Consider the following 141,835-nt stretch of genomic DNA (forward strand, 5'->3'; position numbering starts at 1 on the left):
GGAGTCGGAACGACTGGTTTGACGATGAATGTAAGCTAGCAACGGAACGGAAGAAAGCTGTATACCGAGTAATGTTGCATTCTCAAAGAACGCGGGCACGCACAGAGACTTATCACGAACTCCGTCGAGCGGAGAAGCGACTTCACAGATGGAAAAAGGAAGCCTGGGAGAACCAACAAGTCTGTGAACTAGAAAAGTACAGGGAACAACAACACCAGGCGCGCAAGTTTTACCAACAAGTCAGCAGGATGAAGCCTTATACACCTCGATGCTATTCCTGCTGAGACAAAGAGGGAAATCTGATTTCCGACAGAATGGGCATATTGGAGCGATGGGTTGAGTACTTTGATGAGCTACTGAACAACCAGAACATCGGCGAGTTGGAGGTCCCGCCAACTGAAGACGACGGACAAATACTACCACCACCAAAATTAGGAGAAACAGTCCGTGCAATTCATCGGCTAAAAATCATAAGTCGCCAGGAGCCGATGGAATTACAGCCGAATGGGTTAAATATGGAGGCGACCAGTTACACCAAGTGGTTCATCAACTTGTGCTCAAGGTATGGGACAGCGAATCAATGCCTGACGATTGGCAACGAGGCATTATCTGTCTCATACATAAAAAGGGAGATATCACACAGTGCAGCAATTATAGAGGTATCACGTTGCTGAGTACCATCTATAAGATATTCTCCGCTATCTTGCTAGGCCGGATAGCCCCATACACCCAGAACATCATTGGCCCATATCAAAGAGGCTTCACTCCAGGCAAATCAGCAACAGATCAGATTTTCTTTCTGCGGCAAGCGATGGAAAAACTGTTGGAATATGGACAACAGTTGCACCATCAGTTCATCGACTTTAAAGCCGCCTATGATAGCATAGCCAGGGTAAAACTGTACACGGCCATGAGAGAATTCGGTATCGCGACGAAATTAATAAGACTGACTAGGCTGACCCTGACCAATGTGCGAGGCCAGATAAAAGCAGCAGGATCACTCTCAAGACCATTCGACATCAAAAACGGTGTAAGACAAGCGGACGCCCAATCATGTGCCCTCGAGAAAGTGATCCGTGATGCTGAGATAAATGCAAGAGGTACGATCCTCTTTAAGCCCACCCAACTACTGGCCTATGCTGACGATATCGACATTATGAGAAGAACCACCCGAGACGTACAAACTACCTTCATCCAGGTCGAGCAGGCGTTGATTGGCGCGAGATCTTGGGCTGCACATCAATGAAGCAAGACAAAGTATATGGTGGCAATGTCAGCACCAAAAACCAAGCAACCAACAACGTCAAACCGCACTGGTCAAACAGGAAGAATAAAGATAGGAGAGTACAACTTTGAGACCGTTGATAATTTCTCCTATCTAGGGTCGAAAATTACAACCGATAACAGCTACGATGATGAAATCCGCGCACGATTGTTGGCAGCCAACAGAGCCTATTTCAGCTTACAACCGCTCTCTCTCCATAGGCTCAAAGCTCTTACTGTACAAGACAATGATCTTGCCAGTCGTCATGTATTCCTCGGAGAATTGGGTTCTTAGCAAGAATAATTGCGACCTCTTGGCCGCGTTCGAGAGAAGAATCCTCCGAAGAATGTTTGGCCCCCTACATGAGGCTGGATGATTCCGTAGCGTACATAATGAGGAAGTCTCCGAGCGATACCACGACCGTCATGTTGTGGATAAAATCAACAGGTTGCGGTGGGCGGGTCACTTAAACCGTATGGATGAAGACGATCCGACCCGAAAAGTCTATAAGGGCAATATCTATGGTAGAAAAAGAAGACGAGGTAGGCCCTGCCTGAGGTGGAGAGATAGGGTAGGTCAGGACGCCAGACAGCTTTTAGGGATATCGAATTGGTGGACCTCGGCGCAAAACCTGAATGTCTGGAGTTCCTTATTAAGGCAGGCCTAGACCGGATACCGGTTGTTGCGCCGTTGATGATGATGATGATGAGATTAATTAAGTATTACTATGTTTTAAAAATATCTCACGCTCGACGGCGAGCGATTTTGTAGAGGATACTTTCTGTTCATGTTAGTATTAACTAATTGAGCTAAAATTTTGGATATTTACTTATTTAATATAAAGGAACATTCTGACAAATAATTACACAGAAAAACGACTAAATATATTTTTTCTATATACATGAGGACCACCCTACCGCACATACTACGATACATAGTATATACTCGTTAGATTCATTAGTGAATTCCATCAGATACTTTCACTTTCCATAAGTTGTCGTTTAAACTCGCATAAGCTGGCACGCTTGCTTGATCGCAATCATTCGGGGTAAGTAAGTTGCGCTGGAAACTCATGGAGGTTGAACGCTGAAAGCTCATTTAAGCCGATTCATTTAATAGTTGCCATTGGAGCCAGGTAAGTGAGAGAGCAGCCGCCTTGGTGCAATATTTAGATACATCTAAATCTACTGCTTTACACAAAATGTAATCGACTCCTGATTCGGGAGGGAGTGCTCCAAGTGTAATGCTAGCTAATTTTCGGTATGATAATATATCCATGTATCATCGTGCTTGCATTGCTCATTGGTCCTTATAATGTCCACCATAATAGTAAGCGAAAGACGCCCGATTTATCAACAGCAGCTAAGACAAGGAAGCCAGGCTGAGGAGGCAAAGTTAAAATTGTCCGATTTGTACAACGTATGGGGTGCATAGTGCTAACATTGCATATGTGTATTGCATTATATGCACATTGTTTAGTCACTCAGTGTTTTGATAGCACATCAACATTAAGAAAATTCCATTTTATTGAGTCAGGATACATAGTACATACATAAGAAGGAACTTGGAAGCAATTCATGTTTCTTAGAAAGCGAAAAAATTCTACAGAAAGTTATCATGTTGGCTGATCTGCCCGGCAGCACTGTTTGCGTCATTCCAAATATTTGGCACAAATTATTTAACTCTCTTTATATCAAAGATGTTTTTTTGATTTTGTTAATTACATACATAGAAGCTTCTCTAAACTGCCAATATCACAACATAGTACCATGCATGCACTTGCCGCTAAGCACAGCAAACTGCACTTTTATGTGGGCTTTCTATTACACTCTGCGCTCCATTAAGATCTCAATCGTGACTCTCAGTAATCTTCTCGTTAGTTTAGTAAAGCCTTGTTAGCAAAAAGTTGTTTATGGCAAGCAACAGAGCCCGATCAGCTCCATACAAACTACAGACTTTCGCACATATTTAAATTTCCAAGCGTTAATCAGTAGCTCGATGAATGGGTCTAATTCGAGGGGTACAATCTTTATCGGCACCCAGGAAACAATAGTAGTTCTGAAGAAGTATTTCTTTCGCTGTGTTCTTAGTTGCAAAAATTCAGTTTGTGAATAGTGAAGTGTTCAAGTTGGGAATCAACGAAAATGGTTAATAATGGTGAGAGATTCTTTGGTTGCTCTTAATCTAGCAAAAACTATGTACATGGAGTCCAATGCATATTTACTGCACTTTACCTTTGCACTGCGAATATGAGCAATATATGATGAATCACAACATTACCATCTGAACTTTGCCGGTAGATATCATACAGGTAAGAATGAAGTTAGATGGAATATACAATATGTTAGCAAGCTTCGCAGCTGAAGCACATGCAAGTAGATGTGAGGGGGACCAGTTATATGGGGATTCTTTCCAATTGGCTTCAAGATGTTCATTCAATGATAGTGAGCACTAGAAGCTTTTATTTTCATCAATGAGCATTATATATAGTTGGGAAAACATCTAGCCTCTACTGAAAACATCTAGTAATCATCTGAAATGAGTCACTTCACATACGTTCTGGCACATGCGTTTTCGGTTCGGAAGTCTACATGTGCCCACCAATTAATTATCCCGCGCTGGAAACTAGCTTCTACGTACCTACATACATATGTATAGTTTCCCACTACCCTCGACTGACTACAATAGGTGCTGATACTCTCTGAAAAGCATTGCGGAGTGGCTCGTATTATTCGATGAAACGTCACACATTCAATAGTAACTAATTTGCCACTTTACGTATTTATTATGGAATAAATTAGCGAAAATATGACGTTGTTACCTAACATTGTACATAATTCATGGGGGTTGTAGGACTGCGCACACATTTCCTACAAGTTACACTAATTTATTCAATTAACCCTAATTACAAAACTACTCTACAGTAATGTCTATGGTTTGTTCTTGAAGAAGGACCTTCTAAAACCCATGTCAACATTACTTGTCCATTTCCTGACAGTGAAATGCAATATTACCTTCAAAATTTCCAGTCAATGTGTGGGGGGGGGGGTCCCATCTATGCAAAGGAAGGGTGTATATTTTTTTCACCAAATATAGTCATGTGAGGTATCAAATGAAAGGTATTGATTAGCACCTTTCGATACCAGTGTTAGTTTCAACATTTGTTGGAAAGACGGGGAGCTCGGTGGGTCGAAAGTGACCATTTATTTTAGGGGGCCATTCTCAGAAATCGCCCAACCGAAAAATCTGAAAAAATCAAGAGGGAGGCAGTATATGGTGGCTAGGTTCCGAAATATCTTCCATGTCGATATCCCTTCAAATAAAGTTAATAATAGTATATTAATATAGGATTCATTAATTGCTGCAGAACCCCCCTTAAGTTCATCCTAGCACCACGAAATTATGCAGGAGTGTAGGCTATAATATAGAGCTTGATCACTAACAAAGTTATAATAGTTCAAAGTTGTCACTTCTTTGGAAATTTAAGATTTTGGATGTCAATATCACCCGAAAGTGAATATTCTCACATAATCATCATCATCATCAACGGCGCAACAACCGGTATCCGGTCATGGCCTGCCTTAATAAGGAACTCCAGACATCCCGGTTTTGCGTCGAGGTCCACCAATTCGATATCCCTAAAAGCTGTCTGGCGTCCTGGCCTACCCCATCGCTCCACCTCAGACAGGGTCTGCCTCATCTTCTTTTTCTACCATAGATATTGCCCTTATAGATTTTCCGGGCTGGATCATCCTCATCCATACGGATTAAGTGACCCGCCCACCGTAACCTATTGAGCCCGATTTTATCCACAACCTGACGGTCATGGTATCGCTCATAGATTTCTTCGTTATGTAGGCTACGGAATCGTCCATCCTCATGTAGGGGGCCAAAAATTCTTTGGAGGATTCTTCTCTCAAATGCGACCAAGAGTTCGTAATTCTTCTTGCTAACAACTCAAGTCTCCGAGGAATACATGAGGACTGGCACGATCATTGTCTTGTACAGTAAGAGCTTTGACCCTATGGTGAGACGGTCCGAGCGGAACAGTTTTTGTAAACTGAAATAGGCTCTGTTGACTGATAACAACCGTGCGCGGATTTCATCATCGTAGCTGTTATCGGTTGTGATTTTCGACCCTAGATAGGAGAAATTATCAACGATCTCAAAGTTGTATTCTCCTATCTTTATTCTTCCCATTTGACCAGTGCGGTTTGATGTTGTTGGTTGGTTGGTGCTGACGTTACCACCATATACTTTGTCTTGCCTTCATTGATGTGCAGCCCAAAATCTCGCCCCGATTGCAGCCTGCTCGATCTGGATGGAGGCAGTTTCTTCCCATGATGTCGACATCGTCAACATAGGCCAGTAGTTGGGTGAAGTTGAAGTGGATCGCATCCCTCGCATTTACCTCAGAATTCCGGATCACTTTCTCGAGGGCCAGGTTAAAAAGGACGCATGATAGGGCATCCCATTGTCGTAGATCGTTATTGATGTCGAATGGTCTTGAGAGTGATCCTGCTGCTTTTATCTGGCCTCGCACATTGGTCAGGGTCAGCCTAGTCAGTCTTATCAATTTCGTCGGGATACCGAATTCTCTTATGGCCGTGTACAGTTTTACCCTGGCTATGCTATCATAGGCGGCTTTAAAGTCGATGAATAGATGGTGCAACTGGTGTCCATATTCCAACAGTTTTTCCATCGCTTGCCGCACAGAGAAAATCTTATCTGCTGCTGATTTTCCTGGAGTGAAGTCTCTTTAGGGATGGGCCAATGATGTTCTGGACGTATGGGGCTATCCGGCCTGGCAACGTGATACCTCTATAATTGCTCCACTCTGTGATATTTCCCTTTTTATGTATGAGACAAATAATGCCTCTTTACCAATCGTGGGACATGAAAACCCTAGTAGAGCTTTTAACGGGACACTGCTCCTTAAACTACTATATGGAAACGATTGGGTTAGTGGTTTCGGCTATGTGCAGCCAATGTGAGGAGGAGGAGGAGACGGCCCTACATTTTTTATGCAACTGTCCGGCATCCTCAGATCTCAGACGAAGACACCTTGGCAAGGTTTTCTTCAATGAAGGATCTGCACACTCTCTGCCTCTAGAGAATGTTCTCAGATTCGCTAAAGCCTGCGAACACGGTAGGCAATTTGAGCACAAGTTGATGAACCGCTTGGTGTAATTGGTCGTCTCTATATTTAACCAATTCGGCTGTAATTCTATCGATTCCAGCGACTTATGATTTTTAGGCCGATGAATTACACTGACTGTTTCTTCTATACTTGGTGATGACAGTATTGGTCCGTCGTCTTCAGTTGGCGGGACCTCCAACTCGCCGATGTTCTGATTGTTCAGAATACTCAACCCATCGCTCCGATATGCTCATTCTGTCGGAAACCAGATTTCCCTCTCCGTCTCACCCGTATCCTTTGAGAATGCAGAATGTTCTGTTCCGTTGCTAGCTTACATTCATCTTCAAACCAGCCGTTCCGACTCTTTTTGCCCCTGGGGTCAAGTATGTTTGTGGCCGTATTTATGATAACGTTCTTCAGGTGATTGTGAAGATTATTTATTGATGCTTCATCTCTAGGATCTCTGCTGACTGCGGTTATTGCGGCATCCACTTCCCTCTTATAAGTATTGCGGAGGGCTGTGTTGTGGATGGCTTCAGTGTTAAACCTCACCTGATTGTCAGAGGGGATTCTCGGTGGTGTAGTTATTCTAGCTCGGAGCACCATGCCAACGAGATAGTGATCCGAGTCTATATTGACCCCCCTATATGTTCTGACATTCATGAAAACTGAGAGGTGGCGGCGTTCAATTCAATACGTGGTCAATTTGGTTGAAAGTGGTTCCGTCTGGAGAGGCCCACGTGTGTTTGTGGACTAAAAATTTATCTTTCAATATTTTTGAATAATCCTCGTTTGCGGACTGTGGTTAAGTCCGCGCGTTAACATACCGTTTGAATTTTTTTCTTTAAGATCATCACAGTGCCCTCTAGCAGAAAAACACCTTTTTTTAGAGATGGGTGTATAAGTTGCTCTGTATTTCAATAACCAACAATGCTCCCGAGCTATGCATGCTCAAGATATTAAGAAAGATATGATGAAAAATTCGTATTTGTATCTTTATCCAGTTCTTCACAAAAGATTTCTAAACAAAACGAAAAAACGGGCTTCACACGAGATGGTCCTCTTAAGGGGGACCCCGGGGGGATGACCTCTTAAGTTAAATTAAGTTAGCGCGCAGTTTTTTTTAAATAAATACGTTTTTTGGAAAAAATATTGAGATCGATGTAATGAACACACAAAAAGTAAAGTAAATTACAGAGAAGGTCGGGTTGGGCAAAGAAATGTAGTAGCTACCCATTTGAAACAAGGTAATTTTAATATCTAGATGTAAGTCAATATGAGCAAATAAAGATAAAGATCCAGACAGTACTTCCCAGCGACAAAGAAAGAAATGGATAATTTAAACTCAAAGAGAGGATTTTTTGCGGGAGTGTTGGACTCCCGGTTCGGTACGTCGTCCGACTACCAACTAAACTCCTCCTTATCCTCAGAGAGCTAGCCAGGAATCATTTCGCAGATCGCATGCGCTTCACAACTACCGCGCATTTCTTAATAAGCCTTTCTTCCTCAGCTTGCGCCAAAGTAGTCGGCAGCCCTCTCACTCGGCTTATATTCGAAACCATTTGGTTAATTTTGACAGTTTCAACTGTGCCTTTTCCCGCAATTATAGCACTGTGTGGTATGGTCTGGGTTTCTCCGTTGCAGGTGCCGCATCACTTTGCGAGTTCTTCTCTCCGTCTGCGCGTCCCAATGTTTCGTCGGTTATTTCAGCCCTTATTTCGTCCTTCACTGGGTGCTGGGGCGGGCGGCACATTTTTAGGCTGCGTATAAACGCAGCCAGCTCACTCTCCATTTCCATAAACTCCTCGTTTTTTTTTATTCGCCAGTTAAGTTTTTTACCAGCGCATTGTGTGCAAGGGAGCGGGCCGCAATAGTCACGAATGGGTACACCCTCGCGGACAAACCTCTACCCCAGTTTCCTGAGGCCTGACCTACGATTAACTGATCCCGGAACTCATGGACGGATCAGCGCTCGCTCGAGGCAACGCGGTCTACTAATACCGATTGAATGCACACTTCCCGATCAGGGTCCTGAAGGGGTTCTCTCCTGATACACGCCACAACTACCACCTTGGCAGAGCTAGGTTCACATCACCCCATCCATGTCGACACCTCCGGGGATTCCCAGTGTGTCCCGGCATGTATCGATCAATAACAGTTCGTTCTTCACCGAGAAACTTTCTGGAGACTATTACCTAGGACGCAGCTACCAGCTAGGGACTCAGAACTACTTGTTCGGGCACCTCGAGGACGCCACCCCCGTATCATAAGCGATTCGTTAAGGATCGTAGACGACCCCTCCTTCAACGAGTGGCATCACTTTCGTAAGGAAGGGTATTTTCACATTTTGTGACTAGAAGATACCGAGGGGTTTCGAATTTTTCGACTCTACACGCGCAATCCAGGTATTACTTTTTTTGTTTTCATTTTAAATTCGCGTCCACTTCCGGAAATTTTTGTGGATTTCAAATTCTCTTTGGGACGATCCCAACGCACCATGAATCAAGAGCTGAGCTCAAGAGCGTCCAAAACAATTGTCCCACATTCCTGTGTATAGCTGACATAGACAGGAGACTTCAGTGGAATTGTACTTAGGTGTTGCCGGATCTACACAGTCACCACTTCACTTTTCTGTTTTTGGGATAGCTTTGCCCTCAGGATAGAATATAGTCAATACGGATACTCGTTTTGCCTACTCCAAAGATCTATCCATTACATACTCTGGTCCCCAAAATCACACTTTTCCAAAAATTTGCGTACAAAGAAAAGAAATATAAGTATGCCTGCCATTTAAAAATATGGCAATATTCAAAAGCTCTGGTAAGGTTTTCCGGGGGTTCCCCCTGGCTAGGGATTTTCTCTCTACCGATCCGAACTTACTACGTTTTTGGTCAATTTTTAGCAATTACATATGTATGTATATGATTGTAGCGACAGAGTTCACTTCCTTCCTTGCTGCTTGTCATAACAGATAAGTAATAGCATCCAAAATTCGTGCATTTCCTTGTTATGGAAATTACAGAATTCATCGCATTACTCCTCTGTGGATTGAGATATGCATTGGTATATATATTTGAATCAACAGTAGGGGGTGTTTGGGGGGTTTTTGCTTTTGGTGTTCAGTTTCAACTTGTTTATCTTAAGATTACTTTATATTGCTGAAGTCGTCACTTTAAATGATGCTGAATTGTTAAACCAACTTCGTCTAATCGGTTATCTCTCCCGTATGGCATACAATGTTTCTCGATATTATCTTCTTTGCTTCACGTAAAAGATGTGCCATACGAAATATGTCAGTGGTGTTCAGTGCGTTTTCTAGTTCGATTACCTTGTCTGCTGATAGCAGTATTCTTACATTAAAGGTGATAATTTTAAAATATTTCTTGTTTTGTTACGTTCTTCATATTGTTCATAGAATGTTGGAAATGTTTTGTTTTTATTTTCCCTCTGTGACTAGCTATTCTTGAGGATTTTATTTTCACTTAGTTTACGGTGTCTGCATAGATCATTCTGGGCCTAATTCTGTTCGAACATTTATGTACGATTTGTACGTTTTCCAGTTTTTCGCTCAATTAATTTCAAGACTTTATGAAATTTCTATTTTTAGTTGTCTGTGATTTAGATGGTTGTTCCGACTGTTTTGATGCGGATCTATCATTTTTGCGCGCTTTAGCTGATTTGGTTCAAATTTATGGTGATCAGTTTCCGACATGCTGGGATTTGAAATAAATACTTTCTCTTTTTTCTTCAATTATTCCTTGGGCCAATTTCTTTCTGAATGCCGCAGAGTCGTTGATACTTTCTATGTTCGAACAATACTCTAGCCTGAATCATTTTGTGGCACTTCTGATGACCGACTTACGCCAACATTTATGCCTGCAACAGATGATAAAGACCTCAATGGTTTTCTTCCTGAGATTTGGCAGGTCCTGGTTCCACCACGGTTGCTGTATTTTGTCGCGCACGAGACACCAAAGCTCCGATCTTTGACTCCAGTTCTTCAGTCGTGCGGATGTTACATTGTCACTTAGTAGGGTAAAATTGAGGGCTTCCTCACAACCGTTGCAAGTTCCGGAGTTAGGAAAGTGGAAATTTGATGTACTGCCTCTATTACACACTGATAGGTTTGTGATAATAATAAAGCCGAAAAGTGCACTTTTCTGAATGTTGTGATAGACATCAAATGTTGTAATTCGTTCGGTCATGTTATCGGTCCAGAAACGAATATTTGTCCAGCGTGGAAGACTCAATAAAGCGTGGAAACCTGAAACCTTTCTGGTCCCACATTCGCAACTCCCGCTGCCCTGCCCAATTATCCCCTCCGTCCATTAAATTCTCTGGCTTCTCAGCTAACTCCCCCCAGCTATCTTGTGATTTACTCTTCCGCTACTTTTCGTCGGTCTCCGAATCCCTCCCGATAGTGGATGTAGCCTGCCCAGCATTCATACCATTCCCCTTCTTATCCCTATCCTTGTCGAATACCTCATTGGTAAACTTGATGCCAATGTCGGACCTGGCTACGATGGTCTCTTTTTGCTTAAAACTGGTAATGTTTTATGGCGTGCCTCTTACCTTTCCAACCGATCCTGCCGCGTCTCTTTTGACGGCTGTATTTCTCGCTCCTTTTCCCCCTCTTCTGGCGTCCCACAGGGATCTATTCTGGGTCCTTTTTTATTTTTATTTTTTATTAACGACCTTCCTCCCCTTCTTACTTGTCCCTGTTTGCTCTATGCAGACGACCTTATGTTGTTTTACGCTATATCGTCGTCTATGGACTGTGTTTCCTTTCAATCTAACCTGGACACTCAGGTTCGTTGGTGCTCGACTAATGGTTTAGCCCTAAACGTCAGAAAGTGTCACTCTCTGTGCTACTCCCTAAAATCCTCACCCACTTCTTTCTCCTACTCTCTTAACGGACATTCCTTATCCTGCTTAAATTCCACTCAAGACCTCGGAGTCACTTTCGACAATAAGCTCCGCTTTGACACCCATTGCCTCAATGTCATCAATCGAGCAGCAAAATTGTCAGGCTTTATACTTCGCTCCTCCTCTGATTTAGACTCCATCCAACCCTCTTTATCTCTCTTCAATTCCCTCGTGAGGAATACCCTCGAGTATTGCTCCGTGATCTGGTCACCCTCCCGTAACTGTGATTGTCTTGCCCTTGAAAATGTGCCACGTAAATTCACTTGTTCCCTCTTCTTTAAGAAAAGCTTTCCTCGTGTGGATTGCCCCTTCCGCCTCCGCTTTCTGAACCTTCCCTTCCTACAACAGCGTAGATCCTATCTGGATCTATGCATATTCTTTACACTCTCCTCGGGTCTGATGGACTGCTCCGCCGCTGACGAGATCACCTGCCGTCCTGCGTCTTATACCACACGTAGCGCAGATATTTTCAACGTGCCCTTCGCAGAGTTCGAAGTCTACTTTCATTCCCCGATTCCTAGGCTTTGCCGAAATTATAATGCAGAACAGCTTGGTCCTTTTAACTTCCCTACTTTAAGTAGTTTTAAACGTAGGATAAATTTTTTGCTTTCTCCTCCTCCTGAGGACAATAATTAATTGGGATTTACTCTATTTGTTGTCCGTTAAATTAAATATATAAACTTTGAGTACTGCAGATTTATCTGCGCAGCCTTCAGCATGGGATGATTGCGTACGAAATCACCGTTGCCCCTCAGGCCGTCGATCTTTATCTTCTCCAACAGTTCTTTGGCAGTGTCGACCGAATTCAAGCCGTCGTCGAGCTGCGCGGAACGGAATACTTTGACCTTTCCGTCCTTGACTTTGAATCGCACTCTGTAATCCAATTTCAATACCTCCAACAGGTTCTTCCCCCCTTGTCCGCGGGGATCTTCCAGTTTTGAGAGCATCCTTGTTTATGCAAGTCTACAGTAAGAAGCTCGTATAGGATAATGTCGAACTTCACGCTCTCCAAGCAGAAAAAGTCCCTGGAAAACTGCATTTTATTATGCAATACTTATATACCACCAAAGAGGAGTTAAAGCGGGTAATATATCCTCCTGTTCCCTTTATAATTCAGAAAAGGTTCGATGACCAAACAGTGGAACCTCAACGCTTGTCCACACTGCCTCATATGGCAAGATCGGCGAAGGGCTTAGCAGCGCATGCTTCGTTTACCAACCGTTTCCGTTTACCAGCCGTTTCCGTTTTGCTGTCTACCGAAGTTGCTTGGCGTTAGAGTCTCTACAAGCTTTGCTCATTATGCTGTCCCGCTCGACTTCATCATGAAATTGGATGCTTTTGAAGGTGTAAAGTTTTGGCTTCTGCTGGTTTTCCAAGTGTCTACTATTATATTCCTTAACAATCACCTGGTATTTACCGAGGTGCTTTCTGTCCCGCTTGTTAACGGTACCAGCCTCTTTCTTCTTCGCAATCTTGTTCAGAATGTATATGTCCTAATACTGGCTCTTGAAAGAGACTCCAGCGGACTTTCGCTTTTTCTTTAGCTCCCTGCAGGTGGCGTACGTATCGGTTCTCGTTCCATTGCATCCCACGTCGACAGTTTCAAAGCAGATGTACTAAATCCGGTATCCTCTACATCCAGTTGCTCCAACATAGAGGTACTGTGACTGCCACCGTCTGTATTACCTTCGCAGTCATCGTCTCTTAACTAGATGCCAGTAGCTCTTCCTCTGATGATCGTTTATCATCTGTTTTGTTAAATTCGTGCTCATGTCTTGGTCTCCGAGTAATTTGGAAAGAAAGTCCCCCCTGGCAGAACATCAAAGTTAAGGGTTTGATTAAAGCTTTAAGTACCGGAGTCCGCATACCAGGAATCAAGCTCTTCCTTGATCTTTTGCTCGGTCAGACAACCCTTGACGTGTTCTGCTTCATCTTGGGCTTCGGGCGGCCAACGATACCTGCTGTCCCATTCTGCTGTTGATCTCATTTGAAGAATGATGCAATTTCAGACGGAACTGGTATAAATTGTTTACTGAGCTTCTCCATTATTGGTTGATAGCTGACATCTTCAATTTTTGTCGGCGAAATTAGAGATTCCACTAAATAAAAACACTGACTTTCAATGATTATCAGAAATTCAGCTTTCAGCATGTATATAAGTAAGTATATAAGTATAAGCAAGTAAAATTATAAATTCATTTTTTTTTAAACTTCATAAAGTCGATATATTTGGTTCATTTTTTCGAAACACTGAATATCATTTAAAACAAGTCGGGAGCTGGACGCTTCAGGTAAAAAAGGTTTTGTGTATTTCTTATATCAACATATTTGGGTAGATATTTGCCCCATTAGCACTTCGTACGTAATGTAAATGCATATATTATGTCAGAAAGTAAATCAGGTGCCACTGACCAGCCAATGCCAATCTTATAATTTGCACTGAAACGACGACTTTGACCTATTATAACTTTGTTAGTAATAGTGCGATTTCCACCAAACTTGGTGAAATCATGCTTCTTAGTGTAGCCTGTATTATTGCAATGATTTTAGGACCAACTTAAAGGGGTTTTGCAGCCAATTACTAAAAATAATAGTAATATAGGAGATACCGGGGTAAATCGTGACATTTTGACTTTTCGGATTTTTCCTGATTAGTTATAAATAAAAACACAGTTACTATTCCTTTTCAATGGTTCAAACCTCTACACGAAAAATTTTTGCGAGGCTTTTTTATTATGTTTATCCAAGATAGAACATAAAATATCAGACCATGTCTCATGCCACGAATTACCGGGGCAAAACGTGACAGAAGCCGGGACAATTCATGACACTGTATTTAGTTAATTGTTATACCCAATTGTAGTATGTTCCCATGATTTTTGAATTTTATTAGAATTTTACAATGGTAATGTACAGGAAAAACATATTTATTGACCAAATTTTACACAAATCAAAATGCAAAGAATAAAAACTGATTGAGAAGTAGGCACTTCAGTCATCATGAGAACTGTTACAAAGATTTTTTTGTTAACGAGAAATCATAATCAGATATATCGCAAACAACTTTTCTTAGACGTCCACGAAAGGCTCCTTCCTCACATTCTTGGACTTTTTTGCTTCCTCTTCCACTAGTGCATTCATTTCAGTGGAGTCAGTCAGAATTGCAGTATTTAGACTGTGCGTTTTCGACCTTTTTTTGTGACCTTTCTTTCACCCGCTTTTAGAAACGATCGAATGGATTGGAGAACCTGTGGGAGAGGAATGTCATCGTCGATCAGGTTCGACCCTGAGGCACTCGACACATTGCTTTCGGTTGACGCCCTTGACCGTGGTCAGTCTTCTTCACTTCATGCTCTATCAGTGACATGACCGCGCGAGAGATCAATTTCGCGAAAAATATCTGGATGGAGAGGAAAGATTCCTGCTGCTCTAAATCCAGATGTTATGTTTGAATTTGTTGCAGCCAAGGGCAACGCAAAGGTGTAAAGGTGCAACCGAAGTAATTGTTTAGGATCTGCCGGATCCTAAGTCCCCATCCACTTGATGGTGGACCGGACTAAATGAGGAGCAACTTACTCCCTCGTTTTTTAGTCCATGGATCCCTAGTTTCGAGCATAGCAACCCAAGCATTAAAAATCGAAAAAATCAAAAAATTTGACTGACGGTTTCGTCCAGGGCAGAGGCAACTCATCAGACGCTGCCTCACCTCTGCCCTGGGAGCAGCGTGACCGAAAGTGCCAACAGGTGAAAAGACGCTCCCTTTTATCATCGCAAAAACACGACAAGGTTGCGAATTATATTGGACTTAAAACGCCAGTCGTTGTAGTCTAAGCTAGACTAAAGCTAGGTTGTTGTTTAGGATCTGCGGGATCCTAAGTCCCCATCCACTTGATGGTGGACCAGACTAAATGAGGAGCAACTTACTCCCTAAGTCTAAGACTAAGTCCTAGGACTAAAAAACGAGGGAGTAAGTTGCTATACCGAAAGACTTCCATCCCAAGACTGGAGTTTATGCGAACAATGTGACGGTACAGGCAAAACTGATAAAACTGGAGAGCTTCAATAGAGATATGAGATTGATCATTATCATCAACGGCGCATACAACTGGTATCCGGTCTAGGCCTGTCTTAATAAGGAACTCCAGACAGTCTGGTTTTCGATATCCCTAAAAGCTGTCTGGCGTCCTGACCTACGCCATCGCTCCATCTCAGGCAGGGTCTGCTTCGTCTTCCTTTTCTATCATATATATTGCCTTTGTAGACTTTCTAGGCTGAATCATCCTCATCAATACGGATTAGGTGACCCGCCCACCGCAACCTGTTGAGCCGGATTTTATATTTTATTCACAACCAGACGGTCATGGTATCGCTCATAGATTTCTTCGTTGTAGGCTATGGAATCGTCTATCCTCATGTAGGGGCCAAAAATTCTTGGGAGGATTGGCCAAGAGTTCGCAGTTTTTTTTTTTGCTAAGAACCCAAGTCTCCAAGGAATATATAAGGAGTTGCAAGATCATTGTCCTGAACAGTAAGAGGTTGAATGTTTACTCGAGGGAATACGAAAAATGTATGAAAATCGGTTGTACGTTTTTTTATAGATTTTGAAAAAAATCATTAACAATCATTGTTAAAAGCGGAGACTCGGGCAAGACACGTAGCTTGGGTCTTACGTATGGACAAACTTTGGTGTCGTTCCCTTAAAAAAATGGTCACTTTCAACCCCCCCCCACACTCCCCACCTTTCCAACAAATGTCAAATTCAAGACCGGCTTCGAAAAGTAATAATCGAGACCCTCGATTTGATACCCCACATGACTATATTTGATGAAAACAAAATTTACACCCTCCTTTTGCATGTATGGGGACCCCCCCTTAAATTCGACATAAAAGGATGTAACTAACTGTATGCGTGAGCGTTCAGGGTTCCCACCTTTCTACCAAATTTGGTGTCAATCACTATAACCGTTTCCGAGAAAAATGCGTGTGACGGACAGACAGTTTTAATAAGGTTTTGTGTTTCTGCAAATAATAAACTATACGCAGTAGTAGAAAAGGAATGCTTAGGACATGTCGAGAAAAGAACGGGAACGCGGCTTAGAAATGCAAAAAAGAATCACAGAGGCATTGGTGGAAAAGGGGCCGGAAAACTTACTGATAAGGTTATTAACGACCTCACTACATTTTTTGGGCTAGCTATTCCTCGACACGCAAATTCGATAGGTGGAATGAAGCAAGAAATTTGGGCAACTTTCTTCCATAAATGTTCTACAGACAGAAAATCCTCAGCATCAAAATTGTCCAGCAGGCGAGAACAGTTGGTGCAAATGGCGCAAAGCGGAAGCTAAAGGAGAACTGGATAGTTTTCACCACGAGAAGGCACCTTTAACTGAAGAAGTTCAAACAGTCATCAAACCAATCTATGAAGATTTGTCACGAGATGATCTCTTGAACAGATGTTTAGGAGCAGAGACCCAGAATAACAATGAGTCGTTAAATGCATTGATCTGGACTTTCGCTCCTAAACACCTGCATTTTGGGGCCAAGGTCGTAGAAATAGCCACTTTTCTGGCTGTAATTATTTTCAATGAAGAATTCAATGGCATTCTCAAAATCCTAGTGACAATGGGATGTCAAGTTGGTCACATATGTCAGGTTTATGCCGACCGCCGTAATGAAGTGCGAATTTGGCGGTCCGAACGACGATCGAATGACCTCGCTAAAAGAGCCAGAATTGAAACCAGAGAGCAACAATCGGCCCTACAAGACTTTTTTGAAGAAACGGAGGGCACTCTCTATGAACCAGGTATAGTAGATTAATGGTGAGTTAAAATTTTACTGTTGATCATCACATTTAAATTTTCAAATGCGTTTTTCTCGAAACTGCATCTTGAAAATCGGGTGCCACCATAGCTGAAAATTTATCCAACCAAATTCTTTGAAATTTTCACGACTTCTTTAATACATATTTCTACGGTCCGCAAACTAGGATAATTGCAATCGGACGGGTCGTTTTTTTTTATTCATAAAAAAAGCCGTAAAAAAACACCAAAATTCAAAAAATTAAGTTTAAAAGCCCACCAAAAGTTTACCTTTTAATATTTTCTAATTATCCTAGTTTGCGGACCGTGGAATATTGTCCACTTTAAAATGCCGTTTAGTTTTTGTTCCTCAGATAAACACAGCGCCCTCCAGCGTGGCACCAGAAAAAGACCTTTTTTTGGAGATGGGTGCATAAATTGACACGTATTCCAAAAACTAGCTACGATATCAAGCTAAAAAATTTATCACATATACTAGAGGTATCAGTAAACATATGGTGAAAAAATCACGTTTCTATCTTTATCCAGTCCTCCAAAATAATTTTTCAAAAAAAGGCGAAAAAACGGCCTTCACACGGGATGACCCCCTTAAGGAGTGGCGAGATCATTGTCTTGTACAGTAAGAGGTTGAAAGTTTACCCGAGGGAATATGAAAAATGTATAAAAATCGTGGAGAATAGTCTACTCGGTTGTACGTTTTTTTATAGATATTGAAAAAATTCATTAACAATCACTTTGTTAAAAGTGGAGGCTCGCGAAAGACCCGTAGCTTGGATGAACAAACTATAGTGTCGTTTCAAAAAATTGGAGAACCAATCTTCTCCGGGAATTTATTGCTCTGTCCAAGAATTTGGTATGTCTAAATTCAGTTGTCTCGCATACTCGGAGGCCAATTTTCGAATTTCCTTTGGTGAAAGGAAACGAAATAAATGTCAGATGCTTTCAAAATGTAATCGACCAACGCTCGTTCCTGATTTTGATCGAATATCTGAAATATGTTAAAAATTGTTTATTTTCTTTTTACAAATTTTAAAATTGTTTAATTTTTTTAAAATCGTTATGTTTAATCATTTAAAAAATCACCGGCGTCAATTCTGGTTTCTGGATCCCCTCACAGTGACGGCTTAATGACATTCGGCCAATGCCAAACTCCTTTGCGGCATTTCTTTCAGAGACCCCGTCATTCACTACGGCGCGAATGGCATTTTTTAATTTGTCTACATCCACAGCAGCGGTCTTCCCTACATAATTTCGCACCATCATTGGAACCAACACATGATTCAGTTTGGATTTATATTAGAATTGACAAAATGTAACTTAAGAAAAGAACTAGGTATTATTCCTTATAATGAAAATATTTTTATTTTCCTTCCGCAGACAATTGTTTCGGAGACCACGTACCTCCTTCCTCAGTGCTAGTACCTAGTAGAATTAGATACTAGCACTGAGGAAAGAGGCACGTGGTCTCCGAAACTATTGTCTCCGGAAGGAAAATAAAAATATTTACAGTATAAGGAACAATACCTAGTTCTTTTCTTAATTTATATATTAACTGTAAAGAAAACATGGATATTAATTTCAACAAAAGGTAACTTGTCACGACATACCCCGGGTATCACATGGGTTTTCGAGTTGTTACGAATTGCCCCGGTCTCCTCTACTATTATTAACTTTATTCGAACAGACATTAGTGTGGAAAGTATTTTGGAGCCTAACAGCTTCGGGGTTTCTTTCAGATTATTCAGTTGGATGGGTTCTGAGAATGAGTACTACATTTGGTGAGAAAAAAATGTACATCCTCCTTTTACAGGTATGGGAACTACCCTTCCATAAATTATACGTAAAACGATGTAACTCAATGTATGCGTGGGTGTTCACAGGGCCCACCTTCCCAACAAATTTGCTATCAATCGGTATAACCGTCTTTGAGGAAAATGCATATGACAGACAGGTAGACAGACAGTTTTGTGTAAAACAAAACCTTACTTGCATTGTCCTGTGTGTCAAAAACGTCTACACCGTCGCTATTGCCCATCAATTTTCTCCAAATTTATGCCATTGAAACTGACACTCAAAAGAAGGAAACAGATGGGCTTCACTGGGAACTACTATATTGAAAAAATAAGATGAATGGTCCAGTAGTTCAAAGCCGGATTCGGCAATAGTAGCCAGCGCAATTTCAGCTTTGTACACAAATGTGTTTTCTTGGTGAAAGGGAAACTGACTTTGCAGTTCCTCTCGGGTCCCTAATGATTTTTTCGCAATTTCTTACTTTGCGTTTTCATCTGCTGGACGAATCAATTACAATGGCCTTCTCCTAGGTAAACTATCCTGCCCTATGCATTCCAGAAAGTGGATATCCCAAAGAGCTTGAAACCCAAATTTTGTCAGTACCGGTGATGATGGTGGCCTCCAAAGAATGAACTGGTCATGGGTCGTTGGATTAAAGTGGTAGGTCTAAATCTTACCCAGGTTTGCGACCTGAGAGAAAAATTAGTCCCAGCCAACCTGAAATATTTAAAGAATTGCCCTTGATGTACTAAGTCCTTTTATCATTCCTCATTACATTGTCCTGAATTGGAAGTACATTTGCCTAAATTTTCCCTACTCTCTAATAAAAAAAAGATATGCAAATTAGGACTAACTTCGCCCTTTGAAGAATCTTGATAATTTAGTACTACTTTGCCAGTGACATGTTTGTATTTCTTTGAATTTAGCTGCTTGCTCCCACCATACACATCCTTGTCTTGAGAAATCCGTTGATATGAGAAGTCTGTTTCAAATTATTTCAATATATTTGAAGGGATTTAAAAAAAAATCCAAAACGAACCAGATTCAAATATGAAAAATTTTAATTTCCCCCTCATATTCATCTATAAAATGTTTGTCAATTTTCAAATAGTTCCCACAATACATCCAAAACTTTGAACTTTGTAACCAATTTATACTATTTTTACGTATAATTAAATACGTTTTTGATTCTAACGAAATTTGTAGGTGCTGTTCGTATGTGTTTTCTTGCTAAAATAACAACAAAAAACAAAGACGATCTGAAAAAATTCTGGTAGAATAAAAAACATCTAAAATCTCGATTGTTTACATCTTTATATCGGCGAATGGCTGGCTTCTGAAAATAGATTATTATTTTCATTTATATTTATAAATTGATCTTTTACAGTCAGCTGAACGGATGACGCTATATTGCATTTGTATGGGGGATTGTGACTATATATTTTGGAAACACAATTTAAAAATTCTTAAATTCCAACACGTGTATGAGTTTAATTTGAGGTTGTCTATCTATGTATATACAAACACAAGGGGCTTACATACTTCTATGTAAAAATAAATCAGCACGACAGTGTCTTTCGCGATAATATTTTTAATTTTATTTCATATATGAAACATTCGAACTGGAATATTTCCAATAGGATGAATATTCTGATGAAAAACTGAGTAATGGCCTTTACTTAAACTTTACTTTAAACTTGGAAATTTTTGAATAATGAAACCAAATGACATCCGGAAATGAAGGATATAAAAATAATTGTTTATGCTTTTACCACATCCTCTTGTTGATTTATCGGTAAATTTTATGGGTTGTTCTCTGCACTATGTATAGTTTCCAAAATCTCAGAAACTTCGTTATTTGGTCACAATTTTTGAGTCCCATGTTATTATTGCCAGGGACTCAGTTGGTCTCCAAATGAAGATTTTATCTAATAGCGCGGAAACCGAGGTCGACTTTTTTGAAACCTGTTACTGTACTAGTCATGGACGGCATCAGGACTTAAGTAAATTAGTCTGATCAAATCGAATATGTACGTGTCTGCATGCTAAATATTGGCACCCTCACAGAAAAGACCGAGGAACTCGCAAGGGCCCTTCGGAAAAGGCGCATTGATATCTACACTATACAAGAAACCCGATGGTCTGGTGCAAAAAGCTGCGACGTAGAACGCGAACGCCGTAAAAATGGCTATAAACTTCCCTATCGGAGTAGTCCACATACTCAATACGGTGTTGGCATTGCCATCTCAGAGGGTTTCCGTGATGTCATTAAAGAAGTCGAATGATTTGATGATCGGCTGATGAAGCTCACCATTATATCAGCTGATCGCACTATTCACTTCTTCACCGCGTACGCACCACAGACAAGTCGACTTGATGCCGAAAAGGATGCCTTCTGGCAACTTCTCGATGCAAAAACCTATAACCTACTGTTGACTATCTCACCATTGCAGAAGACCTTAATGGTCATGTGGACGAAAAGGCAGACGGCAACAGGTGCCATGGGGAAAAGGGGTTTGGAGCACGCAATGAGGGTGGGGAGTTGATTTTGCGGACACCCATGACCTTGTACTTATGAATACATGGTTCATCAAACGATTGTCTCATCTTCTTACATTCTATAGTGGAAACAGTAAAACGATGCAGTAAATCGACTATATTCTCATACGACGCCGACATTTTACCATCGTCACTGATTGCAAAGCCGTTCCCTATGCGACCATCGCACCTCAGCATCGGCCGTTGATTGCCGTCCTGCGAATTAAGCCACCGATAAAACAGCGTGAGAAGCGCACTGGACCGCCGCGCATTAAATGGTGGCGATTTTGTGAGAGGAAAGAAGAAATTATCTCACTTATGCGATTACCAACCATTACGAATGTGGAAGAATCGTGAAACGAAATGAAAGACACGATCCACAAAGCGGCCTCTGCAACTCTCGGGGTTACCAACCCGGGTAAGCGGTACATCAACCGAAATACTTGGCTTTGGAATGATGATGTTGAAATAAAGGTCCGTGAAAAGAAGCGCCTCTATCACAAATTTCTCGACGATAAAACACTGGCCAATTTCCAAATTTATAAGAATGCCAACCGGGAAGCAAAGAAAGCGATCGCTGTCACCCAAGCGGTCCATTACAAAGATCTTTACGATAAACTGGACACTCAGAATGGTGAGAGAGATCTGTATTTACTTGTCAAAAGCCGAGACGAGCGCTCACAGGATATCGAACACTTATGTTGTGTTAATGACAAGTACCGTCCTTTACTTATCGACCGATGAGCCGCGACAGATAGATGGCGAAAATATTTCTAGCTGAAGAATTTGTTCATCCTCCTCTTCCATAAGCGTTGCCGACCCGGTGCTCAGAGGTGGCGGCGAGGAAGATGGGGCGGCAACCCTATCGGCCAAACCAAAACCAAGTGGCCGAGGAGAACCTCCATAGTGGTGGCACAGGGAGACGCTGTAATCACTTTGGTTTGCCGGCCGTGATTCAGTAGGCGAATCTCCAAAGGCCTAATCAGGGCGATCAGACCCGAGTCTGCACGGGGACTCATCTGAAGTGGCAAATTGGTCACGAAACCTTACCAGGGGTATACTGGTACCATGGGAACCGGGAAACCCCTTGACTCACATACTTCGGGTGAACTCCTGTTGTATGTGAGGACAGCTCGGTTATTTGCGGTTGGCCCCCTAGTGAGAGTTTCATGGTGGTTGTGGTTGTGCTCAAGCGAGAAGAGACCTTCGGGCCTCGACGTGGTGTTGCGTATCAACACGGGTGCCGTACTCCATAGTTCGGTAGAGATTTAGGTAATTCTTGTATCCACCAGTATGAATGCTAAGCCATGCACTTGGTATAGATTGGTACCGTTGTTGCTTGTCTCAGCGGGGCTCTGATTGTGGTCACAAAATCAATCCGTGTCTTAAGAGGACCGTAGGATTAAGTCTCACGACAGGTGCCTACGTAAAACACTATGGGCTTCACTGTCAGTGCCGTCCCCACGTACTGGAGGAGGGCGATCAGACCCGAGTCTGCAAGGGACTCATCTGAAGTGACTCTTGCCACGAAGTCTCACCGGAGGTTATCTGGTACCATGGGAACCGGGATCGCCCTCTGAGAGCATATGCTGCAGGGGAATTCCTGGAGGATGTGTTCTCGGGGGGCCACCTAGTGGGAGTTTCATGGTGGTTGTGGTGCTCAAGCGTGGAGTTGCGCTGTACAATTCGGTTGCCGTGCCCCTTAGTTGCGGCAGAAGTGTTAGATAGCCCTTGCATCCACTGGTATGAATGCTGAGCCTGCAATCAGTATAAACCACTACCACTGTGCCAGTCATGGCGGGGCTCTGATTGTGGTCTCCAAATCAATCCATGTTCGAAGAGGACCGTGGGATTATGCCTACATGGCAGGTACTAACGTTAAACCCCCAGGACTTTCATGTCAGTGCAACTTAAGTCGAGAAAGCAATAAAACGAATGAAATTGGGGAAAGCAACAGGACCTGACGACATGGAATCTGAGCTCTGAAAAGCGAAAACCTGGGACCCAACACTGTGGCTCAGTGAATTCTTTAATCGGGTTATTGAGGAAGGTAGAACACCATCTGACTGGCAAGAAAGTACCACAGTTTCAATATGGAAAAAGAAAGATAGTCCAGCAGAATGTTTAAATTGCCGTCCGATTCGGCTGCTGTCCCATGTCATGAAGATCTTTGAACGCATTCTTGACAACGGTATTCGCGACATCGTTCAAATAATCGTGAATCAAGCCGGGTTTGTCAAGAACTGCCGAACTACTTATGCAATACACACTGCGCGGTTACTCCAGGAGAAATACCGTGAAAAAAATTTGACTCCAAACATTGCTTTTCTGGATCTGGAGAAAGTGTCTGACCGTGTGCCACACGAACTAAACTGGTATGCTCAACAGCAGAACATAGTACCATAGGAACTCGTGCGCTAGATTAAATTTCTCTACCACGATCGGAAAAGTAAAGTTCAAATCAAAACCTTTTCGTGTCTCTATCGGTGTTCATCAGGGAAGCGTCCTCTCACCGCTTCTCTTTGTTCTTGTTATGGACACTGTTTCATAGCAAAACTAATCTCGAGTAACTTGTCCAAAAATGAAATGATCGCTGCAAAACGGTGTCAGATTGAATCTGAATAAAAGTGAATTTTCGACGCCAGATCCCCATGAAACAGGTGGCTTTCAATGGCAGTGACCTGCCCAGAATCACAGTATATCTACTTAATAGGCCATATCCATACTCAATGGACCGTACTTCCAAATATATTGGGGAAGCTTATCCGTATACATCGTAGGACTTCAACATCTGGCAGTATCTACATGTGGTTTTGGGCCTAAAATGTGTACGGATAAGCTCCACTAATACATTCCCAAATCCGCTCCATTGAGCGTAGGTACTAGTTGTTAGATATATTGTGTCCAGAACTGAGCAATTTAAATATCTCGGATCAATGTTATCAGGCAATGGAGAACTGCTTTATGAAATTGCTTCACGCATTAGCGCAACCTGGATGAAGTGGCGGCCCACAATTGGCGTTTTTGTGATCGACTTATCAACGCACGTCTTAAATCTAAAATTTATCGCAATGTCGCTCGCTTTGTCGCTGGTTCTGAGTGTTGGACGACTATAAAAGACAATAAACGGCGTCTTGCGGTAATGGAAACGAAGATGTTGCGTTGGACTAATGGCGTCGAAATTTGTCCCGTTTTTAGGTGCAGGGGACTCGCCTTCATTCTTCACCGTGTGCAGCTTTTCGTTAAGAAAGAACTCCCAGCGATCACCATGTGAGGTGGAGATAGAATTTGGTAGTAGCGCTATTGGTATTGGTTCAACAGGCGTTTCACAGGTTTTATGTTCCATCGTGGGTACCAATCCACGTTTCGCCATAGGGCCTATACTATTCTTTGACCGACGGAATGATACCTATGGGTATTTTAGAGGAGGATAGACACACAGATTGATTACCAACATCAAGGTGTGAAGCAGAGGAAGCACGCCATTTCTCACTGGACATGGCAAATACTTCACCTATGTTAACTGTTATAGTTGTCCCAGATTCGCAGAGGAAGGAAAGAATCTGGAGGAGGCACTGGAAATACTTGCATGACATACAGGCTAGGAAAACTGGAATTCAGTGAACAATACGGTGGGGTGGATGCAGTGCAGTTTAAGAGAGGTAAAAAAGTGCGTTAGTGGGCTATCTTAGTGCTGGTCATTGGCTCTGTTATTGTTTGGAGCTTTTCTCCATTGTCGGAGTATCGCTCTTCTCCTCCGACATGGCGCTTTCCCACGCATCGCTGTCCACCCTGAACCCTAGAAGTCCTTGGTCGTCCGGTTCTTCACTGGGCAGCAGGTCTACTTCCCTGATTGATCCAGTCCTTCCCGCCTCTATGGTTTTCGAGACTCCTTCGGGGACCTCGGTATGTTTTTCACCCGGTGTCTCCTCCGAGGTGTCTTTCCTTGGCTTTTCCCTGTGCACATGTACAGGTATGCTTCTAAATCGATAGTTGATGTGGCAACTCCGACGTTTGATTGCCTGCAGGGATGGGTCATCCACTCCGATCGTGAGGAGTTTACCCTTGCTCTCCACCTTGCTTCTGAAGACTCTCCATAATTGCGTATGGAGATCCTCATTCTGTGCGATTAGGAGGTCCATGAGATCTCACCATGCATGCTCGTGGTATATCATTCCCAGCACATGTTGACAGTTCTGCTCCTTCCCGGCCTGGTAATTTAGGAACTAAGGTCCTCAGCCACTCTGCAGTGCCTTCCGTCGCGCAGTCCAGTAGTATAAGGCCTGGTCGAAAGCATATTCCGGTGAATACAAGTTTCGCAGTTCATCCCTTGCACATCTGTCTGGCGACAAGGTTTCCAATAGTTTCCTGCTCCTCACGTATGAGTATTTGCTCGGGAAATATTTTTGGCAGTATGACCAGTCGAATGCTCTTGACCGCACCAGCATAGCTAATGGCGGGCTTCCTGATTTCTGCCTTCACCCCTGACTTGCCCGGGTTTATATGTTGCGACAAAATGGATTTATCCTTGGTGAATAAATAAAAAAATGAAGCAATATTCCCTGTTTCTGTGCACGACTAAATGCACATATCAAACATACATACATCTTACCAGATTCTGGGATTCTCTTTCTTATTATAGAGTCAACTACAATTTTCCAACTATCCAAGCTGCTCAGGTAGTGAATCCTTTTCCAATTGCAGAACTAGTTTTCCCATAATCATCAACCTTCCCCTATGCTATTCACAAATATAAACAGAAACTTCTGCTTCAAGGAGGACCACTGGCAACATGTGAGTCGTACGTTCCTTGGTGCGCTTGGCGCGCATGGCTGGCGTATCCTTTCACTCCTCTTGAAATAAAGGAACATAAAGTCTGATTAGAAACACTGCATGTATGTATTTGATGCGCGTCCAGTCTGCATACACATGTATGGGACTACAGGAGTATTGAATGAGACCATGTAGCGTGACTACCTTTCCATCCAGGATTGGTGTAATTGTTGTTGTTGCTCTCCTGGCAGCTTATACCGACACCAAGGCGAAGGTAATATGTTTTTTGTTTTGAACTCCGTCGCAGTCACTGTTGCTTATTTACATTTAAGAATTTAAAGTTGACATTTAAGAACTAAAAGGATTTCTTTTGTTTTTTCGCAGAAACTATCGCAATGAAGGAATCCTGTTGACTCTAATTAAAGTACCAAATTCAATAAAGCGTAACATGATCTCACGGTTCACAGGATTTCGACGAAAGTTTCGTAATTTTTACCAAAGAATAATAATTATAAGTGTTTTGTTACTATGCTCGGTGTTTTTATTTTCCTATTTGAATTTGGAATTCTGCTACAAAATCATGGTAAAGGGTACACTTAATAGTATGGTGAGTGAGCCAAAAATCGGGTGCGCTTCGTTCATTTGTTTAATTTATTCTTGTTTGTAGTGCTCATATTACAAGGAAGGGAAGTACAGTGGGGCGCTATGTGAAGAACTGTGCAATGGAGATTACTTCAAGGAGTTCAAGTGTCCTGAAAATCGGATGAAAACTGCGGTTTTCACAGCTGTTAAAAACCATTACACGTATTCATTCCAGGTGAGTACTCGATGTTTGTATGTTGTATGTTTGAGACATTGTTAACGTTTTTGTAGTATATTCCGTACAACATCCTGATTTATGGATTAAAAATTACTCAAAACATTCGTCTGGTCTATAAAGGAAATCAGATTCAATCTGACTCAAGTGAGCAAATCCCAATCTTCAATTAGCAGAGAAGTCACTATCCCTGTAGGTTAATTGATTTCAGTGAACAGTGTCAAGAGTAACTGGGTTTAGATTTTCATCCTAAGTGCTCGGATATTCAGATCATAGTGATACTTCCCTTTTCTTTTTCGAATTGAACCCCCTCCTAAAAAAACTATTATGCCCTTCTGATAGTTATAGTGCATCTATAGACATAACATAGTTATTATGTCTATCAGCCCCAGCCCCATCTCCCAGCTGCATTAACTCAGTTTGCACATGTGCCGGACATTATCCCAAAATATATGTGGAGGTTCCATCACACTGCCCATAGAATTTGCAGATAGTGTCCGCAGGTATCCCGAGCTCACCAGTTGGTACTTTAGTCTGCAGTGACCAGTGAGTATTCCCAGCGTTTCCCCACAAGCTCAATGGACTGTTCCACTCTTGGTAAGTTCGCCCCATATAGTTCCTTCAAACGTTATTCTTCTTAATCTTTCTCAATCCTCAAATAAAGTATTTCCAGTTGTGGCCAATTTTTGCAATAAAGTATGGGCGGATATAGGTAATTCTCAGTTTCTGTTCTATATGTCTAGTGGCATTTTTGCCCCTTCTCCGGCTAGCTCTTCCGTCGCCTGCAGATTTTATTTTGTGGCCCAAGCGGCATTCCCATACCAATTTAAAGTTCATCTAGCTGAACCTAAGGGTCTTGATAGCCGCTTGGCTGTTTAGATCGGAATATTCTGCCTCTATAGATCCTTTGTGGTCAAAGGGTAGTATAGGTCCCAGGGCGAAACGTTGATTGGTACCCACGATGGACCATAAAACCTGGGAAACGCTTGCTGGACCAACACCAACAGCTCTACTATCAAACCCTATCTTCACTTCCACCTGGTGACCGCTCTTTCTTAACGAACAGCTGCAGACGGAGAAGGATGAAGGCGAGTCTTTCGCGCCTAAAAACAGGACAAATTGTACCAACTGGTCCTCTAGGTTGGGGGTTGGATTGGGCTGGGCTGACAACCCTACACAGAAAACAACTTGTTACGAAGCCACAACAGAAGCCTCGGACTGAACGGATAACACAACGACGAACCCCGCAACGACAATGGAATAACGATTTGCACATTTTCTCATGGAACGTGCGCTCCCTGTACAGAGAAGAAGCTGCCAAGCAGCTAGCCGACACCCTGTCCCAATATAGGGCTGATGTAACACCGTTGCAGGAGATGCGTTGGACGGGGACCGGTTTCCTGGAGAACAGTCACTACACCATATATTATAGCGTGTGCTCGGAGTAGGTTTCTTAATCAGCCAAAAAATGAAACCTGCTGTTATCGGCTTTGAAAATATAAGCGAACGGCTACGTACTCTGCGCTTGCGAGGCAAATTTGGAAACATAAGCCTCATTAGCGTTCATGCCCCTACATAGGAGACTGTAGAATCGGAGAAGGATACCTTCTACGAGGCAGTAAAACGAACCTTCGCAGCCTGTCCCAGATGTGATATCAAAATCACACTTGGGGATTTTAACAGCCAAGTAGGGACGGAACTCGTATTCAGGCGATACGTTGGCTCCCATAGCTTACATCAAAATAAAAATGATAACGGACTGCGGATTATTCAATTAGCAGTGTCACACGAAATGATTGTTGGAAGTACCTGGTTTGCTTGGAAAGCGATCCACAAACAAACATAGGCCTCTTCAGACCACTTTCAACCAAATTGACCATGTGCTGATCGAACGCCGCCACCTCTCAGCCTTGATGTATGTCAAAACATATAGGGGGCCAATATAGACTCGGATCATTATCTAGTTGGCATGGTGTTTCGAGCTCCAACAGCAACACCACCCAGAATCCCCTCTGACAATCAGGTGAGAGTTAACACTGAAGCCATCCACAACACAGCCCTCTGCAACACCTATAAGAGGAAAATGATGCCGCAATAACCGCAGTCAACAGAGATCGTGGAGATGAAGCATCAACAAATGATCTTCACAATCACCTGGAGAACGTTATCATAAATACGGCCACAAACATATTTGGACCTAGTCGCAAAAACAGTCAGAAGGGCTGGTTTGACGATGAACGTAAGCTAGCAACGGAACAGAAGAATGTCGCATACTGAGTAATTATGCATTCTCAAAGGATATAAGCACGTGCGGAGACTTATCACGAACTCAGCGTAGCGGAGAAGCGACTTCACATACGAAAAAAGGAAGCCTGAGAGAACCAACAGGTCTGTGAACTGGAAAAGTACAGGCAGCAACCACACCAGGCGGGGAAGTTTTACCAACAAGTCAGCAAGATGAAGCCTTATACACCTCGATCTTCTTCCTGCCGAGACAAAGAAGGAAATCTGGTTTCCCACAGAATGGGCATATCGGAGCCATGGGTTGAGTATTTTGATGAACTACTGAACAACCAGAAGATCGGCGAGTTGGAGGTACCGCTAACTAAAGACGACGGACAAATACTGCCACCACTAAGTATAGAAGAAACAGTTCGTGGAATTCACCGGCTTAAAAATCATAAGTCGCCAGGAGCCGAGGGAAGTACAACTGAATTGGTTAAATATGGAGGCGACCAATTACACCAAGTGATTCATCAACTTGCGCTCAAAGTGTGGGACAGCTACTGGTCTATCAATTTTAAACTTAATTACAAATAGAAGACAATATCTAACCTCTTAGTTCGATAAAGTCTCCTTCAGGCATGTCGTCCTCTTTCCGCTTTTTCCCAAGTTGGCTTTGTAGTGGATTATCTGCGGTCCGTTTGACGCAAGCAGCGTTCTCAGCGGAGAGTGTGACTGTTTCTGCTCTCCAATCGTCTTCCGCTGCTCGCCACGGTCGCCTATAGAGGGAGATGCGGTCCAATAGTTCCTCCAGTTCCAGCAGCCGGTTTTTGACGCCTTTGCTGACGTTCCTATGGAGGAACGTTGCCGATCGCATAGGCTTCTCCAGTGCATGCGCATTTCCTGATAAACTTTTCCTCTCCTTCTTCCTAGCTAGGACGGTCCATTGCACTTGCACTCGGTTTGTGTCCGAACCTATCTGCTCAGGACTAGCGATTCTGACTGAGCTTTCTTTTGGAAAAGGGGCACTACAAGGTATTGGAGTTGCCACAGCCGCACGGTTAGTCGGGCCACTTGAAAAGGATTCCTCTTTATTTGGGCGCCCCGGTGTCACTTCGGGTATGTCAGTGCTCGCTGCGTTTTTCGCTGATCGCTATGGCGGACGACGCATTTTTGTGCTGCGCCCAAACGAATTCAGCTCTTCCTTCTTCCCTGTTGTTTCGTCGATTTTTTTATTAATTTATGTATATTCTCCATGGAAAACTAAACGGCGCATGGTGTGCAAGGGAGCGGGCCGCAATGGTCAGAAACGGGTGTGCCCTCGGGGACACAGCCGCTACCCTTGTTCCCTGAGGCCTGACCTACGCTTAGCTGATCCCGGAATTAAAGGACGAATCAGCGCTCGCTCGGAGCAAGCGGTTTACTAACACCGATTTAATGCACACTACCCGACCAGGGTCACGAAGAGGTTGGCTCCTGATACACGTCACAACTACCACCTTGGCAGAACTACGCTCGCCCCCTGAGGGATAGGGTTATCAGTCCTGCACCAACTTCCAGCCTGGATGACCAGTTGACACAATTTGTCTCGTTTTAAGGGTAGTCCCGTCTATATCCTTTTGCAGTTTTTTGTTAAGAATGGAGTGGATATGGAGGTAAGGTTTGGTAGTAGAGCTGTTGGTGTTGCTTCAGTTGGTGTTTTCTAAGTTTTGTACTCCATCGTGACTACCAATCGACGCTTCGCCCTGGGAACTTTCCTACAGAATTGGATGAATAAAATAAATGGTACCAGCGGGAATTTTCATCTAAACGTCCTCATTGTTGTTCGTTCTACTGCTGTTACTTATCGGATTTCATTCTCGCCGCCAACCGTTAAATAGTTAAACTAGTTTTATTTTTCTAATATGAAAACTGGCAGAGAGATTTCTGAAAGTTACTTGCTAATGAATCTCTCCGGGAGTTGCTCTTAAAAGATTATGAAGGAAACTCCGCTTTTTATAGTGTAAGGAATGATCGGCGATATAATGAAAAGTCTAGAAATTCGGAAACTTTATTTGATCTCAATTTACAGCAATTTAAATAATTTAAAAAAACGGTTTCTCCTAGATTGCCAAAGAAGTTACGGAACCATTAGCATGGACAGACCGACAAGGACGTCCGCGCTATCCGCATATCAAAGAATTCCAAAGCCTAATCAAGAGACATATAGCTTTTGCATATAACGTAACCATTGATGAAGACGTGGTAAGAATTCAAATTTCTCGCAAGGATCATTTACCCAAAAAAAAACTCTTATCTTCGCTACTTTTCAGATAAAGGCTCTCCTTAGTCAAGAAATAAATTCTAAAAGTCCAGAACAAATGGAAAGCATCTGGAGGATGTTTCGCGACAACAATTATGTTATGAGTAAACTTTTTGAAGAGGAATCTGTGTTCCCAGTTATATTGGGCTCATGTGGACCATATTATGCAACGGAGCATTTGAAGGCTATACATCCTTCGGCCGGAATCCGACAATACATGTATATAGCGACTATGATAAAGAACATTTTCTGGATTGGTTCCAATATTTTTTGCTTTTAGTTCTGTAGACTGGATTGGACGGCTGAAGTTTGCGTTAGATATCATGGACTACTTGCAAAGAATGGATGAAGTTAAACCAGAACCGTTGAAAATGTGCAAAATCTTGCCCAATGAGTTTGGAATAACAATAGACAAACGGTACATAGAAATTCTTTAGATAGTAAAAATCTAGAATTGAACGGTTGCATTCTGTAAGGGGGAACTCATCATATTCTGATTTGTCTTTTGAAACCAGAAGTATCTCTCCAGTAAAGCAGTATCTTTTTGGCGAATTGTTTGTAATTTAAACTATGTTTCGTTTCAGGATAAAGTACAAAAATGCACAATACATTCATACTGAATCTCAAATAGACAAAATCATCTCAGATGGATCACCTTGTGAAATTGATTCTGATTGCCGATATGAGCATTGTCTTGGCAAATGTGATCCCAAACTTAAAATGTGCACGGGAATCCAACAAAATAATAATCTACAGATCGTCTGCCAGCACGTAAGTAAAACAAATCCAATTTTTGGTGACCCGTAGGGACAGAATCTAACAAACAGGAATATTTTTTATCCACAGATTTTCAAAGGACATCGATATCTGCCAGGCATCCTGGCTACATCAAAAGCACCTCAACACTTGAAAACTCTCATTGATATTTGCGTTGACTCATCCGAGAATCCACGACATCACTTACCCAGTAGACAGCTGACCCCCTCTCCAAATATTGCCGCCAAACTTTACAATGAAATCAAAAGAGTTTACAATGAGGAGACCTTTCGCCAATGAACGAATACAGACTATTTGAATATTGCAATTTTTCTGTGATTATTTCCAAATGAAAGGTTCTTTGTAGTTAAGGGAGTTACATACTTTTTCTAGGTTAGTGAGGAAGGTTCAAACCAGCTGCATCGGACACACACTTCATACTCTCGAGTACGCCTCCTAAAACAGGTTTTCTAGGACCTAAATAGGTGCGGCTTATATTATACTTAATTGTTGTGTTGAATTTCTAATTTAATTTTTTAACAAGGCTCAAAAAAGCTGATAAAAGTTTGTAATAAAACATAATAAAATCTTTGTATATAAATGTGGAAACTTAGTTTAAAAAAAGGCACTAGTACCAGCAACTTGGAAGTTATAATTTACTTTATGCTGGAAGCATTTTTTCTAATAAATAATGCGCAAAACTAAAGTGCAAAATGCGTACACCAGGGAACACGTAAAATCTAAGGGTTATCTCTTACCTATCTAAGGATTTACTCATATGATGATTGGAAAAGTACGAATCTTGTGCACGTTGCATCTCTCTCCAAATTAGTTAGTTAATTTTCGAAATTATATTGGAGACCGTAAAGACTGCAACTCCCAAGACGAACGAAGTCGAAGTCTTCTTTAGTTTTTGTACTGTTTTGTAGAGAATGTTAGTCTGGGTAGAGTCGAGAGGCTCTGAACCACCATCTGGTGTATTAAGCCATCGCTGTTAGCCATGAACCTGCATATTGAGGCCAATCTTAGCTAACGATTTCCCCTTGGCAGGAACAGCATAAACGCGAAGACGTTTGTTCCGTAACTTCTCCAACGCCGTATCTTCTTCTTTTTCTTCAGTCTTTGTTTCGTTCGCAAGCGGGGTCGGGTCATCTTGATCGGTTTCGCCATTTGGCTCTATCAAATGCCTGACCTGGATGCAATCACGAGGCTTTTAAATCCCCAGCGTATCAAGCCACCGTTGTTTCGGTCTGCCTTTTGGTCGTTTACCATCAACTTCGATATTCAGATTAATCTTGGCAAGTGAATTCTCGTTAGCACGAATTCCGTGACCATAAGATCGAAGACACCTCTCTCTAAATTTTTCCACGATCGGGCGACCCCATAACGACCGCAGATATCCTCATTTCTGAGGTGATCAAACCGTGCCACGCCACTAGTTCAACGCAACATCTTCGTCTCCATTACCGCAAGACGCCGTTTATTGTTTTTTATAGTCGGCCAACATTCAGAACCATAAAGGGCGACAGGACGGACGACATTGCGGAAAACTTTAGATTAGAAACGTTCGTTGATACGTCCATCACAAAGAACACCAGTTGTGGAACGCCACTTTATCCAGGTTGCGTTAATGCGTGAAGCAATTTCATAACGCAGTTCTCCATTGGCTGATAGCGTTGACCCGAGGTATTTAAATCGCTCAGTTCTGGGCAAATCACTGCCACGGACAGTAATTATGCCGGTTTCATGGGGATCGGTCGTCAAAAATTCAGTTTTGTTTAGATTCAATCTGAGACCGTGTTGCATGAGGCGATCATTCCATTTTTAAGGTTTTGTGTTTCCATTTGTGGTTTTTTGTCTCCATACATGCAAAAGGCGGGAGTAAATTTTTTTTTATCGAATATAGTCATGTGGGGTATCAAATGAAAGGTCTAGATTAGTGTTCGATGGCGGTCTTAGCTTTCAGATTTGTTAGAAAGGTGGGGAGTACGGGGGGGTTGAAAGTGATCATTTTTTAACGAACCCATTCTTAGAAACTACTCAACCGAAAAATCTTTAAAAAATCAGGGGGCTGCCACTATATGGTGCCTACCCTCCATACGTCCTGAGTGACGGTGTCCATAACAAGAACAAAGAGGATTGGTGAGAGGGCGCTTCCTTGATGAACATAACCAGAGACACGAAGCGGTTTTGATACACCCGCCATACTTCGAACTTTACTTTTCGGATCGTGGTAGAGCAATTGCACCCAGCGCACGAGTTCTTCTGGCACTAAGTTTGGGGTAAGGCATAACAGATGTGTCTCTAAATCCAGAAATGCAATGTAAAGCGGGCGATGCTTCTCACTGTGTCTCTCCATGAATAACCACGCAGCGTGTATTGCGTCAGTAGTTCCGCAGTTTTTGGCAAATCCAGCTTGATTCACGGTAATTTTAACGATTTCGCTAATACGGTTGTCACGAATACGTTCAAAAATCTTCATGGTATGGGAAAGTAATCGGATCGGACGGTAATTTGAACATTCTGCTGGACTACCTTTCTTTTTCCATGTTGGAACAGTGGTATTTTCTTACCAGTCGGATGGTGTTCTTCCTTCCTGAATAACCCGATTAAAGAATTCACTGAGCCACAGTGTTGGGTCCCAGTTCTTCGCTTTCCAGAGCTCAGATGCGATGTCGTCAGGTTTTGTTGCTTTCCCCGATTTCATTCGTTTTATTGCATCCTCGACTTCAGTTGCGTTGACAGGTGGAATTGCTCGAAATGTCGGCAATGATTATCGAAGTGGAGGATGAGCAAATTTTTCAGTTGAAATCTGCTGGAAGTATTCTCTTCATCTATCCGTTGCGACTCGACCGTTGGTAAGCAAAGTCTTCTCTTCTTGTCATGAACACGACAGAAGTGTTCGATATCCTGTGTGCGTTCGTTACGGCTTTTGACAAGTCGATACAGATCTTCCTCGCTATCTCGAGTGTCCAGTTTATCGTAAAGATTTTTGTAATATTCCGCTTGGGTGACAGCGAGTGCTTTCTTTGTTTCCAAGTTGGTATTCTAATAAATTTGCCAATTGGCCGGTGTTTTATCGTCGAGAAATTTGTGGTAGAGGTGTTTCTTTTCACGGACCTCGGTTGATATACCGCTTACATGGCTTGGTGACCCCGAGGGTTGTAGAGGCCGCTTTCTGAATCGTGTCTTTCATTTGGTTCCACGATTCTTTCACCTTCGTAATGGTTGGTAATCCTTTTTTTTCTCACGAAATCGCCACCATTTAATGCGCGGCGGGCCAGTACGTTCCTCATGCTGTTTTATCGGTGGCTTAATTCGAAGGACGGCAATCAACGGCCGATGTTGAGGTGCTATGGTCTCATAGAGAACGGCTTTGCAATTAGTGACGGTGGTAAATTTTCGGCGTCTTATGAGAGTATAGTCGGTTTGTGTTTCACTGTTCCCACTATAAAATGTAGGAAAATGAGACAATCGTTTGATGAACCATGTATTCATAAGTACAAGCTCATGGGTGTCCGCAAAATCGATTATACGCTCGCCACCCTCATTGCGCGCTCCGAACCCCTTTTCCCCATGGCACCTATTACCGTCTGCCTATTCGTCCACATGGCCATTAAGGTGGGCACATTGCAAGTATTTTCATCGAGAAATTGCCAGAAGGCATCTTTCTCGGCATCAGGTCGACCTGTCTGTGGTGCGTACGTGGCGAAAAAATAAATAGTGCGATCAGCTGATATAATGGTGAGCTTCATCAGCCGATCATCAAATCGTTCGACTTTTTTAATGACACCACAGAAACCCTCTGAGATGACAACAACATCATATTGAGTGTGGAATTGAATTTTCTCTGTTTGTTGAATAAATGAATACATAAATGTGGTAGATATTGCACCCACTCGAGGTTGTTCCCTGGATTTGACTCAGGTCCTCATTCACAGCTGAATCGTCTGATATCCGACATGCAGTGTACGATATAAACCTCTCTCGCACCAGTGAGACTCAAACTGCAATCTTCTATTATCACCGCTTAGCGCTTAAATCACCAATTGCCAACTTACTTCAAATAAAACTATTACTTTATGATAAAAAAATTATTACTTATTAACTGCTTAGCCTACATCTTATCACAATGAGTCTTATCTTAAATCACAATCATTTGTATACAGTTTGTAAAGATCGCCCTCCACCAGGAATTTCGCGTGGCTGCCATGTTTCGAATCCCACAGCTGTCGCAAAGTGTTCTCATCTTCTTCCTTGCCCGACAGGATAATTAGTTCTGTTTTTTTCTCGGCCGCCTCCAAGTTGAGTTCATCCCATCTAATACTTTCTGTATTTGGCCAACAATGCTCTATATGAATCCTCTTAACGTGAGGAATGTATTCGAAGATATAGCGTAAAGATCGTGGTGTTAATTTAGGATTCATTGACAAATTTATTTCTTCCAAATCCTTAGCTTTTGATAGATGCGTTGTTAAGTTAAAGACATCCATATCGGTAAGGTGACATCCAGCCAACTCAACGCATCGAAATTTTTCACAAGTTCCGCTTTGTAAAAATTCTAATAAATAACTGCCAAATGGATGTTCATTTACTGTACAAAAATTAAGATTGAGGTATTGCATGCGACAGGAATTTAGTTTCAGAATGACTGATTTTGCCGCGGATTGTGTAAGACTATTGAAGGACATATTGAAGTTTGTGAGATTGAAAAATTGCAGATCGAAGTCATAGAAGTTTGAAATGTTACAACTAGATAGATGTAACTTCTTCAACTCCATTGCATGACAACAGATTTGATCTATTTCTTTTATACTCGCATTTCCCAGTGGATTGTAACTCAGGTCTAAGTCCTCCAATTCAGTTAACCGTGCTGACGTCAAGTTGCTCAAACCAACAGATGTGATGCAATTACCTCGAAGATTTAGGGTGTTGAGGTGTTTTAAAGTTTCCAGTGGTCTGCTAAGCTGTTTACATCCTTCATTTTGAATGAAATTGTTGGAAAGGTCTAGTACTCGCAAGGTGGTTTGATGCAAAAGCGCCTTGAAAATAGGAAGCGTTGCATCTGGCATTAATGCTTGATCATTCAGAAGTATACAGTTAGATTGGCTCTTTTCCAGTACTGACTTAATGTTATCGTTGACACCTTGAAGGGTGTAAATGTGTTATTAGTGTTAGGTGGTTCTGAAGATATTATGGAGGTGTGCGCTTTTTCTTTTGCATTACTTACTCAGTTGTAATTGGCAACACATTTCCTCATATCGCTGGGATAATGGTGAGATTTTCCACTCCAAAACTTTGCCTGCGATCATAGGATATTCGAGGGCAACATTGATGACATCGTTCTCCTCAAAAGCAAAACCATCCGCTGTCATCAACCGTAAAACAGGTCTCAAGCCGACTAAACTGCAATACATTCAGGCTTTAACACAATAGTGGCAAGAGGAATGATACTTACTTGTAATACCGTCTGGACGTTTCTTCAGCAAGCCACCGTATATTTGCTTCCATGAGCTTCTTTCTCTCCACCGGAATAAGCAACATTTCATCTTCGACTTTTATTTTGAACGAAACTGTGGTCACCACCGGATTAACTTCTTTTTGGGGACTTCGTTCGACAGGTAAAATAATCGTGGTAGTAGAATCAGGCTCCAATTCAGAACTCTCTTCTACTGATTGGGGACTTTCACTTCGAAATCGAGAGAACCCGCTGTCTAGAAGGGATGATTGTCTTTTTAAGTGGTTCGAGCCGGTCAAACTAGATGATCTGGGCAATTTGTTTTTGGAACTTTTCCTTGGTACACCCTTTGAATCCAACAATATTCGAAATGCATCTTGAGAATTTTCATCGTCACTATAGTTCTTAAAGGGCGAAATCATATTTTCTTTTGAATTGGAGCTAAAAGAAGTTCTTGAATTAGGATCGCTACTGTACAAATTTCGATCCGTGGTCATCTTCCGTTTCTTCTTATCCGGTTTCATGTCTTCAATTAACCAATCGTCATCGATTTCATCAGGGTTAAGGTATCCTGATCGCTTCTTAGACGATATTTCGCTGGTTATGAATGATCGTTTTGGATGTTTTAAGCTTTCCATCACACTTTTGTACTCTTCTTTTGCATTTGAAGTATGTAGAACGGTATTTGTGTACGCTATTGGTGACGTTTCATTCAATTCCATGGTTGTATTAACCTCGTTTTCCACATCATCTTCAAAGATAGTCTTTTTCCCTCTACTATGCCTCCTCGAACTCGACACCCCGTCTGAGTTATCTGAATCACTATCACAAGCCAACCTTCGCAAAAGTTCTAACGATACTTCGTGGTCATTTGAATTTCTTTTTTTAGCACTTCCATTGTGACTAGGTGATATGATATCGTTATTCTCATTAAGCATTCCAGCCTTGTCAAGTTGTTCGGCAATCTTACTGCGAACTTTTTCGTACTGCGCTTGCTCAAAAAGATCCAAATCAGCAGTACTTCTCCATTTATCCAAAACATTCAATGTAGTGTCACCAAAATCTGTTTTTAGAGTTGCATTCGCACCGCGTTCTAAAAGAAGGTCAACAATCTCTGTGAATCCATTTGAACATGCATCATAGAGAGGAGTAATTCCATCGCAATTTGTCCCTCCTTTGTCATTAATTGCTGACGAAGCTCCATTGTCCAATAAAATTTCAACGATTTCCCGAAAGCCGTGATTACAAGCTTCGTGGAGTGGCAACCAGCCCGCGTGATCTCGGACATTTATTGCGTGACCTTGATCAATTAGACGGCGTACCAATTCTAGATTGCCGGCTATACATGCTTGATGAAGAGGGGTCTCGCCTTTAGTGTTCCTTTTTACCGTAATGCCAACATTTCGTCTCCTTTGCGGTCTTGCGGTTTCTTTCTTCTCCTTTGTTTCGATTTCTTCTTCTTCGGAATCTGCACCGAAATTGGAAAATATTGAAATTTAAAAAAATTGGGATCCTCCTAATGAGAATTTGAGTTATAACATTATGCAGACATGATCCCTATCCTCCTAGCATAGGTCTCTGCGAAGCTAAAAGTTGATCTAGTGCTAAACAGTGAACAGTACCAGAAAAAGAACCCAGTTCCAGGGCATATCGACCGTTATCGAGTTTGGAACGATGCCCGAGCTGGTTAAGGCCAGGGGGGCGGGAGGTGACTTTCTGTGAATTCGCTATTGCGGATATTGAGGGATTATCTGAAAGACCGCTTCCTGCTCTATAAGATACTGGAAGGCTAGGCTAACACTTCCTATGACTCGGCATAATAGAAGAATCGCGGTTAATTGATTATGCAGATGATGTTCTAGCACTTTTTGCTGGGCACACTGTTTAACTGGGGCAAAGCAGCCTTGGCATATTGACTCGACGGGCAAGTGAATGGATAATTACCCATATTTTCAACCTTGCGATAGAAAAATCTACTCACTTACCACAACGGTAAACGGCGAGACGATTATAGAATCAAAGCCAACCGTTAAGTACCTTAGATTGACGCCCTACTTGAAGATGAATTGTTTCGAAAAAATCAAAGCAGCAACAGATAAAGAAACAACAGGAGACACCTTCTCATGACTGATACATTTTTAAATTATATATATACCATTATTATTACTAACACAATAGACAAAGAAACGAAGAAGCACCAAATCGTCGACTCTGCTCATTAAACCGACGGAAGGCCAGCTATCTGCGGAAGTTTCCAGTAAAATCCGTTGCAAGATCAAGCTCGAAGATAGTGGAGCAGAAGTGTCCATACGAAAAATGAAAGGTGGCGGCGTGCTTGCCAAATTAGGCCTGAAAATAACTAGCGAGAGTACTTTCTGTGTAGCAGTAGACTCTCGTTTCGAGTCCAGAGTCTATGTGCCCTTTAGAAACCCGAAATTTTGGCTGCCTCACAGAAAATATCGAAGTGGAAGACTATGAAGTTAAATTCCGTTCAAATTTCCAGGAATTATGTCCTATATTATCGCCTATAATGTTACCAAATTATACTTCTACTTCTAGAATGAACTTAAGGGAGGTCTTCAGTTTCAGTTTATCCGTTTTTGTGTAAATTGGGTGTGACAGACGGACAGACATATTTTAATTTATACAGAACCTTAAAATTGAAGTTTTTTACCTGTTAAATCGTCTAAGCAGATATCATCCCCAATATCGGGTGTGTTGTGCTCCTCTAATTGCCCATTTTCACTATCACTATCATCATCTACGTTATCCAATTCGATCCCTATCAAGAAATAATAATAAAAGGATTTTTCATTGACTGCACTGAAATATTTGAACTTATTTTACCTCTCTTGTTTGCATCATCCTTCAGAATTTCCATAGAAGTAAACATGTTAAATTTTTGCTGCAACTTCATTAATCGAATGAAACCGATACGTTCCAATCTAGAACTGTTTGCTTTTCGGGCCTCTTCAATAGCCTTTTGGTAGCAGTCCTGTGTTTCCCAAAATGGTTTCGATTCCAGCTCGTAAATATCAGCAATGTTGCACAACGTATTGAACGCTTCGACCGGTTCGTCCTTGTTGACCTCATATTCTTTCCACAAATATTCTAGAGCCTTGTCGTATTGTTTATTATCTTTATACGTTTGATAGAGAGAAACGTAAGGCGGTACTAGATCTTTTGGTGATTTCTTGCAAAATTCAGCACATTCCAACATTTTCAAGTAGTAATCGATTGCTTTATTGTAATTCTGAAGAAGACAGCAACCGTCGCCCATTTTTTCGTATAATGACTTTCGGGTTTCATAGTCATCTGAATTAGTTGTTACCAATTGGTCAAGTGTATTGCAAAGGGCAGCAACTAAAGCGGGAAGAAAATTGAAATTGTTTGAAATAAACTTAGATTTTCCTCTTACCTAACTATTATCGTGAAGAAAAGTATTAATTATTTTGAAACTCTAGAATGTCTCCTAACAATACACTAGAAGCCAATGTTAGTATGGGGCCCGCCCAGGATTATTTTCCTGATTTTAAGCAGGTACTTATTTATAGTTTAGTCGATTGATATTCGACATTCGCTCCGATACAAATGCGTCAGTTTGGTTTCTTAACAACTAAGCCATCGATTCGGTAAAGACCCAAATACCATGTGCCTTACAGAGCAAAATTAAAAGAAAGATTCACTCGTGACAGGCAACAAAAAATTGTTATGTATCTCGATATGTACAATTCATATAGCAACACATATTAATCTCATGGTACTGGTACTGACGCTTAATATCAAGTAATGCTATGTTGTCCAAAACCACTTAAATCTGTGATTCCAATACGGTAGAATTGCAATGCACAAATCAAGAGACATATCTGAGGACCATATTTTTGTGTATATTCAAACCTCACGTTCACTGTAATGACTTAGTGGATCCTTTAAATAACCTTCATATTAATGTCCAATCTGCCGACAATTCCTACAGACTAATAAGAACGAAAGGCTTATTCCTGAGACTAATGATTTTTTGAGATCCACCATACGCACCACCTCTCTAGATTTGGCAGAATAATCGTGCTAAGATCAGAGACGCCTGGGATGGTGAAAAGCGCAAGATGATCACGTACAACGGGATCCTCAGGAGATCGGTGGTCGGCAGTTGGTTGCCGAAGGCGCGCATAGATAAGAACAAGTTCGTTCAATCCTTATGTCTTTGAAACCCCAAGATCCCCACGAGATAAAAAGGAAGGAACCTCGACCGACCTTTTCTACTCTGCATAAATGGAGAGTGCCTGGATGTATTGGAAAAAGCGAGCTAAAAAGGGCCGTCACAGTCAGGAAGGCAAAGATGTATTTATCCCCGAATCCGGACGACGACCTGGATCCAGTTGACGCGGCCAATGAGCTATTGGAGATGATGAAGATCGGCGGTCCCCCTACGTAAGCAGATCATGCTGAAGGCAACGCAGATAAATCTGTAGCTAATTTGCTGATTTTTTCCGAAAGAAAGACGTCGACGTCGCATTCATACAGGAGTCCTGAAGCATACAGGAGATAGAAGCATCAGAGGGCTTTAAAGCAAACATTACTACCTATTTCATAGCACAATGGCATTGATCGGAACAGAGCTAGAGTGTATCCCCGCAGAGAGAGTCTGCGCGCTTTTCTGCATACGGATCTGCGACCTAACTGTAGTTGAAATGGAATAGGCGGGCGTAGAAAATGTCTGAATCTCCTGCGCTCACACGACTCACAAAAGATCAGCTCCATTAAAAAAACTACAAAATCTGACATCCATCATTGCAACGAAAAAGGCAGTTGATAGGATGCGAGACATATGCTTTGGGGCAACTAGGAAATCAACGAAAGAGGTGAGTCTCTCTTTAACTTGAATAGCAATACAAATCAATCGGTGTGTAACAAGAGCAGTACACCAACCTTCCATTTCGCTAGCTTGGAAAACTGTGATGATTGGGAGGAAATTCTTTATATCACTCTACTAACCGATATTGAAACCTTTAGTGTGGAGAAATGGATAGGGTCCGACCAAAGATCCTTCTCAGAAAGCTCTTGTACCCTTTCAGAGACGTTTGATCAAGTTATCAAGAACAATCGCTCCGATGTGGGAAATATTAATATTGGCAAAACAACCGCCTTCATCTCGTGCCCTTCCTACCCTAACTACTACTGAATGGAGGTCTCTCGAACTTTAAGAAGCTGACCAAATTGCGTCACGGTGCTCTGGTTGATAGTGAGGAATGAAATTCTACGGATATTAAGCAGGAATGAAGTGAATATGTGGGCGCATGCCAACGATATTTCGTCCGTTAGAGGTGAAGCCATGGAGTGCCTGCTGGTAAAGGGGTGCGTGTGGTTAGCAAGATGCGGACTCGGCATAAAGCTAACTAAACGAGACTGATGGTATTTAGCTAACTTCACCGGCTATGGCTAAATACCATTGTTAATGAGTCGAGCGCACGGTAAAAACAACATTACCGCATATACCGCAAATAATACCTATCGTTAGGGGATTCTATTTTGGAGTTTCTAGTATCAACGGTCAGTTTTGCCTGTTATGGAAAACTGCGTTATGGAATTGCTTCACACATTAACGCAAACTAGATGAAGTGGCGTTTAACCAACTGCCTTGTTCTTTGTGATCGGCCGATTAACGTCGTTCTCGATTTATCGATGAAGAAGTTGAAAAATATATCCACCCAAAATATCTAGACCTCTTCAATGATGAACTTTTAACAAAAGTACTAAGGAAGTCACCCGCAAAATTGAAAGGAGTCATTCAACTCGACAGTAAGGCGTATATTTTCAAAACATCTGCACTCAGATAGACAAATAATTCAAATCGACGTTTATATGGTTGCAGCACTATTCAATGAAGGAGCAATTCTGAGCACTACGCAATTATTAGATCTGACAGGCTAGCAATGCAACAATTTTTTGCCGATCAGGTGGACATGTGGCGAATAGAAAAAAGAAACACTCATTGTCCAGCAATGAAGTTTATACTGTCCGCAAATTAGAGCAAATGCATGCAAATGAACTTTTCGAAGTAAATGAAGGGACTACTATATGGATAAGGAACAGCTGGTGAACTACTGTAGGTAATCGAAAAATGGTACTTTTTGTTATCGAGAACTTTGAGGCTCGTTTTGGAGACTTTTCATTTTTAAGATAGGCGGGCGTAATTGGGAGTGGGGACGACAAACTAATGGATCTTCTGGAGTGAATTATAGCCTATTCTTTTCAATACTAAATCGTCTTTCATTTCAATTAAAAAAAAAAAAATGAAAAAAATTTTGACGATTTTTTTTATCAAGACGGCTTTTTTCTGAATACCACTGTTTTTTTTAACCTTCAAAGGGTTGAAATTTTTCAATTTCTTCCAATTTTTTAGTTCACCCAGAAAAAAGCGTGGTAATGGAGAATTGTTTTTTTTTCACAGAAGAATTGTAAGGTTCATCTTTCATGCCATTGGGAAACTCCAGCGAGGCGACGTTCTACAAATTTTCATGCCGATCAAATGTTATGAGATATTTTAACTAAAAACAATTTTTTTTGTACTTCTCAAATATACGTACACGTAAAACACAAAAAAATTTGCTGAATTGAACTTCAAAATTAGGAAAAAAGGCCTTTTGAGACCTCCTAAGCAGGCTCCCCACTTAAATAGAAAGAGTGCGGTGATAAGTGCTTTGCTAACCTGGTTCAAATTCAAAGCGATTTGGTCAGGGTCCAAGACTCGGTGAGAGAGCAAACAAATGTCAGATATCATCAACGTAGTCGAAGTTAAGAAAAGAGGGCTTCATCCATGGAACTTCTCTACGACCTACAATCAAGACAGCATGAAAAACATCACCGATAGCCAGAAGGAAAGGTACCGATGACTAGATGAAATCCTGGCGGCTTTCCTTTCAACTTCGAATTCCTCTGAGATTTTACCTCGATTTACGACGTTATATTTTGCAACGTCGTATGTCGTTCTGTTCACCCTGATGGAAGCCTTCTTGAAATCGATGAAGTGCAGGTAAAGCGAAGATCCGGAGGTAGCTCATGTGGTCGATGCAGGAACTGCCATGGTAATACACTATGCCGGACTTTTTTATAGCATCACAGTTCCAGCGCGTCGCACTCAACCCCTGTTCGCAGCAATCAACAGAACTCTCAGCTCTTTACTTTTATCAATCCGCCTCCCCGTTCCCATAGTTAGCCAGGCCTTGTATGTTCCTTTTGAGACGTGGTCACGAATTTCATCCGCCTTAAAGACGACTCCAGGTTCTTGAATATTATCGGTCGGCTTGTTAACGAGTTCGGATTGTTTCAGCAACAAAAAAGTTTTCCCATTGCTGGATGACGTTTTATTCCCCTGCGAACATTCCAAAAATAAATCATAAGCCGTTTTCACCATCATCATCAACGGCGCAACAACCGGTATCCGGTCTAGGTCTGCCTTTATAACATACTCCAGACATGCCGGTTTTGCGCCGAGGTCGACCAATTTGATATCCTTAAAAGCTATCTAGCGTCCTGACCTACACTTCGTCTCAGGCAGGGTCTGCCTCGCCTTCTTTTTATACCATAGATATTGCCCTTATAGACTTTCTGGGGTGGATTATCCCCATCCATACAGATTAACTGGTCTGCCCACCGTAACCTATTCAGCCGGATTTTATCCACAACCTGACGGTCATGGTATCGCTCATAGATTTCGTCGTTATGTAGGCTATGGAATCGTCCATCCTCATGTAGGGGACCAACATTCTTCGAGGGATTCTTCCCTCAAACGCGACCAAGAATTCGTAATTTTTCTTGCTAAGAAGTCTCCGAGGAATACATGAAGATTGGCAAGATCGTTGTCTTGAACAGTAAGAGCTTTGACCCTATGGTGAGATGGCTCTAAAGTCGATGAAAATATGGTGCAACTGATGTCCATATTCCAACAGTTTTTTCATCGTTTGCCGCAGAGAGAAAATCTGATCTGGTATTGATTTCCCGGAATGAAGCCTCTTTGCAGGTTTCTCTCTCTTTTTTTAAATGACTTAGACCTTCATTTTCATACTCCCCATCACAAGTGATTCTCGATTTAAGACATTCATGATGAAAACTATATATAAACACTCACCAATCTTCAAAGTTCGTTCAATACCCTCGCGATCGTTAATTTCCGGTGACTTTAATTTATAAGCTCGACGCAGTACCTGTTTGGCACTTTGGAAATCTCCCTCCTGTATCATAATATCTGCTTTAATAATACGCGTTGCACATTCTTTCTTTGCCCGATTTGGTAAACGTTCCGCAACTTCCAATGCTAAATTGCAGAATCTCAAAGCCAACAACGTGTCTGACTTTTTCTTCTGATAAAGTAAGCTGGCAGATTCATAGCAATTATGTAGTAAATCGTAAAGATCGTTGGCTTTGCAGATCTTTATCGCTTTTTCCAAATATGAGATAGATTCATCCAAATCTCCCAAATGCTCGCGAGTGACCCCAATGTTCAGGTAGAGCCGAGCTTGCATATCCAACAATTCGACTTTGCTGATCTGTCCAGAAAGTCTGAAAATGGGTTTAGCTGAAGTAGGACAAGACTTAAATGTGAATTTGGTATTTACTTACTCTTTGCATATCAGCAGGCCTTGAATGAATGCCTTTTCAGCAAGTTTCAAAGGTCGACTGGCAGACGTTATGTTGCTTGCCTCTTGCCCCTGGAGGAGGTAAGTTCGTCCTAAGGTCGTATAGGCACGTTGAACTTCGATTTTGTTTCCAATCTGTTTCGCCATTTCTGCAATTACTGTCTAAGAATAGATAGCTCCAGGAATGCCAAATCCTTATACTTACTCAAGAAAATGTTAGCGTGCTTTAGAGCCTTTTCAGATTCACCCAGAAGCATGAACGTCTCTGCCATCATTCGATTACATATTGCTGTTTCCAGTTGCTTTCCCAATTTGCTAAAAATGTTTGTTCCCTGTTGGTATTCCTTACAGGCTTCGTGGTACCGACCTTGTTGGTTATAGAAGTCACCCAGGCTTTTGCAAGCGAATCCCAAGTTCTCGTTGTTACCTTCATCTCGCGCCTTTTCTTTCCTACGCAACAATTCTGGAAGAAACCGGTAAATGTTATTCGGAATTGGTAACGCACTTATTAACGTACTCTTCTCTTCCATTGTAAATACCAGCCCCCTAGAAAAGCCGCCTCCACTTATTTGATTACTAATAAACTTTAGGAAGTCCGGAGGCAAACTTGACGTTTTACTTTGGCGGGATGCTTTCAGTGTTGTCGCCATATATACGTATTTATTATTTATTTGAAGTTATCGTTATCATGTTTCGTAGGCCACTGTTGAAATCAGCTGCTGTGACATTTTGGACTTGTGCTACTCAAAGTAAATATACCCACGATGCCGGATGGCTTCCCGAATATTTCGCGTTCATATTCTAAGCTCGTTGCGAAGAAATGTGCGGTCAAAACAAATTCCGAGCATCTTGCATGCAAATTGTGTTCGATTTGTACCGCCGCGACTTGAGACATTCGCTTTGTACAGTACAAAGAATGTGATAATCCCCCGCCGCGCCAATTTCGATTCAGACCTTAAACCGGCCCCCGAGCTTGTAGCTAGCGGCGATCCAGACACATTTGGAGAGCTGGTTGAGGATGAGGCTGAACTTATAGACGAAGGAGACATAAAGGAGGAGAAGTACAGCACAAATAAACCAGCGAAATGGCAGCAGCTTCGTACGAAACAATATGCGGATATGATAAAGGAACATTTAAAGTACCATCGGGTAAAGGAAGCTATTGATGTTCTGGAAGCTCGAATGTTGAAGGAAGACCGCGTGAAGCCTGAGAACTATATTTTCAACCTTGTCATATCTGGATGTGCTAGGGCGGGCTATACTCGAAAGGCATTTCAGTTGTACAACAGAATGAAGCAGAGAGACTTGAAGGTAACAGGCGGAACGTACAGTTCTCTTTTTAACGCATGTGCCAACGCTCCGACAAAGGAGGATGGACTGAATAAAGCCAACAAATTGCGAGGCATAATGCTCGAAAAGGGATACGAACCGAATGTCTCGAACTATAATGCCATGATCAAAGCTTACGGAAGATGCGGCGACATCCAAACAGCTTTTATGCTGGCAGACGAAATGACTGAAAAACGACTTCCGGTAGCTGCGCAAACTTATAATTTTCTCCTACAAGCATGTGCATCAGACGAAGAGCTAGGCTTTCGGCATGCAATATTGATTTGGCACAAAATGATTCGCAGAAGAATTAATCCCGACATTTACTCCTTCAATCTGATGCTGAGAGTTGTTCGCGATTGTTCAGTTGGGGACTTGGCTGCATTAGAAGATGTTATCACTAAAATATTGACTCCAAAACAATCCCTACCATATCTATCAGACCCAAATAAAATCCCTGCGATCACGGGAGGCGAAAATGTATCGGAACTGACTATTGTCCCGCAAAGCGAAAATGTAGACTCCACTCCAAATTTTCTCTCGTTGCAACCACATCTTGGAAGTTTAGTCTCCATCAGTGAAATTAAATTGCCTGAAGATCGGCTTCTGCTACTCGGAGGCCAAGCAGGTTTCCTAGATGAGATGAAGAAAGCGAATGTGACACCAGACATCAAAACTTTCACAGCTTTGCTGGAGGTTATTCCACCAACTCTAGCCGCTGAAAAGCACATCATTTCAACGATCCGCAAAATAGGGTTGAAAGCAGATATCGACTTCTTCAATGTGCTCATCAAGAAGAGGAGTATGCGGTACGACTACCAAGCTGCAAGAGAAGTTCTGTCAATGATACGGACTGCGAAATTACGACCTGATATTGTTACGTATGGGGTATTGGCACTTGGTTGCCAAACAAAAGAAGAAGCCCGAGAACTACTGGACGAAATGCGCGCAAAGGGAATAAGGTATGTATGATCTGAATTAATTAATCGATTCAGCTAATATTTATTCATTCCCTGCCAGGATGAATATTCAAATTCTTGGTGCCATGCTCAAACAAGGGGCAATACAGAGGAATTTCGAATATGTCTTTGAAATAATGCAAATATCGTTGGACGAAAAAATACAACCAAACGAAGATTTCCTCCGACACCTTCAGCGCTTCCAGACACATTGCTATAGACTCATCGATAGTGGCGTAAGTATTTTGATTGTGCAGCTCCATAAGCATCTGGACTCAATTCACTTTGATTCGTATCCAACAGCATCCCACCGCCAAAGCACGTGGCTTTAGGAAAAACTTCACTGCTTTCCGGGAGAAGTATACACAGTGGCGAACAGAGCACAATATTCAAGGACTTAAAATGGAAGATGCCATTAAAAAACTGAAAGAGTCCCCTTATGAACAATTCAAAGAGGGTTCTGGCGACGGTTATGAAAACCTCAAAAATGAGAAACAACAGCGTGAAAAGAAGGTCCGTAAATATATAACGAAAATAAAAGTGAATCAACTGAATGAAAGTGGAACAGAAGGAAATAGTGAGCTTAGTAGTAAGGCAAATAGCGTAAGGTTAGAAAATGTAGAAGCAAAGAAAAGTTGAACAGAAAATTGTTGATTAGAGCGCTTTTACAATAAATTTATAGACTTGACTCCATTTTCGCCCAGTTTTTTTTTTCATTCTTGAACAATCATCTCATCATTTACACAGCATTGTACATTTTTACAATTCACGTTATACCTTTCATTTGATGACTATATTCAATCAACAAAACCCATGTATGTGGAGCCTCCCTTTAAATTCCACGTAAATTTATGTCACTCACTGTATGCGTGGGATTCCATAGTTCCCATATGTCTACCAAATTTCGTTCGAAGTCGCTTGCCGTCTTGGAGAAACGTGCGTATGGCAGACAAACAGACAGTGAAATATTTTACATAAAACCTTAAAAGGCTCGGCCGTGCGGATGACTTCTGCCTCAGATGTGCAAAGAAGCGGCAGGTTCTCTCCCTGCCTTGGCATCCTCAGGCCATTATATTGGAGAATGCATTTTTATTATTGTGAGTTTTCCGGGGTTGGAAAGGAAAGATCAGAGATTTTACCTTCAATTCAGTTTATTATACCATAATTAATTGATTCATTTAAAGGGCGGATGCCAGAAGCCAGTAAACCGATTTTAATAAGGTTTTGTTTTACGCAAAACCTTGAAAATGGTAGGTTGAAAACAAAAGAAGAAGAAACAGAAGAATAAAGAAAAATAAAAATTAGAAAATAAAAAGCTAAAGCTAAAAAAAGTAAAAATAACAAATAAATAAATAAGGGCCCCCTCCGTTGAGGGCTTTCAAGGTTTGGTTCCCAATCGTTTGTTACAACAAGACTATTTTTATATGCATACTTACACGCCCGCTTTAATCTTCTTCTTCCATTATATAAAAATGGATGTTTTTGGTATATACCTACTTCCGTTTGTGATTAGTAGACTCCGAAATTGTGCAACCGATCGCTATGAAAATAGATGTGTACGTGCGTACATACTTTTTAATGAAAAAGGTCTTTACGCTATATAAGTTGACGTAGTTCGCCACTAGATGGTGCCCCGGCAGATCAACTTTTATACCTTTAATCCGATCTTCGTGAAAATTGAGAATGGGGGAGAAAGGCTAAACAATATGCGAAGTTGGCTTCCCTCTGCATGCACGAAAATTATTTCACATTCAGGGGAAAATACTTCAAGACAACCTCGGATGTAGTGATGGACAATCCTCTCTCCCCACTCCTAAGTGAAATTTTTATGGCACCATTGGAGGAGAAAATGGAGCAGGATGGATTATTGCCAAATATGTGATTGAGGTACGTGAATGACATTTTGACAGTGATCCCGGACACAAGTATCCAAAATATTCTGGATAAAATCAGCACGCTACACCCTAAAATAACCTTCACTCATGTGATTGAAGTTAAGAACCAATTGCCTTTCTTAGATTTATTAATCAAACGTCAAAACGGACCTCTACCCTTCTAAAACGATCAAATGTCATCTTCTCAAATCTGTCCAAGCAAAAGGTTTGACATATACCTGGTAGGATAAAGTCGTATTTACCAGCTAAAATCCCAGCTGGCTAGGGAAAAGGACTGGAAAACGGTAGAGGAGATGAGCGGCATATATAAAACCGCTTGCTCAGATTGTCCGAAGATGTATAACGGACAAAAGAAAAGATTGGTAACTACCAGATTTAGGGAGCATACGAAGGAGGCAGAGTTGGCTGTCAAGAACTTCCGAAAACCTACAAAATCTACGGTGGGTAAACATATGTTGGAATGGGGCCATAAAATAAGCGCCGATGATTTGAAAGTTTTAAAATAGGTAAGAAAAATTAACCAGCTGGACGCCTATGAAAGGTATGAGTTTCCTCTTTCAGAAATAGATTTGACTTTAAAGAATTGGTGGCAGAGGGATTTGCTATCGTGCCTAGATATCAGATATAAGTCGACTCAGTTGCGAATGAATACTTGAATCAAATCGGGATAATAATCTCAGGCGAGCGCAATGCTGACCACATTGCTTCTTGAATGAAGTGCTTTAGCACACTTGGCGCTGACCCAATATGGATTGTTGCGTCAACGATTATTATTATTTAAAAAATTCTGATATTTTTATTCCTTTTAGAGTTTTAGGGTAAAAAATGGAAAAGTCGGAAATCAAGTATTAATAAAATATGAGTTTCACCGTAGAACCACAGCGTGCCACAGAGCTCAAAATAATACTAATGTGTTTGGTGCTGAAATTACTTCTCAACCTACTGTAGGACGCTGGATTAAAAAGCTTGCTGTTGCCGATTCCAGCCTATCGAAAGCGTCACTAACTTGAGACCCAAGTGGATAAGTCTGGGCCAGGTGCGAGCGACTATAGGTTCATATAGCTTGGCACATCGATCACGACGGTATTTACCACAAGCAACCAAGCGAAACAATGCGGAATCTTGCAGTTAAATAACCGAAATTGATGGATCGATGGGCTCACATCGTCTTGTACAAGAACCCTCAGCCATATATCGGCAAAGTGACCGTGACAAAACTGCAGGAATCGTAATTGCAAACTCACCGTCACCCACCCTACTCGCCAGACCTTGCACCCACCGATTATCACTTCTTTTGAAATTTGGACAATTTCTTGGCGAAAAAAAAAATCGATTTCATAGTAGCTTTGAAAATGACCTCTCAACAATTCATCGACTCTGGTCAGCTGGATTCATTTCATAGGAAACGACGCAATAATTACAATTTCCGTGTTCATAACGTCACGTAGCAAAATACCTATCTTACCAAGAATGTGCCATTGCCCGGACTTTTCTTTCGAGTGCAATCAAGATATGCGTCTTCTTTATTTCCCAAAATATGGCATGGAACAAGCGAAACACAATAACAAAAATTCCATTCAATTCTTGTCATAATTGTTGAACGTCTTAGTAAGAATTAGACTCCCAAATAGCTTTATGAAGATTGTTATGTTGTTCAGACTATTGAAGTAAATATGGATACTTTCGTCATTTAACAAAATCGTGATTGAATGTACCCAAAGACCTTTCTTCTTGCTTCTCATTATGAGGCCGTCAAAGTAACAAATATCACGAAATACTTTAATCAGAATTCCATTTTTCTATATAACAACAAACGGGCCGACCTTTTATAGGAGAAAAGAATATAAAGATAGTTTCCGTGCAGAATATACACCAGATGAAGTGGAATTTTTACATAAAATAAACCAAACTCAAACTGCTTCCAATACTTAGTTAAATATTTATTGATTTACAAATACGATATATGTTATGCATCCGGCATATCTCCACCTGGAACCAGCTGTGTCGAAAAAAAGATAATTACTTCATGTTTCACAAACCGATATGAAGACCACTCACCATGGTAATATTATTTCCATTCAAAAGGATCTGATCAAGTTTGGTAATTCGTCGTCCTTCCGACGTGTTTTCATATTCTGTCACATCTTCCAGAAGCATGTTTACAAAGTCGTCAAACCCTAACAAAGTCCCAACCATTTCCTTGTCATTTTTCATAATAATGTGAATGCGGGAACCGATGCATTTATCCACCAATTCTGCAAATGATTTGTTTTAGAAATTGGAACTTCATGAAGTCAAAAACCATGTTACCCAAAGGTAGAAGGGTTGATTGATTAACAGGTGGAATCGCGGTCATTGTAGCTGCTTCCAAGTATGTTTACGAAAAGCGAATCGAAATAAACACCAAAAACCGCAGACCGCCTTATTTCGAGGTTATACAACGTTAAACAATAAATGACAGCTCGAAACGGTTCGACGAACCATGGAACATTTAATTTATAAAAAGAGAACTCAACGAATCGGTTCGTTATTTTTTCAAGCGCGCAGAAATTGGATTTGTTCGTTTGAATTTCTATTTTAGAACCTAAATTTTGATAAAAAATATATGCTTAAAAAACTCTACCGAATGACTTTTGAAACTGCCTCATTGGACTTCGTTATCATGAGCACTAGTTTGTAGTTTAACCCTATTATTTGCGAATTCTTCTATAATTTTGCTTGTTGATTATTTTCGCAATCCTGTTCATACTGAAATAAATATATCTCGTACTTAACTCTATTGTCAATAATCGGGTACCCAGGGTACCCACTTGAATCTTTGTATTGAAATATTTTCCACAATTTTCAAAAAAAAATCAAATTCCTCAAGGATCCTCGTTAAATAACATTCTTTCAGTAGATTGATGTCAGTATGTAGTTTTTATTGTAGTGCATTTTGAAATTTGCTACTAATTGTCAATTCCACGATTTACATTGACGTCACACATAATTTTCAAAAGTGATTTTCGTCACAATGTCCACCGCCTAAACTTGTTCGTCCCGAACAAGAATGATCGCTATCTGCCTGGCGTTCCGAACCGTGCCCGTTTCTCCAGATACTCCAATTTCATTTTCATCCGGCTTTGTCCACTTTGTCTAATTTAGTTAATGTCTAACTAAATTCCGTAGTTTCCCAATGTGGTACTTCAAATTTCGATTGCAACTTTAGTATTTTTTCCTTCTTGTGCTGTAAACTCTAGAGCAATACCGTTTGATCCTTGAAGGAGCTGCCCGATGATAACAGCTTTGCTTCAATTATAAAATCCCATTCGAATGTGGGAAAATGTTGATCACATAATCTTCCGTAATCTGATCCTAAACATGTGGTCCAATAAAACCGCCGTTTACCCTTCGTTATAGTTTTAGTGACTTCCAAATTTTCACCGCTTACTTCTTCGTAATGCTCCAAAACGATGCCCCGTGTCATTACTCGTAACACAACCATTAACATTCGTACAATTCTATGACCTTCATTTTCCGAAACATTGAACACGTATCCTCCCACTTGTAAAAGATTCTGCCGTTGTGCCGCATAAATCTTAGCTATGGAAATTTTGACCGTTAAACCATCCCAGTTTCCTCTTTGGTTCTGCTTCTCCAAACTAATTGTTTCCTTTACTTTTACCACTTTTACAGAATCTCGCCATACTTGCTCAAAAGTCAGCTCTTTCTTCGCCGTAGTACTCAAACGATAAACACTACTAGATCGCTCTGCGATACTCCTTACTTTTTACTTTTCTTCTATCTATCACTTCTCTGTCTTCATTGTAATTATCCCAAAACTCTTGCCTTTTCCGTGTCCATTTATCCATCCATTCTGATCCACTTTCCATCTGCCGACGTATCACTTTCCGTCTGCCGACGTATCACTTCTCGAATAGCCATCTCCTTCGGCTTTCCATTGTCCTGCCAGGTATGCTCATCCTGCTTACAAAATTCTTCCCCTGTTTCGTAGCTTCTCGCATGGCCTCTTTCTGCCATTTTACACCTTCACTTATGACCTTTCCATGGTTTACTGCTTGTTGGCAGTTTCGCTCCCCCTTTTTTAGTCACCTCCTGACTTCTGATCACTTCTCGTGATTTTTGAATATCCTGACTGAACTGTAACTTGTCAACTTCCTTCTGCCGTTTTTCAACTTCTTGCACCATCTCTTTCATCGGCTTTGGAATCTCATTAGCGTTCTCGCCCTGTATCACTTCCTTCTGTATACTCACTTCCTGATACATCGGCTTCTCATCCTGCCACTCTACATGTACCTCTTGTCTTCTGAACCTTCTGTTTGCAGCTTTGCTACTTCTAGAATGCCCTTTTGTTTTACCCTCACCTCCAACTTTCTCTTAAATTTCTTTATATTTTCCTTTAATTCATTAAATTCTTTTTCTGGAGGACGCCGTTTCGAACACGGAGGGACGAATCCTGGTAGGCAGTGATTTTAATGCCAGGGCCCTTGAATGGGGCATGCCTCAGTAAGGCTCCAGAGGGAAACGGATTCTGAAAATGGCCGCAAGAACCGGGCTCGTAGTTTTAAACACCGGATCCGCGCCAACGTTTCGGCACCCAGGCTGTGAAGGAAGCATTCCTGACATTACTTTTGCACCGGAATCTCTGGCATCATCGGTGGACGGGTAGCGCGTCCTAGAAAACTTCTCGGCAAGTGATCATCAGTACATCGCGTTCGAAGTGGTTGACACTACATGCCGGCGAGCATCAACGCGACGCTCCCCCTCCCTGTGGAATATCGCGAGGGTGAACATCGGGAAGTTCGCCGAAGCTCTTGGAGCAGGCAGGGCCGCGCTGGGGGCGCCCCGGGGGGTGATAGTGTCGCAGCTGACACCGTCACAAATTCAGCGATGAACCTAATAATGACGGCGTGTGAGGCTTCCATGCCCCGGAGGAGCCTCAAGCGCAACAAGTCCTCTATGTACTGATGGACGGTAGGAATATCCGCCCCACGGAGAGAGTCTCATAAGCTCCGCCGTTTGGCACAACGTTTGCACGCCATAAAGGCACAGTATAAAACACCAAAAAGGAAACTCCGCAGCACTATAAAAAAAGCAAAGCTCGCGGCTGGCAGAACCTTGTCAACGAGGTGAATAAGGATCCGTGGGGACTTGGCTATAAGCTTGTCACCCGGAAAATCGGGGCTCAGCGGAGGCCCTGCATACTAAGTACCAATCAGATGGACCGTATTGTGTGGGCATTGTTCCCCAGAGATCTTGTACCTTGCCTAGAAGCGCAATGCTCTCTATCGCCGTAAGAACGAGAACTTAAGAGAGGTGAGGTGAAAAACGTCAACGCACCCTTACCGAGTGGCAATTTTCTTGGCAAAATGAGCCAAGGGGCAGATGAACTGCGCAGCTCATCGACAATTTAGACCGTGGTTAAACCGAACCATCTCTTCATCGACTTTAAAGCGGCCTATGATAGCATAGCGAAGGTAAAACTATACACGGCCATGAGAGAATTCGGTATCCCGACGAAATTGATAAGACTGACTAGGCTGACTCTGACCAATGTGCGAGGCCAGATAAAAGCAGCAGGATCGCTCTCAAGACCATTCGACATCAACAACGGTCTACGACAAGGGGACGCCCTATCATGCTCCCGGTAATAAGTATGGCAAAATTCTATTTTCTGATGCAAAAATGTTTACCATCGAGAAAAAATCCAACCGACAAAATGCTCACAATTGTTATGAACCCAAAGAAAATGCTGCGCGAGTCCAACGTCGTCACCATCCGACTTCTGTCGGTATCGTCGGGCGTCTCATATCACGGAGTAACTGATATTCATTTCTGCGAGGCCGGTGTCAATACCAATGTGAGCGTGTACGAAAAGATGTTAGAGGATGTCTAGCCACTGAGTGAATTCGCTGGAAAGACGTGGTGCTTCCAGCAGGACTCGGCCCCCGCTCACAAAGCCAAGACAATTCAGCAGTGGTTAGCGGCGCATATTTCTGACTTCATAATCGCGGATGAATGAGTCTCAGGCAGCCCAGATTTGAATCCTCTGGACTGCAATCTTTGCAAAGTTAGAGGAGACTGCCTGCTATCGAACTTACACCGATTTGGAGAGTTTGAAGGCCAGCATCGTGCGTGCAGCTCGAGAAATGCTGCTTCATACCGTGCGTGAAGCAATCGATGCATGGCCTCACATACGGGCCTGTATAGTTGGTAACGGCGGCCATTTCTGTGTTTCCCTTTTCTAATAGTGTACTTTTCAATTGATTTGGTTTATTACTTCGTGAGGAATAAAGATTTGTTTGAATGACAGAACTTATGGCTATACTGTGTACATTTGAGTAGATATAGTTCCTACTTTTTCGTAAACGTTTGGATAGGGGAATGAATAGTACTTTTTCATCCACTTTTGGGTTGGGGGATATTGATATGATCTTAAGACTCTGTTTCTGCAAGTATCACAGAAAGGATAGCCAATCAGTACAGAGCTTGCCCAATATTCCAAAAACAATTTTGCAGTTGATGTAAATAATACCTCAACTCGATCAAAAGTTATTTCTTTCGTTTTTGGCATTTGCGATATTCGCACACTGAAGAGCATTGTATGGATAAGTTTCTGCTCTTGCGAACAAGATAATCACTATCTGATATCGTGCAATTAGTGCACGTTTGAGCCAAAAGAAATGTTTCTTGTATAAACAAAGTAATAATATCACTTTCACTAACAGAAATAATACGAGTAAAACCAGTTTTAAAACGTTAATTTGGAGAAAGATGGATGTGTAATTAATTGTAACTACGGTGACTAGCAAAGATAAAAGCGAGATTTCGCATCTTCTTGCACAAAATTCGACCTTTAAGTAATTATTGCTCATGGGAATGAAAGCGAACTGAATACACTATCATCATAAAATTTTCTTACTTTGGAGCTACTACGAAAACAATGAGTGGCTAGGCCGAAAACAATGCGCATTCATAATGCGAATGCATCTTTATTCACTGTAATAGCATTGCAAAGTAGTTTTAGTTTGCTAGTTTGCTAGCTTCAAGAATTATTTTCTGCATGTAGCTTGGTGACGAATCTGAGGCCCCTGACCCCAGGCCTGTGTTGATTGTCCACTGCAAGACTGCATCCAAATCGTATTGAACATTATAGTGGGAAAATATTCACGGCTGCCTAGTAAGTACCGATGTGGGGGAGTCATCGCCAAATGGGTTTACAGTAACTTTTCGGGGCACGATATCGTCAGCGACTTGTCTGCGTGTTCATATCGGACAGAGAACTGAACTCAGTACATTCCCCGGTTTCTCACTGCTCGTATTCATTCAGTGCAATATTCTGGTATTTCCATTCTCCTTATTAGATCCTTCTAATTCCGGTGTGCATCATTAAGAAGTGCTCCAGGTTTCTTCCAAGGAGCATGCGTTATTTTTTAGACACATCAACTATTCGTGGAGAACGTGGTCTAGTGAATGGGATGAGAACCCAAGAATACTCGCCGTAAGAATCCTTCGAACGCATGCTCATTGTAAAGCCAAAACATGTGCGCCTTGTCCGATAACCTGGTGGCCCGGTACTAGTGTGTACTACTAGGAGAGAAGGTGGTGTATAGTGTTTCGCAATAAAATTCTTCCAGGCATTTTAACAATCCAAATCATATACCTTGACGTTCTGTGAATTTGATATGATAACATATGTGAATACACGAAAACCCAAAAACTTTATGGTAGAAATTTCGTACTCAGTTAAAGGTTGGGCACGATTCTAAACCTCGTGTCTCTTGAAGGTGAGTTATTAATATTTGAATATCTATCTAGTAAATTATATGGAAATAAATACGTAACTCGATTAATTTGTCGGAAAGATAATATCTCAGTTATCATTCATTGACCCATCCCTGAACAATTAGTTCCTACTTACTGTAAGTGTTTCGTATTTAATTTCTATTTATTTTTGGCATTATCTCACAGATGCTCTTAGTTGGGCTATAGAAGGTAAAATATCTAGATATGTACATACTCTTGCCGTTGTTCAGATATATGTACATAGATACGAATTTTAACCACTCATTGAATACGTGTGTGGCTCGAGCTTGTCTGATATAAATTGTTGTTTTCTTTATAGTTTCTTTGAATTAATTCCATAGTTTTTATTATTTCTGTGTTCACTTCCCTTCCCGCATTAAGATGCGCATAGAACGAGCTATTTGGATCTACCAAATTGTCGTTAGCGCGTTTTGTAGCTATTACTTCTTCCTGTGTAATTGATTACACTTTGTGCAATCCCCCCGAGGTCCACCAATTCGATATCTCTAAAAACTTGTTGCCCTCCTGGCTTACGCCATCGCTTCATCTCAGGCAGGGTCTGCAACGTATTTTTTTTCTACCATAGGTATTTCCCTTATAGACTTTCTGGTCTGGGTCATCCTCCTTGAAGTCGATGAAAAGATGATACAACTGATGGCCATATTCCATTGCTTGTCGCAGTGAGAAAATCTGATGTCCTGGGCGCATGGATAGCGGAGAATATCTTATAGATCGTACTCAGCAACTTGATATCTCTATAATTGTTGCACTGCCTAATATCCACCTTTTTATGTAACACATCGTTCAATAAGTCCCGGGATTAGCGTAGAAATGGCGCTAATAATGCCATTTATATACCAAGGTGCAGAAGTATCAAGCTTCAGATAAGATGTGTCAAAATTTGATGTAATTCGAAACATAACCAAGAAAGCTATAGTGGTTAAACTGGCGCTACGTTTGCAATCGTGAAAAAATGGACCAAAACGAATTTCGTGTGTTGATAAAACATTGTTTTCTAATGGGGAAAAAACACTGTTCAAGGTCAGCAATGGCTTGAAAAACGTTATCTGGACTCTACTCCGTCGAAAACAACCATTTGTCGGTGGTTTTCGACGTGAAACGCAGTCGTGCTGATACAAATGATGCGGAACGTTCGGGTCGGCCAAATGAGGGAGTAACTCCCGAAAACACCAAGCAAGTATTGAAAATTGTGATGGGTAACCGCAAAATGAAAGTGCGCGAGATAGCTAAGATGGTGAACATATCAACTGGTAGTGCATTTACTATTTTGCACCAAAAATTGGCTATGAAAAAGGTTTTTTCTAAATGGCTGCCGCGTTTGCTCACAATGGAACAAAAGCAACAACTTATCAATGATTCGGAGAGCTGTTTGGCACTGTTTACTCGCAATAAAGAGGATTTTTTGCTTCGATATGTGACAGTGGACGAAACATGGATTCACCATTTCACTCCGGAGTCAAGTCGGCAGTCAGCTGAATGGCGTACGACCGGTAAAAGCGCCCGAAGCGTCTAAAAACACAACAGTCGGCCGGCAAAGTGATGGCGTCCGTATTCTGGGATTCGAATGGTATAATTTTCATTGACTACCTCAAAAAAGGAAAAACCATCAATAGCGACTACTACATGGTGTTATTGGATCCTTTGAAGGCCGAAATAGCGAAAAAACGCCCACATATGAAGAAGAAGACAATGCACCGTGTCACAAGTTAATCAAAACGATGACCAAATTCAACGAATTAGGCTTCCAACAGCTTCCTCATCCTCCGTACTCGCCGGATCTGACCCCCAGCGACTGCTGGCTCTTTGCGAATCTCAAAAAGATGCTCCAGGGAAAAAGATTTGGCTCAAATGAGGTGGTGATCGCTGCTACTGAGGCTCATTTTGAGTCAAAAGACAAATCGTTCTACAAACATGGCATTGAAAAGTTGGAGAAGCGTTGGAGATTATGTTGATGAATAATAAAGAATTTTGCCGATAAAATGTTGTTTTCATAGTTAGTCCCGGGACTTATTGAACGATGTGTTATGGTACAGATAATGCCTGGTTGCCAATCGTCAGGCATTGATTCGCTTTCCCACACCTTGAATATAAATTGATGAACCACTTGGTGTAGTTGGTCGCCTCCATATCTGACCAGTTTGGCTATAATTCCATTGCCTTCTAGCGGCTTATGATTTTTAAGTCGATGGATTGCATGGACTGTTCTTCCATACTTGGTGGTGGGACCTCCAATTCGCCGATATTTTGGTTGTTGAATAGTTCATCAAAGTACTCAACCTATCACTCCAATTTGTCCATATGGTCGGAAATCAGATTTCCCTCTTTGCCTAGCCAGGATTTTCATCGAGGTGTATAAGGCTTCATCCTGCTGACTTGTTGGTAAAACTTTCTCGTATTCAGTATTCCTTCTCACCTGATTGCTAGAAGATATTCGAGATTGTATTGTTATTCGAGCTCGGAGTACCATGCCAACGAGATAATAGTTCCAGTCTATATTGACCTCCCTATATGTTCTGACATTCATCAAGGCTGAGAGGTGGCGGCATTCAATTAGAACGTGGTCAATTATCCCATTTATAAATAACTCGTAACGTTTGTGGATTTAGTTTGTCAGACCATTCACTTTAGTATGATACTGGCTTACAGCCTATACGACTGCAAAAGTTATTGATTTTAGGATAAACTTTCCAGTCAATTTCTAAAAAAAATATACTTATAATAAATATGGTAATCTACTATTATTAACTTATCGAAGCAGGTATCGGTATGGAGAGTATTTTGAGGCCTAGATACCGTATGCATAGATCACCATATTTTTTCAGATAGTTGAGTAGAGTAGTTTCTGAGAATGGGTCATTGAAGTAACTGACCCTCTTTTGGACCCCCGCAATTCTCCCCTTTGCAACCAATAGGACTATACGTTGTGAAAAAAATGGCACATCCCCCTTTTACATGTATGGGAATCCCACCCCCTCGTGGGACTATGTTAATCTCAGCATGTAATGGGATTCACAAGTTGCACCTTTCTAGCAAATTTTGTATCAATAGGATTAACTGTTTCTGTGATATAAGGCGTGACAGACAGACAGAGGGACGGACAGACAGTAAAACGATTTTAATGAGGTTTTGTTTTATACAAAACCTTAAAAACTGGGCTCGACTATTTCAACAAGGAAGATTGACCTTTGGAAACGATCCCCGCCCGGGGCACCCAGTAGTGGTAGTCACCAGCGGACCTTTCAAAAAATCGAAAATTGTAGCAGATAAGAGAAATTTTAAGGGGTTGCGGTTGAGTTGCTAAAGTGACGGTTTAGTATAAAACAAAACCCTATTGTCCGTCTTTTTTCATCGTTGCAAAGCAGAAAGGTTCAAAACATATTGCTGGCTCCTACCATGCCGTGGCTGCGTTCAATACATCTTCGAATATCCAGAATAATGTGGTATGTACAATGACCAGTTTGTGACTCTCCGATTTTATTTGCCATTCTGCGATAGACTCGCACTATGCCACCTGCCGTCGAAATACGCTAAACTGCCAATTTGGACATGTTTCGTCGTAGAGCTTCCCTCGATGTTATCCGATAAGCACTGCATACCCGGAGTGTCCGGATAGCTGAGTGGTTAGAGCGCAAGGCTATCGTACGGAAGGTCGCGGTTCAAATCTCACTGGTGGCAGTGGAATTCGTATCGCGATTTGACGTCGGATACCAGTCGACTCAGCTGTGAATGAGTACCTGAGTAAAATCAGGGTAATAATCTCGGGCGAGCGCAATGCTGACCACATTGCCTCCTAGTGTACCGTTACGGTCTTGAATGAAGTGCTCTAACACACTTCAAGGCCCTGATCCAACATGGATTGTTGCGCCAACGATTATTATTATTATTATTTAAACGGTAGTTAGGAATAGATTAGTTGCTTGCCAATTTTAATTTGCAGGGTTGTGTGCATTCTTCTCTTGCTGATTAGAACTATGAGTAATTCTGTTTTATGTTGAGCAAATAATAGACTGGAATTTTTGAACCAGAAGTTGATGTCCCCTATCGCCTCATTTGCATAGATGTCGCTCTCATCTAGGCGTTTTGCAACTATTGTTATCCCGATATCATCCGCGAAGTCAACCGTTGTCATGCCTATGGTAGAACCCTCTGGCCTCCCGTAAATTGGCGGGATTATTTTCAGTGAATTTTCCGAATAGCAATAGAGTTTTCTCCCCAGGAGAAATTCGACAACAATGCGTACAATGTATTTCAGGGCTTGTAGTTTGACTAGGGCCTCGACAATTTTCTTTCATTTTACGGTGTTCACCGCACTTTTTACATTTGTCATCGTGTATTGCAGCCTGAGCCAGTCGATCATGTTGATTACGTCGATAGTTGATCTCACCTTACGAAATCAACATTTTCCCTAACAGCGAGCAGTCTTTTGTATATTCCTATGAGTCTATATGAGGAGGGGTCACCGAATGTTTTACCTCACATCGTAATGAGTATCAGCTTTTCTAGTTTCCATTGCTCGGGGATTTCTCCTTCTCTAAGACATGCCACAAAAATTTGGGCAAACATATTTGGTGCTACCCTGGCTGCCAATTTCAGGGCGGAGATTCCATCCAGCACGGTCAGTATGTCTGCCACACGCACTTTTTTCAGAAATGGTTACTAGTATTGATACAAACTTTGGTGGAAAAGTGGGAACTATGAACCCTCACCCATCCAGTAAGTAACTTCGCTCTAAATTGACTTTAAGGGAGAAGTCCTTGCAAAATGGGGGATGTAATTTTTTTTCACCGAATATAGTCATGTGCAGAATCAAATAAAACTTCGATTAATACTTTCCAATTCCGCTCGGGAGTGCAGGGGCTGCAAAAATTTACTTATTTGAACTTATATCGAGTCGTCGATTGCAGATCTATATAGTATTCCTAAAATATCAACTTGAGCAACTCTACCTTCTCTTGCGGCTACAACCACAAGCAGAATATTCGACGATCAAAGTTCGAAAGATAATAATAAAAAATAATGATGAAATCTGGGTTTACCATTCACTAGTGGATAAAAAGGGAGGGAGGAGGGGGGTGTAGGCCACCAAACAAATGCAATGTATAAGAGTCGCCGTCGAAGATTGTGACCACTATTGTTCGGAATAACAAGGGAATTTTATTAGTTGATTACTTGCCTAAAGACACTACAATGAACGGTTAGAATACACTAATTTGCTGGGTCAGGCAAGTGATGCTGTGGTAGAGAAGAGACATGGCAAGATGGCACACGGAGTGCTGTTTTTGTAAGACAACGTGTCGGTCCACAGTCTGGTTACGATCGATGCCTTAAAAGCTATAGAATTCGCAGAATTTGACCGCCCACCCCACAATCCCGAGCCGGCTCCCAACGATGTTTCTTTTTCAAATTTAAAAAAGGAGTTATGAGGACGACAATTTTCAAACAACAGTGCGGCGAAGGTGATCGTAGAAAACCATTTTGAAGAGAAACCTAAAGAATATTTTTTCAGAGGCATAATTTCATTATTTCTATGCTACCCCTTGACGCTGCCAAGTTTAGAACCCACCCACCACCCACTACCTGTCCACTTGGACAAAACTGTTCAGATTTTCTGAATAAATAAATCAAGTTTCAAGTAGAATACTGAGATACTGATAACTTTTTAGTCCAACATTGATTTATACATGAACACACGGGAAGGAAAAAATTACCCTGAAAACCTTTCAGAAGTATTACTTCCATTTTCTTATCAAATCCTGTAACATCCGATTGTGTTCAATTTTCATTGCGACATGTTGTACATGTATGATGTAGTATCATACAGCCACAATGCCGGGTTCCGAGGGGGTCGAAATGAATATTGTCGTTCACCCTCCGAGCTGGAATCATGGAAAGCAATGTGTAATTTCTTCCTAGGCTATCCGATTGGGGTGGCTTCGCTGTCATATCATTCAAGTCCTGATACGCCTGCCGTCGAAACGTCGAAAAAAGGACAAAAGTTCTGTTGTCACAGAGCAAAAATCAAGACATTGTCGGTCGGACTTTCAACTAATTGCAGTGATTTCGATTGTGCTGCAGCCGTCAGCGTCCATAGAGCAATTGCAAAGGAAGGAGGGTTTAATTGATGGGGTTGATTCTAATCACCACCATACAAATATCATGGAAATGTTATATCTGCAGAGCATTCTTTCTCGCAGACAATTCAAGTGGCCATGTCTGATTGCATGGCTCCCGAAATAGTCTTGTCTGATTTCTGGTGTGTCGGCGATGACGGTAGTGTCTATGCTTAGAGCAATGTCGGTCTTAAAATAATCCTTGGCTTAGCCCCGAAAGTCTTCGTTTTGGTGGTGCGTGTTGTTCGTTTGTGCACGGAGCGAGTGTATTCCTTCATCCAAATGCAGAAGTGTGTTGAGTGCCCTCTTAATTGGATCAATGAAAAGTAATAAAAACGCGTCCTGCTATGATTGCAATAGGAAGAGCCAAGTTGCACGTAGATAGCTGGAAAGTTCGATATAGTTTCAGTTGAAGATTTCGCTTTCTTTATCTGAAGAGGCTGGGAAGCGAAACATGGGTCGGCCAATTAGCCTCGCAATCGATACGTCCGCTGTGTGAAATCCACAAGCAACTTATATTCGTGTTCTCCTCAACAGCAGGCTTTCACTCTTCCGCATATTCAAGTGCTAAAGTGTTTTTCCATGAAGGAAGTCTATAGTTAGAAGTAAGGGATCGAAGCTTACGAAATCCCTCTGCTCCGCTGAAGTGAAAAATGACGTAAAAGTTTTGTTCTAAAACAATTTGAAAGTGGAAGTGCAGTGCGACTGGTAATCCTCATGATAATAGCAGTTCCGTCTCGCCAATATCGTTAAGCAGAAGAGAGGCAATGGCCGCTGATAGCGGATGTAGTGCAACGGCACTAAATAATACCAACAATGGAAGCAGCGGCACAGGAGTAACTCTTTCTGGGAGTGGTAGTTTGGGACGGGAGCATCAACGTCAGAATCATCAACAACTGCAGACACAATCGTCCAAGCCCCTACAACAAAGCGCCCCGGCTAGTGATGACGAACTACAAGAGTCACCGGTAGGTCAATGCCTTCGCTTTAAAGTGCCTGTAGGCGAATATCTAGATACAAGTATGTAGGTTCATATACTTTTAAAGAGGACTTCGTGCGAAGAGTACACCCTTCAAAACGCATGTCCTAGTTTTTCTGTATTTTGCCTAAATTTGTGATATGCTAATGTCTTTAGTGTGCTAAATATGACTATCTAGGCCGGTAGCGTTTCACCAAATGACACAATCAAGTGGATTTACTTTGAAAATATTTTCTGTTGTTGGTTCGTAATTCCATACTTTTAATCCTATTAAGCAAATAAATTGTGTAGGTAGAAGTGAGGATAGTAAATTCCGGATTTTAAAATATATTTGAATTAAATTTTTCACCACTTAATGCCTAAGCTCGACAATCATAATCTCCTTCATAAAAAGATGTCGTTTTGTTTATTTGGCTTGGTGATGCTTAGATATTGAATCAATTAGTTTTTATTAAGGGATTTGGACTGTGTCCTTTCGATGGATGCAGTGCACCTAGGACAATATATATATTTCAGTTAGTCCCGCAACAGGTAAACATTTTAAGATATCCACTTTTTACTTCAGCATTTCGTCTGGTATTAGATAGTCTCTCTAGTGTATTTCCCCGTTATGCACAAGTTGCCCAAGGATCTAATGGAAGTTGGACTTCCTTTTCCCAGAATATTCAGGCAATACCTTGAGATATCCCCAGATTCCCCAGGTCTTAAGGCTTCACATATTTCCAGAAACGTCCGGTATGATTCGTTGAGTCTCATGGTTGTGAATCATTTTTGAATCTTACAAAAAAATTCTTGTCTATAAAATGCCGTTTCCCTTTTCTACATGCGCTCCTTCTTTACCTTCTATCCCAATGTAGTACAGAACTTGCAATATCCAGATTTTCTTTTATATGGCGGACATTTTCGGTTTATCAAAGCTTCTCTTATGCCGTGTTTTTGCGATGATAAAAGGGAGCGTTTTTCAACCTGTTGGCACCTTCGGTCAAGCTGCTCCCAGGGCAGAGGTGAGGCAACACCTGATGAGTTGCCTCTGCCCTGGGCGAAACCGTCAGTAATTTTTTGGTTTTTTTAATGCTTGGGGTGTTATGCTCCCAACTAAGGATCCATGGAATATAAAACGTGGGAGTAAGTTGCTCCTCATTTGGTCCGGTCCACCATCATGTGGATGTGGAGTTAGGATCTCGAATATCCTAAACTACTCCTCTTATGCTTGCTTGCATTGGTTTTGAGTGTTTTGAAGACAACCTGGCTATCGGCTAAAATTGCAAAATGTTGGTTCATATAGTTACCTTCGAAATTGAAATGAGAATATCTACCTATGGCGCACATTTCCGCCTGAAATCTGTTGCTCTCCTCCTGGCCTTCCCATTTTCGGTAATATCTCATCTTCCTTTTTCAAACAGACAAAAGATACTACCCTGCCCTTGACTATAGCTTTATATAGACTGGATGTGTGGTTTGTTTGATTCCTTTACAGAATTCGCCGTCAGTGCATTTTTGTATTTCTGCCAGTCCGCAGTTTGTTTTGCCCGATTGAAGATTTTTCGACCTCTGTTCTCATCCTGGCTAGGTTCCTGTTCCACCAGGGTAGATCCCTTGATGACGTAACTGTCTAAGCTGGAAAACTGGCTCCATATGCGTCAATGACGGCTCTTTTGGGTTCTTCCACTTTTGTTTCCAGTTCGAGTTCGCTCCCGATATTGCAGACCACCTGTAGCCACGTTATTGCCTTGCGTAAGAGTCCCAATATGTTCTATCGGGATTCTATATTATTCTTATTTTCATTTCAGAACTTCCCCCAATATCGAATCTGATTATTCTGTGATCTTATACAGAGGGTTCATCCGACACCCTCCAATTATTGACCAACCCATTTAACAGAGTATTCTCTACAGTTATGTCTAGTACCTTTTGTCTAGTTCTGGCCTCAAATGCTGGAGTGTTCACTATGTTGTATATTTCTAACTTTAAGAAGTAATACAAGAAGTTTTTATGACAGTTTAGTTTGGTGGGGCAGGCGCAATTCCTTTTTTTATATCCATTGTACAATTCTCGTAAATCGGCTATTCAATTGTCTCTCAACTACGGTGTTTGCAGACTTTTATGAATCAGAACAAAGAGTGAACAGACTCTTCATTGAAGAAAACCTTACTGTCATATCTTTGTCTGAGGTCGGGCAGCTACATATGAAGTCCAGAACCATCTCCTCCTTATTTTCACATTGATTGCATATAGCCGAGACTATTACACCAATTTGTTCCATGCGGCAGCTCAAAGAGAAATGTTCTATTAAAAGTCCTATTAGAGTTTTCATGTCATATTTCTCAAGGGACAATAAAAATGGCACTCTCCTGGGTTTTTTTCACCAAGATTTTCGTTTGTCAGCAGGAGTTCAAATTTTTCAAATCGGTTGCGGGAATTATTTTACCCTTCAAAGGAAACTTGACAGTAACTGGCGCATTGCCAAAAACTGGTTCTGACTCTACCATTGTTGATCCAGACCGGAGGGAAGCCAGTCTATCGGCTTCCTCATTACAACGCCAGGAGTGTTTGGTTCAGTGGGCCTAGTTTCAGCAGCGCCTGATTATCACTTCACTCAACTGGCTTGATATGTCGTTGTTGTTTGGCGCTGATAACGCTGCCTGACTGTTGGATTCGAATGCTGCTTCCTCGGCAGCCAATCAAATGGGATACACATACATATCTCCCCCTGGAATATTGTCATCATTTTTCCGAGAAGTCGGACTAGTTCCATAATCGGATTTCCCGTGAATACCCCTGCGTCCAATTTGTCTTCCATGACTGACCCGTCCGTGATTTGATGATTACAATGAAATATTTCTTTTCAAAGACGAATCTGGAAACCATATGATCGGCAGGCATCAAAGCCACCTGATGTTTGTCAAGGAATTTCCAGGTGGACGCATAATTGTGTGATTGGCGCCTTTCCAACCGTCTATGGTATCAAGCCCTGTATGCGTCGTTAGCTGCTTTGCCTTTCACCTGTAAATAAATGGAGGAATAGATTTGAGGTAGCTTCGAGTGAAGGAGTTGGTGTAGTACTCGTTGCTCCAGTAAAACTTAGGCTACCAAGCCTCTGCATTTGCGCCAGTAACATTTACCTGTTAGCAAAGTACAGTCACCCCACTTTGATTAGTATAACGTAGTTGAGGAAAAGTGGTAGAGCCTTCTTCTCGCAGAACTTCGTCGACTAACATTCTGCGGTATCCTGATGTCGGCTCCTAGTAAGTAACCCGATACCACGACTACCTCTCGTCTTCCTCCGCCGGCTTCCAGTACAGAACAACAAGCTCCGCACTCAAGAAATCTAAAAGACATATATGTGTTTGTATTTTAACATGCGTTTACGAGGGATGCAAGCTCTTGGTTTTTTTGCCAGAGGAATCCCAAACTTATGTTATATGTCTTTCTTGCAGACCACGAATTTACCCCCAGTATACACAGGGCTTCTGCGCCAGCATTATTTCAATGTTGCCATTGCAGATGAAGCTCTTGAAGGTTTATCTTGAGCCATTGGCTTCACCAGCGTTTAGAGCTCTTTTCCTCCCTCCTCTAACATCGCGCTTTCCTGCATTAAACTCTCCGCCTTGAGACTGAGAAGACCTAGGTCTAAGTTGTCCAGCGTCTCCTCCTTATTTGGTAGCAATTCCACTTCATTGTTTGGTACTGCCCTTACAGCCTCAATGGCCTCCGCGATTCGTTCGGACCCTGACCCCGACCTAATAAGATTACGCGGAAATGTCAGCAAAATCCGGTGGACCCAGAAACGGGATCTTATTTTTGAGCTGAAGAAGTGCAGCATTGGAAAAACTGACTTTTTTAATACCTAAGTATAAAACTGGCTTGGGGAGAATGTCGAAACCTGAGATCTATATACAGTGCAAGGATCTCGATGAAGTGACTCTAAAGAAGAAATCTTCACTGCCTTAAAACAACAATTCAATTTGGAGGAATTCGGAGAAGAATTCATCGTGAATCTAATCTAGGGTGGCTCCCAAACGGCCAAAATACAACTACCAGTAGAGAAAGTGCAAACATTTTTGGCGGTAGGGAAAGTTTGAATTAGATTGGTTGTTTGCCGTGTAAGGGAAAAGATCTCTCTAAAGAGGTGCTTCAAATGCCCGATGTTTGAACGCTTCGCGAAGGCATGCACTAGCAGCATTAGTCAGGACGGGATAACAGGCATATTGCTGCAAGTAGTAATTTAAGAAGGCGTTAACAGCAATGAAAAAATGAGGTTAATATAGATAAACCTCAATCATTGCAGGGTCACACAAGATTTGCTTGCGTAGACCACCTACGAATCCGCAATGCAGATTGCCATCATAAGTGAGCCCTGCAGAAACCTTGACAGTGGTGTGACTAGACCAGTCTAGCAAGGCAAGCACCTCCACGGATAGAGCTCTGTGTGCCACACAGAGCATCGCTAAAGCTTGTAATGCTCCCATGCCTAGGAGGTGCTCATTTGCCACTAGTAGATTCAATTACTGGTGGAATAGTGAATTGATCATTTTCGATCGATTTGTCATCGAGACAGACGAACGACTCAGAGGGAGGGTAGGATCGATCGAATTCCGCGAGGACCTCAAGCTCGCTCTCCAAATCAGCAAGAGGGAATGGTTTAAGGAGCTCTGTTCGCAAGTGGACTCTTGGGGTAGCGCCTATAAAATGGTGACGAGACGATTCATAGGCCCCTCTTATTAAAAATCATCCTAACATTTTCTACAGCAAGAGGGGGGGAGGGGGGGTGCTGACACCAGCGACGCCTGAATGTGACGCCAATTCCGCCGACGTTTGTACGTACGCCCATCATTTAAGTGGCAGGGGTTGGTACTGCTGCCTAATTCTGGTAAACCTCCAACCGTTCTCCTATAGGCCCATATGGGAAAAATGATGGACCGGGTAATCAAGAGCATAGGAGATTGGCAGCATGGGTTTCGTAAAGCCAGATCAACCAGTGGTGCCATTAAAATTGTTACTGGCCTAACCGAAAATGCAATTAACGGAAGCGGTTATGTCAGCAAATGTTGCGTGGTGGTGACCCTGGATGCAAGGAATGCATTCAATTCAGCTAATTAGAATCTTATATAAAAGTCTCCGGCGACGATTGGTGTTCCCACCTATCTTACTATTATTGTCGATAACTACTTACGAGAACGGACGCTTCGATATGACACCGATGATGGACCCAAGGAGAACGTTGTCTCTGCGAGAGTCCGAAAGGAGTCAGTACAATGTACTGACTGAGTACAATGATGTACTTAATCTTCCGGTCTTGAAGGAGGCTATGGCGATGGGTCACGCCGATGACATATCACCGGTTGAGGTCGCTAAACATCTTTAAGAGGTTGAGTTGTGCTCATGCGAAGCAATAAGGCTTGGTTAGAGAGCGCTGGACTGGCACTTAAGAAGGAAAAGACGGAAGCGGTCCTTACCACCAAGAATTTTGATTTGTATCACCACTTTCAAGCCAGCGATCAAATACTTGGGGATGATAATAGATTCAAAGCTCAATTTTAAGTAGCACATAGAGTATACTTGCGAAAAAGCATCCACTACAGGTATGAGTCTGGCAAGAATGATGCCGAAGAGAGCCGCGGCATACTTACAGACTGTTCATAGCCAGGGTGATGAATTCCATCATGCTGCAGGCAGTCCCAGTTTGGAGAACGGCGCTGCATGTTTTATGCAATGTTCATAAACTGAGGGCAGTCTACAGAAGAAGAGCCCTAAGCGAGTGGTCTGCCTTTAGGAGCATCTCAGATGATGTGAATGATGAACATATATAATGCCAGGACCATCTCTCCTTTTAGTGGGTAAAAATCCCACACTCTGACGTGTAGTCCACTGCTTTGAGTTAAACTTCGTTGAAATGCTCAATCTGTTCATCAATGTCAGACTTGCTTTTTAATGAAGCAAAATATTATTGTCGATTTCCTTTTTGTATGACCATCAATTTGTTGATTTTTTCGTAATTCTATTTTGTGGAGTATCTTATTTTGGCTTATTATATACCATGATGATTATGGCAGAATGGTCTGATTATAGCTGATGGAATATTTGTGTTATTGTATTGTATATTGGAATGGCATTCCCTTTAAAACTTCAAAATCGGCTCGAACTGGTGTTTTATTGGTGTCAGTCGACCAGTAAGTAAGCTGGCTTGCTGAAAAAGGTCAAGACTATTGCCTGCAATATGCTCATAAAGAACTGTACCTTTAGTTCAGGAGAAACTAGCCTCAGTGAGTATACTCTAACGTTTTAAGGAACTGCGCCAACTGCTCCCGAGTAGTCTTATGTTTTGGAGGGCAAACGATTGATGATATAGTAAATTTACCTGACTACATCTGTTGGCACAGCGAGGTTGCTCAAATGAAGTCCTTATTGTCAACTTCAATGAATAATATTTTAATTTACTATTAATCTAAATCGCTGACCCACCTCTAACTTTCTGTCCAGGGTATTTAGCATCAAAAAAGATTTGAAATAATTAAGATTTGCTTTTTTCTAGCGATATTTATTGAAAATTTTAAATATTTGCTATACGGTTTCGATCGCAGGGCAGAGGCGATCTCATCAGACGCTGCCTCAGCGCCTCTACCCTGCGGAGCAGCGTGACCGAAAGCGGCAACAGGTGGCAATTGGCTCGTTTATATGACAAGTTCATCCCAAAACAAAATTTATTTTTATTAACTCTAACCAGTTGTAGGTTCAAACAAATGCGATTTCGGTCGTTGTAATTCATACCCATGGCGGGTTTTGAATTGCATATAAACGAGCCAATTGCCACCTGTTGCCGCTTTCGGTCACGCTGCTCCGCAGGGTAGAGGCGCTGAGGTTGCGTCTGATGAGATCGCCTCTGCCCTGCGATCGAAACCGTATAGCAAATATTTAAAATTTTTAAAAGTACTGGGCGCTCGTCCACGAAGGAGCAGTCCGCGCACTTAATAGAAGAAGTAAGTTGCTTCTCTAATATGTGCAGCCCGCCATCAAGTAGATGGTGGGCTAAGGACAAGCTCATCCCAAAACAAAATTTATTGATATTTATTGATCTTGAAAATACCAATATTTCGGGAACCATTTGTTCCCTTCATCAGTGCTAACAAGTCCAGACTTTAGACTTGTCTGATTGACTGATGAAGGTAACAAGTGGTGTGCGGATGCGTCTATGTGATTCTTCAATTGCGATCGTTCCTTCTCAGAGGTAGAGAGAACTATTTATCGGCCGAACTTTCCGTTTTGCTCAATTTTCCAACTTCAGAATTAAGCTTAATCTCAACTAAAAGCTGCGGTATTCTCTTTCGGTTTATAATGACCACAGTAAGATGCTAGACAGCTACCTCACTCCCCCTTGCCCCTCAAGGGGGGAAATCAGTGCGAGTACACACGATTTCAAATTGTTTTGCCCTTGAGCATGAGTGAGATGTACCGAAAACCCGATCAGCTGTGTTTGACTTACCGCCCGGACTTGTCAATGTATTGGTGAGATTGGCAAGTTTTTGCTTATGTATAAGTGAATACGTGAAACAACTTTTTGCTATATGGGTGTACACGCCGTAGTACCAGAATAGCAAAAGCTCACCGATCTCTCTCTTACCAATACGATTTGACGAAGATTATGCCTTTTCCTTGTTTAGCGCCTCTGATGTGTACAGATAAGCTTCTGCAAGCATATTTGCAAGTGGGGTCATTTTTGTAAGGGTACTGCCTATAGTAGATCTACTGTGATAATGACGTTGATGGCCCCGCATACCCTAACTTAGTCAGTCGCTCAAATCCGTGCTGTTTTTAAGCTGGTTTGTATTTAAGTTGCATAGATCCCCTCCCGCCTTTTTATAGAAGCAATATGATAATATCTTTTCCCAACAGTTGCGGAAAGTTTGTTCACCAAGCTTTTCTTATTTTTCTCACGGAGGTTGAAGAAGGTTTAGTTTTAGCTGTTGCTACACTGATCAATCAATTAACTACAATGGGTTGGATTTTTAGATCAGAGTTGAGATGAGATTTTAGTGGACTGCCCGCTGGCTTCAGATGAATAATGTACTGCCCCTCTTTGATTAAACTGCTCCAAATTGAGGTTTTCCTTTAGCCTTTCGAGGACTATGGAATTTAGCATGTGACACTGAAATTTTAGCTCTCCGAACTTTTTTTCGCATTAGGTTGGTACTGTCTTTCTGTACTTTTTAAAGATACTGGCTCCAAGATGTTGCCTGTCGAATAAGAAAACAGCATATATTTATATTTTCAAGGCATACTCCTGGAGTAATAGAAAATCGGTTAGCAATTGAGAAAGTTGTTGTCCTTAAGTGGCGTGATCCAATGGTATTTCTTCCTCACAAACTTTTGGGTCTTAGCCAACAGAACAGTGCAGATATTCAGTCCTGCTGACCAAGCCTACTGTAAAAGTTAGAACCTAACGACCGATGTGCACACTCATTTTCATTAAAGGTAGGTGTTTCCCTGTCTAGAATATATTCCATATTTGACTCATTGATTGTAGTTGACAAATGTTAAACTAGACACCATTGGGGAACATATCATGCGTGACTTACAAATTTATTTCCATTGAATGCGCAGGTAACTCACAATGACCACTACATCGCATTATGAGGAATATTTCATCTAATTATACTTGTCCATGTAAAATAATGGAAATTTGATAGAGCCATCCACTTGGGGGGCAGAATCGATTCATGATTGTTGTGATTACTGTGTTTTTAGAATCATAAACAATGATCACCGGTTCCAACGGAAAAGAATGCGTTAGCATACTTAATGACGCTTGAAATATTTGAAAGGTTTGTTCCCGGTCGGCGGAAGTATAATAGTTCTTAATATGTTATGATAACATAAACGTTTGTACGTATGTAGTTTTGAATACGTTAAATTCTACTACCAAACCCCAAGTTCATTTGAAGATCAACATATCAAATACCTACTCAAATACCTGCAATAAGACAAAATTAAGTCGGATCAAGCTTCATTAGTATTTACTCCGCATAGTCATTGATTTAATTCATTCCTTGATAATGACTTGCTAAATAAGGTAGGTCAGATTACAATCATTCAGCGGCACTGATGAATAATGATGGTTGCAATTGCACTCGACCTTTTGGTATCCCAGAAAAGGAATCGAAAATTAAATATAAAAAAATGTTGCCTTCAAAGTTAGTAAGTTGAGAATAATTATTTCTATTGTATTGTCCCTATCGATCCTGGTCGTTGATTTCTATCTTGTGATTTGGTTTTCAATTGAGACCATCAAAAGTGGCGTATTTACCCCGAGAGTACTAGTTCTAGATAGTTGCCAACATTGCCTAAATGGAGCATATTGCTGCAACCAGGCCTACACGACATCGCCGTTGATTCGCCGAAATGTTCTCCAGTTCCCTTCAGGTCGTCCTGAGAAGCCTACACTCTTGCTCAACTGTCCTGTGCTACGTGCTTTTAGTACAACCTACTCGTCAGAGTGGATTGCATTCTATGGCATATCCAGCAATGGAGTTATCGCCCTTGCTAAAACGGGGCCTATACATTGCTACTTCTACGATGTATTCAACAAATCTACCAGTATCTGGTCTGTACGCCAATGCAGCCCGACTCTGTTGCCCCCTTTTCTGAATCCATTTGAGAAAGGTCCAGTGCTCTGATAATAACTATTAGTGAATCACAGAGTTCCACGCATTCAGAACCGAAATCAATCCGTTATCTGTCGGCCAAGTTTCAAAATTATTCTAAGACGCGTTCCAGGATTATTTAGCTACTATCTTTGTAATAGTGGGGAGTACGAAAGCACTCCTTCCTTGTTGCACTTAAGGTGGGTGCCCTTTTTAAGAGTCTGGACGATCACACCATTCCTTGAGGAAGATCTCGGATTTCCAGGATTCATGGATAAATGGAAGTAGCAAACCTGCAGATACTGGAGAAACCGCAATGAACAGTTTCGTAGGAGGACCGAGCTTTAAGTCCAGCGCATTGGTGGTCACTTTTGTTTGGAGACGAATTTCGTATTCGCATGCTACGGTGACAAGCCGTTTCCTCCGAAAAGGTAGACTTTATATGGTTGAGAACCGTAGTTAAATCTTCAGTTCACCTTTTAAGTTGCGTCACTCTTTTATTTACTCACAGGACCATCGAGATATTTGCGACCACTCATAAGGTCTTTCATGATGCGTTATACGGTAGCGAAATCATAATTATTAGCAGCAACTTCCTTCCCCCTGATTAGCGTAATAGCAAATTTTGTTTTGCCATGGCGCGAACTAGCGGCACTCCCGAGAATTCTTGTGGTAACCTTCAGTTCCTTACACTAGTTGATCTGCTTCCAAGTCTTATCAATTAGCCAGATATTTGCCCCTTTTCGAAAAAGTTTCACTTGCGCGAGACAAAGAGAACTTTTGGTGGCAGATTCTTAGACGAGATTTTCAAGATATCAGCCTATCAAGAAGATATATTCCCCCCCACCGAAAGCGGAGTGTGTGTTTCTCCACCCTTTTGAAATGATGCGGACGCAATACGTAAGTGGAGAAAAGCGACCATCAAGTAACATTCGTCCTCGAGGCAGTTCCCAGAACACGAGTGTGCATCTAACGGATTAATCCGAGACCGGATTCAGGCTTACCTCTTTCGGGATCAGCAGCTTACAATATGGTAGATCAGTGCGGCAAGCGGGGAATGCTCTCCAAAGTCCCACAATCTTACCTCGTTTAACTTCAGAATGTCTGCATTGCTGAGATTTTCGTCAAAGTCGGAGCAAGCGAGCTTTTTGGAGAGTGTCAGAAAACATTCGCACATTTCAGAATCCACTTATAAATCATTGACGAAGGCAGAAGGTTATAGCCGAAAGATTAGTCTCATTTCGGGACGTGGAAACAGTTTCCAGGGCATAATAAAATTCGAGATTTGCGGGTCGCCAACATCTCTTCCTTTAGTTGACTTTTTCGACAATCAGGGAATACTTTAAATAAATTATGAAGCCTCCAGCTCACATGGGACCTCAACCTCAATTAGTCCGGGTGGAGTTTATTCCACTTACATCCTAAGACGCCTAGCTGTTACAAGGCTATTCACAAGCAAGGATTCTTTCCTTTTCCTCTCTCAAACAGGCTTGGAATCGTCTGTGCCGAAGTTACAAGTGCTCTATTTCATCTGGCTTTAGCTGGAATTTTTTTTTAAATGAGTGATTTGGAAAAATTAGTTTTTATGGCAACGGGATGGCAAATGTACCATTTACAAATCTTAATTAAATGGGCTATCATTTTAAATAATTTGCCTAGGGTGTCTGTCACCATCATGAAAGCGCGGTGCATATATTCGTGTACTTTCCTCTAGGTTCCATCGGACGCAATAATCACTAGTCACTAGCAAGCCAAAAATCACGTCTACTATACTTACGTTACGATGAGCGTAGAGTTTGCTGCGCCTAATTTCAGATGCTGAGGGAACGGCTTATTGGGTTTGGAGACGGGGAGAAAAGAAACTTCTGCGCCTGTGTCTACCAGAAAATTGCGACCGCTGGGGAAGTCGTACACTGTAAGGTGACGCGTTGGTGCGATTCGTATAGATATCATATCCTCCAGCAAACTCAGTTTTTTGGGCCTGCGAGAAACATGCATGGGTTGGTACATTTAGTGTCCTGATCTGCAAACATGGATGGTACCAGCACATGCCGGAGTTCGATTTGCACCGCAGCGCGCGGCTACACGAACGCCCATTTCTCGAAGTGGATGACGGAGAAGTTCGCGACCGCCCTCTCGAACGCAAAGTCGTCAATGTGATCACATGGGACGTAAGTGCAGCCAATGGCCTCCTCAGTTCCACCAGGTTGGCGAACTCGTGCGACTCCTCCGCCTCAGTACATCTAATACATAGTATCGGCAATCAATGACCCTGAACTTTGGAATGAATTAGGCTTATCGATAAACATCTTAGGCGCTGACATCTAGAAGCATCTACCTATGATTTAGTGCCTAAGATATGTATGGATAAGCTTCCCAATACATTCGCAAGTCTGAAACCATTTATTGTGGATTCTACCCAAGAAGACCATACACAGGAGGAGCAACTTCAGCAGCAAAGGGGCATTGAATCCCATTATGCAACTTTTGGGTAGGGACGAGGTAGGTAGGCGGTATTGGTGTGTTGGTACGTCGATGTCGCTTAGATGGCTTTCTTGTGTGTATTTCCGCATCTTGTCTCAGCAGGAAACCGATGCATCCGAAAAATTTATCTTGGATGCATCTGCTTATTTCCTCCTCGCTCTCTAGGCGAGCAGACGTGGATCTGTTGCCGAGAATCTTGCACGTGTTTGCTTCCACCAAGCTTCTCATAGAGGAATCTTGGAGCATCATTCGCTCACTGATTCCATTAAGATCTATTACCATTAATCCGAAATGAATCTTTAAGGAAGCTCTGCTCTTGGTTCCCGCTGAGATGTGGGAAGCCATTAACAGCTATGCAATGTCTGCTGTTATGACAGATGCTGCCACGTGGTCGCAGCAGCTTACCACTATGTGCTGGCAACCGCGTGGGGGGCACACAACATTCTGCATTACATACATATCACTTACACCAGCGTTCATGTGGGGAATTTTGCTCAAGCAACGGCCGGAATGATCGAACATGTGCAAGAATTTTCCGTTTCCATAAAATTTTAAAAAATGTGCTGGGAGTTAAATCTCCTGTGTATAGTCTTCTTGGTGTGGATTCTACCTATCAGATGTACTATGCATTCGCGACCACGGGCGGGCGTATACCTCGAGTATTTTGTCCATAATTGTGGCCAATACCTCCAGGGAAGCGTCGTCGATATACCCTAGGATAGCCTATGTGGCCTCCGGGAATCGCTGAAACCACAAGGACTTCAGGAGCTCCGAGTCAACCTTGTCCCCACTTAGCTGCTTCACCTCTCAAAGTAGCTGGCTGGAGGTGCGGTGGCCAAGCATCAGCTCCGTCAGTAAATGATTCAGCCTAGTTGTCTCAGTTATCGAAAGGCGCCTGATGAACTGTTACTTGAGTTGGATGTAGGAGGCCTCGTTCAGCAGGTCTGCGACGAGTACGACTGATTGCTCATCCAAGCTGACCAACTCATGATTGGAAGTATCTTTGTCTTCCTACTGAATAGGGTCAGACCAACTTTAATTAGACTTATGCTGAATTCGCGTCTTACGACCCACAGGAAAACTTTTTCCAATGCACTTTTCATAATTTCAAACATTCATAACACAAAGGCCACCGCGTTGTCAATATACACCGCCACCATCACCCTCTAACAGTTTTCTTACGATTTTATCCAATGACTGTGACCTACATAGAGCTTCTAAGAGATGGGACCACCTTGGAGCCCACTTCTGCTGACGGTTCTCATAAAGTAACTCTCCTAGATCTGATTAGGCTACTGTAGTTCTTAGCATAAATACTATCCATTGCGTAAGACATCCCTCCAACTTTTTTTGTGGTTAGAGCTTCTTAGATAGTTTCCACCCACTAATTGTTCAATGTTCCTTCTATGTTCAGTAAGTCAACTAAGATAACCTATGCTCAATAGTGGTCACCATCACTATAAGAGCAACGCAATATCTACGAAAGGTGTGCTGATAGAAATAGAGGAATTTCCACAATCGTTCTTAAACGGTATGTCTAGGACGTGATGTATTGTTGTCAATTGACCTAAAAGCCTTCGTGGACTATAGTCGCGTCTACTCGTCTACAATATGAAAACTACACGTTCGCGTCTACATGTGGTCGGTATGTACATGAGCGAAATATAAGCTTCGATAGATCCCCACTAGATAAGGACAACATTTTCCTATTGTCTCAGTAGCATGCCTGGCATTATGTCCTCTGTAATACATAAAAAGAAATAGTTTATAGTCCAGGTGGCCTTTTACTTCATAATTAACGATCCCATACTCTCTGGCGACAGGGACTGCATAGCCTCTAAACAGGACTCTAGCTCAAAGTTCTCTCTGTTTGAGGGGAAAAGTATATAGGAACCCTGCGATTATTCTTAAAGAAAGGATAGGATCCGATGTTGGACAAAATTTTAGTAGTAGTCCAATTAGGACCGCTTTTTAGTAATTCTGATGATCATCTTGCACATCTTTAAACAGTCCATGGGCGCCAGTATTTATGCCTGTAGCAGATATTAAAGGCCTCTTTAGTCATCTTGTGGACATTAGGCAGACGCGACTTCCATTACTTCTCGAAAGCATTAACCTTTTAGGAATTCTGGAAAGTATAGTTCTAAGAACCTGATTACACTTCCTGCTGTAAGTGCTGCTATGATCTCTGAATAGTTTCCAAATCTCTGCTATGAGATTCAAATTGAAGAGTATCCAACTTTCATAACAATTACTCTTTAAAGCTGGCAGGCGATAACTCGATTTTGGTCACCTATTAATGACATTCATAATTTCAGATTTAAGTTGCAAGAGAATTTATAAATCTATCGAAATTTAAGCTCTGACATGATTTTGGTAGGATAGCGAAACTGCCCGAGCTTCCCAATTAAAGCAGAAATAAGTTCCTTTATTTAACCTCACCAAGTCTGACATTAATGATGAACAAAGGATCTGAGATACGTCATGTGAACCTATTCATACTTGCAATCTAAACACAATTGCCGGAGTAGAATCATGTTCATAGAAAGTTCTCTCTTATTACAGCTCATAACTTCCGCCACATATGAGTTCTGTATTCCTGATTCGGAAGATATTCTCGTATGTATACTGTTGTCGGAGATGTCTTTGCCACTAGTGAAGTTGCCATAAACATTCGCATGAACTTACATATATGCCTTTGAAAAAATGTGCAATTTAATAAAAATTTCCAGCAGCGTTATGGGATATTCCAGCAATTACCACCCTCATGAATGAATTCGTGTAATGCACTGTTCTCCACCAGATGAAATTTTAATTGAAAAAGTTGCCACGGAAAAGGATACAAAAGGGCACACATCCATAGTGGTATATTGAGATATGAACACTGTGAAACTTGACTTGCAAATGTGGTCTATAATAAATGCATAGGGCCGCCGACAAGTGTTTTCATTTCTCGCTTTTAGGACTGTTTTATTTTCCGTTGTGAAATTTTTACTCCTTCGACTGAACAACATGAAAGGGATGATTCAGAATATTTTTTATATTCAGTCATTCCAGAGGAAACCAGCAGCTTGCATTTTCATCCTTTCTCTCGACTTCATACATATTCTCTTCGCGAACCTCCTTACCGCATATGAAGCTTCTGAAGAGTAACATTGATGCAGAATACTTCCTTTTGACGTTTCTGACTAATAGCTCCCAGCAAATAGGGCAAACAGGAACGAGAAGCACATAATGTGGAATAACGAACAAAAGCGTGCACTCGTTTGCCACTCCTGGGTTTAGTGGTAGCTGCCGGCATATTAATTCATATAGACTATCATTTACGCCATTTTCGTTGACCGATTTTTAAGTGGAAACGTGCACACACATAACTACCTACTCATATGTAGCGAAATGAATCAGGACTTCTCCCAGGATTTATGTCTGGAAAATTGGTTCAGGAGGCAATGTATTGTGTGTACACCCTTCGCTCTACTTTTTAAAAAACTTTTTAATTGCATATTTAAAGATCCTTGTCATGTCCTGGGGGATGGTAAACCATATGGGAAGATATCTATCCTATGCAAGGTCTTTTGAATTGTCTACCCTTCGGCATCACACATCACATCTTTGAAACTCATCACATTTGATGGCAAACATTTGAAGTCAAGTTTGTATAAATGTTTCGATAACGGTCCAGCGGTAAAACACCATTAACTCTCGGTAGAACGCCTCGAATTGGCGGTAGATATCGAAATCTAGGAAGCATACTAGAAAAATTTAAACCAGTTTGTGATAAGGAAACCAGTGATTGGCGGCGAATGCGAGGAAAAGTTTTTGAACATTCATACTTATTAAGCTCACGGAATACAAGAAACACTTTATCTATAGAGAACTCCCAGAAATAGTTTATTCGTAACATCACTGCCCAGAACATTCCATGTTGCCCTCAGAGAAAAAAACAAACAAAAGACCATCCTGAGTGGCCAGAGACGACCAAGAAGGGAGAGCTATCGTGAAATTGACTGTGAAGATCCGCCTGCAAATATTGAGGCCCCACCGTCGGCACCTGCTTGCCATATTCGGGCATCTGGAGGGGTCCTTCGAGTACTTTAATCTCTCATGTGTGATTATACCAAAATTCACGTGTCCTTTGAAAAATAAACAAAAAGAGTATTCCCGTGATCCTATCGAATGAACAACATGCGAGCTAAACTTGAAAATAACAATAAAAAAATAACGGCTTGACCGCACGCGTGCAACTGCAAGGCCCCCTGCCTTGGCATTCTCAGGCCATTTTATTATAGGATGCCCCTTACTAGAAATATTTTTGCAGGACTAGAAAGGAAGGGGGGGGGTGGAAGGAAGTTCTCTATTCAACCAATACCAAAAAAAAAATCAAGAGAATAATACAATTAAATCAAAACGAAAATAATAATAATAAACCTGGTTGTGAAAGGAGGAGGGATGGATAGCTTCAGTCTGAATGGCTGCACGCCACCGCAGCGTCTCAGGGGGTAGGAGAGGAAAGTGTAGGAACTTTTCAGTCTTGCAAATTACTCACTGAGGAAGCTATCTCCACACCTGGCAGTTAGGGATAAAATGCACCACCAAAAATGAGAAGAAGATGAAATTTGAGGTCCGGTACGGATAACCGGCGGGAGTCGTCTGACTTGGTGACTGGGCCGGGTTCCCGAAATGGACAGCACAGCATCGAAACCGCTGGTCGTGGAGCGGTTCGACGTCTAGGCGCCTCAACGACCAGGAGCATTGCTCCGCCTGCTGCAGCTGCTTCGTCACAATCTGTGGCGACCACTTCAGCAGGTTCGCATATGCAGCGGATGAAGTGGGCTGAAGAAATGAACCTCTTCATCATCCGCTCGAACACAGCCAAGAGTTCGCAATTCTTCTTCCTAAGAACCCAAGTCTCCGAGGAATACAAGAGGACTGGCAAGATCATTGCCTTGAACAGTAAGAGCTTTGACCCTATGTTGAGACGTTTCGAGCCGAACAGTTTTTGTAAACTGAAATAGGCTCTGTTGGCTGCCAACAACCGTGCGCGCATTTCATCGTCATAGCTGTTATCGGTTGTGATCCTAAATAGGAGAAATTATCAACCGTCTCAAAGTTGTAGTCTCCTATTTTTAGTCGTCCTGTTTCACCAATGCGGTGTGATGTTGTTGGTTGGTTTTTGGTGCTGACGTTGCCACCATATATTTTGTCTTGCCTTGCCTTCATTGATGTGCAGCCCAAGATCTCGCGCCAATCAACGTCTGCTCGATCTGGATGAAGGCAGTTTGTATGTCTCGGGTCGTTCATCCCATGATGTCGATATGGTCAGCATAGGCCAGTAGTTGGATGGACTTAAAGAGGATCGTATCTCTCACATTTACCTCACATCTCGGATCACTTTCTCCAGGGCCAGGTTAAAGAGGACGCATGATAGGGCATCCCCTTGTCTTAGACCGTTGTTGATGTTGAATGGTCTTGAGAGCGATCCTGCTGCTTTTATCTGGCCTCTCACATTGGTCAGTGAGACCAGGCTGACGCCTAGTCAGTCTTACCAATTTCGTCGGGATACCGAATTCTCTCACGGTTGCGTAGAATTTTACCCTCGTTATGCGATCATAGGCGGCATCGAAGTCAATGAAAAGATGGTGCAACTGATGTCCATATTCCAACAGTTTTTCCATCGCCTGTAGCAAAGAGAAAATCTGATCTGTTGCTGATTTGCCGGGAGTGAAGCCTCTTTGGCTTATGGGGTTATCCGACCTAGCAAGATAGCGGAGAATATCTTATAGCTGGTACTCAGGAAGGTGATACCTCTATAATTGCTGCACTGTTGATATCTTCCTTTTTATGTATGAGGCAGATAATGCCTCTTTGCCGATCGTCAGGCATTGATTCGCTGTCCACCACCACCACCTTGAGCACAAGTTGATGAACCACTTGGTGTAATTGGTCGCCTCCACATTTAACCAATTCATCTGTCATTCCATCGGCTCCTAGCGACTTATGACTTTCAAGCCGATGAATTGCACGGATTGTTTCTTCTATACTTGGTGGTGGCAGTATTTGTCCGCCGTCTTCAGTTGGCGGGACCTCCAACTCGCCGATGTTCTAATTGTTGCGTAGTTCATCAAAGTACTCAACTCATCGCTCCAATATGCCCATTCTGTCGGAAATCAGATTTCCCTCTTTGTCTCGGCAGGCTAAACATCGAGGTGTGTAAGGCTCGTAGAAGGTATCCTTCTCCGACTCTGCAGTCTCTTCTGTAGGCGCGTGAACGTTAATGAGGCTTATATTTCTAAATTTGCCTCCCAAGCGCAGAGTGCTTACCTGTTCGCTTATATCGTCAGAGCCGATAACAGCGGGTTTAATTTTTTAACTGACTAAGAAACCTACTCCGAGCACATGGTTTACTGGATGGCCACTGTAATATATGGTGTAGTGACTTTTCTCCAGAAAACCGGTCCCTGTCCAACGCATCTCCTGCAACGCTGTTACATCAGCCCTATATTGGTACAGGGTATCAGCTAACTGCTTGGCAGCTCCATTTCTGTTCAGGGAACCCATGTTCCATGAGAAAATGCGCAAATCGTTATTCCGTTGTCGTTGCCAGCTTCGTCATTGTAAAGTCCATTCTGTCCGAGGCTCCTTCTGTGGCTTTGTAACTTGGGTTTTCCGTGTAAAGTTGTCAGCCCGACCCAACCCCCAGCCTGGAGGACCAGTTGGCACAATTTGTCCCGTTTTTAGGCGCGGGAGACTCGCCTTCATTTTCGTTAACAAAGAGCTCCCAGCGGTGGAGGTGGAGATAGGGTTTGGTAGTAGAGCTGTTGGCTGTTGGTGTTGATTCAGCAGGCGTTTCCTGGTTTTATGTTCCATCCACGTTTCGCGCTGGGACCTACCACACCACAAATCCGTCCGCTATTCTAAGTCACTATTCGGTTATATTCCTTCCCCTGACTTGTCCTCTTAACCCTATTGAGCAGTCATCATGCTTTATGTTTGCAAGAACTGTTTGGTTCATCTACAGTAACTTAGTGTCGTATATGGCTTTGATCACCCTCTTTCTTCGCTTCTATCTCAATTGCCATGTTTCGCTTCAAGCCCTTTCGGTTCTTGCTATGCAGGGTGCTGTGTATATTCACTGAATTATCAACTTTGTTGATTTCCGTTCAAAAGTATGTACGTACATTTTGAGAGCTAGGGCTCGTCTGGGCTTTCTAGAAGACATATCATATCTCAGCTTACCTCCTACGTTCCCGAATCTGACTATTTTCCCATTCACTAGCTAAGGTTTCAGTGTGAACTCAGGTCCAGGGTTCACTCCCCCATATCTCAGACGACATATCTATTAACATAATACTTTTCAAACACTACTTCTATCATACTTGCAGGTTTTACCAAATGTTTGTGATCCACCGAATCTTTTATGCGGGACATTCCTGCTCCTTGAATGTATGTTTGATCTCGACATTCCTATTTTCGCTTAATTCAGGGCCATGTTGCCAGCTCCGATCTTGTGCAAGACATGAAATTGCCTACGCAGTTGAATAGATTCCCTTAATTCGTTTCCCGCCATAAGGCCTTCTTCCGCCCCTCGGCTCCACATAACTTTTTTAGATATGTTAGCATGCCTGTTTGGGAACTTGTAGCCTTATATATTATATTTCCACTGGTCTGTTCAGTTAATGAGGGGCGTGAGTTCGTCTCACCTTGGGCTTCGCATAGGTGCTGAATTTTCCTCGGCATTTGGTTGACTTGGTCCTACCCACATGTCCGGTTCTCTATTGTAATTGATGGTGCATAGACTCAATAACCCTAATTGACACGCAAAACTTGTTAATTCGGGGGCTTTTTTGGTATCCTTCAATCTCTATTCGCGACACTGTTTACTCCTGGTGTCTTCCACCTCTTAGAATGTACCTCCTACAAAGTCCGCTTATCACGACGTCGTAGGCAATCTCAAGAGGAAATTGGTTTCCGCATTTTTCACTTTTAATGCTATGATAATTCGTACATCTTCAGCGTAACATCATTTCCTAATCACAAACATTATCATTCTAGGACACTCATGTTCTTGGGCGAATCAAACCCGATCGCGTTCCAATGACAAAACCTGAAGAAGATCGTCGTCGACGTACTATAATTGTAGAGAAGCGCAGCGGAAGTTACGGATTCACATTGCAAAGCTATGGCATACACTACAAAAAGGAACAAGAAATCGAAATGATTACTTACGTTGACTATGTGGAATACGATGGTCCTGCCTATCGTGCAGGCATGCGAGAAGGAGATGTTATACTGTCAATAAATGGTACTGATATGGAAAAGGCTGATCATAAAACGTTGGTTGCTTTTATCAAAAATTGTGATACGCGTATGCGAATGGTAGTACTATTTGAAGATTGTGTTCGGAAAGTATGACTTCATTTATTCCATCTAATCATGATTGATATTAACTGCAGAATTGATATTCTTCCAGGTGGAGTTGCATATGCGCTACATACAACTGCAGAATATTTTGCAAAATAAGATGAGTGAGCTGGAGCGAGTATGTTTGCGAGAACGGGAGCTACTAGAAGGCAAATGGAAAACGCACAGTTTACCGGCTAGAAAAAAGGCTGCTACATCCCCCATAGATGGTGAAACGAATTTATCACCAAGTGATTCCGATTTGCAGCCACCATTCTACCGTCCCACTTTATCAACTGAAGATGTCAATTTAGGACGACAACGACACACAATAATTCCACCTCCTGCTCAATTTATGCTTACATATCAGTACTTAGATCCTAACTGTCGTTATGTTTTGAAGCCCTCCACTTCCAGCAGCAGCGGAGAATACTTCGTAAGCGTACGGCCACCATCCCGATCGCCAAGTGATCATCACTACATTTTGGCGCGGGGAAATTCTACAGAAAATGCTTCGAGCGCGACTTCCTACCAACATGTTCATAGGCAGCAAACACCAGTCAATCAAGACATGCCATCCACAGATCAACACAGGGAAGAAAGTGGTGGAAATCAAAACAACAAGAACAATGCAGAACAACAGAAACCACCCAAATCTGGAAGGCATTGTCACGGAGGTCACTCTTGTAATCCTTGCATTGGCCACTTTGGGAAAAAGTCTGATAAGAATGGTGATAATACTAGTCTAGATGCATATGACCTAGCCAGTCCTTGCTGTGATCCTCATTGCGTTCCGACGCGCAGGCGTGTCCGGCACCATAAGGAGCATCACCACAAACACAAACATCGTGATAAGGAAACTAAGGAAAGACAAAGACCTCGCTCTCAGTCCCATGCCTCTTCAAGCCCCAGTAATACTCAACAAACAAAAACTCATCATCATCATCACCACCACCATCAGCAGCAGCAACAGGGACAACAAACTCAACCCCAACATCATCAAGTTTCTCACGTTCCTGGAGATATGAAAGCCCATCGATCGAGATATTTCGACTTAACAACAGGCCTAGCAAGTCATTGCAGTCTTCATTCATGCACCTCAAGTGAATTTGCACCAGCTGAAAGTTCAGCCTCCTACACCACTTCCTTAAGTACAGATACATTGTACTGGGATCCTCAAAGTGATAACACTGGTACGTCAAGACAGCATTCAACAAAATCCCGACAATCATTCCATCAAGTTCAAAATACAGGAGCACCTCACACAAAGCAACCTCAGCAGCAAACAGCTCATCTTCAGCAACAAGGAGTGTATCAACATCGATACCATTTGCACACTGCTCAAATCCAGCCAACTGCTCATATCTACCATCCTCAATACGTGCACAAACCCAAATCATGGGATAATCTAACAACTAAGGCATTCGGTGGCTACGGATTTGGATATGGTTACCTAGACACAGTTGGCCCTAAACCGACAATCAAAATGCAGATCACTCAGCAACGTCACTCTATTCCACGGAAGAATCCCTACGGTAGGTATTCCACGTTCACTGATGTTGAGAACTATGCCCCACCTCCATCACAGTTTGTGGAAGAAACCACCACAACAACAACGATTACAACGAAATCGACAGAGAACTTGATAAATGCTTCCAATACTTCGGAAGCAAGTTTGAGATGTGATTGTACAGAATCGCAAGGATTGTCCGGAAAACAATCGGTGGGTGTTCAATACCATGCCAGCCACACTTCAAGCGGTTACTATTCAAATTTACGAAGAAGTACTACGAATGCTAGTACTTCGACTAGGAACGACGATGTTGCAACAATATCCGAAGTTACACGACTATAGAATGTGCAGCACTCACAGAGCTTTTCAAGGGCCCTGGTTGGACTTCAATTTCTCTGGCTTCCTTTCTTTAGCATGAAGAAGTTTTTGCTTCTTTTAAAATTTCTACATCAGCGATATTGCCTATGTGAAAATTATATGGGAGACTTTTGCGCGATACTCCCGAGTTTCCCAAAAAAAGTGAAGAACAGCTCACTGATGGGCAGATAGCCTGTAGACCTTGACCATTCCAGGCAGTCAATCTTCGTTTCTGTTATGAAAGGATAATCAGCTTTAGTTAGATATAATTTACTATCACCTAATTCGAAATGCATGGTGCTTTTGCTGCAGTGTAGCAAACATTTCTTTTATCAGCAACGAAAGGGGCCTCGGTTGCCAACATCAATTTAGGACTAAGGACTGATAGTACGGCTCATCATGAAATCATGGTGAATAAACTGGGCTCCCATATGAATATGAGCAATGGATCATTCCCAAAGCGTTGAATGGATTCAGTGACACTTTTATTGTAAACTAGAACATAACCGAACAATTTTAGAGATGCAATTTATTCTGCAACTCAACGCCAAATATTATAATATAAAGTTTGTAGTAAATATTATGCAATATTGTATATGCTAATGTGAAACAAATACAACAATGAAAGAAACGGGAACTGCACTTTACTAGCAAAGATTTTTACACATTTATTTTCAAAGTTAAGATTATTTAAATAACTTTATTTATTTACTATAATTTGATAGTTAGAAAATTATTCAGGGTACTTACATATATATTATTTCCATAAATTGTAAAATAAAATATTTTTTATAACGTTTGAGTTGATATATTTTTTTTTAATAATTTCCGAGAATTTCTTTCTTTCTTCCTCCATGATTTCCGCTCAAAGTATCAGGATAGTCAACAGATTTCGAGCCTGACATATATGTAGATGCCACCGCTAATCAAAGTTTTGTAGGGACGTCATAGCGAAATACGTCCACCTAGTTTGAAAACGAAATACATTCACCAAGCTTGAAAGCCTGTTAGGTTTGCAACGATTATGGCCCCACGCTGGACGCCAACTCTGTTACGATGAGAGTACGACGTTGCATCACCTAGCCACCAACACGGTCACCAAGACTGTCAATCAACCAAACTCCCCTAACAGGTTTGCCAGTCGTGAACACCGACTGCATGAAATAATATGTGGAACCGGACGGCACGTGCTGAAGCTAACCCAAATGCTAGCAGTTCAGTAAGATGAGGGCCAAGGTTCTTGGTTCTCAAATATTACCTCCCTATCAGGGCACAGAGATTTTATCACGTGATTTGACTAAACTACTCTAATAGATACGTGAAGTCTCCAGGCGTGTTCATACTACCAAAAATTTCAATCCCAAAGGAGCTAAACTGCCCAACGACGTAATAGGGGGGGAGATCACAATCACAAAGAAAACTAACGCTCGCCAAGAAAGAGAAAACTAGCCTTGAGCCAATTCTGGCGCCTACGGGACAAGTGGCCCTGATCTTTCTTTCCTCTTCATGGTGGGTCAGATGACATGGTGGCCATGCGGGGCCCACCTAAGCCTAAACGTTTGCCTCCCTGTCGCTTCTAATATAAAGAGGGGACCCTAAATATATGGGAGAACTGAAATTACACTCAATATACTAATTTCATTCTCCCCAACAAACACTTGTCAATGTCAACTATTTCTCTTCCGTTTATTGCACAGTTTGCAAAAATAGGAACTACACTACATCACCATGGTATCTTTTGGTATCTTAATTCAACATCTATTCAATGCTGGTATTTTATGAGTGGACACCTGCGCCGCCAATGCAAGGCATACGCTTTGGGGCAGCTCGGAAATCAACTAGAGAGGTGAGTCATTCTTTGATTTTATTATTACTTCAAACCTATCGGTGTGTAACTGCTCGGAGAACTGTGACGGTTGGGAGGAGGTCCTTGATAGGAGGACTGGAGGGTATCGGATCCTTCTCTGATCACAGTTGGATACTTTTCAGTCTAGATCTCGCCGTGGAAGTCTCCAAACCCTTCAGAGACCCCAGGAGGATCGACTGGAGAAACTTTGGTGAAGTTATTAAGGACAAACTCTCCGGTGCGCAAATTGGTAAGATTGGCACGACAGGCGAACTGGAGTCAAAGTTCGGAGCTCAGGAAAAGGCATCGATACCGCCTTTAAAGTCTCCTGTCCTACTAAGTACAGCAAAAAACCATTGCCACCGTGGTGGGATGAAGATCTCTCCAGCCTCAGGAAGCTGACCAGAGAAATCTTCATCATCTGCTACAGGCAAAAATATTGGCAGCCATACAAGGACTGCCTGCAGAAGTATAAGTCGGTCATGCTACAGAATCAGCAGGAAAGGGTTGTGCCGTGGCTTGCTGAGATTTACCGGAGCTGCATCTCTTTAGGATACGTACCACAGTCCTAGAGACGCGCACAAGTGGTTTTCATACCGAAAGCGAGCAGGCCCGGTCATGAGTCCGCGAAGGACTTTCGACCAATCAGCCTGACCGCTTTCGTGCTGAAGACCCTCTAGCGAACATTCACTTAAGGACGATTATGGAGAGAACGCCTTTCTCGAAGTCCCAGCATGCCTACCTCAAAGGAAAACCCACAGAAATCGCCCTCCACGAAGTAATTGGCACGGTTGAGCGGTCGCTGCAGTACAAGTAATATATCCTAGCTGCCTTCTTGGATATAGCCGGAGCTTTTAACAACGTCAGTACCAAGGCCATCAAGGAAGCCTTAACCGGTATTGGATTGGAGGGGTATCTTACGCATTGGATTATATCCATGCTATGTACCAAGATAATCCAGTCGGATCTGGGAGGCAACCACTTGACCAGAGTTGTGAACAGAGGCACGCCCCAGGGTGGCGCCATCTCACCGGTGCTCTGGTTAATAGTAATGGACGAAATTTTACGAACATTGGACAGCAGCGAGGTGAAGGTGGTGGCGTATGTCGGCGACTTGGTGATATTAGTATCAGGGATGTTTCTGTCCATTATGAGCGACATCATGAAAGGAGCGTTGTGAAAAGTATGCCTGTGGGCCGCAAGGTGCGGACTCAGTAGAAACCCAACCAAAACGCAACTGATGCTATTCACCAACAAGACAAGAATACCTGAATTCCATCTACCACGGCTGAATGAACAAAGATTGGTTCTTTTTACAAATGTAATCCTAGGTCCAATCCTGAATCCAAAGCTAGATTGGAGATTGAACATAGAAATTGGGGTTAAGCAGGCCTGTATAGCCTTCTATGCCTGCAAGAGAACCTTTGCAAAGAAATGGGGTCTTCGGCCGAAGATGGTTCTGTGAATGTACACGGCTGTAGTGCGTCCGATCCTAATGTACGGCTCTATTGTATGGTAGCAGGCTTGGAGAAAAAATACAATAGGATGAAGCTTATTAGGATTCAAAGAACTGCGTGTGTAGGTGCTACTGGGGCTCTGCAGTCCAGCCCGGCAGATGCTCTCAATGTACTCCTGCATCTCCTCCCCTTAGACCTCCCCATTAAATACGTTATAGCGTGCAGTGCCGTCAGACTACATGAGTCCCGATGCTGGGCAGCGAAGTCTTATGGCCACAGTAATATCCTAGACGAAGTACCTCGGGGAATCTTTACCCTCCTCTGAGTTCCCGAACTTAGGAACACAGAGGGGAATGAGCGAGTTGACGGATTGGCCAGAGACTCTGTTCTTGGCAGCCCTTCGGTGAATACAGTCGGTGTTTCGTTGGCGGCTGTCAGGGGCCGAGTCTAATCGCACTACCTAGCAGTCGCAGGCCTAAGATGGCGAAGGCTTACGAGCTGCGCCAAGTCAAGGAGAATTTGGCCAGTTTGAAATTCCGAGCCGGCTAGACTCCGCCTCCCTGCTTCTATAACAAAACGGCATACCATAGCGCTAATTTGGCTACTACCTACTTACCCTACAGGGAACTGCAGTGACTGGAAAGAACAGAACTGCAATGACCAGATCCACGTGCGCCCCCTGCAATGGAAAGGACTAATTTATTGTGCAAAACGATCAAATTCTACTCACAATTACAACCTTATAAACAGGACACTACGAGTTTCTTTAGCTTTTTGAAACTTTCGCATTGAATTTCGTTCTAAATTCTCTGCTTCTCGGACGGCATTGCTATTCGATTAGAAATAATTTGTTTCCTTATTGTATGGTCGCTCCAAACTGGTCTCTATGCTGGCTCAAACTTCTTCGCCATGATAGTTCAAACTGTTGCTAATGAACGGGCGCCTCGCTGTCCTAACTTGCATTTCTCCTTGAAAACGGCTAATTTTCTGCTTTTCAATCGTTTGTCACAGTTTGGTACGTTGGCGATCAAACTTTACCATGATGTTATCAAAATACCTCCCATTTGAAGCGCCACTACTTTTTAATGGGAAGTGACCGCTGCTCATACTCTCTTTTCCGTTTTGGGGGTGGGGTTCAAAGTAAAACCCTGCCGTAATAGATAAAATATCCCATTTCAGGAAAAAATCAATTGTATTTTATTTTATTTAGATACTTTTAGAAAGTTTGGATAGAAACAACAAAATTGAAATTGATGCCCGCCGTTTTTTATGAAAATAACCGTAACTTTAATGGAATTGAAGAAGGGGAGCTTCTTTTTTCCCTTGTATACCTATCCCCTCGATATGGTTGAAAATTAAAATATTACCATGACGACAGAACAAAACCCCACTTTGAAGGGCTATGCCTTTTTAAGGATAGTGCATAAAATCCGCCCCGCCTTCCTACGCGGATGGGGTTGAAAATTCAACCGTTACCGCAATTTTCATGGCAGTCGGGTGAACAGTGTGGAAATTTATCCTTCGTAACGCCATCTAGTGGCGAATCGAGGTAACGTATACAGCGTATTGTGATGAAAATCACTCTGGAAAATAATGTGTGGCGTCAATGTAAATCGTAATAATGACAGTTACTCTGGACGAATATTAAGTTAGGAAAATTGTTAACAGATGACTCTAATGCCGGTAAGGAGATCTTGTTAAAGGCGCAAAGTTGTTTTCCAGTAGTGTCTGCATGTCTTTCTGGAATGTTCCGCGGGATATAAAAAGGCCGAAAGTCCGCCCACAAAGTCAGTCTAGTTCTAGAGTTGAAATAGATTGTGTTGGTTCGCCTCGAATTGAACCAGTTGAAGGAATTGTTCTATAATTAATTGTGCGGCACCGTTGTATAAGTTAATGTAAAATAACGCTTAAATAGATTACTACATAAAAGGCTGATAACAATTTTTTCCGAGAAATTTCACGTTTTCTAGTGAAGTTTTTGTCATCAATTTTTATTCCGATTACCACATAAAAGGCTGATAACAATTTTTTGCGGGTTTCACGTTTTCTAGTGGAGTTTTTGTCATCAATTTTTATTCTGAGATGAGCATTCAAGAACTAGAGACACCTAGTGGCCTATATCAAAGGGTTAATAAACACCAATTATCCATTCATCCAGGAATGAGAAAAAGAAACGTTCAGTGATATTTTGGAAACATTTGATATGCCCATTTGGAACGCTTCTTTTTCGATTAAGTCGTTTAAGGCATTAAAATACGCTTTTCTTTTTAAAAAAAAATATATTGCATTGAATCATTTGTTTTGATTGCCTATATGGCAGTGTTCATTAACTTAACCATGATAAATACATGGATCCTTCATTAGATCCAATTTTTTTGTCAATAGTGCCTTAATCTACACAGTAAGTTTCCTTATACTAGCTTACATTTGACTATATCTTACTTTATTTTATTTCGATGGATGAATATTACTTAATTTGAGATATTCCCTCTAACTTGTGAGAAAGTGAATGCTAGCTTCTCTGCAATCTTAATAAACTCGTCGCCATAGAATGTAGCTACTTTATGTAATATTTCGACATCTTCTTCTGCAAAATGCGCAACAACCGGTTCGCAATTAAAAAGTCGTTTATGCACCTCAGATAATTTGAATGATTTTCTTTGTTGCTTTGCTATAGTACCACCTGCAGCACACGGTCCTAGCAGTAGAGATGATTCCAAACCCTGGTCTCTGTCTATGGGACCGGTGCATCCGTTTTCAAGCTCTTTAAGTATTGCCAAAGAATCAGAACACACTATATAGTCGGGTATATCCTGGAAAAAAAACAAATACAAAACGTGAAAAACAGGCAAGTTTGTGTATTTAAGTTCATGTCGGTAAATTAATATAGCTTTTACTTACCACACCAACATTTTCGAATGATTTCCTTATTATGGGAAAATCAAACCGCCGGCCATTATGTGCGATAAGACAAATAGGTTTTGGATAGTGACTAAGGTATGACATAATACTTGTTGCAGCGTTCTTATCGAATTTATTATATTTGCCTAGCATGTCGTTTGTCAGCCCTAAAAATATATTGCATAGGTTTGTGTAACTTTGAATTAATCATGAGATTAAATATGCATATACAAACATATATAAATGGAATACCCAAATCTACTTCTTAGAATCACAGGTTAACCCCAAAATATATAAATTTAGTAGTTCCTGGGTGACGACTGACTTTTTCATCTTCAGAAAAAAAATCATCATGCACAAACTTGTTCAACAAAAACCGGGGTTTCCCCGTAATTATCTCCCAGATGTTATTAATGAATGACCTCTTTCTAAGCAGAATACTGATAGCCATGACTTAGAAAATAGATATTTACCAGTTATTTCACTAGCTTTCGCTTCAATCGGCTTGTCCGGATTAAACAAGGAAGTCCATTTGTTTAGCGCGCGCCGACTTGTTCCGTTTCTTTGGGGCATAAAATCCTCCCGTGGCATCACCAACATCGCGAGTTCAGTTATTTTCGGATCTCTAAACCCAGTGGTTTCGATATCGAGAAATACGAAAGTTTCCGCGTGATTAACCGCACTTGCTCCGCTCATCATAATCACTGGTTGAATGCCGAGGTGCCTGACCTACGGAGGAAATTTATAGAAAAACCAGTCCCGATGATTCATGGTAGATTGGTTATCATTTTATTCTTATATTTTACAAATTTCGTGATATTGAAACATGACAAAAAGCTATGTTCTTCAATTGTGAACAGACTTTGGGACAATTACGCTATTGTTCGGTGAGGTCTGACATATATGGTGGCGCGAGAAAGTTTGAACTTAAATAAAATACGTTCAATTGTTTTCGCGCCATCACAACTAAAGAATCAATTCAAAGTTGTGTAATTCGCTCCTTTATGCAAAATTTGTATTGAAATGCAATTTCTATCTGTAATACAGGTGGCGTCATATTATACAGCGGATTTTCATGAATGAAAGAAAAAGAGATTACAATACTTCGTGCGAAATCCGCTCGCCATTTGTTGCATGATGTCACACTGATATTATATCACCTGGCGAATGCCAAATTTTTGAATTAAGTGTAATTAAGTGTTTTGCGATTTCTCGGAAAGGAAATAGTATATTGATTTGCGTTCGATTGTTGTTGTTATTGTTAAACCCAGGGTTGTAGTTGATACCGAAATTAACTTTTTTTGAGACTTCATTCAAATTCTCCTGCTTTTCTGTTCAACCCGTGAACCCGAAGAAGAAAGTGTAAATGTAGTCACAAAAATACTTATGACGCCAACTAGAACTAACAGGATCGGTCAAAGAGTAGAATTTTGGCAGCTTTTAAAAAAAATAAATATCAAAATCGCCCTCATTTTTTTTTAACTAAAACATCGAAAAAGGGACTTAATATGGATGAATCTCGGAAATTCTAGTTCGGCCCATACTGACGGACGTTATAATTATTTTAATAAAAAAAATTGTTAAAATCCATCCAGTTGTTCCAGAGAAAAATGAGGCGAAGTTTTGAAAAACGTGTTTTCGAGATAAACGCCTTCAATGTTTCAGAAGATGCTTCCATTGGGAATGTCAACATTAGTTTAATTTAAATAAAGTTTTTTTTTAAATGAATCTAAACAATCAAACCAAAAAGGAATCAAGTAAATCCAATAAAAAATGGCCGAACAATCTAGAAAAATATCCGGAAAAACCTGGTGCAGAATACAATTCAAATGAAAAATGTGCTACTTTATGTCTCCTTGTTGGTCTCCTTAAGTCGCCTTAAAGGAATTATTCACAAACGAAACTTGTTTGCACTTTTTTTAAGGTTTTGTATAAAACAAAACCTTATTAAAATCGATTCACTGTCTGTCTGTCTGTCTATCTATCATACGCACTTTTCTCCAAAACGGCTAAGCTGATCCGAGCGAAATTTAGTGGGCAGATGGGAACTATGAAATCCCACGCATACAGCGAGTGACATAAATTTAGGTAGAGTTTAAGGGGGGCTCCCCATACATGCAAAGGAGGAATTACATTTTTTTCACCGGATATAGTCGTGTAGGGTATCAAATGAAAGGTCTCGGTTAGTACTTTCCGAAACTGATATTAGTTTTGGCGTGATTTGCAAAGTGCGCGAGTAACGAGTCAAAATGTACGCGCTTAACAGCACAGAGAGGAACAGTTTTTGTAAGCTGAAATAGGCTCTGTTGACTGCCAACAACCGTGCGCGGATTTCATCATCGTAGCTGTTATCGATTGTGATTTTCGACCTTAGATAATAGAAATTATCAATGGTCTCAAAGTGGTGGTGCGGTGCTGAGATGGTGCAACTGATGTCCATATTCCAACAGTTTTTCCATTGCTTGCCGCAAAGAGAAAATCTGATCTGTTGCTGATTTGCCCGGAGTGAAGCCTCTTTGGTATGGGCCAATGATGTTCTGGGCATATGGGGCTATCCGGCCTAGCAAGATAGTGGAGAATATCTTATAGATGGTACTTAGCAACATGATACCTCTATAATTGCTGCACTGTGTGATATCTCCCTTTTTATGTATGAGACACATAATGCCTCTTTGCCAGTCGTCAGGCATTGATTCGCTGTCCCACACCTTCAGCACAAGCTGATGAACCACTTGGTGTAATTGGTCGCCTCCATATTTCACCAATTCTGCTGTAATTCCATCGGCTCATGGCGAGTTATGATTTTTAAGCCGATGAATTTTACGGACTGTTTCTTCTATACTTGGTGGTGGCAGTATTTGTCCGTCGTCTTCAGTTGGCGGGAACTCCAACTCGCCGATGTTCTGGTTGTCCAAGTACTCAATCCATCGCTCCGATATGCCCATTCTGTCGGAAATTTCCCTTTTTGTCTCGGCAGAATGAACGAGATGCGGTTGTTCCCTCTACTTTTCGAGTTCACAGACCTGTTGGTTCTCCCAGGCTTCCTTTTTCCGTCTGTAAAGTCGCTTCTCCGCCCACCGGAGTTCGTGATAGATCTCTGCGCGTGCCGGAGTCGTTTGAGAATGCAACATTACTCGGTTTGCAACATTCTTCCGTTCCGTTGCTAGCTTACATTCATCGTTAAACCAGCCGTTTTGCAACTGGGGCCTAATATATTTGTGGCCATATTTATGATAACGTTCTTCAGGTCATTGTGAAGATCATTTGTTTATGCTTCATCTCCAGGATCTCTGTTGACTGCGGTTATTGCAGCATCCATTTTCCTCTTATAGGTGTTGCGGAGAGCTGTATTGTGGATGGCTTCAGTTTTAACTCTCACCTGATTGTCAGAAAGGATTCTGGGTGGTGTTATTATTCGAGCTAGAAGCACCATGCCAACGAGATAGGGATCCGAGTCTATAGTGGAGTCTATGTTCTGACATTCATCTAGATTGAGAGGTGGTCAATTTGGATGAAAGTGGCCCTGTCTGGAGAGGCCCACGTATGTTTGTGGACCGCTTGCCGCGCAAATCAGGTACTTCCAACAACCATTTCGTGTCACACTGCTAATTGAATGATCCGCAGTCCGTTATCATTAGTATCCTTATGTAAGCTATGGGAGCCGACATATCGCCTGAATACGGGCTTCGTCCCTACTTGGCTGTTAAAATCCCCAAGTTTGATTTTGATATCATATCTGGGACAGGCTTCGAGGGTTCGTTCTACTGCCTCGTAGAAGGTATCCTTCTCCGACTCTGCAGTCTCCTCTGTAGGGACGTGAACGTTAATGAGGCTTATATTTCTAAACTTGCCTCGCAAGCACAGAGTGCATAGCCGTTCGCTTATGTTTGCAAAGCAAATGGTTTACTGGATGGTCACTATAATATATGGTGTAGCGACTCTTCTCCAGGAAACCGGTCCCTGTCCAATGTATCTCCTGTAACGCTGTTACATCAGCCCTATATTGGGACAGGGTACCGGTTAGCTGCTTAGCAGCTTCATCTCTGTACAGGGAATGCACGTTCCATGAGAAAATGCGCAAATCGTTATTCCTTTGTCTTGAATTTGCAATAATAATAATAATAATCGTTGGCACAACAACCCAATTAGGTTAGGGCCTTGAAGTGCGTTAGAGCACTTTATTCAAGACCGTAACGGTAGACTACAGTATTACAGTCGACTGGTATCCGATGTCAAAACATGATACAAATTCCACTGCCACCAATGAGATTTGAACCACGACCTTCCGTACGACAGAGTTGTGCTCTAACGACTCAGTTATCCGGACACTCCTTGAATTTGCAAAGAAGCGACAAATTTGACCTATTATAACTTTGTTAGTAATAGTGCGATTTCCGCAAAGACTTAGTAGGATTATGCTCTATATTATACCCTACATTATTGCATTTCGTGGTGGAAGGATGAACTTAAGGGGGGTTTGAAACCAATTACTAAAAATTCTAGCAATATACTATTGCTAACTTTATTTGAACAGATATCGCTATGGAGGGTATTTCGGAGACTAGGCACTATATAGTGGCAGCCTCTTGATTTTTTTCAGATTTTTCGGTAGAGTAGTTTCTGGCAATGGGTCCCTTAAACAAATTATCACTTTCGACCTGCCACGCTCCCCACCTTTCCAACAAATGTCAAAACTAAGACCGGCTTCTGAAAGAACTAACCGAGATCTTTCATTCAACATGATTATATTTGATGAAAAAAAAAGCTTTGTGGCAATAGTGCAATTCCAACCCAACTAATCTCAGCTTCGTTATTTTCTTCAGATTTGTCAGTTGAATAGTTTCTAAAAGTCCCTGAAAGAAGTTATCATTTCACAATCCCCGCACTCTCTATCTTTCCAAAAAATGTCAAAAATAAAAACGGCTTCATAATACTAGTCGAGCTTAGTGGGCCTTCTGACTATCAAACTTTTACTTCACCGATAATAATCGAACTATTTCCAGGCAGTGTTTCGTTCATCAAGTCATGTTGATATCCTTGAGGCCAGCGCTCTCTGTTTTCCTGTTTGGCTGAAATAATAGGAACTTTTTAGTCAATTAGGTTTCAACTCTCGTCATTTTCTACGATTTATATTGAATAAAACAAAAATAGTCTTCAGAAAGCATTGTTTTATTAAAAATAGTTTTATTATAATCATTGTGTTACAATATTATAATAACGGATAGTAAAGACTCGATGAGGAATAGAAAATTTTTAATTAAATCTGAAAATGATACAAATAGAAGCAATTTCATGTATTACATGTAAATTATATATATTTTTATGGGTCTATTTCTGAGAATCGAGAAGCAAATTTTTCTGCAATATCGATAAAATCATTTCCATAAAATAAAGCTATTTTATATAATACTTCAACATCAGCTTCGGCAGCATGTGTAACCAGTGGCTTGCTATGAAAAAGCCTTTCATATATATCCTCTAATTTGAAGGATTTTTTCTTCGCCTTCGTTATGTCTTCGTTTTCCAGCTCTCTTAATATTTGTAAGGAGTCTGAATATAATATATAATTCGGAACCCTCTGAGAAAAGAAAATATATGAAATTAACTTTTAGTAGAAATGTAGTTAGGGGTTAGTATATATATGTATAGGATGCGACAGAAATATCTTTAGGAGAGGGCGTTGTTAAGAGTGGTGTGGACAAAGAGAGCGAGGAGGTAGTCTCTTTATTCGTCAGTTCTTGCCATTTTAGTAGCCAGTGGAAAAATGTGAACAATTTTTCTCTCAAAAATAAAAACCGTCTGATATTTCTATCGCGTCCTCTATGTATGCATATATCGATCTGAAGTGTTAGAACCACTTACCAATTGGATTTTATCAAAAGTCTTTTTTATGAGTGGAAAATCATAGCGCTTTCCATTATGCGCGATAAGACAAATTGGCCTTGGATAGTGACTAAGGTAAGAAATAATATTCGTTCCGGCCCTTTCATCAAATTTATCATATTTGTCCAGCATGTCGTTGTTAAGCCCTAAAACATTATGATAAATTCTCCTACATAGTTACAAAAAATCGAAAAATTGAATAAACTAATATGAAATTCATGAAATTCACTTTCCAAAATTTGTATTTTCACTTGGAAAACTTTTATTTTTATATCACATTTATCTATTTTTAGTAAGAAATCCAGTTTCTTACTCCTTTTTTACATAGGACGGTCTAAAAGATAGAAAAAGATTGTTCCAATCTTGAATCTTCAAAACTTAAACTATAAGTTGTTTAGACGATTACTTACCAGTAATTTCACTGGCTTTCCTCTCAATTCCCTTGCCTGGGTTGAAAAGCATCGTCCATTTGTTGAGCATTCGACAATTCATATTATCCTGAGAGTCCAACAAACAGTTACGAGGCGTTATCCACATTGCTAACTCAGTTATATTTGGCTGCCTTAGGCCAGTAGTTTCGATATCCACAAACACAAAAGTTTCTATCGAATTCACTTTAAGATTCTTCCCCGTTGTGATATAAATTAAATTAAGAGTGATAAAAATGATGACAAGATTCATTTTCTGTTCAGACCACTTAACCACTTCAGAACAATCTGTACTATTCGGACATCGAATTTAGAGGACCAGGTGACCCTCATAATAATTGATAACATACGTACAGTATGTATTAGCTTATCTATGCAAATTTGGAATTAACTCAAGGGCGATAGATGCGTGAAATGAAGCCTAATGCTAAATCGATTTTTATCTCATCCAAATCATGTTTATGATATGATAAATACATATAACACATATATAATATATGAACTGGAAACTGAAAGCTGAGCGTGCCAATTTTCAAGGGTTCTGTAATGTTCTTAATAACCCTAGAGGGAGAATTTCTAGAATCAACCCACCAAGGAATTCTAGATATGTTAGGATTTGTCAACAAATCTTGTCGGAAATTAATGTCGCAGGGGTACCAGGGAGCACCGGAAATTCGTCTTAGAATTTTAAACTCCGAAACGATGCGAACACGTGCAACAAGCAATCTTTGGCAAAAACCTGTATGAAGCTTCATATACTTCTTTGTCGAAGGAAAATACAGGGTGCGGCAGCATAACTTCCTTTTTTCAAAACTCAATAAAAACTATAGTATGCATCGGAAAATATTTATTTTTTATAATATAGGTACATGTCTAAAGTTTTTATTTACATTATTTTGAAGATCAAATCTGTTAGGTGACGTCCCCCATTCTCCATACATTGCGTAAACCGATTTCTGGCGTTTGTCATGACTCTTGTTAGTATAGCAGGTGTTATGTTGGCAATTTCTTCTTGGATGTTGGTCTTCAAATCTTGTAGGGTTCTTGGACGGTTCACATAAACACGGGATTTCAAAAAACCCCATAGAAAAAAATCACAAGGGGACAGATCGGGAGAGCGTGCCGGCCATTCCAAATCGCCTCTAATTGCTAGCCATCGATGCTCTTGAAGTGTGTGCTGTTGCACCGTCTTGTTGGAACCAAGTGTCCCCCAAATCCAAATTTTCTAGCCGTGGGAAAAAAAAATTCTGTAGCATGTTTACATACTGGTCCGAATTCACTGTCATTGTAACCTCATTTTCCTCAAAAAACCAGAGACCAATAATTCCAGCTGAGGAAATTGCACACCACACTGTGACTTTGGGTGAATGCAAAGGCTTTTGATGCAATTCTCGAGGGTTGGTATCAGCCCAGTAGCGCATGTTTTGTTTGTTAACCGACCCATACAAATGAAAATGGGCTTCATCGCTAAAAAAAACAATAGCATCCTCGGGAACGACATCAAGAAGAAGCTCACACGCGTTCATCCGAGAATTGAAGTCACGTTCTGAAAGTTCCTGCACTATCGCCATCTTATAGGGATGAAAATGAAGATCATCACGAAGAATTCTTCTCACAGAACGATCGGATAGTCCAAGGGCAGATGCGTGTTTGCGCGCAGAACGTCGTGGCGGCCGAGCAACATTGACGCTCTCACTGCTTCAATGTTCTCAGGTGATCTAACGGGCCGAGGGACCCCAGTTCTTCCTTTTGTCGCACTTGCAGTTTGTCTGAATGTAGTGACCCATGTAACAATTGATTTGCGGTCTGAGACGGGAGCCAACGGGGCTAAATTAAAGCGATTCCGAAATGCACGCTGTGTTGCAATAACCGAACATCCGCTTGAAAAGTAAACCTCAACGGCAAAGGCACGCTCCTCACTATTCCAACGCATGATGGCGACTGAACCGTGTCGGGACAAAACTTTACAGTATCCCCTCTTGAACGAGACCACTAGCGCTCCGCTATGACATCAACTAACTGAGTAGCGCGCATTTTAAAAAAGGAAGTTATGCTGCCGCACCCTGTATTTAGTAAAATAGCGCTGGTCTTATAATTTTGAAACACACCGTATTTGAACAACATTCATGTCCCGGACGGACGCGTGTCAGCAGCATATTTGAGAAAAGATATCATAGTCTATTGAACTTCCAGGTAGGGCAGGATGAACAGCGTGACCGATAACAATAAGAAATATTATCGGTTACAAGATGTAACCGACGAACTCCGCTTACTCAAATTCCTCTGAAATGTTATCTCAGGCAGCAAGTTGTTGCATCGATATAATTTTCCTTACTCCGGCTTAAATTCATACAATAAATGCCTTTAAGAGTGCACATATCTCCGACTTAAATTCAATTTTTATGAATGCAAGTGACATTAATAATTAGTACTTGCAACGCAAATAGTGCCCTCCACAGTTCTCAAAACCAATTCATTCAAAAGCGCGCCAAATTGGATATGGCGTAATCTTTCATCAGAACGAACCTTGCCGACGTGGAGTGGACTTTTCCGATCTGAAATCTTCATTGTACATTGAAGCTGCGTGTGGTCCGCTTTCCGCTCGCATCGCAATTGTGTTTCTCGCTAAAGTCGTCTTCGTCTTTGAAGTTTGGGTGCTAAGCAGTAAACGAAGGGTCTGTGGACCAAAAAAAAGAGGGAATAAGTTACTCCCCATTTGGTCCGGTCCGACATCAAGTGGATGCGGGCTGAGGACTCATCAATCCTAAAACAAAATATTGAGTCTTCAAGCTTCGGCTACGGATGGGAAATTTATGGTTGTGGCTGCCGTGCTCTACTTTGCCGCCCTACGGGGCTGAAGAACTGGGTTCTGAAGAGAAGAAGAAAAAGAGAGAGTTTGACAACAAAAAAAATAGTTATGAATTATTTTTAGGATTATTTCACAAGAAGGACCAAGTATAATAGATTTAAGGAATGAATACACATTTAATGAACACTAGAAAAAAAAATTCCCATTATACCCACATTTACAATTTATGTCATTTACCAATGGGATGCTAAGATTAAACCATACAATACTAGTCCATAATTTATTTAAACAACGAATCGATTAACTTTTAAGAGGATACCTAAGAAAACAAATTTAATTTCCAACATTGAATTTTTGTATCCATGGGAAGATATTTTTATTTGTTGTGCACGAAGAAAATTCAGTTATGGATACCTACAAAGCATTTAATAATAAGAGAAATACAGTAATACTGCCTTTAATATATCTAAGGAAAGATAATGCAAGTGTGCCCCAATATGGTAATAAGTAAGTTTTCAATGTAATTGCAATTTGAAAGTACATAACTAAGTGGATTTATATATGTAGATGTCAGAGTTGGCTCAAAGCTGATCCTCCCCCGTCCATCCCGCGGCGTTAGGTTTTTGCGATTTAGTCCCCTCCCCTATTAGGCCATTTGGCAGTTTAGCCCTTTGGGATTGAAATCTTCGCTGGTATCAATCCGCATCGAGACTTCAAGTCTCTATTAGAGTAGATTACCCCGGGTGGGTTTAGTTTTGTTGACTCCTGTGTCAAGGGTACATGAAAAACCTCTGTCCTAACAGGGAAATAATATTTGAGAACCAAGAACCCCGGCCGTCATCTCACCGAACTGCTAACATTCGGGTTAGCTCTAGCACGTGCCGCCATGTTCCATATGTTATCTCGCACAGTCGGTGTTAAGGAAGTTTAGTTAAGGCAGTCACGAAGATCTGTGTTGCTGTCAAGGTGGTGCCACACTGGACTCTCATCGTAATAGAGTTGGCGCCCGACGTGGGTCTGCAGTTGTTGCGTGCGTAACAACGTGACATTTTACGTCATTGTATGTCGTTCTAATAATGGTTATTAGTTTCTGCGGAATGCCCGTCCTGTGTAGAGTACACCGTTTTCACACTGTTGAAATCGTTAAAGACAAGATGAAGTGAGACTCAGAACATATGCCCTTGCCAAATATGTCCTGACCTAGGTTCCAATGATTTGACAATAGTCAAACTGGAATCCGTGAAACTAGGGGATTTGGATGTTTCCTCAGTGTACATGGTTCACGCCCGATCGGCACCATCGAAAGGAAATCGACCAATAGATTAGTTGCAATACATATGCAAGACCCACCGTATTTAACCAACGAGGTGATTTTCGTTCAGTCGAAAGACCTCTCGATGTTTACTTCCCAAGGAAGCTTCGGGGCCCTCTTGCCTCCAAATTTGCGACTTACTGATACTTTCGCTGCTGGCCAACAGGTCCAACAGCATCTTGCTGCCCTTTTAAAAGATTTCTGTAAAAGCCGGGAAGTTGCAAAAAAAAAAAAAGAAAGTCTAGGCAACGGCTCAATCAACTATTCTTGAATTTTCTGCGAGGATTTTAATGTTATACTCTGGATCAGATAAGTTGTATCCAACTTTTTTGATGGGATGAGTTGTTTCTGTATATTTGCTTTCAGAAATATTCTAAAGATGATACGTAGTCCTTCAAATTGTAATTGGAGTCAAAAGCAAATAGTTTTAAAATTCCAATTCAACCAGCTTTCCATATTCTTTGAACGTACCCTTCTACAAACGAACGTTATAGCAAATTTGACATTTGCACATGTCGTTACGTTTGAATGATTAACCGCTCGTGAGCTAGCAAAAGACGTTCTGTCTTAAAAGATTTAGGTGTTTGGAGTTCCTCCTTGGTAGCAATTAATACAGTAACGAAGAATAAACTGTCGTAGTGAATAAAATACGTTAATAATAAGCAACTAATGCAACTTCGCCGGTGGTTGTGATTTCCTTCCTTCATGGCTACGGTGGTCCGCAAAACCAATGCTTGTGATATCAAAACTCACGATGTTTTGGACGCGTTCGCTGATATAATTGTTTCCGATGCTTCGCATATTCCTCGAAGTTTGTTTTGTCCGTTTTGTGCCAATGAATATATGTTTGATTTCACTCTTAAGGATCATTTGAAACGTTTTCATCCAGAGGAATTGGAAGAGCGAATGACTCTGGTAAACAATGCTGAGATTGATGAATCGGAACCAAATACGCACCTTTGTCCATTTTGTGGGGCAATACTATATTTAATCGGCCTGCTCCCGAAACACATAGCTAATTTCCATGGAAGCAGACACCTTCAAACTTGGCGTCATATGAGTGGGAACCTTCTGCTAATGGTGGAGGAGAAGGAGAATGAACCCAGCATTTTGTATGCTTCTTGTTCACCGGGATTGAGTGATATTTTCGATAAACTGGGAACCGATGAGAAGAGGACAATTACGGATCGTAATAATGACAATCAACAAATTAAATCAATTCTGAAGAAGACGCCGAGCAAGTCAAGTCGGATTATCTCATCCCCGTCAGGTGTGGCCATTCGTCGGAGCAGAAGTGAGCTTGTAAAACGATCCGCTTCGGTGAGGAGGGAACTGCGCTTTGATCTCCCACCTTTGCAAAAGACACCCGAGCAAAGTTTAATTGAAAAGTATAGTAAATGCCTGGATTTCAGAAAGCTGTTCCAAATCAAAAAGAAGAATAAACGTGTGAGGTCACCAAAAAAGAAGGTGATTGACAGCCCAGCTCACAGTCAGGAAATCATCACAAGCACTCCAATCAACTTCCTAGACGATGATTGTGACACCAAATCGATTTGGGATCGGCAGGGTAGCAGACAGCCGAACATACGCCCGCTACTGTTCGGTTCAGAGCGTTTCCAGTGCGCTCGGTGCAAGGAACGTTATGCCAGCAATGGAGATCTTAGATTGCACCTAAAGGATAGCCACAGCGGCGTTAAAAATGTGCTGAGACCTCACTATCAATGCGGCCAATGTGGAATCAAATTTTTTCGTAATAGTTGTTTGCTTCGACATTGCCGCTTTCAGCATACTCCGAAACGAATGCGGATTTAAGAGATTAATGTGAAAGTGGATCCAAAGAAAATTCAACATTAAGCGGATTCGGTTACCTAAGCGATTTTCAGCAGGAAACTGGCATACAGAGGTGAATATTGAAATTACTTTAAAATTGTGACTAACTGGTGTCTTTTTCAGCGCCAAGCAGCTTACAGATACTAATTTATGGACAAGATATTTTTAAGACGTCTTTTTTTCTACATCGAAGAAAGTAATATATTATATTTTATATTTATTAATAAATATACAATTTTATAATAATTGAACATGCGTTTCTGTACAAAACTTGAAAAACAGTAAAAGGGAACCTACTCAAAAATGATCCCTACGGTATACTGCTGTAGTTGTTATTTAGTTGAAAATTATTGCTTGAGCTAGCGTTAACGGCTATGACCTGACTTGTTATGACGCGCATGTTGAGGCTTCAGAGGAATTTTAAGTCCGAACGGAGTCCTCCACGCTGATTCGTCCTGAGGAGAAGTTCAATGGACCATACCATCCCTTTTCGAACATCTAAACGTTGATATTTGCTTATTTCTCCCTTGGCCAAATGGCTCCGGATTTCGAGAAGGAGGTAGGTAGAATTTGGCTGATTGTTCACCGCTCTCCCCTTATTTGCATTAAAAGGCACAATTTCGATGAATAATTTATGGAATTGGGTAGCATTGTTTCTATTGATGTTGGTAACCAACTTAGTGTAGGCTGACGTATTAAGAGAAGTTCGTCCACACAGTTGAGGCAACGTATTGAAACTGTATTGGGCAACCTTCTTTCTCCGCCGCTATAATGAGGCCTCTACGTTTAGTCGGTACCTCCTACTTTTCATCAGGTCTTCGCCATGCCGTCGAAGTATTCGGGCCTAAGACATTCAAATGAAGAACTTTGAAGAACTGTTAAATGCGTTTTATCAGAGCTAAATGGTGCGAAAAATTTAGAGAAGATGTACAGGCATATATATATATATATATATATATATATATATATACGTGAAAAACAAAAAAGTATAGTATAGGAAAGCTACTCCTTATCTATTAACACATTAACACAACAAATTTAATCTTGCATGCCAAAAGGCAGCTAGTGCCACCAAGGCACTTGTAAAAATGTTGCCGAATATTGGTAGGCCGAAACAGTGCCGCATTTTGGTGCTAGTGGCGTGTTCCATTCTGCTTTACTCGTCACCTCTCTACGAACGGTCGGTGGACGCACAGGTTCATTCCAACATTAGGGAGTGGCTTGAGTTGAAACATGGGCAGACCAATTACCAAGCTACCCAATTCCTCACGGGACACGGTGGTTGCTACAGGCAGTATCTGCACCGCTTTGGGTTGGATGATGGGCCGGAGCCGGAGGAGAACTGGCTTACGGATTCCACCGCAATCGTGAGAATACAGTTTGCTGCTGAAGGAGGAAAGCTACAAGTAGGAGAAGGACGAGTGTCGTGACCTGCACTTTCACTGTTCACTTCTTTTTTTACACTCAAATTCTTTAGTTCCGTTTCTAATCAAATTTTATTAGTTATTATACTTAAATTACACTTACATTTACGTTTTCGTTACTCTACACTACTTAAACTTTCCCTACCTTTCGGGTTCGCTTTTACAAATCGACTTGCGCTTATATTTCCTTATGCTTATTCTAGACCTACCTTATCCTACTTTCTTATTCTCATTTACCGACCCACGATTACCTCAAAACATGATTAAGAGGTCAGTGCTGTTATGCAAACACTCAGCATTTTACAACACAATACTGACCGACAAGTATGTTCCGCATATTGTAATACAAAGCTTGCACTTTCTATCACAATATCGATTACACACTTCTAGGTCGCGCCCAATGAGTCACCTCAACGAGTGCCTAAGGGCAAACCTACCCCGCGAAGTAATACCTAAATTGTGGTCCCGCGGGACTGCGGCTGGAGAGACCGGGCGTAGATTTTAGTGGGTGCGAATCCGATATCCGTATATAGATGGCTAGACCGTTATGAACACTTGACAAAGTGCCGATAGACTCACATGCTGATCCCTTCCATTAACGAGAGGTTGGAGAGACGACACCGTGAGATCAACTATAATTTTACCCACGCCCCACGATGCATGAAGTATATCGCTTCATCCGATTGTCCAAACTGCGATGGAGTCCCAGAGGACCTAGAACATGTATTCTTCCACTGTCTAAGATTTGTGGAAGAAAGGAGGAACCTAGAGGAGACCCTAGAAGAGGTGCCGAGAATGGTAGCATGTAAGAAAGATTGGGATGCGATCGACTGCATGATCGCATGGCCAAAGGGTATTTTTTATTGCACTGGTCAGGGACGCGGAAGTTACCGCAGATCGCAATGATTTCTGCGCCGTATACTGTTGGGTATTCATTCACACCTGAGTCGACTGGTAGGCGATGTCAAATCGCGAAGCCACCAGTAAGATTTGAACCGCGACCTTCCATATCCCAACCCAGTGCTCTAACCACTGAGTTATCCGGACACCCGAAATTTACAGAGAATCTCTGGGCTCAAGTGTGAGGTTACGCTGTACAACTCGGGTGTCGTACTCCTTTGCTGCGGTAGAAACTTTAGGTAGGTCTTGCATCCACCAGTAAGAACGTTGAGCCTGCATCCAGTATAAACTGATACAATTGTGCCAGCCACAACGGGATTTTGATTGTGGTCTCCATCAATCCCTGTTTTAAGAAGACGGATCATTAAATATAATATTGTTTCCTAAGCCAATCCTCCCTCCCTTTTCTATTTGACATACCATATTAAGGTAACTTTAACATTTTTACACAACATTGTGCTAACTTGTATCCACCTTGTTTCAAAATTGATCCCATTTAACTACTGAAATGGGACCAATAGAAGTGTGCATGGCTTTATTCACATACATTAGATGTCTTCGAAATATATCTTCAGATCCACGCTGGGCTAGTACGCCGGTTCAACAAACTCACAGGACCAATATTCAAGTCAAGGCGTTCAATACAAAAATTTTCGAAACATGCGATTGTCCCGGTAAAACATCTTTTCCTCTGGCAATAACGGAAGAAGTACGAGAGTGGGCGGCCCTCAAGTTCCAATCCTTCATGAAAATGTGCTACGTTAAATGGCTCCTTCGTTACCACAGTAAACAGGATAAAAGTCGAAAATATTACCACCAAATAAAAAAGGATTCGAAAGCTTTTTTCCAAAGACATTTCGTCGATCCAATAGAATCGTTCAAACATTTTCTTTTAGATTATTTGTTCAACTCATCTTTTGAACGGTTCAATTTTCTGCAACTTTCCATCCCAGTAGAGCCCGTGGCACGTTTTGCAGATTTATTTGAGTTCGTCGATGATTTTAATTTTACGGTTACACGATTGACCCGAACCTACGATTTTCCTGAAAGGGTGCGAACTCGTCAGTGGTACCCTTTGAAAACTGGATGTTTGTTTTCGCACTCCAGCAGAATGCATCGATACATGCTACGGGCGAAATCCCCTATTTCCAGTTCAAAAGTGATGTTTGGTGTAACGGTGCTGGATAACGACGAGCTGAAGTTGGTTCCAATGTACGACGTGGATAACATGTGGGGATTGTCTCAAAACAATTTCGGTTACAAAGTCTTCATCTGTATGTTCGCCTTAGTTGATTTTACCGACGAACTGACCAAAATACCGCCTCCCAAATGAACCTTGGAAATAGTCTTTCCCTAATCTGCTCAAGCACTCGTGTCCCAAGCATAGGGGCGTAGAGACAAAACCCGCATCTTAGATACGAGCAATCGTCCAAACAGAGAAACTAGGAGATTTGTAACTTTTAAAAAAATCTTTGATAGTAAAATATATTTCATTATAATAAAGTCATATATAATATAGATAAAATGTGCACTATTTCTTAACCGGCTTTTTGAATTGCGCAAATGGAATGGCATCTCGCTCTGCAAGCTTTACAAACTCAACACCATAATTCCGTGCTATTTTGAATAACGTTTCGACATCAGCCTCTGCAGCATGTGCAGAAATTGGCTTATGGTCGTAAATCCTCTCATATATATCAACCAATTTAAATGACTTTCTTGGCAGTTTTCCGACCCGACCAGTTGCGACCTGTACTGGCGGAAACAGTTCCTTACGTGCTTTGCTGGGTTTCACGTTACCATCAGTCTGCCCCTGAGTGTTCTTTTCAATTGGTTGTGTAAATTTTTTTACATACTTCTCTTGAATACTTCGTCGCGGTGTGGTTTCATTCACTCTCTGACGTTCTAAGATTTTTGTATTCTTTTCATCGAAAAGTTCATTTTGATCGTCCACGCTTAGATCACTTTTTGTTGGGCCTGCAACTGAATTTTCTTTGTTTGAAATATTAGTTTCAGATATCTCCTGTGCCGTTTGGGAAGGCAGTCCTTCAGATATCTCCGGATTTGACAAAAAGTCTAGAAGCATGGACTCGGCTATAGAATCAAGTTCCCTGAGAATGTCTAACGAATCTACACACAATAGAAAGTCCGGGATTTCCTGGAAAACATTTGTCTGTTTAGTGGAATTTTACTTGTTATGATAATAGTACTCACTTTCTTAACCTTTTCGAACGATTGCTTAATGATAGGAAAATCAAAGCCATTTCCGTTGTGTGCGATAAGGCAAATTGGTTTCGGATACCGCTTCAGGTAAGACAAAATCGCTGTAGCTGCATCATCATCGAATTTTGCATGATGTTCCAACATTTCATTATATAGTCCTGAATGAAAGAAGGAAAGAGTCCAGCTTGCACTCAAATCAAGAAATTGTTTTTTAAGAATAATTCAGATTCACGCCAGCTTACACTAAGCCAAATGAGGGAAATTCCCTAAGCGGTGATAGTTCAATATTATAAAAGTGGATTGATTGCATGAAGTGGCTCGGGCAGATAACGTTGTAACAGAATGACTCGTTTTCCACTTGGCCTTTGACAAATCTGCCCCGCCGAATAGAAGACGCGCAATAATCGACTTTCGTGGTGTCGTAAAGTTAGGAATACCTTTATGTGATTTAGGTGCAATACATAATTACACTTACCGGTTATTCTACTTGATTCTGGGTGAATCATCATCCCTGGATTAAAAACGGTTGTCCATTTGCCCAGCAAGCGAGGTACCTCTGTGGTTTTGCGTAAGTCCTCCCGGGACAATGTCCACATCGCCAATTCGGTGATGTTTGCCTTCCCGAAATTATAGTCAGGCAAGCCGGTAGTCTCAATATCTAAAAACACAAAAGTTTGAATGGGACAAACCGTCCCCTCATTCGTTTCTGCCATCACAGCTGGACGTTAAATGTCAAATGTCAGCTTGTCATGATATTGTTGACTTTGAGTGCTTTCAGGAGCTTTATCAGATTTCGTGGAATTGAATAATATAACCTATAGAGGAAATGCAGGTTGTGTTGTTGCTGTAGATAATAGAGGTAACAGGCAGAGCTAAGAATTATGTGTTCTTGCGGTAAGGTACAGTGCAACTCACTTGTAATGGACTCGTTTAAGATGGATTTCCGGATATAATGGACTCTTTTGCTCCCGAAAAAATCTCTTTGTAATTGTGCAAAAATCTTCACTAAAGATGAACTCGGCTATTATGGACCAGTTTCAAATTTGTTTGTAGGCCCAAGTCCATTTAAGCGAACATTTTCTAGGGAATTCCCCGAAAAAAACTACCGACACTTTGACACTTTGTGACATCTGAAATTCCTTCCTGACGTCCTGACAATCTCATTTTTGGCCTGGTATTTAGAAGTGTCCGGATAGCTGAGTGGTTAGAGCACAAAGCGTGGGATTTGTATCGTGATTTGACGTCGGATAGCAGTCGACTTAGCTGTGAATGAGTACCTGAGTCAAAATCAGGGTAATAATCTCGGGCGAGCGCAATGCTGCCCACATTGCCTCCTACAGTATACTGTAGTGTACCGTTTCGATTTTCAATGAAGTGCTCTAACACACTTCAAGACCCTGATCCAATATGGATTGTTGCGCCAACGATTATTATTATTATTATTTTGAATGATCCGTTTTTACGTTAACTTTCAAACGTGAACCACATTGTTTTTTGAAAAGTGAAAAAATGATAAGAAAGAAAGCTTTAACAATCGAAGGGAAACTGAAAATAATTTCGGCTAAAGAAAATGGGCAAAATCAGGCGAACATTTGGAGAGAAAAATTTACCTAAATCCAACATTTGGAACAGTCGCGAAAGAATTAAAAGCGAATTAAACATACAAATTGACAAGGAAAAATTGAGGACATCCTGATATCCATAAGTGGAAAGCATCCTTTTAATGCGATTTCAACAAAAGAGAGCCAACACAGCAACTATTAGTAGTGCTATCATCATCATCATCAACGGCATCGATAGGAGAAATTTTCAATGGTCTCGATGTTGTAGTCTCCTATCTTTATTGTTTTCGTTTGACCAGTACGATTCGATGTTGCTCGTTCTTTGGTTTTTGGCGCTGCCGTTGCCACCATGTACTTCGTTTTGCCTTCATTAGTGTGCAGCCCGAGTTCTCCACTTCGCCTGCTCGATCTGGATGAAGGTACGACTGTAAATCTCGGGTTCTTTCCATAATGTGAATATCGTTAGCGTAGGCCAATAGTTGGGTGGACTTGAAGAGGATGGTGCCTCTCGCATTTACGTCTACATCGCGAATCACTTTCTCTAAGGCCAGGTTGAAGAGGACGCATGATATGACATCCCCTTGTCTTAGACCATTGTTGATGTCGAATGGTTTTGAAAGTGATCCCGCTGCTTTTATCTGGCCTCGCACATTGGTCAAAGCCAGCCTAGTCAGTCTTATTAATTTCGTCGGGATACCGAATTCTTTCATGGCCGTGTACAGTTTACCCTGGCTATGCTATCATAGGCGGCTTTAAATTTGATGAAAAAATGATGGAACTCTAGTCCATGTTCCAACAGTTTTTCCATCGCTTGCCGCAAGAGAAAATCTGATCTGTTGCTGATGTGCCTGAAGTGTAGCTTCTTTGGTATGGGTCAATGATGTTCTGGACGTATGGAGCTATCCGGGCTAGCAAGATAGTGGAGAATATCTATAGATGGTAATCAGCAACGTAATACCTCTATAATTGCTACACGGTGTGATATTTCCCTTTTTATGTATGAGACAGATAATGCCTCTTTACCAGTCGTCAGGCATTGATTCGCTGTCCCATTCCTTGAGCATTAGTTGATGAATCACTTGGTGTAGTTGGTCGTCTCCAAATTTAACCACTGTAATTCCATCGGCTCCTAGCGACTTAGGATTTTTAAGCCGATGAATTGGACGGACTGTTTCTTCTACACTTGGTGGTGGCAGTATTTTTCCGTCGTCTTCAGTTGGTGGGACCTCCAATTCACCGATGTTCTGGTTGTTGAGCATCAAAATACTCAACCCATCGCTCCAATATGCCCATTCTGTCGTAAATCAGATTTCCCTCTTCGTCTCGGCAGGATAAGCATCGAGGTGAATAAGGCTTCATCTTGCTGACCTGTTGGTAAAACTTCCGCGCCTGGTGCCGTTGCTCCCTGTAATTTTCGAGTTCACAGACCTGTTAGTTCTCCCAGGCTTCCTTCTTCCGCCTGTGGAGTCGTTCTTTGAGAATGCAAAATTACTCGGTATGCAACAATCTTCCGTTGCGTTGCTAGCTTACATTCATCGTCAAACCAGCCATTTCGACTTTTCTTGCGGCTGAGGCCAAGTATGTTTGTGAACGTATCAATGATAACACTCGCCAGGTGGTTGTGAAGATCATTTGTTGATACTTCATCTCCAGCACCTCTGTTGACTGCGGTTATTGTGGCATCCATTTCCCTCTTATAGGTGTGTTGTGAAGGCTGTGTTGTGAATGGCTTCGGTATTCACTCTCACCTGATTGTCAGGGGGGATTTTAGGTGGTGTTGTAATTCGAGCCAGGAGCACCATGCCAACGAGATAGTGATCCGAATCTATATTGGCCCCCTATATGTTTTGACATCCATCAAGGCTGAGAGGTGGCGGCGTTTGATCAGCACGTGATCAATTTGGTTCAAAGTTGTCCCGTCTGGAGAGGCCTACGTATGTTTGTGAACCGCTTTCCGGTAAACCAGGTACTTCCAACAACCATTTCGTAGGATACTGCTAACTGAATAAGTCCGTAGACATTGGTATCCTCATGTAAGCTATGGGAGTCGACGTATCGCCTGAATATGGGCTCCGTCCCTACTAGACTGTTGAAATCTTCAAGTATGATTTTGATATCATACTTGGGATAGGCTTCGAGGGTCCGCTGAACTGCCTCATAGAAGGAATCCTTCTCCGACTCTGCAGTCTCCTCTGTAGGGGCGTGAACGTTTATGAGTCTTATATTTTTAAATTTGCCTTGTAAGTGCAGTGTTAACAGCCTTTCGCTTATATTTTCAAAGCCGATAACAGCAGTTTTCATTTTTTGGCTAACTAAGAAACCTACTTCGAGCACATGGTTTACTAGATGGCCGCAATAATATATGGTATAGCGGCTCTTCTCCAGGAAACCGGTCCCTGTCCATCGCATCTCTTGCAACGCTGTTACATTAGCCTTATATTGGGGCAGGATATCGGCTAGCTGCTCAGTAGCATTCGGTCTGTACAGGGAGCACACGTTCCATGAGAAAATGCGCAAATGGTTAATCCGTTGTCGTTGCCGGGTTCCTCGTTGTAAAATCCATTATGTTCGAGGCTCCTTTGGTGGCTTCGTAACATCGGTTTTCCGTGTAGGGTTGTCAGCCCTACCCAACCCCCAACCTGGAGGACCAGTTGGCACATTTTGTCCGGTTTTTAGGGGCCGGAGACTCGCCTTCATCCTTTTCCGTCTGCAGTTTTTCATAAAGAAAGAACTGCCAGCGATCACCACGTGGAGGTGGAGATAGGGTTTGGTAGTAGAGCTGCTGGTGCTGGTTCAGCAGGCGTTTCCCAGGTTTTATTCTCTATCGTAGGTACCAATCCACGTTTCGCCCTGGGACCTATACTACCCTTTGACCGCCAAAGTTGCATATACTTTGTTCAAATGAGTTCTAGTTTTTATTTGAACAAAGTTACATATACTTAAGATAAGAGAAAACCACAACTTCCTTTGTGTTTTTGTACATTCGACTATAAGAGGCTAAATTTGTCGGCCCCTTGAACTCATTATAAGCGAGTTGCACAGTATATCCGCGCCCGATTCTAAACATCCCAGGTCATAGAAGGGGCACAACCTCAGCTTCCCGTCTTAATTAGTAGCAGATACATTTAGTCTGGGTGGAGTTTACGGCCATTCAGATGGTGGCCTTTCCCTCCTCCTCTCGCTGTAGACATAATGCGGTGGAATTTCTCTTTCCATATTCTCGTAACATTTTGTGGCAATGTGTGTTCAGCCGTTTTCAGGAAAACTGCACGCGCACACAGTCTGTAGCAAATTCATTCATAAAATAATTTTGACATTTATTTTAATAAAGGTTCCACTAAACTATTCAATGTCGTGCTGCGCATTATCGCTTATATTGCCACATAATTGTGTATTTCTAGGCTGATTTTAAGCAACTGGATCTAAAAAGATCACAAAGTTTAATATGTTTAATGGAAACAAAGAAATACAAAATCTTTTGTCTTTTTCTTCAGTATTTGTCCCATTCAAAAGCGGGGTTGGTTCATCTGGATCGGTTGCGCCATTTTTCTCGATCATAGACCTGATCTGGATGAAGTCGAGAAGCTCTCAAATGACAATCGAGGGTATTAGGCTGGCCTTTTGGTCCTTTCCTTTCGACTTCGATATTCAGGTCTCTTTACTAATGATTTCTCTTCAATGTGAATTATATGGCCATACCATTTTTCCTCGATCGAAGCCCCATATCAACTGCGGATGTCCTCATTTCGGATGAGATGGTGACGTGCTACGCTACTGATCTCTCGGACGCCGCCAAGAGTTCGCAATTTTTCTTGCTAAGAATCCAAGTTTTCGAGGAATACATGAGGACTTGGCAAGATCATTGTCTTGTACAGTAAGAGTTTTGACCGTATGGTGAGACGTTCCGAGCGGAACAGTTTTTGTAAGCTGAAACAGCCAATTGTATATAATTTATACAATTATATTCCATTTTTGGACAAGTTGGTGGAGATCGGCTTTGTTATGAGGCCCAAGGAAAACATCATCTGCCTAGAGTGGTGTGTAGGACGGTAGGCGTTGGACGTCCCGTGTGACACTGTCCGTAACAGGTGGTCTTGATATACCTGCCATAATTCGAATTTTATTCTTTGGATTGTGTTAGAGCAGTTTAACCAAGCGCATGAGTTGCATCCCCTCCCCCCGCCCCCCTCTTGCAAGCCTTGTTTCTGGCACACGGTAAAACACCATCTCTAGATCGAGAAATGCAATGTAGAAAGGGCGATTCCTCCCACAGTGTTTCTCCATGAGTAATCGCGCAGCATATATTGTGTCGGTAGCTCCACAGTTCTTGACAAATCCGAATTGAGTTACAGTTAGTTTAATTATGTTGCAAATAGTGTCGGGTCAAGAGTGCGTTCAAAAATCTTCAATGTAATAGACCGCTTGGGTAATATTGATCTCAAATCTCGCCGAGCGATGTTGAGATACGATGGTCTCATAGGGAACGGCTTTGCAGTCGATGATAGCGACTAATTTACTTATGTCCTGACGCCCCGTCCATGAATTAAAGACGCCTGTTCATTTTTAACCAGGATCGAGCGTCTACGGCGAACGTCTTAGCATTTCTCTGATGCTTTTTATTAAACGCGGTCATTTTTTTTCAACGATTTTGAATGTGTTTCCTTGGTCGGCCTGTAGCGGAACCTGTTAACAAGAGAGATCACAAAAACTCATAAACATTAGCTGATTTCAAAATCGAAAGTCTCAGTGACTCCGCTATGCCTGAAATGAGAAACATCGATATACGATACGATACAAAACAGATAGAAAAAGTTTCCAAATGCAAGGTCATAGTTTACACTGAAATTTATTAATTCCGAGCTATCACAGTCTCGGCAGATGCCGGATTTTACCTAATACTAGCATTAAGTGCCACTATTATATCTAGTTGTATTTAATGTTTAGTAGCTAATTTAAATCAACTTGGAAAAACATGGTTTTTGTCAGATTTTTAGTTTGCTAATATTCCTTAACTATTTTGATCTTTGAATTTGTCGACCACTATCCTGAAAACTATTTCCAAACCGGCCTTTTGATTTGTGCAAATGGAATAGCATTTTTCTCTGCAAGTTTCACAAATTCAATACCATATTTTCGAGCTGCTTCAAATAATGTATGGACGTCAGCCTCTGCAATGTGTTTGTATGGCGGGTAATAGTTGAAGATCCTTTTATATACATCTCGCAATTTATATGATTTGTTTTCTGTCGGGAATAATTCCCTGCACACTTTGTTTAATTTAATGCTTTGGTTCTGAGTATTCTCCTCAAATGATGACTTATATTTTTTCACATTCTCCCCCTTAAAATTTCGTTTTGGTGTAGTTTCATTTATTCTCTGGCGTTCAAGAAGTTCATTTAATTCACTTAGACCCTCACTATTTGAGTGGTCTTCGATTAAATTTAATTCGCTGTTTGAAACGGTAGTTTCCAATATTTGCTCCGCTATTTGGGGAGACAATTTCTCAGATTCCTCGACGTTTGACAAAACGTTTACCAATAATTGGTCCTCCTCCTTGATTGAATCAAGCTCTCTAAAATTGTTTAAAGAATCTGAGTTTTCTTCGCTGTCTGAAATGACAGCTCCTAATATTTGCTCCGGCATTTGGGGAGAGAATTTCTCAGATTCCTCGACATTTGACAAAACGTTTACCAATAATTGCTCCTCCTTAATTGAATCAAGCTCTCTAAAATTACTTAAAAAATCTGAATTTTCTTCGCTGTCTGAAACGGGAGTTTTCAATATTTGCTCCGCCATTTGGGGAGACAATTTTTCAGATTCCACGAAGTTCGACAAAACATTTACCAATAATCGATCCTCCTCCTTGATTGAATCAAGCTCTCTAAAATTGCTTAAAGAATCTGAATTTTCTTCGATATTCGAAACGGCAGATTCCAATATTTGCTCCGCCATTTGGGCAGACAATTTCTCAGATTCCTCGACGTTTGACAAAACGTTTACCAATAATTGGTCCTCCCCCTTAATTGAATCAAGCTCTCTAAAATTGTTTAAAAAATCTGAATTTTCTTCGCTGTCTGAAACTGGAGTTTTCAATATTTGCTCCGCCATTAGGGAAGACGATTTCTCAGATTCCTCGACGTTTATCAAAACGTTTACCAATAATTGGTCCTCCTCCCTAATTGAATCAAGTTCTCTAAAATCGTTTAAAGGATCTGAATTTTCCTCGCTGTTTGAAATGACAGCTTTTAATATTTGCTCCGCCATTTGGGGAGACAATTTTTCAGATTCCTCGAAGTTTGACAAAACGTTTACCAATAATTGGTCCTCCTCCTTGATTGAATCAAGCTCTCTAAAATTGTTTAAAAAATCTGAATTTTCTTCGCTCTCTGAAATGGTAGTTTCCAAAATCTGCTTCGCCATTTGAGAAGACGATTTCTCAGATTCCTCGACGTTTGACAAAACGTTTACCAATAATCGGTCCTCTGCAATTGAATTAAGCTCTTTAAAAATGCTTAAAGAATCTGAACACCATAGGAAGCCCGGTATTTTCTAAAAAATATTGATTTGTTTAGTCAAATTCTATATGTTTTGATTAAACAGTAGAATCACGATAATTCATACGGTCAAGGGTCTGACGATTTGATACGAAATATGGGGATTACCAATTATCGGAAGCGCAAAATAAAGAAAATTAACTCTGGGGACTGGTATGAATTAGCCGAAAATACGAATAATCGATGTACGAATTATCGGGAGTCCACTGTAGTACTCACTTTGTTAATCTTATCGAAATATTGCTTGATGATTGGAAAATCGTGCTCGTTTCCGTTGTGCGCAATGAGACAGATTGGCTTGGGATGTAGCTCCAGGTAAGATACCATCGCTTTGGCTGCAACATCGAATTTTTCATAATCTTCAAGCATTTCGTTGTTTAGTCCTAAATGAAAGCAGATTCAGAAATGGAAATCAATCAAGAGGGGTTATACGGAGAAAACTCGGATACGGGGGAATATGACCCTCGTCAATGGCTACTTATCTACGTATCATTTAATATTTGTTGTTTACATTCTTCCGTTGATTTACACCGAATCAAAACAAAAGAAGCTTTTATAATTCGCGAAGTTAATGCAAAGTGTGATAACTGCATGAAGTGCTAGTGGGAGGCAATGTAGAGATAATAGTGATGCTTGGTTTTTCCCCTCTTTTCTACAAATCAACGCGCGTATAATGTATGTTTGGTGATTCACTAGCTGGAAATTCTACTTTCGAGAATGATTCACTTTTGTGATGTATTTAAATTCATAATGCAGTTATTTCACTTACCAGTTAATTCACTTGTTCTCGGATTGATCGACCTTCCTGGCCTGAAAACGCTTTTCCATTTGCCCAACAATCGGCATTCCGTGTCTTCAGAGCGAAGGAAGTCTTCCCGAGACAATGTCCACATCGCCAATTCAGTAATGTTTGCCTTTCCGAAATTGAACTTAGGTAGTCCGGTAGTCTCAATGTCCAAAAACACAAACGTTCGAATGGTCCCAACTGCACCCGCGTTGTCACTTGTTTCCGCCATAAGAGCTCGATGTTGAATACTGGATTTATGGTCATCGTCGATGAAGTTATCTGGTCAAATATAATTTTTGTTGATAACTGAGACGATTTTCTGAGAATTCAATAATAATTGTGTAGAACATATAAAGATTTCTCTTTTGTGAAAAATGAAGTCTTAATGAAGTAGAATAATTCATTTTCTATCTGGAATACGTAACTCATTGGGAAACGGTTGGTATATATTCCTTCTTGTTTAGGATGTGTCTTTTCCAGCAAAGCTTAGCATCGAGTGCCATACTTAAGATCATTCTGCTGTGGTTTGTCTTGTTCGTTGATGGCAACTTTAGATGGATTCTCTATTTTGTTAGTAAAGTTAATGTAAGTCGGTTTGGTTTCATTTAAGATCTTTGTATTATTTGCTTTAAAAATTAGCATGAAACCTTAGCTTTAAAATGCGATAAACGTGAATTGAAAAAATGAAATAGAATGAAAGTTATGCTTCATTATAGAAAGGAGCGCGCAGCGTCAGGTAAAACGTCGTCCGGCTACCGCAGGTATACGGCACGCTCAGCATTGCGAAGAACCTCTTAATCCCTTATGGCTTACCTCTATATATACAGTCTACAAATTACGCCACGGGTACTGTCAGTGTGTATATATATGTCGACAATCTGTATTTTGAATAGAGCAGATGTTTGGGCGATTTACTACTTTATTTTCAATGGCTTTTTTTCGAAAATGGTATACATCATAACTTAAAAACTAATCATCCGATTGAGTTGAAATTGGGTGTACATATAGTCAATAACATTCTCCTCAGTTTGTACCTACATGATTATAACATTTATAATAATAAATAATAAAACTTTTTTAAACAAATTGGTTGAAAAATTCACGCTAAAGTCGACTTTTCTTTTTAAAACAATACGAAACTTGTAATTTTCGACTTTTTTTAATTTTTTTACGTTCCTGATTCAAAAAATAAAAAATAAATAGAAAAACCTGTTATTTTCATGCGTCTACATGTATTTCCCCCTTAAGGGGATCATCCCGTGTGAAGGCCGTTTTTTTTTGGCTTTTTTTTCAGCCCGATCACATAGTTCATTATTGAAATACAGAGCAATTTATACACCCATCTCCAAAAAAGATGTTTTTCTGCTGCCACGCTAGAGGGCACTGCAATCATCTTAAAGAAAAAAAGTAAACGGCATTTTAACGTTCAGACTTTAAATACAGTCCGCAAACTAGGATTATTAAAAAATATTAAAAACTAAATTTTTGGTGCCGTGTTAAACTTTTTTTTTTTAATTTTGGCGTTTTTTTACGGCTTCTTCAATGAATAAAAGAAAACTACTGAATGAATCGTAATTACACTAGTTTGCGGACCGTAAAAATATGTTCCGAATAAGTCGTGAAAATTTCAAAGAATTTGGTTGGATAGATTTTGGGCTATGGTGGCAGTCGATTTTCAACATGCGGTTTCGAGAAAAACGCATTTAAAAAGTAGAATGCCTTAACTAACCATTAATCTGCTGTACCTAGTCCATAAACCTTAGGTTTCTTGAAGAAACACATGTACAGCCTTGGCTTCATTTCTTGTCCTTTTAGCGAAGTAATTCGAATGTCATTCGGACCGATAAATACGAGCTTTATTACGGCAATCGACATAAATCTAGCATGTGACTTATCACGTGTTTAACACTATAATTTCCGAATGACTCCGAATATCAAAAAATCACTTTGTTCATATATTCTACACTATATCTAGATACAATTGATACCAAAAAAAAATTCGATTCCGCGGATCCGACACACGGGATGACCCCCTTAATTTGATTTTCCATTTCTTGATCCATTCTGTAATGTGGTCAATAACTTTTCGTAGTTTTATTTTTGTTTTCTCAATATTTTCGCCTGAAAGAAACAGCGCTGGACCTAAAACACTACTCTGCGGTAGACCAGTTGCATATTTCTCAATTCAGTGTATGATCCTTTGTATTTCACTCTGAAATGAACGGATACGTAAGATTTTAGGATCTTGAAGAAATTTGCCGGAAAGTCCCAATGCAATTTGTTCAGAATACCTTGATGCCGTGAGACTAGTTTAACATACAGTGGATGCATAAGTGAACATCGGCCTAATGATAACAACATACATATATCCATATTATTACATTAACTTTAACTTGAGTCCATGTCGGGATAAGGTCCGCCTGCACAGCCCATATGCGGAATTGAATGGTTGTGCCCCTCCTCTGGAAGGCAATAATCATTTAGGTTCCTCATTTTTGTAAATACGGAGTACCATTGCGCTTTAAGTTCGATTTACTAAAAGTCCGTGCCTGAGGCACCAACTGTCAATCAAATCAACAGTGCATATTTCTATACTTACAACTATCAAGCCACGCGACGGATTTTACAGTCCCGCATAGTAGTGAGTCGATCAACATACTCTATAGAAGTTGCAATAGCACATCTCCTTCGAGATAGTCTTCCTTTGCTTTTGTCGTCAGGTAGCAATCAACACCCCCTAATCTCTGTGTAAGCGTTGCGTTTCGTTAACACCATGTTCTTTGGAAATATCACAAAATTTTCCGAAAAGCTCATAGTCAAACGCCCTTTTAATATTCAAGAACACCCTTTTCGGATACTTAGGTTCCACGATCTATAACGTTTCTACTCTTTCCAATAACTTGGTATTATAAGATGACCGCAACTAGGTCCTGGGAAAAAAATTGTCTCAGCATGGTTGCCTCTAACAATTTTGGCGTCAGGATGCAGGTTTTCCGGCTCAAGGATCTCTCATCGAGAAAGATCCTAGTTCTCTTTACTGATTCAATATCACCGATTTTATTATGTCAAACCCATGGTTCTTGTACCAGAAATATATAAGTCCTTAAACTTTGCAAGCCTTACTGTCAGCAGATAGGACGAAACTTTGGCAACATTTATGTTTGTGAACATAAGTGTAGTCTAATATGAAAATAACTGAATAGTCTACTGCGTCCGGGTCCGGTCTCACCGGGATTACCAGCTTGCCCTCACTTGCGCCGAAAGTTCCGTTTCGCAGATGCATTCACCAAAGCAGAGTCCAGATGTAAATCCAATCGAATATTTGTGGGACTACCACGAAAAGGAGTAACACAAACACCAGATTGTTTCAAAAAGTTCCTTAAAAAAGGCTCAACAGGATGAATGGAATAGTACACCTCAAAGTATTACGCAGAAACTTGTGTCATCTACGCCATCGTGGTTGCAAGCAGTCCTGGAAGCTAGAGGAGGTCCACCCAAGTATTGATATTTAACTAATAGACAAATATCTCCAAATAGGCATGCTCGTCTGTTGATCATGTATTAAAGGCAAGTAGATCCTGCGGGGGGATGGACCGAAGCAACAGCCGGGGATCGTCCTCCCTGCACTGGACAAGGTGCTAAATGGACCCCAAGCCAAGGTGGAACAGCAAACGCCGAGGGGTGCGTGGCCAATGGTCTTTAGTATGCGAACTCTGTATACCTTGAGTACCTTCAGCTTCAAATAAAACCCTTATCCTGGTGGCCGGAATGGACATTCTTCCCGGACTACTCGTGGGACTAATTTTAGAAATAAAAAAAACCGATGGTAGAAGCAGAGGAGATTATGCCAGGCGCATCATCAGAGGACGAGGTGCGGGCATCCAACCAGAAGACAGTAGCCGTCGAGAGTAGTATACTCGGCACCAGCCGTAGCACCGATGGATTGAAACCAATCGCAGGAACCTCCTGGAGCGAGGCGGCATACGGATTAGTGGTTTCCCGCGTGGAATCCACTGCCGTCAAACAGCGAGGGCAGGCATAGTACTAATAACCCGAAACCCTCGACGTCGGGTAATCCCTCAAAAGTAAAGACCGACAAAAACATCGGTCACCGGAAATCGACTAAGAAACGAAGGTCCACTGGTGTCTTGCTCAAGAGCCAGTACCAACAAGATTGCTAGGAATAAAGAGGCCGATACTGTCGGCGAGCGGGATGAAAAAGACCTCGCTAAATACTAGGAGATTGAAATAATAAAACTTGTTGTTTCTTTTTCGTTGGTGTGGGTATTTATTCTTGCAAATACCGATATTTCGGGAACCACTTGTTCCCTTCATCAGTGCAAACAAGTTCTGAAACCAAGTTTTATTATTTCAATTAATTAATCGTTGGAAACACCGCATAATTTCACTCTGACTAGGAGATTGTTGAGGAACATAATAGTAAACGCCTGGTAGATGGGCAGAATGCGAAGCCCATTGGTCTGAAACGCAATCGATCTCAAGACGAGGTCGAGCAAGATCACAAGCGGAGCAGAGTGGGCAAGAGCTCAGACGCTAAGCAATATCTGAAGAAAAGTAAACAGCAACAGCCAGCCGACGAGTCACGAACTGCGAAACCCTTCAGCGATGTGGCCAGAAGCCACTTACGTGTGGTAAACTAGCGCTGGAGGTGTGGACCAGTGTTGAAGCCAGGCTGTCGGAGATGGTCATTGAGCATCTCCTGGACGCCGAAGGCAAGCACACGGGATTCATCCCCAGCTTTGATTGCTCTCAGGTGGTGCGTGGGTTCCACGTTATAACTTGCGAGGACCAATTCTCTAGGGACTTTCTCGGTTCGTGCGTCACTAAGATCAGCGACGCCTGGGAGGGGGTCAATGTCATCCCTTACACCGAGATTCACAGGAGGCCGATCGCTTGTATCTGGTTACCGAAGATCCGCATGGATATGGACAAGCTCGTCCAATCCTTGCGCCTTCGAAACCTCAGGATTCCCATTGACGACTGGGTTGTTATCTAGGAGGAGCAACTCCAGACAAACAGCCAACCTTTTCTACTCCGTATAAAGAGAGAGTGCCTGGAGGCACTGGGAAAATGCAAAGGTAAAAGTGTTCCGCTCTACAAAACTGGACGACGACCTAGATCCAATCAACGCCGCCAACGAGCTGTTGGAGGAGATGAGGATCGACGGTCCGACGGGGACTGCAGCACTCGAAGTGCGCCATGGCTAATCTGCTTGTCTTCCTCCTAGAGAACATCGAAATCGCACTAATACAGGAGCCTTGGCTCGGAGGCCACCGAATCATCAAAGCAAATATTTTAATTTATTCCACAGCACAAGAGACGCTGATCAGAACAGACCTTGAGCATATATTCTCGCGAGAGCAGCTCTGAAGAGGTGAATCATTCTTTGATTTTATTATTGGCTCAAACCTATCGGTGTGTAACAGGTGCAGTACACAAACCTTCCATTTCCCCAGCTCGGAGGACCGTGACGGTTGGGAGGAGGTCCTTGATATCACCCTAATAACTGACAACGGGAGTCTTAGGGTGGAGAACTGGAGAGTGTCTGACCAGAGATCCTTCTCAGATCACAGTTGGATACTTTTCAGTCTTGATCTCGCCACAGAAGTCTCCAAACCCTTCAGAGACCCAAGGGGTATCGACTGGAGAAAGTTTGTTCAAGTAATTAAAAACAAACTCTCCGGTGCGCAAATTGATAAGAATGGCACGACAGATGAACTGGAGTCAAAGGTCGGGCTCTGGAAAAGGCATTCGATACCACTTTTAAAGTTTCGTGCCATGCTAAATACAGCCTCAGGAAAGCTGACGAGGGAAATCTTCAACATCTGCTACAAGCAAAAATATTGGCAGCTATATAAGGACTGCCTGAAGAAGTACAAGTCAGCCATCAAGACTGCCAAGAGGCTTGGTTGGACTATTGTCAGAACATCGAAAGTACCAGCGAAGCCGCGAGGGTCAGCGAGATTCTGTGCAAGGCCCAAGGACATCTACTTAAGGACGATTATGGAGAGAACGTCTTTCTCTAAGTCCAAGCATGCCTACCTCTAAGCAAAATCCAAAGAAACCGCTCTCCACGGGGTAATTGGCACGGTTGAGCGGTCACTGCAGTACAAGCAGTATACCCTAGCTACCTTATTGGATATGGAGCTTTCAACAACGTTAGTACCAACGCCATCAAGAAAGCCTAGACCAGTATTGGATTGGAGGAGTACTTTACGCATTATTACCAGGATAATCCAGTCTGATCTGAAAGGCAACCGCTTGATCAGAGCTGTAAATAGAGGCACGTCCCAGTATGGCGCCATCTCTCCGGTGCTCTCGTTAATAGTAGTGGACGAAATTTAATGAATATTGGACAGCAGTGGGGTGAAGGTGATAGCGTATTCCGACGGCTTGGTGATATTAGTGTCAGGGATGTTTCCGTCCATTATGACCGACATTATGGAAGGGACGTCGCGAAAGGTGTGCCTGTGGGCCGCAAGATCCGGACTCGGCATAAGCTCAACCAAAACGGAACTGATGCTATTCACCACCAAGGTAAGTATACCTGAATTCTACCTACCACGGCTGAATGAACAAAGATTGGTTTTTTCCTCCAATGTAAATTATCTGGGTGTAATCCTGGATCCAAAACTGAATTGAAGATTGAAAATAGAACTGAGCATTGAGAAGGGCTGTATAGCCTTTTATGCCTGCATGACAACCTTTTGCAAAGAAAAAGAGTCTCTGGCCGAGGATGGTTCTCTGGATATACACCGCTGTGGTGCGTCCAATCGTAACGTATGGCTCTATTATATGGTGGCAGGCTATGAGCAAAAAGTACAATAGAACGAAGCTTAATAGGATTCAAAGAACCGCGTTTGGAGATGCAGATGCCTAGCAGATGCTTTCAATGTACTCCTGCATCTCCTTCCCCTAGACCTCCACATTAAATACGTTGTAGCGTGCAGTGCCGTCAGACTACATGAATCCCGACGCTGGACAGCGAAGTCCTACGGCCACAGGAACATCCTAGACGAAGTACCTCGGGAAATCTGGGCATTCCCTACAGACTATGCCACATGCAAGTTGAGCTTCATGAGAAACTTTGCTGTGGACTTTCCAACCAAGGCAAAGTGGAAGACCGGCAGTATGTGGCAAGGTTATGACACAGTATTCTTTACGGATGGGTCAAAGTTGGTCTGTGGAGTCGGCGAGGGGGTTTTCTCGAATAAACACAGTGTATCCGGGTCGTATAGTCTCCAAGATTTTGTCAGTGTATTCCAAGCAGAAGTACTGGCGATATTGGAAGTTTGTCGATGGCTGGAGCGTGATCCGAGCCTCAAGCGTAACATAGCCATTCTAACCGACAGCTAAGCGACCATCGAGGCATTGTATTCAGCGACGACATCCTCCAGGCTGATGGGGTAGTGCAAAGACGCGATGAACCGTCTGGGCGGCACGCTCAAGGTCACCCTCCTCTGGGTTCCCGGGCATACGAACAGAGATGGGGATGAGCGGGCTGACAGATTGGCCAGGCAGGGCTCTACACTTGGCAACCATTTGATGGATACAGTCGATGTCTCACTGGCGGCTGTCAAGGGCGGAGTCTACTGCCAGTACTTAGCAGCCGCGGCCCTTAGATGGCGAAGGGTTAACAGCTATGCCAAGTCAAGGAGGATTTGACCCGCTTATAACATAGCCCGATCACGAGAGCTTCTGTGCCAGACACCTGCAAATGCATTCAATATTATGGTGGTCTGCACGGAGCACTGGCCCATAGGGGACCATGCGGCCAGGCTCGGCATACCCTACAATTTGCATTGCCTAAGCTGCGGGGAAGGAAGGGAAACCGTTATGCACTTTCTTTGCGATCACCCAGCTCTAGCTAGAGGCAGGCTATGGAAACTGGGTTAACCATTCTTTGGGGATCTTAGAGAGGTTTCTAGCTTTAGGGTGGGAGAGCTGCTTTCCTTCGTGAATGCTACGGGCGGGCGCTGAAGATCCGAAACGGCCGACCTCTGCCTCCCAGATCTCGTATTGCAGCCACGGCCTTAGGAGTTTATGGCATCAAAACGGCGCACCAGCAGCGCTACCATCTCAAAATAAAAATAGTGATACGATCACTTTTGTCGCCTAAAATTATCTTTGTTTTTATTACTTTATTAATTTTCGGAAAAATAGAAAGGAAGTGTAAATGAATACAAAGTTTATTTGAGCTGTCGATTTGTAATGTTTCTCTTTTTGTATCGTTTATTCTGAGTTAATACAAATAAATGCAGTCTGTAGCGTTTTAAAATGTCGTACGGTGAATTAATTTGCCTAGTTTACTTTGTTTTACTTCATGCTGAAAAGCAAAGTGCCTTCCGATTAGAGGAAGTATATGAAAAATCATGAAAATTAATGAAGCTTCAAAAAGTACAAAATTTATTTCTTTTGATAATGAAAAGACAACACTGACTCCCCGTCCAAAAACTGCAATAAAAATTCATCCGAGGAGGCACCACCTGACAATCTGAGCAAGACACTGCTCTGACGTTGGTCAGCTGACGGCTATACGTGAAAACATCTGCTAGAAAAAACCCGAAGCTTCCAAGTGTGCGTGGAAAATTCTGAACGCGTGTGGAATGTTGTGCCGATTCAGTTAAGGCAACTACTAGAAAATTCTAGAAAGTCAAAATTTATAAATATAAATCGGCGCGAGCATGGCGCACGTCGACATTTGCAAGAAGAAATTCGAGTGGAGTGCATCGTTTGTGTGAAACGAAAAAGTAGTGAAATTCCGAGGCTAGTTTTGTGATTTTACGATATCTAGGAAGGACAATAATAGTTAACTTGAGTGCACAACAGCTGTAAGACGCGAAGTGAAAGTCTGCGAACCAAGGTTTCCCGGATAATTTCTGGCGAAGGAAATTGGAATTGCAACAGTTGCGTAAAAGGTAAGTTAATGCGCCATGAGCGCTTATTAGAAAAGTTTTGTCACGAAAATGGAAGTATTCCGTCATCAGGCAAGTTGGACTTGGATTGCAAATGCCAAATTAGGGATGGAACAGTTCGATTATTGCCTTTTGTTTTGGATTAATCGGTGCAAATTTGCTTCGAGCAGAGTTGAACTCATGAAATTTTCATTCTGACTGTGCCATGTTAGCATTTTTCCAGTTGGCACCCTGGAGAGGTCACAGAATCCAAGTTTGACTTGCATGGCGGCGGCATTGCCTACGCGCATTGTGATGTCATGCGTGCGGTGTCGGTGTATATTGTTTTGGAATTTACATTTTCATTGCTGCGGCCTCGGCGTAATGTGGTCTAACTTGTAGTTTTGTTTCAATTTTCAGTTTTGCAAAAGCCGCTGAAAAGCAAGCAACACAATGGGAAAGGACTTCTACAAAATTCTTGGCATAAACAAAAGTGCCACCGACGATGAGATCAAGAGGGCATACAGGAAGCTGGCTCTCAAGTACCATCCTGACAAAAACAAGAGCCCTGCGGCAGAGGAGCGCTTCAAGGAGATCGCGGAGGCCTATGAAGTGCTGTCAGACAAGAAGAAGCGAGACATATACGATAAGTTCGGCGAGGAGGGATTGAAAGGCGGGGCTCCCGGCACCGGCGGCGAAGGAGGTGGAAGCAACTTTACTTACCAGTTCCACGGAGATCCACGTGCCACCTTCGCCCAATTCTTCGGTTCGGCTGATCCCTTTGGCATATTCTTTGGAGGAGATCCGCAGAGGATGTTCGAAGGAGGCACCATGTTTATGGACGACGACAATGACGTCTACGCACAAATGGGAATGGGAGGACAACGGGGTGCTGGCCCAGGAGGAGCATTCCGGTCACAATCGTTTAATGTTCATTCGTCGCCAACTCGCAAACGACAGCAACAAGATCCCCCAATTGAACATGACCTCTATGTTGGTCTGGATGAGGTGGACCGTGGCTGTGTGAAGAAAATGAAGATCTCGCGGATGGCCATGCAGCCCGATGGAACACAACGAAAGGAAGAGAAAGTCCTGAACATCAGCGTCAAGCCGGGCTGGAAGGCAGGCACCAAGATCACTTTCCAACGAGAAGGTGACCAAATGCCCGGCAAAATCCCAGCCGACATAATTTTCATCATTCGCGACAAGCCACATCCGACCTTCAAGAGAGAAGGAAGCGATATCCGTTATTCGGCCAAAATCTCATTGAAACAAGCCCTCTGCGGTACGGTTGTGCAAGTGCCGACATTATCCGGCGATTCAGTAACGCTTAACATGTCGAACGAAGTTATCAAGCCAACGACAGTGAAACGGATATCGGGCAAGGGTCTGCCTTTCCCCAAGGAACCATCGAGGCGAGGCGACTTGGTAGTCGGATTCGATATCAAATTCCCAGATAAGGTGAACAACGAGACGAAGGACATCCTTAGGGATCTGTTACCAAATTAAATACGTCCTGACTGAAAATACGTATTATTACGCGTAATGCAACTACCAATTTATGCTGCACATATTAGTTGATTTTGTATATTGTCTGGTCGAAGCGAACACGAAGAAAGGCTGGCAGGACGAATTCAGCAGTTAGTAGGCTGAATGGGTCCTAGGAGTGAAAACGGACGTGAGAAGTAAAAACGAATCTACTGGGAAAAGCTGCTTCCAATACATTGTCGTTGTAAATAGGACCTTCAGGAAAGGATTGCAGATAAAAGAAAATCTAGAAAAAGCGGGAGATTGGTAGCGGAGAATATACAGCATTTCTAGCTTAAGTTCACGTAACAGCTTTTCTCTTGTCCTGTTGATAGTTTTGTTTTTCGAATTTCCATCAGTTTCTTGGATGACTGCGAAGTGTGTAGAGGATATTCAACGTGTATAATTAACTGAATAATTTAGAGTTTATATGTGTGCATGTGACTGTGATAATAGTCAAGGAAATATTGTATTTTTTTCTACTCTAAGCGAGAAAAGCAAAGGATAAAAACTGAGTGAATGTGTCAACTTGTTGGAAATTATTTAACAGAAGTCTTATAAATAAAAAAAGTACGTTTTAGTACGATATTATACTTAAAAAGTGTTGTTTTTTTGTTATTGGATGACTGTGCAGGTTCTCAGATTAATGGCAATGTCTAATCAATTCTTCATAAGAGTTTACATGCTCTTTATGATTCTTGCTTTATTAGTAATTGAGATTAGGCTCTACTTCCATTAATGCTTTGATGATTCGATAGTGATAAACTGGTAGCAGGTAGAAGCTCTCTTTGTTTGCAACTGAGGAAAGTCAGCGGGGGTGTGGACGAAATAAACAGCGAAAAAGGTCTTATTTTGCTGCTTCCACCGTTCAAATCAATAAAGCCAGAAAAGGGGGAGGGGTGGCTGTGTAACTGCAAGAGTGCATAGCGTGGCTCCAAAGGGAAGCACTGGGAAATGGCATCGATGTTCTTGAGCATCAGATACTTCCGCGCATGCTTGGAGCAGAGCCTAGACTGTAGTCCCTAGTACAATTATGGGCTTTGCAAAATCTATGACGACCTGGCTGCATCCAAAATTATTTAATTTGCAGCCGAGTGACCATGTGGAGTGCATAGGTCATAAACGCACGCTGTAGGGAATTGAGGAAAACTACTGACATTCAGCGAAACCACGAAAATGTAGAGAGGAACCAACTGATATGGACGAGATTCGAGGCAGTTGCACTGGTGTTCAAGGCCTGATTTACGGCAGAACGCCATGGAAGAAGTAGACAAAACGTTGGTTAAGAACCTGAAGGGAGCATTTGTTATTTATATTTTACGTATAAATCTAATAATTCTATGATTCCAATGAATGGGGGGATATTCATCTGCAATTAATATCCAATCCGCTCTATGCATTCCAAATAATATATCGAATTTGGTTCAAACTTATTCATTATATTTATAGACAGACATTTAATAATGCTTCCTGATACGCTATATGCTGATATTATCTCTGGCTATTCTGTACTACTTTCGAATTAGAACAATACCCTTTTTTTCCTAGAATCAGAAAGAACTAGATTCACGCCAACGACATTGCTGCGCACATATGCATAGCTTTTTGAGCTTTTCAAAATAAACACTTGCAAAAGAACAGCTGCTTTGGTGATTCGCTTCAAGATTATTATAGAAATTGAGTCATTTAGAGTATTCATATTGAAATGTATGTAAGTTAATAATAGGCAGCTCAGGGTACATACATCATGGGATATCTAGTTATCCTCACTTGAATTTTTGCGCGTTGACGGTACTTTATTGTTAATTATTCTATCAGACTTGAAATCCGGATACCGTTGTAAGAAATACATAAGTGTCCAGAATGTGGGTAGGCAGGTATCAGTGGCCGCTCCGAGGAGCCAAATTAGCGCTGTGGTGTGCCGTTTTGATGCCACAAACTCCCTAAGATCGTGACTGCTGTTATGAGAGCATGCTCAGATCTTCAGGGCGAGCCGGTGGCACTCACGAAGGAAAGCAGCTCTCCCACCCTGCATCTAGAGATCTCTCTGAGGCCCCCCAAGAATGATTTACCCAGTGTCCATAGCCTGACTCTAACTAAAGCTGGGCAATCGCAGAGGAAGTGACTGAGGGTTCCCTTTTCTTCTCCGCAGCTTCGGCAATGCGAATTCTAGGGTATGACGAGCCTGGCTGCATGGTCTCCTATGGGCCAGTGCCCCATGCAGACCGGCGTAACCTTGTACCCATTTGCGTGCGTCTGGCACAGGAGCTCTCTTGGTCGGGTTTTGTTATAAGCGGGCCAAATCCTCCTTGACTTGGCACAGGCGATAAGCTCAGTTAGAATAGAGTAGATTCCGCCCTTGACAGTCGCCAGCGAGACACCGACTGTTCTTGCCGAAGGACTGCCAAGAACAGAGGCCCGCCTGGCCAATCAATCCGCCCGCTCATTCCCCTTTATGTTCCTATGACCGGGAACTCAGAGGAGGGTGAGCTTGAGCGTGCCGCGCAGGCTGTCCAGCGCGTTTCTGTACTACACCACCAGCCTGGAGGATGTCGACCCTGAGTGCAAAGTCTTAATGGCCGCTTGGCTGTCGGTTAGAATGGATACTTATGCTTGGAATACACTAACAAAACCTGGGAGACCATACGACTCAGATACATTGTGTGTATTTGAGAAAACGAGAAAATCCTCACACCGTCTCCACAGACCATCTTTGACCCATCGGTGAAGAATATTGCGTCATCACATTGTAACACGCCGCCAGTCTTCTACTCTGCTCTGTTTGGAAAGTCCACAGCAAATTTTCTTGTGAAGTTCAACTTGCGCGTGGTATAGTCCGTGAGGAATACCCAGATTTCCCGAGGTACTTCATCTAGGATGTTACTGCACTCCTTCCATGATGTCCCTCATAATGGACTGAAACATCCCTAATATTAATATCACCGAGTCGTCGGCATATGCCACTACCTTCACCCCGTTGCTGTCCAATATTCGTAAAATTTCGTTAATCACTGTTAACCAGAGCACCGGAGAGATGTCGCCACCCTGGGGCGTGTCTCTGTTCAACGCTCTGATCAAGTGGTTGCCCTCAGATTCGACTAGATTATTCTGACATTTAGCATCGATATAATCCTGCGTAAGATACCCCCCCAAACCAATATTGGTTAAGGCTTCCTTGATGGCATTGATAATAACGTTGTTGAATGCTCCCTCTATATCCAAGAAGGCAGCTAGGGTATACTGTTTGTACTGCTGTGATCGCTCAACAGTGCCAATTACCTCGTGGAGAGCGGTTTCTGTGGATTTGTCTTTGAGGCAGGCATGCTGGGACTTAGAGAAAGGCGTTCTCTTCATAATCGCCCCTAAGTGAATGTCCAGGACCGGTTTTAGGGTCTTCAACAAGAACGAGGTGAGGCTGATTAGTCGGAAGTCCTTGGCGGACTCACGCCTGCCCGTTTTCGGTATGAAAACCACTCATTCACGTCTCCAAGACTGTGGTATGTATCCTAAAGAGATACAGCTCCAGTAAATCTCAACAAGCCACGACACAATCCTTTCCTGCTGCTTCTGTAGCATGACTGGCATTATGCCATCTGGACCCAGAGATTTATATGCAGAGAAGCTGTTTATAGTCCAGCCGATCTTACCCTTGGCATTTACCGATTGGATAGTCTTGCACGGCTGGGGTGGCCCTTGTATGGTTGTCGATATTTATGCTTGTAGCAGATGTTGAAGATTTTCCTGGTCAGCTTCCTGAGGCTGGAGAGATCTTCATTCCTCCGTGGTGGCGGTGTCTTTTTGCTGTATTTAGCAAGGCACGAGACTTTAAAGGCGGTATCAAATGCGTTTTCCAGAACCCCGACCTTTGACTCGTCTGTCGTGCCAATCTTCCAAATTTGCTCACCGGAGAATTTTTTTTAATTACTTGGTTAAACTTTCTTCAGTCGATCTTCCTAGGGTCTCTGAAGGGTTTGGAGATCTCTGTGGCGAGATCTATACTGAAAAGTATCCACTCGTGATTTCAGAAGGATCTCTGGTCAGACACTCTTCAGTTCTCCACCCTAAGAATCCAATTGTCGGTTAGTAAGGTGCTGTTAGGAACCTCCTTCCAACCGTAACAGTTCTCCGAGCTGGGAAAATGGAAGGTTGGGGTACTGACCCTGTTACACATCGATAGGTTTGTAGTAATAATAAAATCAAAGAATGGCTCATCTCTCACTTCGGTCACGCTGCTGCCAGGACAGAGGTGAGCGTCTGCGTCTGAGCGTCTGATGAGTTGCTTCTGCCCTGGATGTAACTGCAAGTCATATATAATATTTTCTTTGGAGCCCTTTGATGTTTCGGTCGCCTTCGACTCAAGGCTCCCGTATTAGTGCGATGCCGATGTCTTCCTCTAGGAGGAAGACTAGCAGATTAGCCGCAGCGCACTTAGACTGCTGCAGATTTATCTGAGTTACCCTCAGCATGACCTGGTTGCGTGGGGGGTCCGTCGGACCGTCGATCCTTATCCCCTCCAATAGCTCGTTGGCGGCGTCGATTGGATCTTGGTAGTCGTTCGGTTTTGCAGAGCGGAACACTTTGCGTTCCTAACTCCAAACCGCACTTCATAGTCTATTTTTCCTAGTACCTCCAGGCACTCTCCGTTTATACGGAGCAGAAAAGGTTGGCTGTTTGTTTGGAGTTTTTCCTCTTGTTATAGGGGATGACGTTGAGTTTTACGCCCTCCTATGTGTCGCTGGTCTTAGTAGCGCACGAACCAAGAAAGTCCCTAGAGAATTGGTTCTCGCAAGCAGGGGATGGACCTCGCGTGTTCGTCTTTCGCGTCCAGGAGATGCTTAATGACCATCTCCGACAGCCTGGCCTCAACACTGGTCCACACCTTCGGGGCTAGTTTGCTGCTAGTGGAATTGCCATCTGCCAGCGCCACACATAAGTGTCTCATAGCCACATCGCTGAAGGATTTCGCAGTTCGTGGCCCTCGGCTGGTTGTTTCTGCTTACTTTTCTCCAGAGGTTGCTTAGCATCCGAGTTCTTACCCACTCTGCTTCGCTTGTGCTTTTATTCGACCTCGTCTTGAGATCGATTGCATTTCAGAGCGGTGGGCTTCGCCTTCTACTTGTCTGTCAGGCGTCTGCTGTTATATTATTTAACAATCGTTTGGTATTTAGTGAGGTCCTTTTCATCCCGCTTGTCGAAAGTACCGGCCTCCTTATTCTTAGCAATCTTGCTGAGAATATGCATATCTTTCTGGTATTGGCTCTTCAGCAGGACACTAGAGGACCTTCGCTTCTTAGCCGGTTTCCAGTGACGTTTTGTCGGTCTTCACTTTGAGGGATCCCCCGATGTCGAGGATTTAGGGTTAGGAGTACTATGTCTGGTACTCGCTACGTCTAGCCTGACGCTGGTGGATTTCAGGCTGGAAACCATTAGTCCGTCTGCCTGCTCGCTCCGGAAGGTCTCTGCGGTTATTTTCAGCACAGCAGTGCTACAGCTGGCATCGAATGTATTGCTCTTGACGGCTACTGTCTCCTGGTTGGGTGCCAGCAGCTCGTCCACTGATAATGCGCCTAGCATCACCACCTCTTCTTCTATCGTCAGTTTTTTTGTTTTTTAATAATTGAGTCAATGTCTTGGTCCCACTAGTAGTCCGGGAAGAATGTCCACCCTGGCTAGCTGGGCTTCCAGGGTAAGGGAGTTATTTGAAACTGAAGGTGCCCAAGATATTCAGAGGTCGCATACTAAAGACCAAGCTCCCATTGGTTACGCAATCCTCGGCGTACGCTGTTCCACCTTTGCTTGGCGTTTTGGTATCTTGTCCAGTACAGGGAAAACGATCCCCGGTCTGTTATTTAGGGTCATCCCCCCGTCAGATCCACTTGCCCCTAACACATGACCAGCAGATAAGCAGATCTTCGTTAGTTGGATGAGCTTACTCTCAGGCCGGCTTTACAGACTCCTGGCCCGCTCGAAGATTTTTCCAGCGCGAGGAACAGGAACGTTACATACAGTCTGTTGGAGACAATGCAATAAAATAAAACCCTTGCGGAGGGTGAAAAACAAAAGAAACTCTGTTTTCCTATGGAAAATTGAAATCCGGACAATGCCAAAAAATCGTAATAATGACATTAAACCTAAAAAAATTACTTGTTAACACTTATTATGGAGACAATTTCCTTGAGAAAACATCTTTCCCAGAGAATAGTACGGTAATGTATCTTTAACGGTTTTCCATTTACTTTCTTCGTCTTCCAGCCTGTAGACAAATAAAACCTCTCCCACCCAATTTCAGATTGTGAAATGTGTGCGAAATCTTGTTATAAAATTTCAGAACTAGCAAGCAAATAATAAATTAGTAAAATGGACTAACAGCTCACAAATAGGAAATGATTTCCATTGTGTGCTAATGCGATTACCGAGAGTTTAAAAATATCAGCAGAATCTTGGTTTATGAAAGATTTGAATATTTGAATAAAGTTTACATTCGAATTTCAAAGGTAACGTTGTTATTTCTGTTGAGTATTTAACGGATAGTCCATAAATTGAGCAAATTTTTGAATTTCCCGGCATCAGAATTCACCACATCGTGTTGACTTGCATCACTACCATGTCCATGAAAATTCACACATTCCAAACTCGTACCATGGAACCTTGTTGTCATTCGAACGTTGTCAAAATTCCTCCTAATTGCGACAGGAGCCAATTCGACACAAGTTTTCGTCTAATAATCGATAAACTCTCAAAGCTGTAGCTGCGAATGCCTTGTATTTAATTTGAACTGACGGGAAAATGTGAAAAGTGAGTTTAAAATATAGCAAAGTTCTCGTGTTGAATTCACATCGTGATTATATTAGAGGAAAACTCGAACTCTCGAAAGGCCACTAATTAGATTACCGTGAAAAAGAGGGTGTTTCCCTGTTTTCTTTGTGGAAATCGCGGAAAGACTTTCTCGAAAAAAATGCATCTTGGCGGAGATATTTCGAGCGCTTTACAGCAAATCGAGGCTATTAAAAAGAGCATCGATGAGTCGGACGACCCGAAATTGCAAATGGGAACGGCGGATAGCCTGAAAACTATCCTCGATATTCTGCAGGATCCGGTATTTCGGACTATTGTGCATGTGCAGGACTCCCTGGCCGAGCTGAATACACAACTTGTCCAGCATCCATCTATGCTACCAAATGATTTCGACATCGACGTTTCTGGGAATTTGATTTTGAGTGTGCCCAGTGCTGCGGACTTGTACGAAGCCGAGTATCCTGACGAGCAACGTGTGCCCTCTGCTCAGCTGTCTCCACGGAGCCCGAATAGCCCAGCAAACAATAGTTACTTGGGAGGCGTAACGCCAGGTACGTTTTGTAGTGCTTAGAGAAGAATTGACTCAACGAAACGGACTTTTTTCAGATCACGCCCTTGCCGAAGACCATGGCATGTACTTGAAGAAAACTCGACCTTATTCGGACTTGAATCGCACTGCGGACGAAGAAAGACCTCAGTCGGTTGTCAGCGACTCTTCCAAACACGGAACCGATCTGCTTTCGTCAGAATGGGCTCAGATTCAAGCCATTGATTTGATAAACGACGGTACGGGGCTTGGTTTCGGAATCATTGGAGCGCGGTCATCTGGAGTGATTGTAAAGACAATCCTAGCTGGTGGAGTTGCGGACCGTGACGGTCGGTTGCAGAGTGGAGATCATATCCTCCAAATAGGCGACGTAAATCTCCACGATATGGTTTCGGAGCAAGTGGCATCCGTGCTCCGCCAGTCGGGAACTCATGTCCGTTTGGTTGTAGCCCGTCCTGCGGAACATGTGAAACCCAAATACGAACTAGAAAGCGGTTGCGCAATAGTTCCGTCACGTTTGTTGCTCGATCCTAACGAATTAGAACGGTATCTGATTGCAGCTGGATACCCCGAGATATTCGGCACTCTATCAACCCCATCCACACCCCTGCAAGTTCCGGAGAAACGGTTCATGTTTGGCGAGAAAGAGTCTATCGCGAATCGGCCTCCGATAGCAGCTCCTGTGGATTTCGACGAGCTCGACTTACCGGAAACGGAAAAGTTTCAAGTTGAGTTGATCAAGGATGCCAATGGGCTAGGCATAACGATCGCTGGATACATTTGCGAGAAAGAGGAGTTGTCGGGAATATTCGTGAAAAGCATATCACCGGGAAGCGCCGCGGATTTAAGTGGTCGCATCCGCGTAAATGATCGCATTATCGAAGTTAATGGACAGTCACTTCAAGGCTTCTCAAATCATCAAGCGGTGGAAATCCTTAAAAACAGTGGAAACGTAGTGAAACTCGTATTGGAGCGTGATCTCCGCGGTCCCAAATATGAACAGTTGCAACAAGCTATTGCGGCCAATGAGATAAAACAGCCGAGCGCCCCGTCTACCCCAGCCAGGAGTCTTCCGCCACCACCTGTCACGAATACGCAACTGAGAGGAGCCATTGGAACCACGAAAATCCAATCATCTGAAGAGCAGGATGTAGAATCGAATTCATCAACTATGCAATTGCCTACTTCCGTCGATCGGAAGAAGCCATTAGAGGAGCCAACATTGAGTTCTTTCGGTAGCGGAAAGAAACTTATCAATGCTCGCGACTCCTTAGAAAATGCCAAGCATTCTTCAGACACTTCTTTGAGTCTACCCGACTCGAAATCTGGAACTATAGAAGATGAGGACATTCTCCACGCTAAAAATGCTGCCGTGATCTACAAACACAAATACTATGTGGAGCCGGAGTTGACGAAAGAAATGGAAGTAGCGATAATCCGTAAATGGAGGCAAATCGTCGGGCCAGACGTGAAAATAATTGTCGCCCAAATAAAAAAGTTCGCCGCATCCAGTGGGTTAGGAATCTCCTTGGAGGGAACAGTGGATGTCGAAGGTGGGCGTGAAGTTCGTCCTCATCACTACATTCGATCGATTCTCCCAGAAGGCCCAGTCGGTCAGAATGGCCTTCTGAAATCAGGTGATGAGCTTTTGGAGGTAAACGGACAACGTTTACTTGGTATGAATCATTTAGAGGTGGTTGCAATCCTGAAGGAGCTCCCGCAGGATGTTCGAATGGTTTGCGGACGTGGAAAGACTGAACTCATTCAATTCAATGACGACTCGTTGTCGAAAAACATCGGTTTCGGAGGATCTCAACACTTGGAAAATCTGTTGCCTGCATCAGATCGACTGGTTAAGGCAAAGTCAGATGGTAGTTTGGCTACTTCGGGTAATACTTCAGACGATGCTTTTTCGAAGCTGAAATCCCGTTCTTTGGAGCCACTGACGGGCTTAGCAATGTGGAGCTCGGAGCCACAAATTATTGAGCTGGTGAAGGGTGAACGCGGCTTGGGCTTCTCAATTCTTGACTACCAGGACCCTCTGGATCAAAACGATACGTTGATTGTTATCCGCTCCTTAGTACCGGGCGGAGTAGCTCAGCTGGATGGTCGTCTGATCCCCGGAGATCGACTTCTTTTCGTGAATAATATCAATTTGGAGAATGCGTCTCTAGATCAAGCTGTACAGGCTTTGAAGGGGGCTCCGAAGGGTATAGTTAGAATCGGCGTAGCCAAACCACTCCCGATGACTGACAATTCAATCAAGTCGACAACTGGCACTGGCGAGGATTCGAATCTTTCATTCAATGTTTCTAGCAATCTTTCAACAATTGATCCCGATATCATCCCGGATTTGAAAAAATAATATAGTATTTCCATGGAGCGGCCGGAATTCCAGGTTGTTGCGGAATTTTTCAAGTGCATGGTAAACCTGGCAGCAATTTATAGAGTCTCTCTAGCCAAAGTGCGTAGACAACGCCGGCAGCGTCAAGGATTTGAATGAAAAACTGTTTCTTGGATGTTGTACTTAATGCGACTATTTTCTTCCACATTCCTTTCTGATCTGGATCAGTTTCAAACGTTTTATTTTCAAAGTATTTCCCTCTAACAGTATTATTGGGCTGAACGGTATATCTCGGGGGAATATCTGTCTTATCTCATGGTTAAGGGTTTTATGAATGTTTTATATTTTAACGGAAACAATTAAACAATATTTAATATCGTTATAACGTTGACTTCTAGAGGATAAATATTTTAAGCATAACATTATGACATTTATGTGAAAATATGAATTTATGTATTAATAAATAAATAAATCGTTTATTTTGTATGATAAATATTGGAGAATTTCTCCTTCTAGAACTTTTGAGTTCGATTTATAGAGTGGTGTTGATCCTAGTTCGGCCATACTTTTCTTCTTTGTAATGTTGGGTTGGGCGAATTTATAAGACTGCCAACTGGAAAGTAAAGAAAACATTCGCTGCTACCCGAGAAACATGCTGCGATAGACTAGAAATTCGGGACCGTGAGAGATCTATATCCACTTGTAAACCCGACACTAGCGTACAGGAGATATCAAAGACCTTTGTTACGTTAGTGACAAGGACGCCTACCAACCCAAAAAGCGGCTGCGGACAGTTGGCGTAAATGGGGATAGGTAGGTATCAGGGAGCCCAATTAGCTCTTTGGCGCGTCGCTTTGTTGTTACAAACCCCTAAGACCGTAATTAATGCGGGAACAGCAAGGTGAGCAGAATTCAACAAACTCGGATCTTCAGAGTCAGCCCTTAGTATTTTCGAAGGATAGCTTCTCTCCACCCTCCAACTAGAGATCTCTTTTAGGCCCGTGGCTCTGGTTAGAGCTAGTAATCGCACAGGAACTGCCTGAGGGTTTCTTCCTCCTCTTTGAAATTTTGGCAATACGGATTGTAGGATATGCCATATCTGGCGGCATGATCCCATATAAAACAGTACCGTGTGCAGACTGCCATAATTCTGTATGTGTTTGCCCGACTTGGCACAGGTGGTGACCTTTCGTCATCTGAATTCAGTGGCTGTTAAGTAGTGTGTGTAGATTCGTCGTCTGAAGTCAGCGGCTGTTAAGTAGTGTGTGTAGAGTCCGCCAACTAGTTTGAGTACAAAACCTTAATGGTCGCTTGGCCTGGCCGTCAACAGGCTTCCAGCATCGCCAATACTTTCGCCTGAAATATTTCAGCGAACTCTTAGAGACTGTTCGACTCGGCTGGATTCCCTCCCAAAGTTGACGTTTTCCAAAAACTTTGTTCAGTATGCAGCAATTCTTTTAGATACTTTGTAATAAGGGACGTTACCTTACGGCAAAAAATAAATAATCTAGAACTCACCTGTCTCTAAGTGTCGGAAAGAAAGATGCAAGGAGCTCTAGAGTCGCAACAAAGGAGAAGCACTTTCATCATCATCATCAACGCCGCAACAACCGGTATCCGGTCTAGGCCTGCCTTAATAAGGAACTCCAGACATCCCAGTTTTGCGCCGAGGTCCATCAATTCGATATCCCTAAAAGCTGTCTGGCGTCCTGACCTATGCCATCGCTCCATCTTAGGCAGGGTCTGCCTCGTCTTCTTTTTCTACCATAGATATTGCCCTTATAGACTTTCCGGGCTGGATCATCCTCATCCATACGGATTAAGTGACCCGCCCATCGTAACCTATTTAGCCGGATT

General features: G+C 42.0%; 12 protein-coding genes across 15 annotated transcripts; 6 read left to right on the forward strand and 6 right to left on the reverse strand.

Annotated features, from left to right (window-relative positions):
* Nucleotides 1-2,322: 2,322 nt before the first annotated feature.
* LOC119649504 (divergent protein kinase domain 1C) lies at nucleotides 2,323-32,990 on the forward strand. Of its 3 annotated transcripts, none has more exons than XM_038051674.1 (8): nucleotides 2,323-2,399; nucleotides 26,636-26,858; nucleotides 26,919-27,068; nucleotides 31,398-31,535; nucleotides 31,604-31,812; nucleotides 31,874-32,011; nucleotides 32,178-32,364; nucleotides 32,440-32,990. In XM_038051674.1, the coding sequence occupies exons 2-8, from the start codon at nucleotides 26,700-26,702 to the stop codon at nucleotides 32,647-32,649; spliced, it is 1,191 nt and encodes a 396-aa protein (XP_037907602.1). In that variant the 5' UTR covers nucleotides 2,323-2,399; nucleotides 26,636-26,699; the 3' UTR covers nucleotides 32,650-32,990. The 3 variants fall into 3 exon arrangements, with proteins under 3 accessions (XP_037907602.1, XP_037907600.1, XP_037907601.1); XM_038051672.1 differs by lacking the exon at nucleotides 2,323-2,399 and adding an exon at nucleotides 3,145-3,421 and having other exon boundaries at nucleotides 32,440-32,988; XM_038051673.1 differs by lacking the exon at nucleotides 2,323-2,399 and adding an exon at nucleotides 26,391-26,525 and having other exon boundaries at nucleotides 32,440-32,989.
* Nucleotides 32,991-36,428: 3,438 nt separating this feature from the next.
* Nucleotides 36,429-47,056, reverse strand: LOC119649503 (tonsoku-like protein). Its single transcript, XM_038051670.1, has 9 exons — nucleotides 46,961-47,056; nucleotides 46,649-46,906; nucleotides 46,427-46,592; nucleotides 45,936-46,366; nucleotides 40,655-41,170; nucleotides 40,482-40,589; nucleotides 37,808-39,275; nucleotides 37,580-37,755; nucleotides 36,429-37,495 (listed from the first exon to the last, which is right to left on the reverse strand). The coding sequence occupies exons 1-9, from the start codon at nucleotides 46,971-46,973 to the stop codon at nucleotides 36,489-36,491; spliced, it is 4,143 nt and encodes a 1,380-aa protein (XP_037907598.1). The 5' UTR covers nucleotides 46,974-47,056; the 3' UTR covers nucleotides 36,429-36,488.
* Nucleotides 47,057-47,154: 98 nt separating this feature from the next.
* LOC119650001 (pentatricopeptide repeat-containing protein 1, mitochondrial) lies at nucleotides 47,155-49,410 on the forward strand. Its single transcript, XM_038052463.1, has 3 exons — nucleotides 47,155-48,734; nucleotides 48,793-48,967; nucleotides 49,035-49,410. Exons 1-3 carry the CDS (start codon nucleotides 47,215-47,217, stop codon nucleotides 49,368-49,370), a joined length of 2,031 nt encoding a protein of 676 aa, XP_037908391.1. The 5' UTR covers nucleotides 47,155-47,214; the 3' UTR covers nucleotides 49,371-49,410.
* A 3,135-nt stretch (nucleotides 49,411-52,545) lies between these two features.
* LOC119649187 (U6 snRNA-associated Sm-like protein LSm5) lies at nucleotides 52,546-53,097 on the reverse strand. Its single transcript, XM_038051214.1, has 3 exons — nucleotides 52,937-53,097; nucleotides 52,685-52,881; nucleotides 52,546-52,625 (listed from the first exon to the last, which is right to left on the reverse strand). The coding sequence occupies exons 1-3, from the start codon at nucleotides 52,980-52,982 to the stop codon at nucleotides 52,593-52,595; spliced, it is 276 nt and encodes a 91-aa protein (XP_037907142.1). The 5' UTR covers nucleotides 52,983-53,097; the 3' UTR covers nucleotides 52,546-52,592.
* An 11,331-nt stretch (nucleotides 53,098-64,428) lies between these two features.
* LOC119650259 lies at nucleotides 64,429-88,733 on the forward strand. Its single transcript, XM_038052860.1, has 3 exons — nucleotides 64,429-65,531; nucleotides 85,717-86,070; nucleotides 86,135-88,733. Exons 1-3 carry the CDS (start codon nucleotides 65,331-65,333, stop codon nucleotides 87,917-87,919), a joined length of 2,340 nt encoding a protein of 779 aa, XP_037908788.1. The 5' UTR covers nucleotides 64,429-65,330; the 3' UTR covers nucleotides 87,920-88,733.
* A 4,925-nt stretch (nucleotides 88,734-93,658) lies between these two features.
* On the reverse strand, nucleotides 93,659-94,920 carry LOC119648273 (three prime repair exonuclease 2-like). Its single transcript, XM_038049928.1, has 3 exons — nucleotides 94,612-94,920; nucleotides 94,139-94,305; nucleotides 93,659-94,050 (listed from the first exon to the last, which is right to left on the reverse strand). Exons 1-3 carry the CDS (start codon nucleotides 94,835-94,837, stop codon nucleotides 93,709-93,711), a joined length of 735 nt encoding a protein of 244 aa, XP_037905856.1. The 5' UTR covers nucleotides 94,838-94,920; the 3' UTR covers nucleotides 93,659-93,708.
* Nucleotides 94,921-99,374: 4,454 nt separating this feature from the next.
* LOC119649296 (three prime repair exonuclease 2-like) lies at nucleotides 99,375-100,840 on the reverse strand. The gene is made up of 3 exons (XM_038051390.1): nucleotides 100,432-100,840; nucleotides 100,001-100,167; nucleotides 99,375-99,716 (listed from the first exon to the last, which is right to left on the reverse strand). Exons 1-3 carry the CDS (start codon nucleotides 100,700-100,702, stop codon nucleotides 99,459-99,461), a joined length of 696 nt encoding a protein of 231 aa, XP_037907318.1. The 5' UTR covers nucleotides 100,703-100,840; the 3' UTR covers nucleotides 99,375-99,458.
* A 4,250-nt stretch (nucleotides 100,841-105,090) lies between these two features.
* On the forward strand, nucleotides 105,091-106,646 carry LOC119648774 (zinc finger protein 174-like). Its single transcript, XM_038050607.1, has 2 exons — nucleotides 105,091-106,473; nucleotides 106,524-106,646. Exon 1 carries the CDS (start codon nucleotides 105,276-105,278, stop codon nucleotides 106,380-106,382), a length of 1,107 nt encoding a protein of 368 aa, XP_037906535.1. The 5' UTR covers nucleotides 105,091-105,275; the 3' UTR covers nucleotides 106,383-106,473; nucleotides 106,524-106,646.
* Nucleotides 106,647-110,178: 3,532 nt separating this feature from the next.
* Nucleotides 110,179-111,755, reverse strand: LOC119649909. The gene is made up of 3 exons (XM_038052308.1): nucleotides 111,423-111,755; nucleotides 110,939-111,105; nucleotides 110,179-110,882 (listed from the first exon to the last, which is right to left on the reverse strand). The coding sequence occupies exons 1-3, from the start codon at nucleotides 111,658-111,660 to the stop codon at nucleotides 110,256-110,258; spliced, it is 1,032 nt and encodes a 343-aa protein (XP_037908236.1). The 5' UTR covers nucleotides 111,661-111,755; the 3' UTR covers nucleotides 110,179-110,255.
* Nucleotides 111,756-117,367: 5,612 nt separating this feature from the next.
* Nucleotides 117,368-120,329, reverse strand: LOC119650007. 2 transcript variants are annotated; one of them, XM_038052474.1, is made up of 5 exons: nucleotides 120,276-120,329; nucleotides 119,833-120,129; nucleotides 119,283-119,446; nucleotides 118,840-119,058; nucleotides 117,368-118,485 (listed from the first exon to the last, which is right to left on the reverse strand). In XM_038052474.1, exons 1-5 carry the CDS (start codon nucleotides 120,277-120,279, stop codon nucleotides 117,562-117,564), a joined length of 1,608 nt encoding a protein of 535 aa, XP_037908402.1. In that variant the 5' UTR covers nucleotides 120,280-120,329; the 3' UTR covers nucleotides 117,368-117,561. The 2 variants fall into 2 exon arrangements, with proteins under 2 accessions (XP_037908402.1, XP_037908401.1); XM_038052473.1 differs by having other exon boundaries at nucleotides 117,368-119,058.
* Nucleotides 120,330-128,548: 8,219 nt separating this feature from the next.
* On the forward strand, nucleotides 128,549-130,872 carry LOC119648357 (dnaJ protein homolog 1-like). The gene is made up of 2 exons (XM_038050070.1): nucleotides 128,549-128,789; nucleotides 129,186-130,872. Exon 2 carries the CDS (start codon nucleotides 129,219-129,221, stop codon nucleotides 130,272-130,274), a length of 1,056 nt encoding a protein of 351 aa, XP_037905998.1. The 5' UTR covers nucleotides 128,549-128,789; nucleotides 129,186-129,218; the 3' UTR covers nucleotides 130,275-130,872.
* A 6,083-nt stretch (nucleotides 130,873-136,955) lies between these two features.
* LOC119648322 (patj homolog) lies at nucleotides 136,956-140,473 on the forward strand. The gene is made up of 2 exons (XM_038050003.1): nucleotides 136,956-137,638; nucleotides 137,694-140,473. Exons 1-2 carry the CDS (start codon nucleotides 137,248-137,250, stop codon nucleotides 139,997-139,999), a joined length of 2,697 nt encoding a protein of 898 aa, XP_037905931.1. The 5' UTR covers nucleotides 136,956-137,247; the 3' UTR covers nucleotides 140,000-140,473.
* The last annotated feature ends 1,362 nt before the right edge of the window (nucleotides 140,474-141,835 follow it).

This window comes from Hermetia illucens, chromosome 2 (genome assembly GCF_905115235.1).
Source record: "Hermetia illucens chromosome 2, iHerIll2.2.curated.20191125, whole genome shotgun sequence".
NCBI classification, from domain to species: domain Eukaryota; kingdom Metazoa; phylum Arthropoda; class Insecta; order Diptera; family Stratiomyidae; genus Hermetia; species Hermetia illucens.

Coding starts and splice junctions, on each gene's coding strand:
- LOC119649504 (XM_038051674.1), top strand. CDS start 26,700: ATGATCTCACGGTTCACAGGATTTCGACGAAAGTTTCGTAATTTTTAC. Junction 27,069..31,397: donor ATTACACGTATTCATTCCAG/GTGAGTACTCGA, acceptor GGTTTCTCCTAG/ATTGCCAAAGAAGTTACGGA. Junction 31,536..31,603: donor TAACCATTGATGAAGACGTG/GTAAGAATTCAA, acceptor GCTACTTTTCAG/ATAAAGGCTCTCCTTAGTCA.
- LOC119649503 (XM_038051670.1), bottom strand. Junction 41,171..45,935: donor TGAACGAACTTTGAAGATTG/GTGAGTGTTTAT, acceptor TTCCCGCTTTAG/TTGCTGCCCTTTGCAATACA. Junction 39,276..40,481: donor CTGCTTAGACGATTTAACAG/GTAAAAAACTTC, acceptor ATTTCGGTGCAG/ATTCCGAAGAAGAAGAAATC.
- LOC119650001 (XM_038052463.1), top strand. CDS start 47,215: ATGGCTTCCCGAATATTTCGCGTTCATATTCTAAGCTCGTTGCGAAGA. Junction 48,735..48,792: donor ATGCGCGCAAAGGGAATAAG/GTATGTATGATC, acceptor ATTCCCTGCCAG/GATGAATATTCAAATTCTTG. Junction 48,968..49,034: donor ATAGACTCATCGATAGTGGC/GTAAGTATTTTG, acceptor CGTATCCAACAG/CATCCCACCGCCAAAGCACG.
- LOC119649187 (XM_038051214.1), bottom strand. CDS start 52,982: ATGACCGCGATTCCACCTGTTAATCAATCAACCCTTCTACCTTTGG. Junction 52,882..52,936: donor ATCAACCCTTCTACCTTTGG/GTAACATGGTTT, acceptor AATCATTTGCAG/AATTGGTGGATAAATGCATC. Junction 52,626..52,684: donor ATGGAAATAATATTACCATG/GTGAGTGGTCTT, acceptor TTTTCGACACAG/CTGGTTCCAGGTGGAGATAT.
- LOC119650259 (XM_038052860.1), top strand. CDS start 65,331: ATGGCCGCTGATAGCGGATGTAGTGCAACGGCACTAAATAATACCAAC. Junction 65,532..85,716: donor ACGAACTACAAGAGTCACCG/GTAGGTCAATGC, acceptor TTATCATTCTAG/GACACTCATGTTCTTGGGCG. Junction 86,071..86,134: donor TTGAAGATTGTGTTCGGAAA/GTATGACTTCAT, acceptor ATATTCTTCCAG/GTGGAGTTGCATATGCGCTA.
- LOC119648273 (XM_038049928.1), bottom strand. CDS start 94,837: ATGATGAGCGGAGCAAGTGCGGTTAATCACGCGGAAACTTTCGTATTT. Junction 94,306..94,611: donor GAAAGCTAGTGAAATAACTG/GTAAATATCTAT, acceptor ATATATTTTTAG/GGCTGACAAACGACATGCTA. Junction 94,051..94,138: donor CATTCGAAAATGTTGGTGTG/GTAAGTAAAAGC, acceptor TTTTTTTTCCAG/GATATACCCGACTATATAGT.
- LOC119649296 (XM_038051390.1), bottom strand. CDS start 100,702: ATGAATCTTGTCATCATTTTTATCACTCTTAATTTAATTTATATCACA. Junction 100,168..100,431: donor GAAAGCCAGTGAAATTACTG/GTAAGTAATCGT, acceptor ATAATGTTTTAG/GGCTTAACAACGACATGCTG. Junction 99,717..100,000: donor CTTTTGATAAAATCCAATTG/GTAAGTGGTTCT, acceptor TTCTTTTCTCAG/AGGGTTCCGAATTATATATT.
- LOC119648774 (XM_038050607.1), top strand. CDS start 105,276: ATGGCTACGGTGGTCCGCAAAACCAATGCTTGTGATATCAAAACTCAC.
- LOC119649909 (XM_038052308.1), bottom strand. CDS start 111,660: ATGGCAGAAACGAATGAGGGGACGGTTTGTCCCATTCAAACTTTTGTG. Junction 111,106..111,422: donor AGAATCAAGTAGAATAACCG/GTAAGTGTAATT, acceptor TCTTTCATTCAG/GACTATATAATGAAATGTTG. Junction 110,883..110,938: donor CGTTCGAAAAGGTTAAGAAA/GTGAGTACTATT, acceptor AATGTTTTCCAG/GAAATCCCGGACTTTCTATT.
- LOC119650007 (XM_038052473.1), bottom strand. Junction 119,447..119,832: donor GAGAACAAGTGAATTAACTG/GTAAGTGAAATA, acceptor GCTTTCATTTAG/GACTAAACAACGAAATGCTT. Junction 119,059..119,282: donor ATTTCGATAAGATTAACAAA/GTGAGTACTACA, acceptor AATATTTTTTAG/AAAATACCGGGCTTCCTATG.
- LOC119648357 (XM_038050070.1), top strand. CDS start 129,219: ATGGGAAAGGACTTCTACAAAATTCTTGGCATAAACAAAAGTGCCACC.
- LOC119648322 (XM_038050003.1), top strand. CDS start 137,248: ATGCATCTTGGCGGAGATATTTCGAGCGCTTTACAGCAAATCGAGGCT. Junction 137,639..137,693: donor CTTGGGAGGCGTAACGCCAG/GTACGTTTTGTA, acceptor GACTTTTTTCAG/ATCACGCCCTTGCCGAAGAC.